The sequence below is a fragment of the Clarias gariepinus genome, chromosome 3 (genome assembly GCF_024256425.1).
Source record: "Clarias gariepinus isolate MV-2021 ecotype Netherlands chromosome 3, CGAR_prim_01v2, whole genome shotgun sequence".
NCBI lineage: Eukaryota > Metazoa > Chordata > Actinopteri > Siluriformes > Clariidae > Clarias > Clarias gariepinus.
Genome location: NC_071102.1, coordinates 36,972,296 through 37,116,474, shown reverse-complemented (window position 1 = coordinate 37,116,474; position 144,179 = coordinate 36,972,296). Strand labels below are relative to the sequence as shown.

Below are 144,179 nucleotides of genomic sequence, written 5' to 3'. Positions count from 1 at the left end.
AACTAAATGTGTAAATATTTGTATGAACACTAAAAGAGTCAACACCATAAGACATAAACTAAAAATGTTTCACAATGTGTCCCTGAATTAAGAGAGGCTCAAAATCAAAAGTACCAGTCAGTATCTGGTGTGGCCACCAGCTGCTTGAAGTACTGCAGTGCGTCTCCTCCTCATGGACTGCCTATTGCGGACAGTCTGAGCACTGATGGAGGGATTGTGTGTTCCTAATGTGACTCGGGCAGTTGTTGTGGCCATCCTTTACCTGTCACGCAGGTGTGATATTCGGATGTACCCACCCTGTGCAGGTGTTGTTACACGTGGTCTTCCACTGCGAGGATGATGAGCTGTCCTTCCTGTCTCCCTGTAGCGCTGTCTTAGGCGTCTCACTATATATATATATATCAATCAGGTTATTAATTATACCCCCCTATACTCATACTATGGTGAGAGGTTTATGGGCACCTGAGGCTCATGCATGCCCACAAGGACCAAAGACCAGCCCATTCTGTCCGCTCCCGTAGAAACATGAATGCAGTATATATCACTGTTACAAGACCAATATAATGGCACCAGAACACCCAGTGCACTACAGCCCATTGTGCAAGAGCACAAGGCCCCGACCCGGCCCGGCGTCCAAGCTCCCCAGATCTCAATCCGATCTATCCCTATAAGACAAACAAGACTGAAACACAGAGACACTGCCCAACAACCCACAGAACCCAAAGGATTCGTCGCCACCGTCCTGGTGGCAGAAACCACAGCACGCTCTAGATTCCCTGCCGACCTACTGGTGCAGCTCTGGAATCTCAGGTGTGGTTTCCTTAACTCCAGCATGTCCTTCTTTATTATTAGAAGAATAGTATGATCCGTGGTATGACCGTAGACATTGTGAAGTGTTAATTTAGAAAATATTGATAGTTTAATGTTTGCTGCCCCAGTGCCCTGAAAAGGCCTAAACCTTGACTGAAAGATGAACGTTATTCTAATTGCCCCGCTAATTAAAGAGTTGGACCAGTCTTAAACATCATGTGGCAGGCAGTGAAGGTTCAGTCACCTGATGGAGTTATGTGAGTGACGCGGTCAGTAGCTGGTGTGAGTGTATCCTTGGTGTGGTTGTGTGACAAACTGCATATGCTTATTTAGTGATGTGACCTGAGAACAAGGGCATGTCCTCTATAAGTTATCTTCTTCAGTAATCTGACTGACCCTATCTGGAGGTAGAACAGACAGCACTTTGACAGATCTAAGGATTAATATTGTCTCCAACAGCGCTGACGGTCTGTACGCACTAATTACTGAGAATAAACTTTTAATATTCTCCATTTTTTTTAAATAACCACTAAGGCTGGTAGAGTAAGGAGCCGCCTCTAAAAGTTCTTTAGAAGTCAGGATGTTACACTGAACCTGACTAAGAACTAGTCTCCAACAGGAACATCTATTCGTCTATTTGTGTGTGTGTATGTTTAAATCTCGTCCCACTGAGAGTGTATGGGGTAAGCGGAGCACACGGACAGGTTGATGTTTACGACTCCAAAATCTCTGTGGTGTGTGTCTGTAATAATGCTTCAGATTGTGTGCACAATCTTGTGCTGAATATTTCTCTAAAATAGTCAAACGTGAGGTTTCACTGGTGACCTGAATGCTCCCAGTACTCCCAGGTGTGATAAAAATAATAATAATAAATCACTTTCTGTTATATATGTAGTAAGGGAACAGGGAGATAGAAGATATAGTACAGACATGAACGAAAATGAGTCATAAAGTCATCATTATTGTTGTGATTTTTACATTTTAGAAAATGAAGTCAAATTCTAATTCTATTTGTCACATACACAGTCATACACAGTACGATATGCAGTGAAATGCTTAGACAACTGCTCGTGACCTAAGAATATGAATAGGAAATAAATATGCAAATTAAAATAAAGGGTAAGTTTAACCAGAGAAGAATAAAATTAAAATATACAAATAAAAGTTAAAAATAAAATATCTGTACACAAAATACACAATATAGAAAATATATGGAAAATATATGAAAAAATGTAAAACAATAAGAGCAGCCGAATAAATGGTTATAAAAGAATGGTTATGTCCATGGTTGTGCAATCCACATATTGAAAGTGACTTGTGCAGTGCAAATATGCTTAAAGTGATTTGTGGTGAAGTGATGTGATGTGATTTGATTTGATGACCACGAAGTGTAGTTGTGCAATGGCCAATAGTGTAAACAAATGTCCAGAATGTCCAGTGTGTGTGTAAAAACCATATGTGTGGGTCAGTACTGTGTGGTGGTGTGATTGTGATTGAGAGACTGTATTGCCTGCGGGAAGAAGCTCCTCCTCAGTCTCTCTGTGTTGGCCTTCAGGGAGCGGAATCGCTTTCCTGACCTCAACAGAGAGAACAGTCCATTGTTGGGATGGCTGAGGTCCTTCACAATCTTCCTGGCCTTGGTCCAGCACCGCCTGCTGTAGATTGAGTGCAGGTCAGGGAGCTCGGTGCGGATGATGCGCTCAGCTGATCGCACCACCCTCTGTAGAGCTCGTCTGTCCTGCATGGTGCTGTTTCCCGTCAGGATGCTCTCTATGGTACAGGAGTAGAAATTCCTGAGCACCTTAGAGGGCAGTCGGAAGTCTCTCAAGCGTCTGAGGTGGTAGAGACGCTGTCTGGCCTTTTTCACCACGGTGTTGATGTGACAGGACTGTGACAGGACCATGACAGGTCCTGCGTGATGTGAACACCGAGGTATTTGAAGCTGTCCACTCTCTCCACTGGGCTCTCGTTGATGACGGGGATCTGGTAGTTCCTCTCCTGCTTGGTTCTGAAGTCCACTACCAACTCCTTTGTCTTACTGACGTTTAGAAGGAGGTTGTTCCTCTGGCACCAGTTCTCCAGATTCCTAATCTCCTTCAGGTAGGCCGTCTCGTTGTTATCAGAGATCAGGCCCACCACAACGGTGTCGTCAGCAAACTTAATGATGGTGGTGGAGCTGGTAGGGCCACACAGTCATATGTGTACAAAGAGTACAGCAGGGGGCTCAGAACACAACCCTGCGGGGCTCCAGTGCTGAGAGTGATGGAGGCTGAGACGTGTCCGCCCATCCTTACTGCCTGTGGTCTGCCAGTAAGGAAGTTGGAGATCCACTGACACATAGATGAGCTGAGTCCCAGGTGCTCCAGCTTGGTGGTGAGTGTGGAGGGAATTATGGTATTAAATGCAGAGCTGTAGTCGATGAAGAGCATTTTAACATAATTCCCCCTTCTGGTGTCCAAGTGAGTAAGTGATGTGTGGAGGAGATGTGAGATTGCATCGTCTGTGGAACGGTTCTGGCGGTATGCAAACTGTAGTGGGTCCAGTGTGTCAGGTAGTGATGAAATGATAAAGTCTCTGACCAGGCGTTCAAAGCACTTCATCACTACTGAGGTGAGGGCTACAGGGCGATAGTCATTGAGGGAAGCAGGATGAGGTTTCTTTGGGACAGGAACAATGATGGACTCTTTGAAGCATGTGGGGATCACCGACTGAGATAAAGAGATGTTGAATATCTCAGTGAACACAGGTGATAGCTGGTCTGCGCAGGCTTTGAGGATACGACCCGAGATGCCGTCTGGTCCTGCTGCTTTCCTGGTGTTCACTCTCTTGAAGGCTCTCCTCACGTCATGCTCGGTGATGATGAACGCGTTTCCGGTGCTGGCAGTGTCTTCCTGTCTGCAGCCGTTAGCGCCGCTAGCATTAGCATCGCTAGCGTCTTTAGCTGCAGCCTCGAAGCGAGCATAGAAAGTTTTCAGCTTGTCTGCCAGAGTCACGTCCGCGTTCGTCATACTGGTTGTTGGTGTTTTATAATCCGTTATTGTCCTTAATCCCTGTCACAGGCTCCTAGAGTCGCTCTGTTTTGAGTTTCCTCCCATAGCGCTGGTTCGCCTCTTTTACCGCCTTCCGGACGCTGTATGACGCACCCTTGTACGGTTCCATGTCCCCCGACGCGAGTCCCGTGTTGTAGGCAGCAGTGCGAGATCTCAGAGCGTCGCGGATGGTTTTATCCACCCACGGCTTCTGGTTGGGAAACGTTTTATTAGTCTTTTTCTCCACGGTATCGTCCGCTAGTTTCCCGATAAATCCCACAATCGCTTCCGTAAACACGCTGACGTCATCGGAGCTGTTTCTGAACATGTCCCAGTCTGCGTCATCAAGTGCGTCCTGTAACGCGGCCACCGATTGGTCCGTCCAGCGCGTGACCTCCCTCTGAACCGGAACTTCCTGTTTCAGCCTTTGTTTGTATTTTGGCATGAGGAAGATGGCGGCGTGGTCGGATTTACCAAACGGAGGGCGAGATTGTGCCTTGTAGCCGTCCTTGACTGTAGTGTAACAGTGGTCCAGTGTCCTTTCGCCCCTGGTGGGGCAGGTGATGTGCTGATAAAAGTTCGACGCTGCGCGTTTGAGGTTGGCACTATTAAAGTCCCCCGCCACAATAAGCGCAGCGTCCCGGTGTTGTGTTTGGTGCTGTGTGAGTGCCTCATACAGCTCGCATAAGGCAGTGTCCGTGTCCGCTTGTGGTGAAATATAAACGGCGCTGATTATGACCGATGTGAACTCCCGAGGTAGATAAAAAGGACGACACATGATGGACAGTAGTTCCAGATTTGGTGTGCAGGAGCGTGCGAGAGGAACAACGCTCGCGCTGTTGCACCAGCTGCTGTTTACCATTAAACACACGCCGCCTCCCCTTGACTTCCCCGAGTCCCGTGTCCTGTCCATGTGGTGAACCGAGAAGAACTCGGCCGGCTGGATGGCGTGGTCCGGCACTGCTGGGTTCAGCCATGTCTCGGTGAAGCAGAGGAGATTGCAGTCCCGAATGTCTCTCTGGAACTTTATCCTGGCCCTGAGGTCATCGAGCTTGTTTTCCAGTGACTGGACGTTGGCGAGCAGGATGCTAGGCAGAGGTGTGCGGTGTGCACGGGCTCTCAGCCTGTTCATGATGCCGGCTCGTTTTACTCGGGGCCGCCGTTTCGCATCGCGTCCTTTGTTTTCCCTCAGGATCTCACTCGGCCAGCTTGGATCCGGAGTTAAAAACGTCTAATTGTGAGTACATTGTATACCAATAGAAACAAGAGTGTCTTTGTCATAACTAATGTACTCCATGGTGGTAATTTTGCCAGTTTTAAAACGCTGTAAACTAACTTAAAAGACAAAAACAAAGAAAAGGTGGTCGGAGCAGTCGTGACGGCAGCCGACCTCACCGGCGCCATCTTGGATCTCGAATCCATCTTGGATCTCACAAAAGTCTGCCCATTTGTGAGGTTTACATTCACCCCCCCATTGTTGTGGGCAATGCTTTGTGGGTAATGCAGTCCAAAGCATTGCCCGCACTGGACTACACTCCCGTGGCTATACCCCACGTGTGTTGTGAAGACACGCCCCACAGAACTGGGGGGGCGGGCTCAGCAGAGATCATAAGCATTTAAAGGAACATGCACTGAAATAGGTTGCTGAGAACAGAGCTAGTTTTAACCAGTTAAAAGTAGTGTTTTTTTTACACAACCATTGAGAATTTTTTATTAAATATATTACAAACTTTTCATTAGGACCCTAAAGATCATATTAACACTTAAGGAAAAATGTGTCTGGATGACCCCTTTAAAATTTGTTACATTTTGTCATGTAACAACCACAAATGTAAAAGTAGTTTATTGAGATCTTATATGATGAAACAACACAAAGTGCCACATAATTGTGAATTTTAAGAAAATTATAAATGTTTTTCAAACTTTTTTACTAATCAAAACATAAAAAGTGGCGTGGATTTGTATTCACCCCCCTTTTCTCTGAAAAAATCCAGTGGAACCAATTGCCTTTAGAATTTACCTAATTACTAAATAAAGTCCACCTGTTAAAGTACAGCTGTTCTGTGAAGCCCTCAGAGGTTTGTTAGAAAACATTAGTAAACAAACAGCATCATGAAGCCCAAGGAATACACCAGACAGGTCAGGGATGAAGCTGTGGAGGATTTTAAAGCAGGGTTAGGTTATAAAAAAATATCCCAACCTTTGAACACTGATAAATCCATTATCCAAAAATGGAAAGAGTAAACCTATCAACACATGGCTGTCCACCTAAACTGACAGGCGGGGCAAGAGGAGCAATAATCAGAGAAGCAGTCAAGAGGCCCATGGTAACTCTGGAGGAGATGTAGAGATTCACAGCTCAGGTGGGAGAATCTGTACACAGGACAACTATTAGTCGTGCACTCCACAAATCTGGCCTTTATGGATGAGTGGCATGAAGAAAACCGTTGTTCAAAGAAAGACTTAAGCTGTCTCGTTTGCAGTTTGTGACAAGCCATGTATGAACACAGCAAATATGTGGAAGAAGGTGCTCTTGTCAGATGAGACCACAATTGATCTTTTTGGCCTAAATGCAAAACACTGTGCATGGTGGTGTTGGCATCATGTTGTAAATGAATGCTTTTCTTCAGCAGGGACAGGAAAGCTAGTCAGAGTTTATGGGAAGACGGATGGAGCCAAATACAGGGCAATCTTAGAAGAAAACCTGTTAGAGTCTGCAAAAGACATGAGATTGGGGTAGAGGTTCACCTTCCAGAAGGACAATGACCCTAAACATACAGCCAGAGCTACAATGGAATAGCTTAGATCAAACTATATTCGTGTGTTAGAATGGCTCAGTCAAAGTCTTAATCTGTGGCAAGACTACTGTTAACTGGCACTCTGTGTCTAATCTGACTGAGCTTAAGCTATTTTGCAAAAAACGAATAGGCAAAGAATTTGACAAAAATGCTGGTAGAGACATACCCCAAAAGACTTGTAATAAAGGTGGTTCTACCAAGTATTGACTCAATGGGGCAGAACACAACCATTTGAAAACCATTTATTATTTTCCTTCCACTTCACAATTACGTGCCTCTTTGTGTTGGTCTATCACATAAAATCCCCCCAAAAATGCATTTACGTTTGTGGTTGTAATGTGACAAAATGTGAAAAAGTTCAAGGGGATATGAAGACTTTTGCAAGGTGCTGTACAAGTGACATTTGCACAATAAAACTTTATTATTTATTAATAACAGGCTTTAACACAGCAGCGCTGAGCTCACTCTTACTGGCACAGAGGAACACGTGACACAAAACCGGCCAATCAGAGAGACTGGAAGTTCATTCTGATCAGCTGTTCCAGAGAGTGGGTTATGTAGGTTGTGCACACACACAGAGTATTATCACTGATTGGGAAGTTCATATTGAGATGGTGAGAAAACAGGATTCAAAAACACATCTAAAGCAACAGAGAGACTCGCTCAGCCAGAACATTAGAAACTAGTAATATCTTTATTATCATCAGATGATGTCATGTTTTTGATATTATTCGTTGGAGGTATAGTTCTCAGTGTTTTCTAGCTTCCAGATGTTTTGTATCAGTAAATAAACACACACACACAGCGGTCACTACACTGAACAATGCTTTTCTTTATTCATTTTCTGTTTCATTTCATAATGTCTGTTGGACGGGGTTTCTCTTTTTTCATGTTTTTTTCTTTTCAAACTTAAATTTTTTTTGACACACTTATAAAAGACAGCATCTGCATAGAGTCGTCGTCTTAAAGATCCATGGAGAGAGGGGGTAAAGAGTGCGGGCACAGGGGTCAAAGGTCAAGAGGGTATACTGGCACGTCACACTAACTAAACAGAACAGCAAACAGTAGTACGAGAGAAAGAGAGAATGCGAGATAGACAGAGAGAGAGAGAGAGAGCGAGGGAAAGATAGCGTGTTTCTGTGTTTTCTTTTTATACAATACAGTACACACACATACACACACACACAGGGAAAAAAAAGGACACAACGTGGTGATTCCCGCCAAAGTTGCAGCTTGTTAATTGTCCTCCTTAATCTCAATCCGTTTTCCCAGCCCGGTTATTGTCGTCCGTCTCATCCTTTACTGGTGGAAAAAAAAAATGCAGGCGGGTCTATGGTGGTTCACTCATTCAGCCCTTTGCTGAGTATTGCACAGGTTTACGTCTAATGTTAGATCACTGCGTAGTGACTTGTTACACAAATGAACAGGCGAGTGGGAGCTCAACCCTCACTCCGAGCAAAAGCGGGATGATGGGGACGCAGTCTCATGCGGAAAAGCGTCCACATGAGACGGACTTCACCTCTGCCCAAAATATTGTAAAATCAAATTTTGCAGAATCGATTATCAGCCAAGCAAAAAAAGATTTAATAATCGCTAATCTACAGCTGCGTCTACACTCGCAGACCTTGCGCTTTTAATTAGGGAGACGAGCGACTGCGTTTATTCATCCAGAGCGCCAGAGATAAACCGTGACCTTTGACCCCGGCTGCTGTTTTTCGTTTCCACCTGCGAGAGAGAGAGAGAGAAATGGAGGAAGCACGTTTCTCAGAGTCTCCTCCGGAGAACTCTGAGCGTATTTGTTTCAAACTAACCGCCTGGAGGTCGGATCTGTCTCAAATTCATCCAGATAAATTTCAAAAATAAAAGCTGCAGGCGGACGGAGAGACGGATACCCGGGGCGGGAAAAAAATAAACAACAAGAAAAAAAACAAGAAGTGTCAACTTTGACAGGAACCGCTGAGATTGTTTTATACATAGACATGCAGGTCTTTTTTAATCTCTCTTTAAATTATTTACAATAATTACAGACACAAAGATCCAGATCGGTTCGACTAAATCGCAAGCAAATATCGTCAACGTGACTCTTAGTGCGACTTCCTCAGATCGGATTGGTCGCTCAGCATTTTCCATTATTCATATCCTCCTCCTCTTCCTCATCCCCTCCCCCTTTGCAAAACGTCACTGGATTTTATTTTATATTTTTTCTGATTATGAGATATATGTGATTTATAAATATCCTCTGCGCTCCTTCATAAACACCGGAGCGCAGAAACACTGTCCCCAAAGTGGAGTGGGGAAATCCACTGACACATTGACAAACAAGGACAGAAATCAAAGGAAAAAAAAACAAACAATTATAATATTTTAAAAAGCAAACAAAACAAACAAAAGCTAAACATTTGAGGTCGCTGAAAGTCACAAAACAAAAATGTATGCTTTTTTCCTTTTGTACAATTTTGTGAAATTTCTTAACAAACTCAAAAAAAAAACTTACACTTAACTCATCTCTTACTTACAAAAAATTATTATTAAATACATACATACATAAATAAATAAATATATAAATAAATATATTTATAAAGAGTGAGAAATCTTTCATCCAGGTCAGCGCCCACATTATTGTCAGTGTTATTATCTGTATGATGATTCTGGGTTTAATATCTGATGATGTCTCTGAGCAGAGAGGACATGTGATAAAATGTGAGATTAGACGTCACCGCCGACCGAAAATATAAACCGCTGCCTTCTGAGCAACTGCAAAAGCTTAAAACGGCTAACAAGCGAAAAAACGTCTGAGTTCATTCATAAATAAGCAGCTTAGCAAATTATCAAGTTAGCATAAATCTCTGAGTTTTATTACTCACACACACGCTTACACAAAACAGGTATGATAAAAAAGACGCACAGTGGAAAAAGGAACCTCCAGAACCCACAGCACCGTCTCGGAGCCCTTACATTTATCCCCAGCTCTCTATCTGTTATTTTTGCACTTAAAAACCAATATAAGTCAAGATAAGTTATGAAAACAGAACCTGACTCAGTGTGTGTGAGTAATAAAGACCCCTCCCCCACCACAACCTGGTAGATAAAAGCTGGACTGTGTGATGGTGTGTGTTCTCGGACTGTAAAGTGCACACTTGATCAATAAGTCATCATGCAAAAACCGACCAATCAGACGTTGCATGCCTTTTTGACGAAGAGTAAAAAATAAACAGCAACGACAACGACGCGCATATCGAACCCCATACGTGTACGCGTCTGACACTCAACACACACACACACACACACACACATGACTAAACCATGCTGCAGTGAGATACAACACACACCATATTACAGTGACTCACAAATACTAATATCATATGCGCCTTAGAGCAGAGCGAGGGTCGCGGTTCGAACGGAGGGACTCTAACATGCCCCCATGTGGACTGGAGCATCTGATAAACATCAGGTTTATATATTCTCATCTAGCGGGATTCGGCACTGTCGCCACGTTTATCTCCCCGTCACTGGGTCCCAAAGTCCGCACATAACACCACTGACTGCTAGTATGGGTTCCACTGAAATGGGGAAATAGGGGCGGAGCCATTTCAGTTGAAGGAGCTGATGAAAGGCAGAGCTTCACATACATTTAGGGATTTTTGTTTTTCTTGAAGTGAAGCGTCGCTATCATTAATATTAAAAAGAACAATGTATGGATTGACATCATGTTAAAAAAAAAAGTGCTGATGCGTCCATGCGTCAGCCAATCAGAGACGGTCTTTGGCAAAGCTTTAGGAATTCATGTTGGGTTTGAAGAAGGTGAAGCAGAAACTAAACACATCTCCGCCTCAAGTCAAAAATAAAAGTTATAAATATAAAAAGTATATATTCACCTATAGAGATCATGTGATATCTTGGTCTCCGCCCATAAACACACCCCCTACAGATGAGTAACGCTTTTACTTGTAGGGTGGTGCTGAAAAATTTGGGACGCAGCCTGAAATCAGTCACAAAGAAATGAACGAAAAAGACTTTAAGATATTAAACAACACAAAACAAAAAAAATCTTAATTAAAAAAGCGATTTGATGCTTTAAAACATCGGAAATAAAAATAAAGCAGCAGTGGTGTTGCATATGCACATAGAAATTAAAATGAAATATTACTAAACCTTAATCTAGTCGTGTGCTAATCTGTTAATGTTCTCTAGAATTCATTTACATTTTATTTATAGTGCTTTCCACTCTCCGTGTTAACGTTATTAAAAGCAGGAGCGTCTCTGTATGAAAGCTGCATAGTTTAACACGTCTCTCTTGGTGGCACGTTATATACCTGTGCTAGCATGACCACGTGTTCACGCGACCTGTTTGTAACTTTTTTTGGTTTATTAAAACTAAACGCGGTGCTGTTGTATTAAAGGACGAGTCCCTCCTGACGAACCCGTGACCGTTAGCGTTTCTCACGCCCCCTTGAGAGGAGGTGCGCGAGCTAAAGGTTCGAACACAAGCCAGCCAATGGCGCTGTCCTGGAATAAACACCCTGGAGAAAAAAAAAAACATAAATAAAAAAAAAAAGTAAAAAGAAAAACAACAACAAAGAATTTGAATAAAAGAAGAAGAAGCAAATGAAGAGCGTTATATTTGTACAGGTGTTTAAACCCATGTGCTGTTTCTCCTGTTCAATACATTTACATGTACAGTGTGTGTGTGTAAATAGAACATTTATAATCTATTCAATCCCTTCTCTTCTCATATATGGTTTAATCCGCTAGTTATATTTTAGTTTTTTTTGGTGTGTTTTTGTTTTTATGTGATTTATAACGCAACAGGAGTTTTTGTATCTCCTAGCGGTGTGAGAGTATATATATATATATATATATATATATATATACGTGTGTGTGTATGTGTGTGTGTTTGCTCCTCTTCGTCAGCACTCTGCGAGTCTAGAAGCCCAGAGTTCCTCCGATAGTGGATGCCAGGACCACGCCCAAGATTACACAGCAGATGATGATCATAATCTTCTTCTGCAAAAACCACATACAAACACACTCATGAGTGTTTCACACTTTTTACATTGTCTCTGGGTTTCCTTTTGACTCTGTGGCTCAAAGTAGTTTCTGTAATTGAAACGCTTGAGTCATTTGTAACACGGCCAGTAACAGAGATTCTACACTCTAACAATAGATTATTTACAGCGTGACAGAGATTACAGGCAAGTGCTGTTACAATGTTACGGTCATTAGAGCAAAACAGTTGGTATAATGTAACAGTCATTTCAGCATGAAAAATCAGTACAGTGTAACAGTTAGTATATAGTAGTATTTGTTACAATGTAGCAGTCAATACAATGTAACAGTCATTACAATGTTACCTTGCGCGCCTGACTCTGGTATTTAACAGCCTTCTTGGTGTCAGAAACGGCTCGCTCTACATAATCCACCGAATGTTCAACATTATACTCGATTCTGTCAATCATCTCCCCCTGAAAACACACACACACATAGAGTTTGCATTAGTAGGTTGTCTTACACACACTCCTTTTCCCAGTACCTCCAATTAATGTGACCGGTACCTGGCTCTCCACCAGCATGGCCATGTCCACAAACATGTCGTGCAGCTCGCGGATGCTGTTCTCCAGCTTGATGATCTCTGTGTGACGAGTCTCAATCTCGTTCAGGGCCTGTTTGGTCATCTGGGAGTCCATTTTAATCTACAGAAAAAACGGCCAGCGTTACTGATAAAAATAATTAATAACGAGCGCCTGAGTATAGGTGAGGCTGTTTACACTGGTGGGCCAAGAACACAAAACCTGTACTTTAGTGAGAGACCCCATTTAAATTATTACCGCAGTACAAGCAGAAGCCCTCTGTTTACATTTCTGATTATTAAAAAAGTACAAAGGTATCCGCCTTCGGTTGTACTTGACTATTAAAAGCAGTGAGTCAATAAAGACTTAACGTCATGCTGAATATAGGTAAATCTCTCTCTCTGCTTTCGGAATCATTTGGGAGAGGTCATGTTTTTGTTTTATTTCTTTAGCACCTAAAAACCATTCATGGATCAGGTGAACTATTAGGTTAATACCCCACATCAAACATTACATGTTTGAAAAATCTGTTCAGTAAATGAGCCATGGGTTCTGGTCAGTGCTGACAGTGAAAAAGCTCAAACACCTGCTACTTGATTGGGTGTGTCTGAGTGGGAAGGCAAACAACCTTAAAGCGTTAATTAAATATAACAGCCAGCAGGTGGCGATATTATCGCTTCTGGTACAGTTTCCCCCCCCCCAAAAAAAACCTTAAAATGCCAGATTTGGGATAGTCGGGCAAAATGTAGGGAGTACCTAATGCCTGCTTTTAATAGAAATACACCAGAATAAAAAGTGCTGAATTTCTTCATAATTGTATCTGAGTAGAAAGTAAAAGTTACAAAATAAAACTTAAAATTACTCTTAGAAAGAACACGATTCATAATACGCTTTTAAAAGCCCAATTCTTGAAACATTTGTTCTTTAATACATTAACTAGCAAAGTGAAGCACATGGTTCAGGTTATGGCATAGCGGCTTTCTTGCTTACATCATCAGTGAAGACGGCGAGCTTCCCGCTCTCAAGCATGTCCTCCAGCTCCTCGTTGGTGGTCGTTCTTCCAGCTGATGGAAGAATCAATTCAATTCAATTCAATTTTATTTGTATAGCGCTTTTAACAATTGACATTGTCGCAAAGCAGCTTGACACAATCAAAAGAATTATTTAAGTTTGTATGAAATGTGAATGTGTATGAATCAAAATGATAATATTGTCTCTGATGAGCAAGCTGAGGACGACGGCGACAGTGGCTAGGAAAAACTCCCTAAGATGGGATAATAAAATGGTTTGAATAACACAAGCTTGGTGTGCTAACTTAAGCTAAAACGTTTGCGTGTGTGCTGTGTGTGTGACTCACTGATCTCCAGCTGTCTCTGAATGCGGTCTTTGCAGCGATCTCTGTATTTGGACTGCGTCGTGTTGTACTCGGTCATCACCTCCACAAACTTGCGCGACAGGGTGGAATGCTGAGAGACGAGAAACAAAGCAATTTAGCAAACCGGCCTACATACAAACTAGCATTTTAAAGAGAAGAAAGAATATGGACAGAACAGACTGGGTCCAATAGGATAAAAAAAAAGGAATAGTGTACAGAGAGCATTGTGAAAGAATTTTTTTATTTTTTTATTTTTTAACAATAATACAATTTAGTAATGATCTAAGCAAGAAATTGAATTAACTTGCTGCAGTGACTGAATTCTTTGTTAATTCCATTTCCGACCAGCAGAGGGAGCCTGAATACAGAGAGCCTGACTACATAAAGGCTGTGTCCCAAATCACACACTGCTGCACTATCTGCATATTTTGCACTTGGTCAGGGTTTGGGCCATTACTCATTGTATTATTGTTACTGTATATATACAGTAACAATAACACAACACACACACACACACACTCCAGATGTGATTTATGACTATTTTTCTGTTCTTATTTGTGTGTAAATCATCATGTGTAGTCACCCACCAGCTGTTATAAAGTCAAGCAGTACAGAGAATCTCTAAAGTCAGGAGCCACAATTGTTTTAAAGGATGAAATAAAAATGGCGCCCATCATCAGCTTATGAGCACCAGTGATGAGTGAATTTGAGCTGTGTGTGTGTACACGAGTGGGTGTGTGAATGAAACACTGAAGCAGAATAAAACCGTTTCTAATCCTCGCTTGCCTCTACAAAAAACTTCCATGGCACGGTGTTATGTAATCCTGTGGGATCTGAGAGACGCAGCCTCCTCGCTGTGGAGAATACGCGTCTAAAAATGGCCTTCAGCATTGAGACGCTCTGACTGCAGCACGCCGAGCCTGTACCTCTGAGTGTGTGTTCAATTATTTACAATCGTTTACTACAGTAATGTTAAAGGAATGAGAAAGGGAGAGAAAGTTTCTCTCATTGTGGTTAAGTGCCGCAAGTAAGCAAAAGGCTAATCTCTTTGCTACAAAGTACGCTAAAACACAGCTAGCGTCCATAACCTGCGTTTTTCAAACATCAGCACCGCGTTTAATGTCATAAACCTAATGAGATCAACAATCTATGCAGAGCTAAATTTTTTTTTATATGATTTACATTTTCTCACCTGCATGTCTTCACATTCTAAACACTTACTCACCTGTGTCTTACGGATTCGCAGGTCTGCTGATGATCTGTTCATCACCTCCTCCTGTTCAATGCTTTGCTCGATTGCTGAGGGAAGAAAATGTAACACTTTTGTACTATTAAACAAATTATAAGCGCCAATAATAAAATTAATAAATACAAATACAACACTGTACTAATTCAGTGCTTTTTTTTTTTAAACTGTAGTTATTAAAGCAATGCCACATTAATGATGAATAATAAACATTACCTTTTAATTTTAAGCGTACTTTATTTGCTGTCTTCTTAATGTCAGCTGTGAGATCCTCCAACTCCTGCTTGGTTTCTTATTAAAGACAGACAGACAGGAGGGTTAGACACGTTTTTTTTCTCGGCCTGATGTAAAATAGCATTACATTTACACACACACACACGTACATATGCGAACACACTTGTATTCAAAAGTATTGGAACAGCGAGATTAATTCTGTTGTTTTGCTCGACACTGAAGACATTTCAGTTTGAGATCAGAAGATGATCATGAGATGATGGATCAGAATTCCAGCTTCAGGTCCTGATGTTTAACTCTAAACGTGTTTAACAGCGTAGAACGAAGCAAGGCTTGGTGTCAGACCTTGCAATTCTCGGTTGAGCAAAAGTATTGGAACAGCTTTAAAGTAAACGAAAGTAAATATAACACCTGGTTGCGTGCCACCCCCCCCCCCCCCCTATACTAAATGCATCGCGCTGGTGACCTAATGACTTTACCGCACGGCTGCTCTTTTCTTTTTTGATGCTTTTTCCGGGTTTTTAGCACAGCTTCATTCAGGTGGTGTGTGTTTTGTGAGGTTTCCCTCTTCCGTTTCCTCTTCAGGAGGAGAAATAGCTTGCTTTTCTTCCACAGGTCTTCAGGATCTGGTCTTCATTTTTTTTTTTTTTTTTTTTTAAGAACAATCGCAGTCTATCAGGACACATCTGGGCAACATGTAACACCTGTCAGACACGTGTTCCAATATTTTTGATCATGTACGAAGCTTGGCTTCACAGATACGATGTCGTGTTCTAAGCTGCTTAACATGTCTTAACTGAATATTTTAGGAAATTATCTGATGTTCTTTTCTTCTCAGCATGTTCATAAAGAGTAATTATTATAGCGCTTAGACCAGCGCAGCCTTTGACCCTCTCTCATCAGCTAGGTGTTCCCACCTGGATATAGATATATTTGTTTGGTTTTTCACACCACTTTGTGTGAACTCTAAAGACTGGTTGGTGTGAAAATCCCAGCAGGAGATCAACGGTTTCTGGAATTCTCACACCAGCAAACCTGAAACAACCCGTACCACGGAGAGTTTTTCCCCATTCTGATGTCTGATGTGAAGACTAGCCGAAGCACCTGACCTGTATCTGCATGATTGTAAGGGTTGTGCTGATGCCACCTGATTAGCAGAAAAGATAACTGCGAGAATGTGCAGGGGGTGTTCCTAATAAAGTGGACGGTGAGCATATAAATATAGATAGATAGATTACAGTAAAAGTCAAAGACAGGAGGGCAGATAATGAAGAACCTCACACCTGCAGTGTGTGTGTGTGTGTGTGTGTGTGTGTGTGTGTGTGTGTGTGTGTTCGCGCATTGCAGTGGTAGAACTCACTCTGTGTCCTTCATGCAGCATGCAGTAAAAAGAAATTGAGGAAAAGCAGAAGGAAGAATGGGGAAAACAAAAACAATAAAAATAAAATAAAAGCAAGCATGCAGTGAGTCAGTACTGTAACCACACACATGCGATATGAAAATGAATCACACATCAGTAAGAGTAAGTGTGTGGTTACGGCCCACTCTCGGCCCACACAACACCCCGCAACAGAAAAATAACATTGGAGAATTCTTTTTAAAAAAGATATATTAAAAGAGAGAGCAATAAAGAGACAGAAAGAGAGAGAGAGAGAGAAAGAGAGAGAGCGAGAGAAAGAGAGAGAGCGAGAGAGAAAGACCAGTAGAAGAAGTGAAATGAATTAACGAACCTGTTCAAGAAATTAAACCTAGTTTAGGAAGTTCTGCCCTCTGACATACCCAAATCCTCCTCCCAAAATCCTCAACATCTCATACACAGTGAAGACCAAAAATGTTCATACAATGACAAAGTTGTTCATCGTCCTTGATGCTTGGCAGCTCCACGGCCAGATGTGAGTTCCCCTCTCACGTACAAGTGAGCTGATATTTGCTGAAATGTGGAAAATGTCCAAAGAGCTGCTAGCGAAGTAAACCTTTGAAACGAACCCCCCAGGTGAAGAACATCTTTGAGGATCAGAGAACAGTCTCAACAACCAGGAGAAGACGTCACCAGAGAACGTACAGAGAACACAAGGAGAACATACAGCACGAAAAGCACTACATTGGAGAGAGGGAAGTGCTAAAGATCTGAAGTACACCAGTTTATCTCTGACAGCTGATTGGGGTCACCTTTATGGGTTCCCCTGCATTTACTGATGACAGGACTGCTGAGGAACACAAAATGTACAGGGTGATCCACCCAGATGCTGCACACTTCACTGGATGGAGCTTCACACTGTAGAAGGCTTTGATGTCTACTTTAAAAGCAACCCGAGATGTATTAAAGGTAAAGAAAAGGAATGTTCTTCAGCGGTCGAGTTCATCATCTGAGCTGAATGTCACTGAGCTGCATTTCACTTGGTCGAACCCCCCAAGAACAAGCAGTAACTAAACAGGGCTGCAGTAAACACCTGGCATCGCTTCAGAGAATGTCCAGCATTTGATGGTCATTAACTCCAAAAGATCTCCAACCAAGTGTTAATGTCTGACTTTCATGCAATTGATTATTTTTTACATTAACGCTAAAATAAATAAATAAATAAATAAATAAGATGTCCAAATGCTCATGGGGGGGCCAGTATTTACAGTCACGTGCCCGTCAGATTGTCAGAGGAAGTGTGTGTGCGAGTCTTTAAGGGGAAGTGTGTGAGTCTTTAAGCAGAAGTGTGTGAGTCTTTAAGGGGAAGTGTGTGAGTCTTTAAGGGAAAGTGTGTTAGTCTTTAAGGGAAAGTGTGTGAGTCTTTAAGGGAAAGAGTGTGAGTCTTTAAGGGAAAGAGTGTGAGTCTTTAAGGGGAAGTGTGTGAGTCTTTAAGGGAAAGTGTGTGAGTCTTTAAGGGAAAGTGTGTGAGTCTTTATGGGGAAGTGTGTGAGTCTTTAAGGCAAAGTGTGTGAGTCTTTAAGGCAAAGTGTGTGAGTCTTTAAGGGAAAGGGTGTTAGTCTTTAAGGCAAAGTGTGTGAGTCTTTAAGGGAAAGGGTGTTAGTCTTTAAGGGGAAGTGTGTGAGTCTTTATGGGGAAGTGTGTAAGTCTTTAAGGGAAAGTGTGTGAGTCTTTAAGGGGAAGTGTGTGAGTCTTTAAGGCAAAGTGTGTGAGTCTTTAAGGCAAAGTGTGTGAGTCTTTAAGGGAAAGGGTGTTAGTCTTTAAGGGGAAGTGTGTGAGTCTTTAAGGCAAAGTGTGTGAGTCTTTAAGGCAAAGTGTGTGAGTCTTTAAGGGAAAGGGTGTTAGTCTTTAAGGGGAAGTGTGTGAGTCTTTATGGGGAAGTGTGTAAGTCTTTAAGGGAAAGTGTGTGAGTCTTTAAGGGGAAATATCTTTGAGTGTATAGCATGCTGCTGGAGGTAGACGGAGTCAGTACTCACTCTCGTCAGGATTGGGAGCGGCCAGGATGGCGCTGTGCTGTTTCTTCACCTGCTCCACGTCCTCCGACAGCTTCTCAATGTAGCCCCGGATCTCCTCCACCTGCACACACACACACAGTACACCACTTTACACCTGTAATATGATTAGTGCTGGGTTTGTCTCAGACCCACAGGTCATATTTTATTATTATTTTCACTAATCTTGTTATTATTAATCGATAGTTTTTATTATTAATCACATTAACCTTATTATTAATTACATTTTACAACACCTCTACACTATAACTATATACTGTAACGAAAGCGTAAAATGTTTTCTCTAAAGGTACACAGTGTGTACAATATAAATGATCTTGAAATACACAAACAGACCCAGAAGGGGGCGCAGTGCTGTGACATAATGGAATTAAACAATATCTGACACTAACACTGAACTTTTTTTTTTTAATATTATCTGCTTCATGACCTCACACCACATTAAACACGTCACACACGCACACATGCGCGCACACACACACACACACACAGAGATCTGCATGGTGTTCCATTTCTATCTGCTCATTCTTTGTGCTGCTTATTGTAGCCATAGTGGCAAATTTCCAAAACACTCAAGAGTTAATTTCCCACAATGCACCAGGACAGTTTCAGTGAAAAAATGGTGTACACAGAATACCCATAATGCACTGTGGTGTGTGTGTGTCTGTTTGTGTGTGAGGAAGAGAAGTAGGGCACTACAATGTACTCCCAACAGACGGCAGCCTGGACGTCTAACACTGCACTTTCTGAAGCTGAGGTGTGGGTCTTTTTTTGGGAGTTTTTTTGGGTTGTTTATTATTTGCAGTAAGTGTAACTATTGATTATTTACCTGCTCGAAGAACTCATCCATAAAGTTTCCTCGGTCAATGTGAACGACTTCCTCATCATCATCACTGTCCTTAGCCTGAAACACAAAACAATCAACTGTTACACACTCATCGCTCTCTCACATGCACACACACACACACTTATTAAATTCACTTTAACTAAAAATATCAAATCATTTACATTTAGGCATTTGGCAGATGCTCTTATCCAGAGCGACTTACATTTTTATCTCATTACACATCTGAGCAGTTGAGGGTTAAGGGCCTTGCTCAAGGGCCCAACAGTGGCAACTTGGTGGTTGTGGGGTTTGAACCTGGGATCTTCCGAACCGTAGTCCCAAACCACACCCCCATTTATTATATAACAATGTGAGCGTGTCCCAAACAACAAACCCTATTCACTATATACATTTTAGGCGTGTGCCAAACTGCACCCCTATTTACTATATACATTGTAGGAGTGTCCCAAACCACCCCCCGCATTCGCCATATGCGCTGTAGGAGTGTCCCAAACCGCACCCCCTATTCACTATATACATTGTGAGCATGTCCCAAACCACACACCCTATTCATTATATACACAGTGAGAGTGTCCCAAACTGCACCCCCATTCAGTATATCCACTATAGGAGTGTCCCAAACCACACCCCTATTCACTACAGTTTATACACCCTGTGGCCGTGTCCCAAACGTTACACCTGTTCACTATATATACTGTGGGCATGTTCCAAACCACACGTGTGTTATTCAGGCTAACATTGCTAATTGGCTGAAATACAGACAAAATAAATAGATGAATAAATGAAAGCGTTTACACATGATCAGCTCGCACACACACACACACACACACACTCTAGTATACAGTGCTCAGTAGTGAGCACTACAGGAAGGGAAACTCGTTTATGACATGGCAGCTGCGTGAAGGACATGGAATCACACGCTGCTGCTCTTCACATGTTGACCGGAAAAATGGGCCACTGATACACAGATCACATGTAGAGAGACTGCGTGAGTGTGATATAAATAACTCTGTCTGTGTGTGTGTGTGTGTGTGAGAGAGAGAGAGCGCTCTCACATATGGCTTTGTGGGTAGAGAAGCGACGCTAGACAATATTAGCTGAAAGCCCTTTGCATAATCCAGTTTTTATACAAGATACAAATAAAAGAGTTCTTTTATCTTCAGCCAATCAAATTCCATTTCAGCTGTCACATGACCTCCTCGAATGATGGACGCATCATACTAAAAGGACGGCCAGCTTTCAGGTCACACATATAACACAAAACATTGAAGATTTGACGGCTGAACACTCAGAAGAATTAAATTATTTTAATTAATGGCATATTGTCTTTTCAGAAAATGTAGACGAAAAATAAATAGAAGCATCTTGTAATTTGCATCTAAATATGCAAATGAGCCGGCAGTTAAAGAGAGAGCTTACAGACCTTCACGATATGTATGCTGATTAAAGAGAGAGTGATCAATTAAAAAAATGGGATTATAAAACTCTTTCAGGAAGGTAATCCAGCACAGAGTGTGGCAGAAGATGCTGCCTTTCCCAGGCTGCCGTGTCTAATGTGCTGCAAGGGAGAAGGGTATAAAAGGAAAAGATTTGGGAAGAGCAAGGAGGATGTCAAAGGGTCAGGGGGACAGGGTGTTAGAGGGTCAGGACAAAACAAGAGGGCAGAAACAGGAGTCAATGCTTGTGACTGTAAGAGATCATCTGAACGCAGAAAGACACGCACCAGCACTAACACCTCAACAGGAAAAAACAAGGTTCCTGTGGCCTCAAGAGATGCCATCATGGAGTGTGGAGGATTGCATGTAGGTAATGAATCAGGAATCTGCACTCAACAAGGAGATGATCCTGGAGCTTCTGTCTGGTGATGGTCCAAAACAGAAGATGACACACAATCTAATTTTCCCTCAAGTATAATATGGGGTTTCATGGCAGGAAAGAAAGGAGCGGAGATGGAGATTGTTACCTTAACACAAAGCTGAGATTTTAAACACTTTTCTTATTAAGTCAAGTAAAAAATGTTCAGTGATTATGAAGTCATTATTCCGGATGATCAAGCATCTCAGCACAGAGCAAAGAGTGTTTAAGCTTTTCTTCAGGAAAGGCAGATTAGCTTAATGACATAACCAGCAATCAGTTCCATCTCTCTACAACACAATCTGAAATAACTTTTACAGTGCAAATGAAAATAAACCTAAGATTATTGTTTTGCATTAGTGGTGAGAAGGAGCAACAAAATACTTTAATATAATTGTTGTTGTTGATGGTGGTGATAAGCAAATGTCAAAGGAAACCTATTTTCCTTTATGTGTAACTGAACTTTTTTTTTTTTTTTTTTTTTTACTCATTTGAAAAGAAACACTCAGTTTATCCATTTCGTTTCTGTGATAAACTCTTCGGCTCTGTTCCTGACAGCCATCTTGCCATCTGTTCAATGAGTATTTTGAATTTGAGTGAAACAGCGACCCCTAAATACTATGTAGTACAGGAGTGGTGAAACGCGGTATTGCACTTCTAATTTCAGTCCAAAATGGGTGAAAAAAAAAAGTTTAAGGATTGACCAGTCAGATGAGGCTACCATCATGTCACATTCAAACATCTCTCAGGACTATGGCAAGGGAAGCCAGGTGCAGTTTGGCTTCAAAACAACAAATAAGCATTTTTTAAATTAAACTACTACTAAAGCAACAGACAGCAGGCTGGCAGCAAAACTATAGCTGTATACGGAGAGAAAAAAAAGAAGGAATTCTGATTGTTGGTGATGTTCACACATGTGTCTAGCTCATAACACTAAACTCTAAAGCTGTTGTTTTGATGCTTGTGACTGTATATTACGACTATATATTCAATTTTAATAAAATTTTATTTGTATACAAATTTGTTTTAACAATTGACATTGTCGCAAAGCAGCTTTACACAATCAAAAGAATTATTTAAGTTTGTATAAAATGTAAATGTGTATGAATCAAAATGATAAGATTATCCTCTATGAGCAAGCCGAGGACAACGGCGATGGTGGCAAGGAAAAACTCCCTAAGATGGCAATAGGAAGAAACCTTTAAAGAAACCAGACTCAACAGGGAACCCATCCTCATTTGGGTGATAACGGATAGCAGGGATTGTTCTGCATTATACTGGCGGGGCGGCGGCTGACGACCATCATGCTTTGAGCCGAGCGATCTCCCGCAGCTCGGGCCCGCTCGGTAGGTGAGCCTAGCCAGGGCCAGGGACCGCAGGACTACCGCTGCAATGGTATCAGGCCTGAGGACAGCGTACCCCAGCAGCAGTTAAACTAGTTCCGGGGGGCGCCGAGGGGAAGCCTGGTGGATGTAACTTCCAGTCGGGACTTTTGGGAAGTCGCGCTGAGATCTATGTCAACTGTGTGCTAGACGGCGTCTTACTACGGGTGCTCGTGGACACCGGCTCCACTGTTTCACTGCTGCGCTGTAGATTGCTGGGGCAAAGCGAGCGCGGTTGCAGACTGCCTGACCCCGCCTTCAACATTCGCACTGTGTCTGGGAGCTACATGAAGATACGGGCTTGTCACACAGTGCTTCGTGGTAACTTTGGGGTAGCTAGGTTGCTAATACCCAAACCACAGCCGAACATGTTAGTAACACACACCCGGGGGGCGGAACTTCCGGTAGTCGTGCCAGGTAAACATCCGCTAACGCTGACGCTTTATCCAGACTGCCGTGCAGCAAAGTGCGCCGTCGGTACTGCGAGTTAGTGAAAAAGCGCGTGTGCGGTGGCGACAAAGACCAATCCCCGAGACCATCGATCCAGAACATCCCCCTCGCGCAGTCCTCCGGACTCTCTGGCGGTGATCAGCCGAGTCACTGAGTCACCTAGAGCGCCAAGCGTAGTTTCGCCTGTGCCACAGCTGGACCGTGAGGAGGAGGGGGGGCAGGAGAGGGGCCCCGCCCAGCGCTCGCGGGCGCCGCTGCAGGACTTTCGGGTGGGGGCACCTATGGAGCGTATGGGCGTGGACACTCACAGCCGGGGGGCGAGAAATATCCTGTAACCAGTGCTTCTGTTATTTATTATCCAATCTGCACTGTCAGGGCATGCTCGGGGCATAGGGGTCGCCTAGAGGGCTAACTGCCCGGGCGTGGGGTGGGACGATATGGATATAAATTTAAACCAGTTTATTCTGTGACTTGTGATGTCAGAGAATGGACTTGTGACATTTACACCCTGAAAAAAATAGCTGTATTTATCAGCTGCGCTGGTGTTTTAGTGCTGACGCCACCCATAGCGGCGCATGCGCAGTATCAATGAAATGACTTGGCTTAGTTTGTTTACGATGCTAAGCTTTTCTTAGCAACGTTCAGTCTTTTTTTGCTAAATGTGTAAAAGCTCCTGTCTCTGTTTCCTGATGCATAAATGTGTTAAGCTGCGCATCAGAAACGCAGCTCGGCCCCAGGTGCTTAGAAATAATCTAATCCTGCAGGTATGGCTCAAGTCCTGAACCGCAGCACACATCTCATAATCTGTTGTTTAGGTTTGCTATGTTTCATAAAGGACACTGATACTTTTATTCTTTAGTGAATGAATATTTCTGTTTAATAAAATTACTTTCCTCAAAAAAAAAATTTCCATCAGGTCAGCATTATTACTATTGTTAATTTTATTATTATTAATAACAATAATAATAAATAAACATGAGGGAGTTTCTATAATTCCACTATGTCATATTTCATAACTTAATAATAACCTCCTGCTTTAAAATAAACTAGTGTGGTGTGTAAATACTTACAGTATTAAATACATGTTAACGATTACAGTAATGTGTGTGTGTGTGTGTGTGTGTGTGTGTGAGAGAGAGAGAGAGAGAGACAGAGAGAGAGATCACTGATGTATCATATGACTGATCATCAGTGTCCTGACTTTCACTTCCTTGTGTATGTGTTTATCTGCTGGTGAATAATGAATGAGCTTTACTGCTCTCTCACTGTCAAATCTCATGCACAGACACACAAACACACACACTGCAATTTTAACTCCACCCTCAATGTGCACCCTCAGGTCCCTCCCTGCCTGCAGACCGTAAGTGTCCTTGAGGGAGTATGCTCTGGCCGTGGAGGAGGGAATGTTAAATCCAGTACAGTGGAAAACAGCTTTGAGACAAAATGGTGTCCAGGATTCCCTTTCAAGATTTAAAGGCAACAACATTGTTAGATTTAACTGTGAGATTCCACATGATGGCAGTGTGGGGAAAGGTCAAGTGGATTGATATGCTTTACATTGAATATTTGTGTTAAAGGCGTATAAGGCTTACTTTGGACTTAAGAACAAATTGGACTTACGAACATGCTCTGAGAACTTAAACATGCTCCCAAAACAAAACTTGTTCATAAGTCGGGGAATACCTGTACAGTGTAAACAGTACACTGGGGGCAGTGCATTGGGAACCTTACAGTGTGGCATCAGTGTAATGTTCCCAATGCCCCAGTCAAAACCAGCTTTACATCAACATGGGCTGCTCCAAAATCCACACCTTCAAGCCCCACTAAAGTTTGCAGCTAAGCACATGGAGCAATCAAAGCCTTTTGGATTAACGTTCTGACCAGATGTGTGAGGAGGACAAAGGTGAGATGTTTGACCCTAAGAACACTGTAGAAAATCTGGGGCTTTTTTTGTTGCCGGTGGAACTGGTGCACTGACAGAGTAGATGGAAGCATGAAGAAAGAGAAGAACCTCAAATTATCAGCTACACAGGTGAAACTTGGACATATCTAAGTGTTCCAACAGAAAATTACCTCAAACACACACCAGGGCTGAACATGGAATGGATTCAACATGTGACAGTATTATTACTATTGCCATTAGTGTGCGATATCCAAGCACACTCTTTCTACTGATGTCACACACACACACACACACACACACACACACCTTCTACTTCATGAAAATTTCACTACATCAGTGATTATTGTAAACTGTTTATTATCTGTGTCACATGCAAAGTACACGTCCCTGTGAATGAGCTGTTACTATGGAAATGAGCACATAAACGTAAATTCAAGCATGTGTTGTAATAACCCAGTACTTATTATTTTAATATGTAATAATAACACATTGTTGATTTTTCTATAAATCAAGGTCTATGGTTTTACATTATAGTGTGTGGTTGATATGTGTGAGATGAATGGTGCAGCGTTACGCAAACTGAGGCTCAGATTACACACCTCAGACCATCTGTCAGCTTCTCACACACATACACACGAACACACACACACAGATAGAGAGAAAGAAAGAGAGAGAGAGAAAGGGAGAGAGATGTGTGACCTTAATATAAGTGTGTGGGTAAACATGAGAAAGGTTTCACCCAATGAGCGAGAGTTCAGGATGTCAGGTGAGCAGGGTGTGTCAGTACACAGGTGACCTGCTGAATGGACCTGAGAGTAAACAGGCTAACACCATAACTAGCATTATGGTGAGCTAGGCTAATAATGGGAGTGTAAGACAGGTAGTGTAGTGTTCACAGTAATGATACTGAGTATGTATTATAGCACTAATTTACTTGGCTTATTCCAGTCTAAACATCTACATGGAAAACAAAGCTCATATTTAACTAAAATGACAAAAATTAGTGTCTGGAAAAGTGGCTAACGCGCCGTGATAACGAGTTACCTTTAAACATGAATGGTTACATTATGGGCTCCGTAGGTTATGTACAGGAAAGAAAAATGCGTAGTCATCTTTGAGTCTTTTCGGTCCGAATCGTTCGTTCTTTTGTCACGTGACTCCCTTAGACTCTATGCCGCGCAATAAATTCAAAAGAACAAACGACTCAGACTAAAAGATATGAGAGATGAGCTACTCATTCTATGTCCTAAGCTGCATTGTAATATTTTCATTAATGGAACTATAGGCAAAATTTGTGTATGTAGACGTATTAGGGGTCTGTTTATTGAAAATGTAACATTTTATTTAATTTCTATTTTATTTAATTTCTATTTTGATTTTAGTACTAAATGACTCAAAAAACAATTTGCTCATTTTGATGAACAAGATTCAAAGAACCGAGTCACCAAAATAATTCAAACTTTCCATCATTAGTGTGTGCGTGTGTGTGGTTATTAAGGACAGGAATCACCAGAGATCACCTGATATGATGGTATCATGATATCTCAATGGCGATTTAATATGTATTGCAATTCTGTAAGTATAAATATAAATATCCTGATTCGATATTACAATTCTCAACATATTTATAGCACCACCTGTAGGATTATAGAGGAACTGTGATATCTTACCATCTCAAATGCAAATGTATAAAAGTAAAAAAAAAAAAATTATTATTATTTTTTCCCAGTGTTCAGTGTTTATTATACTGCATTATACCATTTTCCCTTTTCTACTAATAAAGTAATCTATCTATCTATCTATCTATCTATCATTAAACTGTAATGATTAAGTTTTTTTTGTTCCTGAGTGAGGTATTTCCTAATTACCACCCCCCCTCCGCCCCACACTGTACACAGGGTAGTGATTTAACACAGCGTGACTCTGAGCACTTACTCAAGATGAATAAAAATGCACAATCACCTTGCTGTCCCAATGCATGCTCCTGCTCATCCAACTTTTGTGTAAATCTAATCAGAAACAATCTAATATAATTCTCTACACTCAGAATGCTGATGTGTGAACAGCAGCATGTGACACTCCAGTGTATGAAACCAAATTTAATAAGCAGCGCAGTCATTAAGCCAAGGTTGGTGTGTGAGAGTGATGCGTCGACTCAAGCCTGCATTGTGAGGATTTAATCCTGAAACTCTACACACCAGTGTTCAGACCTCAGACAGACGTGTGCACGCCTTTGCAGAGTGTGCGGCAGTTACACATACAAACACAACATTCATACTGGAATACCACTAAATGCCCAAATTAAATCGATATTACTTTTAATTAATAATATTAAAGTTCTTCAAAGTTCACCAATATTTCCAGGATGAAGTTGAACCATAATAAAGTAAAATGAAATAAAAATAAATGTAGAATAAGGCTGAGTATATGATGAAGTAATGGCATGGTGGAGTAATGGAGTCAGGCTCTCTGAGTCGCTAAATAATGAGTGTTGTGTTTTTAGTAAATGATGGAGACAGTGTGTTTGCTCTAAAAGCAGAGATATGGATTAAAACCACTTCTGCAGTGCAGAAACACGGGTGCTGGATTTATCTGGAGCTCAATGACATTTCTAAAGACAGCTGTAGGTGTGAGTGCAATGTGACTCATCACCGTGTGTGTGTGGGTGTGTGTGTCTGTGTGTGTTTAGAAATTGGCACTGAAGCTCCTCAGAAGGATCATTAGTGTATCATGAATATGAGAGCGAGTGTTTCCATCACTCTGTCAGTGTGTTTATTTTCTCCCCTTTTTAAAAGGCACAGCAGTTTCTGTTTGTGTATGTGTTGTTCTCTCCGAGCTGTAGCCATGGGTATTTTAGCGCTCAGGTCCACGTTGTGGAATCTTTGTGGGTTTTGGTTTCTGCATGCTGAGGAGCGAGCAATCGATGAAGGACCTTCAGAGTGACTCAGCACAGTTACAGTGCATTGGAGGAGAGTTACCCCTCTGCCCCGGCCCTCTTTTAGCGAGCTGTCCCCGGCCCTGGCCCTCTCTCTAGCGAGCTGTCCCTCTGCCCCAGCCCTCTCTACATGCTACAGCAGAACCAATGGAATATTTATTACTAATCAATGCTGATTGATCCTCCTCCTACCACCCCATCCCCCTAATATCCCATCTACACATCCAACCCCCTCCTACCCCTCCAATACCACAAACCTCTCAAACACCACATCCCCCTCCTACCCCTTGCAACACCTCCAACACCCCTATCCCCCCTAACATCTTCAACCCCCTCATAACCTTGCTATACCTTCAACCTGCTCCTATCTCCTGCAACAATTCCAACACCCCCTTCTACACCTCTAACCCCCTTCTGCAACACCCCATCCACCTCCACTCCCCCAACACCTTCCTACCTGCTGCAACACCTTCAACCCCCTCTTTCTTCCTGCAACACTTCTAACCCCTTCCCACCCCTACAATACCACAAAGCCCTCATTTGCCTCCAACTCCCTTTTACCCCTCTAACCTCCCTCATACATCTGAAATACCTAAAAGCTCCTTCAACCCTCATCACTGTATCAACCTCAGCCCCTCCTACAACTAAAACCTGACCACCTCCTTGTACAACAACCGCTCCAATCCTTTATACTCCTCCCCAACCACTCCTCCCCCTCACCAACCCCTCTAAATCCTTCCAACCCCAGCAACACCCTGAATCCCATTTTCTCTCTGATGGTGGTTATAGAATTTCAGAGTGCTCACCCAGAGTGTGTGTGTGTGTGTGTGTGTGTGTGTGTGTGTGTGTGTGTGTGTGTGTGTGTGATAAACTAAAGTGCAGAGTTAAGGCTCAGGTATCTGGAACACAAAGCTGGAGGTCAGATGAGTGTTTAGTGTCTCAGTGAGAGCTTCAACCCTCACATATCCATCAGGAAATACATTATACAGTAGGAGCACTACATCTACTCAGCTCTACACACACACACACACAATGACATACAGCACAACTAATGAATCACCTTCAGCTATTTTGAAATATATTTGCATATGATATGGTCTCATATACATCTAATTAAAATAGCCACGCCCACATTCATGGAGCTGTTGTTGCAGTGAGCCAATAAAAACTTGTAGCTTAGCTTTAAAAACAGTTACGAATATGTGCTGTTTATTATAAAACTTTAAGCCTTATACCCCTATCTCACCTACGTGGTTTCGCGCGGATTTTTGGCACTGTGAGTACGGTTCCATCTTTCTAAACGTTTAATCTTTTTGCCGGTCCTCACAGAAGCTTGCGGACCTTGCAGAACTTTGCGGAACATCAGCCGAGCGTCAGCGGGCAATCGCGGCAGCTCACGGTGCCTAACACCGCATATCACTGTGAGTAAAACCGCATAGGTGAGATAGGGGTATTATGGATCAAACACATTCATACTTCCGTTGTGCTAAATTCCCATTTCCTCATTTAAAAGTGATATTTGGGGGCTGGGTTAAATATTGGATCACGTTGTGACTCCACAGCTTTGGACCAAGGACATGCCAACTTATGTTAAGGTTAACTTAGCCTTAGTGATGAAGAAGAAATGATGAGAAAATAGGAGTAACACTCAAAACTATGAGCTAGCATGCTAGCATGAAGCTAACCCACTAGCTAGGTTAGCAGCGATATTAGCACTGTGTGGAGTCATGTCCACATTTTTACATTCATGTGATCAATGCTACACACAGTTATAAAATCCTTTACTTGTTAGCGCTACATTAGCGCTGTAGCTTCAGGAAGCAAATATCAATTTCCTGATCAGTTATGTTTGTGATGAACAGTGTGGAGATTAATTATTAACTAAAACACTCTGCATGGAAATAATTTGCAGCACTGCAAAGAGGTAAGATGACTACATACAAAAAAAAAACCCTCAATATTAAACAGTTTCGATGTGACATAGTGGTGAGGTTTCATCCCAGCGTTCAGCAGCAGCGGACATTTTCGTCGTAACCGCAGTTTCAATCCACCGCAGCAGTTTTAAATTTAGTATCAAAGGCCGCCGGTGGCTGTGTGTGACCTTACACACCCGTCTCTCTCTCCTTCAGACACACACACACACACTGCAGAGTAAACACAGCTCCATGACGGGGCACATTATTTCAGTAATCAGGTAAAACCAAACCTGGCAGTAATGAGGGTCGCTATAGGACGCAGTTTCATCCACTTAAGGTTCATTCATAAAGCACAGAGAATCATTTATTCACTAAAGTGGTGCTAAATATGATATTATTACAGAAGTGATTTGATTATCCTTCTATCTGTTCATTTATCTATCCTTACATTTAGGAATTATTTCAGATTATTTATCATTTTTATAAGTAGCTGTGATTTGATATTTAGACAGCACACTGCAGCTTAGTTCCTAAATCAGGAAGTGTTGATTCATTATCTATAATAGCTGCCCGGTACTTCACAGAGTTATATTAGCATTGTGTTATAGCAATATTATCATGGATTTTTTAATTCTATTTAATTTTGTTTTAGCTGGCTGCAAGACTGTTATAGCACTGTTGGGTTTTTATGTGTAGAGTATTGTGACTCTGTCTTTAGCTCTCTGTCCTGTAGTTGTCCCCCCCTTCTTCTGGACAAAAAACACACCTTTTACATCACTCCACCTTAATACTGGTAGTGAAATAAAACAGACATCTTAGCTAGAACTCATTTAATGGTAAAACACTGTGCTGTAGTATCTGGCACCAAGCTGTCAGCAGCAGTTCCTTAAGTTGAGATGGAGCCTCCATGGATCAGACTTGTTTCTCCAGAGCACCCCTTGAGATCTGAAGAATATTGAGGTGGAGTCAAAACCTCAAAAGCATCGTAACGTTAATTAAACTATTCCCAAACAATGTGTGCAGTGTGTCAGAGCACATTATCCTGCTCAAAGAGGACATTGCCATTGGGGGGACCCTGTCTCCACAAAGGGGTGTAGCTCAGTCTGTAACAGTGTTTAGGTAGGTTGTACGTGTCAGAGTAATACACACATTAATGGCAGGTCCAAGTTTTTCCAGTACAGGATTGCCCAGAAAATCACACTGCCTCTGCCAGCTCGGCTTTGTCCCATTGGTAATGCTCACATGAACATTGTAGGAGCTTTGGGTGGAGGACATGGGTCAGCATAGGGACCCTGATCGGTCTGTAGCTATGCAGGTTCATACGTAGAGAACTGCGCTTCACTGTGTGTACTGATTCCTTTCTATCAGTATCAATATTCCCTTTTTTGCAATTTGAGTTACAGTAGGTCTTCTGTTGCATCGGACCGTATGGACCAGCCAATAAGCCTGGCCCCACATGACTCTGTCACCAGGTCAACGGTTCTTCTTCTCTGGAATCCAGAAAACCATAGACCTGGATCATCCCATAAGATATGCTGTTTTAGTGAGGCTCTGACTCAGTGGTCTAGACATCACAGTCTCGTTCTTCTTAAAGTCACACAGATTCTTACATAAACACATTTTTTTTGCTCTTAACACATTAAATTTGAGACCTGAAAGTTTATGTGCTGCTTAATATATCCCAGCTCCTGATAGTCTGCACAGTACCCACACAATTAAATTGAAGTTACCCACACAATTAAAGCTAAGTTCCATGTTAAGTCTTAGATGTCATCCTTGAGTTTTCAGGTCTTTCACTCCTTTCGAGTTTAGTAATCAACCACAGTGTATTATAGCTCTTATAAATATAATTTTCGCTCTTATAAACCACAGGAGAATTTTTAAAGGGTAAGTCTTACTTGATTTGTCCATGTAGTATGGAAGCATGACTTTTCTTTTGTGGCCTCTTCCTCCAATACCAACTTGGAGTTTTCCACATCTACACCCCTGCCTCCAGAGAGATCAGAAAAGATGTAGCCATTAGAAGAGCCAGTGCTCCTCCACACGCAACACCATCTAAAGAGGAGTGGTGGCACTGAAATAAGGATGATGTGTCTATCCATACTCCTGGGATATGGCCTGATAACTACCACCAGGTAGTTATCAGGCATGTGCTTCTCTTGAGCTTCCCCCATTAGTCTTTAAAATGGCTACAATCAAGAGTCTCTGCAACACCACAAACCACCTGAAAGGCACCTCTGACTATGAATGGTGCTTTCAGGTAAAGCACCTCAGGAAGCAGCTCCCAGGCACATTCAGGGCATACTACCAGTCTCATCAGAACCTCATCAGAGCATTCAAGAGAACCTCGCCAGAGCCTTACCAGAGCATCGTCAGAACCTCAGAACCTGGTCTGTTCAATATTGTCTGGTTGGTAGCCGGTAACTAAAAGTTTGTCTGAGAGTCACTGAGAGGAGATGGAGGCCACAGGAATTCAAGCTATCTAAAGAAGAGAGTTTGCGATTCCAAACAGGAGGGAGGACATTCTATCCAGAAAGAAGGTTATGCTCTTCAAGGAGGAGTTCATGCTATTCAGAGAGGAGTAGAGGAGCTCATGGCAGCTAAATAGAGGCTCATGCTACCCAGGTTCACAGTATCTGAGCCAATGGAGGCTAGTGAAGTGTTGAAGGTGGCAGAGAGGAGGTCATGCTATCCAGGGAGAGTTATCGACTCCTAAAGCTGTGCTCGGAGAGGCAGAGCCCCAGCTGGGAGCAGACACAGTGTACTCTGCCCTGAGTTAAAGCGGTACACTATGTACAGGCGCAGGTCGTGTGATGTGTCTGTGTGTATTATACTCGTCTCCCTGAGTGCTGATGAGGTCAAGGACAGACAGGCTCACAGATGTTTTTGTTCATGGTTTGCATTCCCTAGTAGATATTCTGCACTTTTATATTTGTTAAAATCTAAAAATCCAACCCCCTCTGACCATGTTAAAGGTGGTGCATAAAGCCCCCTGTTACATGAGGCCGCACAGACCCTGCTGATTTCAGCACCAGCTGAATGAGACATTTTACGCTGTTGCTATTTGTTCTTTTACTTTTTGGCATCAGGATATACTTTTGTTGATGCAAGTATTACAAAATATCCTAAGATTTATAATAATGCAATTCTGTCTGAATACTTTTGAGCTCTAAAAATGTATATATAAATGTCTGTAACTCCTAAACAGTTTAAAACAATGTTTAAGTTAAAGTCTTGAAGTCACTTAAGTCACAACCTGACCTCTTCTTTACACGCATGATGGAGAAGAAAGGCACACACACCCAGACACTATCTCACGGTCCGAACACTTATGGACCTGACTGTATATAAAAATGTCTAAAGGCGGGTACATAGCTGTCTGTAAAAGGAAACAAGCATGTCAGTCAGTGTGTGTTATTCCTTGCATATTACACATAAAGAACAAGCTCAGCTGCCCTTCTCATAAAAAGCATAGATCCATCCATCCACTCATCCATCCATCCATTCATGCATCTATTTACTCAGTAATTTGTCTGTTCATCCATCCTTCATACAATGCTGTGTGCTTTTCTTCCAGTTGTCTGATTGGTGGAGGTTGTTTCTGCTGGACTCAAGAAGAACCACAAGCATAATGTTCTGACTGACAAACATGCCATCCTTACTTTTCTTATTAGATTCTACAGAGCAGAGTCCTGAGACTGAGGTGACGTTCAGATGCTTAGAGAAACGAAACGAATGAGGGGAAAGAATGACATTTAGATGTTCAGAGGCACGAGATTAATAAGAGGAACGAGTCATGTTTAGATGTTTAAGGGAGTAAGTGATGTCTCAGAAGTTCAGACGAGTGAGAGGAATGAGAAATGGTAAGATGTTCAGGAGTGAGAGGAAAGAAATGATGTTCAGATGTTTAAAGGAACGAAAGGAACAAGTGATGTTCAGATCTTCATAAATAATGTGCGCATTAAAACTGCTGATGTTAGGAAGGGTGAGGCTGAAGGTGGTGTCACCACTCCATTTACGTATAAAAATCTGTCAGAATCTTTATGGGGAATTTAGTGGAGCTACATTATAAACCATACAACTAGACCACCATAAAGAAGATCAAATAATTCAGTGGTGCAAAACCAGCATAATCCCTCTGACCATTATACATTTGTTCATCCATCTATCCATCTGTTCATCCATCTGTCCATCTGTCCATCCATCTATCCATCTGTTCATCCATCCATCTGTTTATTTTCAATCTTCTCAGCCAGCCATGTATTTTTCCATAAACCAATATGTCCATCATCTAAAATATTATTATTATTATCCTTCAATCTTCGACCATAAATCTCACCCATCTATAACATCGCCAACATCCGCAAGAACTCCAACATCTGCAAGTACTTCATACGAAATACTGATTGTTGTTCAACTGCATAAAATATAAAAAATATTCTTATTATCTTGATTGTCATTATTCAAAAAAAGAGAGAGAACACTGAATTTTACATTTGTCCCGATATATTTAGTCACCGCTGTACATCATCTACATTTAAGACATCTATGACATCTGTAACAACATCTATAACATCTCCAACATCTATAACATATTCAACACCTACAACATCTGTAATGTCACCAATATTTATATTATCTTTCACTCATACTAAATCTTCAACATCTACAACATTTGATTTGCTACAGCGACAACATCTACATAATCTGCAACATTCACATCTAGAATAACTTTTCAATAAAATTTTATTTGTACAGCGCTTTTAATAATGGTCATTATCGCAAAGCAGCTTTACAGAATCCAAAATAAAAAAATTCCATAATAAAAATTATGGAAATGTGTCTAAAATGTGAAAAATGTGTATGAATCAAAATGATTGGAATAGCTGCAACATTTGTATACGATGCCAACATCAGCACCACCTGGTCTGTATTTTAGACTCTTTTCCTCGACCTGTGGAGCACCGGGTTCTAAAATCTCCACCCAGCGCTGTGTGTTAATGGATAAACGGGAGAAGGATTCATGCTGCAGTGCACACCCACGTCTCTCGTCTCTCTCTCCCTCTTTCTCTCTCTTTCTCACACACACACACACACACACACACACACACACACACACACACACACACACACACACACACACACACACACACACACACACTCCTCTGGTCCCTTCAGGTCAGCGAGTGCATACTCCTGCTCAATGCTGCAGCATAAAGAAGAAGAACGGCAACGGCATCTCTCTCTGTCTCTCTCTCTCGCTCTCTCAGACTGTCTCACTTTCTCTCTGTCTGACGGAGGAGGATGATGGAGATGAAGATCTGTGTCAAGTCACGATGCTGCTGATGGTGATGATGATAGTGATTATATAAAATATCATTATTTCCAAAATCACAGCCCATCAAGTGCTTTTTTGTGTGATTACATAATACATAAAATACCACGATGGTGTGTGTGATAAAAGGACGCTGAGCTCGCTTCTCGATTTCAGGCGTAAAATATATTTCTGTTACAGTTAAAGCTTGTGCGGCGTGATGATGTAATCATGTTTAGAAAATGGACGAGATGACTTGAGGTGAAGGAAAAGATGCACGGTGTGTGCCAATGAGCTACGGCAGTGCGGTAGCCATGTCTGTGGACCAACACACTGGGAGATCGCTCTCTCTCTCTCTCTCTCTCTCTCTCTCACACACACACACACACACACACGCACAGTGCACTGAGGTTGAAGCATTTTCTCAGTGATGGTGCAGAAAGTCTGCAGGCCGCATTTTACTACCAAGACACACACACAATATATATCAGATTATATAAGGCTGTCAAAAAAATGTAACATGAAACAAAAAGAGAGGGTGGAATGCAAAGTGCAGCACCAGCAACGTGCCCAGCCTCCTAATAAATAAAACACACGGTGATGGAACAGAAAAACCAGGAGTCCTGATCGATCATAAAAATGCAAATGGGTTGGATTTGGGCCCACTAACCCCCACCCTGACCAACACAACCTTACTCCACCCCCCACCTCTACCTCCACCACCTCCTCCTTCAGCCTTCAAACACCACCACCATGGGCTGAAATAAATAAAGAGCAATCAATAGGAGTGGAGAAACCAGTCAGACTGGATAGAGAGATAGAGAGAGAGATGGAGAGAGAGAGGAGAGACGGAATGGAAGAGAGAGAGAGAGAGCTTTTGATGCAGTGATGTTCATCCCACACAGGTTATAACAACACACTCGAGCATTATAACAGTGCGTTTAGTCAGCACAGGTGCGTGAGTGAGTGTGTGTGTGTGTGTGTGTGTGTCTGGCATTAACCATCCTGACATGAATACACCTAAAGAACCTGAAGCTCAAGCCTCACACACATACATACCACACACACGCGCGCGCGTGCGCGCGCTCCCTCTCATTGAGAACCCGAAATGGCTCCCTGCTCCCTCCCCAGCGCGCGCACACTGCGTGTGGTTTAACATGGAGCAGCCTGCATCCTGCGCGGTGTGAATCTGTCCCTGCTGCTCCACACACACAGACACACACACGGAGCCATCTCAGCGGCACCGGCCAAAATGGCCGTGACAATGTATACCTGGGCTTATAATAAATAAATAAATAAATAAATAAATAAATAGGTGCGCGTGTCTGTGAGATGGAGTCTGAGTGAGCAGTGTGCTGGGATGATGATGAGGATGATGAGGGTGATGATGATGATCTTACACTCCGCAGTTCCTGTGTGCGGTCCTTCATCTCTCCCCCGCCGTGGCGCGCGCGCTGCCTCCCGCAGAAATCAGCTGAATTAACGCAAGCAGCTTCTCCCGCAGCTCTTCTTCTTCTGCTTCTTCTTCTTCACGCGTGCGTTCCCTTCTTTCTCTAACAAATTTCCTGCTTTCTTTCCTTAACTAAAGAAATGCTTAAATACTGTTTTCTCTCTTTTTTTTATTTAGAAAAAAAAAATGAGTGATCTTTTTCTTCCTTCCGTTCTTTTTGTCCTTTTTTCCCACACTGTGCTTGTGCGTCCTCGGTACTGATGCTGCAGAAAAGAGGAAAAAAAAGGGGGGGAGCGATGCGGAGGGATAGAGCAACACTGCGCATGCGCGAAACTCCCTCCCTATATATATTTTTTTTCTCCCCTCCCTTCTTCTATTTCCGCATACTACGGTACTGGTTAGGAAGCCTGAGGAGTAGGCTAGTGTTAGCGCGCAAGTGTTTAGTCAGAGACTCTCAACACCACGCATACTAAACAGTCCAGCATGTATAGTGCGTATACGCACTGCGCATGCGCAGTAGCTATGGAGACAGGCGAGCCGCAGCCGCTGGTGACGCACCCTACTACTCTGTTTAGTACGGATGGTACGCGTTATTGTCTTTAGGATGACACTCTAGTACTTCTCCTTATTTCTGAGTGCGTACTATTTAATATGTCTCTGGTTGTCATGGTAACAGGGCTGGATATGTTTGGATAGCTAAGTTTTCCGCACTAATCTTGTTTAGTACGGGAGTGTAGATGATGTCTCTCTCTTTTTCCTTCTCTGTGCCTGCTGCGTAAACACGCCCTTACGCGCTCAGTGATGCCTCATTAATGCCAAAGGCCTGAGCCCTGCTGTCCGTACTGCGCATGCGCACTGCAGCTTAGGGAGCACAGGCGAGTTCCGGGATGGAAACGGAAAGAGTGACGTCACACCTCCTTTGTTATGAGATGGCTACGTTTCTCCATTCACACATTTTTTTTTTCGTGGATGTGATGCAGCATCTGTAATGTCAGGAGTTTTATGAGCTTTCTGTCCTGAACTTCGGCTTTACTCATCAACATATCCTCTGTTAAAGACACACTCTGCACAATAAAGCTAACTAAATAAACCAATTTTTGCCTTGTTATTCTACAACATAAATGAAAATGACAGGGGGTGAATACTTATGCAATATAATAAGTATGCAATATAATAAAAATAAGTATGCAATATAATAAGTATTCATCAATAATAATATTGATATTTTATATATGTGTCGTTGATACAACAGATCTAAAATTATTTATTAATTATTTAAACAATAATTATAAACGTTTTTTAAGTGTCAAAGGCTTTTATGGACAATTACATTAAGTTTAGGCAAAGAGTCAATATTTGCAGCGTTCAACCTTATTTTTCAAGACTTCAACAAATTGCCCTGGCATGCTGACAATCGACTTCTAGGCCACATCCAGACAGATGGCAGCCCATTCTTGCATAATCAATGCTTGAAGTTTGTCAGAATTTGTAGGGTTTTTTTGCTTCTTGAAGATTAACCACAGGTTCTTAATTGGATTACTTGCCATGGATCCAATGTTTTGTTTCCCAAGCCACTTGGGTATCATTTTTGCCTTATGGCAAGGTGCGTCATCATGCTGGAAAAGGCATTGTGTTTGTCATTAACAACTGTTCTTTTATGACTGAGAGAAGTTGCTCACAAAGGATGTTTTTCAGTACCATTCTTTATTAATGGCTGTGTTCTTAGGCAAAATTGTGAGTGAGCTATCTCCCTTGGCTGAGAATCAGCTCCACTCATGATGCTCAACTGTTGATCCAATGTTGTAAACATTAAAGCACTTTTTGTAAGTCGCTCTGGATAAGAGCGTCTGCCAAATGCCTAAATGTAAATGTAAATGTAATGATATAATTTAGGACCGATGGGAAAAATTGGACTTTGGAGCAAAGGTCATGTAATCTGATATGCCCAGAGCGACACTGTACAAGTCTCTGGAGGAAGTGTTATAATCTGGGGTTGCTTAAGGTGCTCAGGTCTAGGCTCAGCAACATTATGTGGAAATAAAATAATTTTTTTTTTTGAAAAAGTGGTTCTGGGACCATGAGAAATCATTTCACACATGAACTCTTTAACCCTAGTGAAAGTGTTCAGGAGAAGATCAGCATGAGCACGAGATCTCAAGCTTGAAATAAATCAACTCTGGATGGAAGTAAATGCTGTAATGACGAGTACAGTTGTTAAAACAATTCCAAGTTGAATGTGCACTGTAATTAAATATAAGGGTGACTATTATAACATGTGACTATTTATCCAGGCAGCATTTTTGACACATAGTCCACACAGTATGTATGAATTTTAGTGCATTAGAAAACAATATCTTAAAAGAAGAAAGACAGCACAGGCACACTTTTTAAACACAAAAAAATCTTTAAACAACAAATATTTGTTAGGTAAGCAATATTTTTAAAAAGGTCATTCTGTCCAAAATTAGATAAAATAAAAACGTATTTGGACACTTAAGCTTGTTGTGGGTGTCACTGTTAATGTTTAAAGCATCCTGTATATACTGTACTATATATTACAATAGAAGACGTGTACTCAGGCACACTAGGTGGCAGTATGCACCTTAAATTGGTATTGAAATCCATGAAAAAACTGACCCTCAAAAGATATATTGCATAACCATGAGGGTCATGTGATCACAATGTTTCATGGTGAGACTTTATCCTTATAAGAACAGGGATCAGCAGCATATTCAGGGCATGGGACGGAATGCCAGTCCATCGCAGGGAACACGCATAAGCACACACACGATCACACAAGATGGGCAATTTGGAAATGCATATCTTTGGACTGTGTAAGGGAATCGGACAAAACAAAAAAGTTTTCCAGAGGAAACCCACCAAGCATGGAGAAAACATCAAACTTCACACAAACGCTCAAAACCCAAACCCTCGACCCTAAAGGTGCGAGGCTCCTGTGAAATAACATGACTGAAAATAAAATAAATATTTAGGCTTTATTAATCAGAGACAAACAAATTCTAGTAAAATTACAAAAGCAAAGGCGACAGCAGTGCATTCTGAGATTTCAGTAGTGCACTGATGATTTATTTTGACTGCAAATGAATTAAAAAGAACTCACAACAATGACTGGAGTATTATATATTATTAAACATGTAATCCCTATTTAATATGTTATAAAACAATAAAAACAAACAGTCGTAATAATAACCAAGATATATATTTGCAAGTAATGCATATGATCATAAAACTCAAAAATAAACCAAATACCAACTGTTTTGCAAATTTCTGAAAATCTCTGCTATGAAATGACTCTGTGTGTGTGTGTGTGTGTGTATGTGTGTGTGTGTGTATTTCCATCTCTTCTGTTTAATGTTCTGTACTGAAACAACCATAAAGTGATGAAGCGGGCGAAGTTTATCTGATTTGCCAACTTAATTATTTGTGTATATTCGTTTATCTACTCATTGTTATGGAAGCTAACTAACTAGCTGGTTAACATTAGCGCTGAGCTGCGGCGATGTCACATGATCTAATTTGCGTATTAGTTGTTTTTATTTGAATGATTGACGTCTGTCAGGATGTAAACATCATTCCATAGAGGAAAAAAATAGTCTGTCCTTCTGAGTGCCATAAACTATATGAGGATGTTTTAGAAGGAGCACAGGAACTTTTATACAGAAAATCCAGTTAATAATAAAAGAAAATCTTGGTATACTAAAAATATTTTATGTGTAAACGTATGTGTATTTGTCTCATGCTGTGTGATCGAGCTCCTGTAAACTTTAAACACTGTCACGATTTTATCTTATTTCAGTTAAATATCAAATTCCTGAATGTTTTGTACAATCCTAATGACCTAAAAAAAAAATCCTGAAACAGATCCAAAAATAAAGACAAATTAGTCTAGCTGTTGAATTTGAATAAAAATGGCAGCATTGTCTGCGCAGTCCTTCAGCGTTAAGTCATCTTTGCCCTGTTATGGACTTTTGAGGGTGTGGCTAAATATAAATGTGCAGTGAACATGATTAGTAATTGATTGCCGATTCATCAGTATATGCGTGTGAGTATGAAGAAGAACTATAAAGGTTATTTCATACAGATTTATGCTCTCCAACGTTCCTTTATGTTATGTCTCTACAAATCGTCACTGTGATCTTCTTACATGTATAATTGATAGTTTTATTTATTTTATGTAAAACATTGAGATGGACTCTGTAACTGAAGATGATTAAGTGAAGCCCATCTCCTTACTACAGCATTGTGGCATTTCGCCCTGTGCCGTAGTTTTCCCCGGCCCAGGTGTGGCGCTGGTTCTGGAGCAGCTGGGAGTAGGTGAGCAATGGCGGGGCCTCAGGTGAAGGGGCGTAGCGCTCGCACACTTCCCCCTGAAGATGCGGACCGCATATGGCTGTGATGGAGACGAAGAGTGTGCCGTGCTTCAGAGGAAATTGCTTCCTCACGTTGACACCTTGTGTAGGAACGATGCTGGCCGTGCCCAGACGGTCATCATCCCAGCGGTTATCCCGATCCCACACCTCAAAGCGTACATGCCTGCAACCACAATATATCATTTATTCTTAGTGAAGTGTGAAATGACCTGATGGTCTAAACATCAATGTATTTACTCACTGTTTCGATGCCAGGTTCACCGTTCCGAATTGAGCCACGTAATTCCAGTTGGGGAAGTCATTATTCCATATGACTGGCGTTTCTTGTCCTTTCTTTTCGTAGAAGACTTTGACGTAGCCGTCAGTTTTGGTGATGTAATCTCCGTAGAGTCCGGCAGCGCGCTCCACCTTGACGGTCAGGGTCGCGACTCCGGGATGACTCGGACAGCAGTTTGAGTTGATGTTCTGATGGCCTCCGCATTTGCACGCACAGTCAGGAGTACGATGTCCAGTTCTACAATTGGAGTTGCAGGATAAGGGAATTGCGTTGCTCATTATGTACTTGGTGATGGCTTCCCCCAGAGCTTTTTTCCTGGCCGGGTTGTTCTCCACAAGCATGTGCAGTGCAGTCAGGGTGTAGGACACCACTCCCGGGACGGTTTGCAGCGTCTTCATCCACTCTGTGAACCCGTGCTGTTTCCCCGGGGAGAACAGGAGATCTGCATTGGCTCCTTTGCCGCCCCAAATCTCAGTAACACGATCCCTGAAGGTGGCGCTGAAGCTGCTTTTGTTCTCAAGTTTATTTTGCTTGCTTTTACAAAACCCTGCCTTGCCTTTAACCTCGATGCCTTCGATTACGACCGACGCCTCGGCAGAGAGACAGTTACTGACGTCATGCACTGAGAGACCCGACATGGAAATCTGGCATGTGCGCACGGCGGTGGTGGTCTGCACACGGCCGCCTAATTTCACATGACGCAGATAGTGAGTGCCGTAGACGGAGATAAAGTGACGGTAAGCGGCATCGGCCTGAGGGTTATAGGGCACAGGGAGAGAATTCACTGACTGGAGGAACTCTTTAGTCAGAGGAGGATTGGCCTTTACTCTGAGACTGAGAGAGAGAGAGAGAGAGAGAGAAATGATTGAGTCAGACTCTGACTGGCTACATTGTTTGCAACAGCATTATTCCTGGTTTCTACACTGAACCTCTTCGTCTGGTTGTCTGTTGTCACATCTCTTGTCATGTCTGTTGACTGATGTTTCTCCTGTTGTGTCTGTTGTTGCATCTGCTGTTGTGCCCGCTGTCATGTATGCTGTTGTGCCCAGAGGTGGAAAGTTATTAATTACCTTTACTCGCGTTACTGTAATTGAGTAGATTTTTTTGTGTAAAATCTGTAATTTTACTTTTAGTTAAGTATGTTTTGTTTAAAGGATTGTACTTCATTACATTTTAAATCATATTCGCATGATGTATGAAAATGAAAAATACTACAAATAATACAACGGAGAAGGAAAAAAAAAATTGCACCCCGGAATCCACTGCACTGATTGATTGTTAGGCGTGGAGAACAAAAATTCACAAAAATGATGGAGACGGATTAAACAGATGCCAGTGATGCAGACACAACCCCTGGTCATATTTAAGCGACCACTTTGATTTCAAGCACAACAAAGGGAACAGATTTATTGTAGAAGGGTGTTCCATCCCCCATCCCACCCCTGCTGTTAAAAAAAAAGTAACTCCGTAACTTTTACTCTGAGTAAATTTCTAATGAGCTACTTTTTACTTTTACTTAAGTAGATGTTTAAAAGGGTAACTTTACTTGTACTTCAGTAAAAGTTCACTAAAGTAATAGTAGCTTTACTTAAGTACAAAATTTTATTACTCGTTCCACCTCTGGTTGTGTCTGTTGTTTCGTCTGCTGTTCTGTCTGCTGTTGTATCTGTTGTCATGTCTGATGTCACGTCTGCTATTGTGTTTGTTGTCATGTCTGTTTTCATGTCTGTTATTGCATCTGATGTTATGTCTGTTGTTGCGTCTGCTGTCGTGTCTGTTGTCGTGTCTGTTTGCATGTTTGTTGTCGTGTCTGTTTGCATGTTTGTTGTCGTGTCTGTTTGCATGTTTGTTGTCGTGTCTGTTTTCATGTCTGCTGTCGTGTCTGCCGTCGCTGTATTAAACACACAGTGAGACCGTCAGTGCTTGCTGCACACTGTTGCTGCTCTCAGCATGTCCCCAGAGTCAGCGCTTCACACTCAGGTTAAAAAGTGACCAACTCCAGCCCTGAGCTGCTGAACACACACTTTAAAATGAGAGTGTGTGAAACCACCACAGAGCTCCGACAGCAGTTTGTCTCTGGAGCTTCTGCAGAAAGACTGCACACTGAGTGAGAACAAGTCCTGAAAGGTCAACACAGGTACGAGTCATATCGCTCTGCAAACACTTCTAATGAGCACTGTATGTCTACACAGGAGACCCTGGACTGGTTTGGGGCGGGGCTTATCTGTACAGTTCAGAATCCCTTCTGATTCACTGCACAGATCCATACGCAACTTTTGTGACTTGTGACTTGCGTATTTAAAAGCTGGAGATGTGTGTGTGGGTGTAATGTGTGTGTGTGTTTGTTCATTCTTTCCCACCAGATGAAGTGCGTGTTTGTCGTGATGTTCTCACTTGCACCTCCAAGGAAAGCGTATTACAGAGCCCCAGTCCTGTGTGTCTGGTTTGACACATCGATAACTGTAACAGCTCTTTTCTCACCATCTCACACACACGCACACACACACACACACACTAACACACACAAAAACAAAAAGTAATGTGAGAAACCGAGGAGGAAGAGTACAATTGAATGGGAAAAGTTGCTTAATTCTTTCAGCATAAAAGTTCTCCTTCTCAACACACACTTCACACATTAACACTCCTGTAAGAGACACAATCTATTGCAGCATCTTAATAAAAACACACGTGCAGGTTATTATACATAATATAAGTGATAGAGCAAGTGTTTTGCTTACTCCATCATGCCTGGGGTTCGAGATTTTGGAGGACACATGGTGGCAAGCACTACACTTTTAAAAGCATGAATGGAAAGGTGCTTTTCACACACACACGCACACACACACACACACTTACCTGTAGTAGCGGCAGGAGACCTGGTGGTTGGTGTAGGAGAACTTGTCCTGGGAGGCGCGTGTGCGTGCAAAGGTGGAGGATTTGGAGTGTGTGCCCCCGACTGCCACCCCGGCCACCAGGGGCACCCCGAGACCCACCTTCCACCCCACACTGGTTGAGCTGGTGCTTTGCTTCATCACCGAGCTGGACGACTCGTATACCCGGGAGCTGATGCTGCGCTTGCAGCCCACCTTGATGCGCCAGTCAGTGACGGCGGACGGGAGCTTCTCCTCACGGTTCAGCAGGGTGTTCTTACAGATGGTGCAGTTTCCGTGCTCGCCGCCGGTGATGTAGTCCTGCACGTTGACCACGAACGCACCCGTGGTCTTCATGTTCACGATGTTGAAGCCCTCACCCACCAGGTTGTGACCGGGCACAAACGGAGGGGTGCCACATTCGGTGACCGGGGCCACGCGGCAGCATGAGGACAAGGAGACGGAGATGAGGAGCAGGATATGGGGGAGCATCTCAGTCTGTATAGTAAAAGGAAAAGAGTTTCATTAAAGACGGCAAAAACAATGCTAGATCTCTAAGGTAGCTGTAATTTAAACATAACCACTAAACAGGCCCAAAGTGCTAGAAAGAAAAGTTTCGATTGAGAAAAAGAATGTCCTTGCTTTACTGGCACAGGGACAAGGTCAAGCAGCAGACACTGGGGACAACAACCAGTCCCTAATGAAAGGGAGACGATAACTTTAGATGGACATGTAGTGACCCAAAGACCTGAACCCAAATGAGAACCTCGGAAGAATCTACGGTCGCAAGCCACCACATAAAGCGGAGCTGCTTGAATCGTTGCATTAAGAGCGGTATGACGTTCCTCTGCAGCAGTGTGAGAGACGGGAGGAGAGAACGGCGAGACGCAGGTACGATCTGCCACTGCAAATCGGGATTATTCCACCGTATAATGATCTCTGAACACTTCAGATAAAACAGTAGCATCTTGCTGTTTAAAATCTACATCGTGTTTTAAAAAATCAAACATTTTCTATTATTTTGACGTATTGTTATTGTCTTAAAATAAATGCTCTAATTGAGTTTTGGAAAAAAGCTGTCAGCAGTTTATGAAATAAAACAAAACTCTTCGGTTTTCCCAAAACACACAGCCGTAAAATACACATCTGTAAAAAAACAGACCAAAAAAACAGTGAAACACACAGCTGTGTAACGCACAGCTATAACACATCTGATCATTTCGCAGCGCTCTCTGTACACATTCTGCTTGCAGTAAAGCTGTGTATAATGAGGAATCAGAAGGTGTTCGTGTAAACCTGTCTATCACACACTTCTCCTCCTGGTGACGTAGGTAATGCTCTGAACCTGCTGAACTGCTTATTTAGATCAGAGCAGATCAGATCATGTGACACTGATACAGGAGTTACTACGAGTTACTGAAACATGTAGCTCAGGGTGAGAGAGCAGGGTGAGAGCTCAGGGTGAGAGAGCAGACTGAGAGCTCAGGGTGAGAGAGCAGGGTGAGAGCTCAGGGTGAGAGCTCAGGGTGAGAGCTCAGGGTGAGAGAGCTCAGGGTGAGTCTTTGGAGCATTAGCTGCAAAAATTCATGTCGTTTATGGGATATATTTATTTTTGCTGCAATAAAACAGAAACAAAATGTTTTAGAGATGACGCACATTTCATATAATTCGGTAATTATCGTATATAATTTATGTTATTATAGTTTGCTCGATATTTCTGTGTAACTAAACCCTCACTGCAGCAGCAGGATGAAATTAAAAGGAATTTTTAATGATTTAATGCAGAATAATAATAAAAAAACATCTTAAGATAGTATTATTTTTATATTGAACTTTTTACTGAACTCTATGCATAAATCTAAACCTTTTTCATTTTAGAAATATCACATATACTTATAAAATTTAAATGGGTTATATGTGCATAGGAATGGAATAATAAATAAAAATACAAATAAACATCTTTATAATCTTTGTAATTGCAAATAATAATAATAATAATAATAATAATAATAATGTATTATTATTATTATTATGGTGAACATTAATCTTATAACTGCTATTTTTTATTTATGAAAAATGTAAAAACATTATAAATCTTGTTAGGGTCAAAACTATTGGTACATGTGTGTTGCTGAAAATTATTATTATTATTATTAAAGTTTAATAATTTTTTGTTATTATTATTATATTTTTAAATATTAAAAAAAAATGTTTAATTTGGAGATTTTGTAGAAATTTTATGAAAATATAACCGAGTCCGTAGAGCAAAAGAGATCATAATAATAATGTAATGTTCAGTTAAACGGTGCAGTGAGACCAGTGTTAACCACATTGACACTGCGTTAATAATAATTAACAATACAGACAAATATTCACATCTACACACACAAATCACACATACATTATACATATGAGTAAAGTGTGTATAGTTACCGCTCTGTGAGTTTGAGGCTGCATGGTCAGGTTTTGAGCAGCGAAGTGACTGATGGAGGAATTTCACTTACAAACTGGAAAAAAAACACTGACACAGCAACACTTAAACACCCATAAACACACACACACACACACACACGAACACGAACACACACACACGACACACACACACACACACACACACACACAAACACACACACACGAACATGAACTTGGTCACACACACACACACACACACACACACACACACACGAACACACACACACGAACACGAACTTGGTCACACACACACACACACACACACAGACACACACTTGCACAGTGACCTTAGGCCTGTCTTCACACAGCAGAGAGAATCGTCTTCATTGGAATAATCGTCCTTCATGAAGATTAGTGAGAAACCTGGAGGAGGAGCAGCAGGAGAAACCTGTCTATGATGGAGCTTCTGAGGTGATAGAGCAGGTGGAGAAGGTTCTCCTCTGAGTGAGACTCTTTAAAAAAAAGACTTCGAATTTATTTCGGAATAAAATAAAGTGAGTGGACATCAGTGTGAGAAAAGACCTTTAACCACACCGAGAGCCATGAGCACAGATACTTCTATTCTATAGAGAACTTTAATTTTAGGTACACTATCAGGATCGCCTCTAGCTCTCAGTCCTGGGAGATACAACTCCTGGATATTCTCTAAAGTCTTTATAATTCTTATGTTCTTCTGAGCTACAAAACAGGAACTAAACTTCTGAGTCTGCTTTTTCTCACTGCATCATCAGTTATATTTCACACTCACAGTTTGCACGTTTGTGGCACGGTAGTGTAGTGGTTACTGTAACACTGTCGCCTTGCACCTCCAGGGTCTGGGTTTGATTCCAGGCCAAGCTTGATTCCCTTGTCTGCATGGAGTTTGCTTATTCTCACCCTACTTGGTGGGTTTCCTCCGGGTCCTCCCACAGTATAAAGACCTGCAGAGTAGGCTAATTGCCATTCCGAAATTGCCCATAGTGTGTGTGTGTGTGTATGTGTAGCACGCAATGAATCGGTATATACAATAAGTGAGAGTAAGCGTGTTTGCATGTTAACAACCTGTTTGTTTTCTAATGCATCTCCTCCTTCATTATAGAATTCAATTTTTCTATCACTAAACATACAAACTGTAATTAATAACAGATATTTATAGATATTATTAAACACTCCATAGAAACAGACCTTCATTACTTTCCAAGTATTTTATTTTTATTTGTCTTTCGTATTTTTGTTTTTCCATTATCGAACCTGGAAAAGAAACTCAATCGCTTTTGCAGGGATCAAGAACAATCTGCCTTTTAATGGACCATAAGACGCAAAAAAAGCTGTAGAACTCATAGCTAACTTCAGTACCTGTGACACTCTATTCTACAGAACTGTCGATTGAAGTCTAACAGATGGAAGATGATCATACCTAAAGTCTCCACCAGAGGGAGACAAAACGCATTCTATTGCCTTAATTTTTTCCCCCGTTTTCTTTCTCCCATGCCCGTTTATCCTCCTTTCTCATATTCCCTTTGTTTATGCTTTAGTGTAAAGAAAAACTGCAAAGCTGAATGACAACAGTGCTAAAAAAAAACTGGTTCTGCTTAAGCTACTACAACTTTTAATTAGAACAGAAAACACATGGGATCTCAAATGTATTTTCCTCTGACAACATCCCCAGTGACCCTGATGGTGAGATAAATAATTAGAGATGGTGAGTGTGTGGTGAGATCACGATTATTTCATGTGGCACTTTACTGCACACTCCTCACTCCAAACGAAATTATAATCAAATGACAAGTGTTCGAATATGAGATTACAGCAATATAGTATGTTAAACTACTCAGTGCTGCATGTGGCAGGAGCAAATTTTGTATAGAATTTGTACTATAGGAGATTTATAAAACTAACACCAAACTGGCAGCTGTAAGACATTATTCTACCCCTAGTGTGGTTAACTTAAGAGTTAATATGGTGATATCCTAAAAATAACATTCGACATATGATTGTGTGATTAAATCTTTTAAATGCAATCACTGTACACACCTCATTATTTCATCCCCCCTCTTCCACCCTAAATCTAACCCACTCCCCTAACCCAGGTCATGAGACCAATTAATGATAGAATATGGCCACACCCCTGTAACAAGTACTTAAAGCAGTGTTAATGCGCACATGAAAACACACCCAGTTCTACTTCACCACACAAACACCTGGGAAAAGCAAACAGTGTAGGAGCTCAGATGGACACAAATTAAAGGTTTCCATGAGGACTTTATTAAGTGCTCTAGCCGTTATAAACTTAGACAGTACACTGTGAAAGGAGGACAGTTCGGACTGAACCAGATGAAGATGTTGTGGGGAGGGGATATGGTCCACTTCACTCATAGATCCATTCGTAAGCGCAGCTCTTGAAGGAGACCAGCTCCTCGGGTTTAAACCACAGAGCGATCTCTTTGTTAGCGCTCTCCACAGAGTCACTGCCGTGGATGATGTTCCTGTACACACCAAATGCACATACTTTAACAACGCAACATTTACAAACACTACAACATTTTCAACTTAAACATTGTAACAATCATGTGTAATGCTTCTGGAGAAAGTATTAACCATGTATTTGGCTTGCACTAGGACCCTGAAGACACAGCTACATTCAGAAAGAGAAGATTCCCCAAGAGAAATCACTAGGAGTTTTAGTTTATACAGTAACCACCACACATTGAAGTGTGCCAAGTAGATGAACTCCCCCACCCACAGGGTCCCTGGTTCACCCGCCTTGCCCCACCCTACATGCTTCCAGACTCACCTGCCCACTTCAATGCAGAAGTCTCCTCTGATGGTACCAGGCTTGGAATCGGCTGGGTTCGTCTCTCCCAGCATCACACGGCCTGTCTTCACCACGTTCAGACCTTCCCACACCTTACACACAAAGACACCGTTAGCATTACTAGTTATATGTACCACATTGTGTTATATGTACCACATTGTGTGCGCAACAGGTGATCCCTTACCATGGCGACGACAGGGCCGGAGTTCATGTACTTGACCAGGCCGGGGTAGAAGGGGCGGTCCTTCAGGTCGATGTAGTGCTGCTTCAGCAGCTCCTCAGACGCCTGGATTTAACACAAAAATGTTTACATTAACACTAACTTCAGCATCTTCAGGACAGGACTGTATTCCCTCCATCTTGGCTAGTGAGGAAACAAGTATTTATAGCTGGTTAGCCAGTTAAGTGTATAAATGATTAGCAATAAAACTCATATCATTGGCATGTTAGCTAGCTACTGAGTAAACAAGATGGGTATATAATCCATGAACTGCCATCAGTTCATTAGGCCAATTATTAGAATGTTCGCTCCACCGCTGGTCCCGCACTGACAGTAACCACAGTGAACGTGAGTGATGGAGCGGGTCATGTTTCCCCCATCAATGCCAGACCACATCACCAAGTCAGAGGGGCTGGAGTAAGGAGGGGGCAGATTCACATTACACACCTGTACAGGATGAACAGATCAGACACTGCATGAAAAGTCCTACACACCTGCAAGAACTTGAGGGCGACGAGGCGGAAGCCTTTCTGCTCGAAGCGTTTGATGATGTCACCGATGAGCCCTCGCTGAACTCCATCAGGTTTGATGGCAATGAAGGTGCGCTCAACCTTGGCAGCCATGATACTGCATACATACAGAATTTAAAAACCATTAAAAACCTCAACAGGCTTCGGTTTCTTATGCATCATTCATTACAGCCTTTATTAAATAGCAGCCCTCTGATTCACAGGGTCAAAAATCCTGACCAAGCGCTTAAGCACTGCATTTAATCACGACTGTATATATCAGTACTAACCCTGAGAGAGGAGGAGGGTTTAAGCTGTACTGTGGTTCATCAATGACACAGGTCAGATAAACAGCTACCCTGCTGTGCACACTGGAGCACTACATGTTCACTTAGACGCATGTCCAAATGCATACACTCAGACATGTGTGCACTATATATAGTGCGATTAAATATAGTACATGAGCTGCGGCCAGTCCTTTAGCACACTGCGGCACTTCCCCGCGATTGCCCTCCTGGGCCCTGAGATTTAATTAGAGGAGGTTAAAGCACCATTCAGACAGTTATGCGTCAGATCCAAACAATGCAGTGAAAATCTATAGTGAAGTACAGAAAGATCAGAGCTCGAGACAAAGACTGGAGAGGGGAAAATAAACTCGAGGTCTTATTACCTCCTACTAAAGGCTAAAATTTATATTTAATTCGTACATAGCTATACATACACAAGTAAATGTTCTACGCGCACAAAAAAAAAAACTAAATTACACAGGCTCTACACTGCACGTTTAATAAGCGCCATTTTAAAAGTCTCGCAGTTTCTCGCGAGATTTCCCGAACTCCAGACGATGGCCAGCACTCATACTGTAGCGCGTGCGGCAGTGTGTAGCCCCCAAAAGTCTTGTCAGAAAAACTAGTTATCTTAGCTTTAGCTTCTTTTAATGGATTATAGTCCATGTCTCCAAAGACCAGCAATGAACTTATTTTTTACATTAAATAATAATAAAAGTACTCCAGATGGTTTAGCGTTCGATACGTAACTGTTAGCCGTTAGCTTTCGCTCGGGTTAACGCTTAAGCAGAAAAAAAGCTTACTTAATTTAGGTTATAGCCGTTAGCTTTAGCAGAATAGCCTGAATACGTTTATAGAACTAAAACAATGGAACACAATGAAATGGTTCCATAATTAAGGATTAAACCTACACACCTGGGGGGTGAGAGGACACAGAAACACTCCGAGCTGAAGAGGCAACGCGCGAGAAATTGTAGCCCCGGTCCGGGCGTTTATATAGCGAGGGCCGAGAAAGAGGGCGGTGCTTAGTGGAAGAGCGGGACGTTTGCGTTTTTGATTCGTCAATAAACACTTTGATTGGCAGAAAAACTCTGACATCTGGTTAGATGATCCTAGCAATACAACATCATTGGTTTTCCGGGTGTGTTCCCAAAACTCTTATTGTAGGGAACGCTTTTTTCTTGCTTTTTATTTATTTTTAATTATTATTTATTTGTCTTTTATTCTTGAATCTTACTATAATTGTAATTTCTTTTGTGATTCAATAAAAACAAAATTTTAGTTATTACTTTTAAATCAAACTTTATTACTAAAACCACAGTCATTGTTTTACAATGATCTAACGTTGAATTTAATAAAACTGTTTATTTTGTTTATTTAACTAGAAAAGTATGTATTTTCTGAGCATAAGTAATTAAATATTAATATATTTATTTTAAAGGCAGGAAACAGGGGGAAAATCACTTACTAACTATTCAGCATTTTCCAAGATAATAAATTTTTTTTAGTTTCAAACCATTAATGCATCATGACACATTATACAGTATAAACTGTTTATTACTATTAGAAAACATATATCCAGGGCCACAATATCCAGGGTAATGTCAGCATACCACCAAAAAAGCTGTGGACAATGTAAAACATGTCTTGTTCTCTGATAAGTCCACTATCACTGTCTTTCCCATATCCGAGATAGTTACGGTGTGGAAAAGCCCCAAAGAAGCGTACCACCCAGACTGTTGCATGCCCAGAGTGAAGCATGGGGGTGGATTGGTGAAGGTTTGGGCTGCAATATCATGAAATTCCCTAGGCCTGGTACTAGTGCTAGATTGGGGCGTCACTGCCAAGGACTACCAAACCATTCTGAAGGACCATGTAAACTATCAGGATGATAATGCACAAATTTACACAGCAAGACTGGGGACAGAGTGTATTGATGAACATGAAAGTGAAGTTGAACATCTCCCATGGCCTGCACAGTCACCAGATCTAAATACTATTGAGCCACTTTGGGGTGGAAATTTTTTCCTACACCAGCTTTACACAGTGACCTGGCCACTATTCTGCAAGAAGAACGTCTCAAAATCCCTCTGGTGACTGCAGGACTTGTATCTGTCATTGCCAAGACGAATTAATGATGTACTGACCGCAAATGGAGGCCCTACACCATACTAATGAATTATTGTGGTCTTAAATCAGGTTTGTATCTTTAACAACGTAAATACAATAAATTATTTATTTTTAATCGAGGTACAACTTTGCAATATAAGCCATTAGCTGTGTCACAGACAGAAGTAAAATAACTAATCACCTGTACAATATGACACAATAGGGGTTAAATATATGATTAAAGGCAGTACATCCTTTATACTAATTAAATAGATGAAGTAGGGGTAATACAGATCAGGTTTAGACCTGGGTAATAACATACTGCATTCTGTAACTGGTAAAAGAACTTAGTTTTGACTGATAATAATAATAATAAAAAAATAACACTACCGCACATTTACATTACAGCATTGAGCAGGTGCCCTTGAGATCTAAAGTGACTTACTTTTTTTTTTATCTCATTATACATCTGAGCAGTTAAGGGTTAAGTGAAGGGCCTTGCACGAAGTAGAGAACTTTCTGATCAGTAGTCCATGCCTTAACCACTGAGCTACCCTTGCCCCATTTTTTTAAATGCCCCATAATTTTAAAATCATGTATTACATATTTAAATATAAATATTTAGAAGTAATCCATCGTTTTCTTTTTGTCTAAACTTTTCCAATAATGAAAAAAAGCCCTCACACGACATTTAAAAAGTCAGAGACTTTTTTACTACAAACGGAAGAACGAAAAGAAATGGGGGCGCGGGGTAAAAACTTCCGGGGTTGTGGGTCACCAAACCGGAAGCCAGTGCACGCTGTTGGAAAACATGGCACAGGCTGGGTACTGAGTGTAGTACTGTGATTAAAGTTAAAGCGGAGTAGAGAGAGTCTGTGCGGCTGTGACAGTGTTTAAGGATTAATCGGCGTTTAATCGGTGAATGATGGAGGGGAAATCGGCGCGCGCTAAAGTGAAGAGGCCGCGGTTAGAGGCAGATGGTGTGCGCGTGGACGCAGCGCGTGAGGAGCAGGAGAGGAACAGGCACACGCAGGAGCTAAAGGCGTTAGGGGAGGAGGAGAGCTCTGTGAGGCTCCTGGAGGAGCTCGTGTTCGGGGGGGAGGAGGGGCTGCTGCAGCGCCTACAGGTCAGTCACACACACACACACACACACACACACCTGTCTGATGTATGCTCTGCTGATGACCATACACTGAGTATTAATACAGATCCTGTGTGTTCTAACTCCGTGTGTGTGTGTGTGTGTGTGTCTGTCTCTGTCTCTGTCCCTGTCTTTGTGTGTGATCAGCACGATGATGATGATGATGATGAAAAGGAGGATGAGGACTCGAGTGACTCAGAGGTGGAGAATGAGGCGAGGCTGCAGGTCCCCACAGAGAGGAGAGCCGTGTGGGAGGATGAGGATGATGATGTGGAGGAAAAGTAAGTGCTTAGAGTAAAGGGCAAAGGTTACACCGCCCGGTACAGTTGTCTTGATGCAGAACTGTGAAGCTGGAGTGTATGTTGTGTTGTGTAGGGCTGGGCGATGTATCACGATATCAGTGTTTCATATCGGTCAATATCGATAATTATTGATATTTTTATGACCCATTCAAAATAAGGACCAGGAGAAAAATATATTACATTTAAACATTTTTATTTTAAACTTAACGTTCCTCTGATCATAGTCCCCTCAGTTATGTCAATAACCATGGAAAACTCAAATAATTAAAATGTAAACATAAGTTTAAAGTCACAATGAACACTTAACAATTATCTAAATTGTAAAATGTAAAATGTAAGAAATGCTTAATAAAGTGTAATAAAATAAGTGCATTTTCTGCTTTTAAAGAGGAATCCAGCAGACCAGCATGAGACAACAACATGGCGCAACCAAACGTGATACTGTTACATGATTGACGTTAGTGTATCACTCCCTACGTTGCTAGGTTACCAGAGAACGAGTGCCTTTGTTAATGCAACTGTCACGGGCAACCGGAAGCGGACCAGAAGACTAGCAGTTAGCCCTTGTAGCGTGGACGGTAAATCCAAATGCGGAAATAGCGCGAACAGGCAGGATAACCACGCGAGTCATTGTAAGAACTCCCTCACGCCGAGAGCAAGAGTTTACACAATTATACCCGCTGTTGCGGGAGAGAGGTTGATTTTACAGCAGCTGTTTACGGGAGTGTAGTCCAGTGCGGGCAATGCTTTGTGGGTAATGCAGTCCAATGTGCGTGAACGCAGAAATGTGAGATGAGCTGGAATATAAAGCCTGAACCTGTTTTCTTTTAGTAGTTTTTGGTTTGATTTAAGTACGGAATCCACCTGGAAGTTTGTAATATCGCCTGACAACGCAGAAAATAAAAGAATGGATATGCATCGACTCGTTTGTTTTTTCCATCACTGCATGGGCATGAATTAACGGGCTGTTGCGCTGCCGCGAAAAATGACAAAATAAAGCGGAGAAGCTAACACCGCGTTCTAGCAACACACACTCAATCAGGAATTGGACCCCAAATCACCTAAGATCCGGCGAAGCGTCGGAAACGGCATGGGCAGACTCAATGACTGAGCAATGTGAAGCGCCATCTTGTCTCCTTTTATACTTCCTGAATCGCGACCGTACTACTTCAGGGTCCTAATGCCGGTAGCGGAGCGAGTGCACATGACAGCAACCAAACTACCTTCGCGACCTCTGTTTTCTTTCGACAAAGAATAAAAATTATCGAACGTTTTATCGAACCCCTTTTTCTATTGATATCGATCACGTGTCTATCGCGATACATATCGTTATCGTTTTATTGCCCAGCCCTAATGTTGTGTGAAGTGTAAGAACATGTTAAACACTGTGTACAGAACCAAGAGTTGAGAACACACACGCACACCTGTTTTTAGTTTTAACGATCATAGACACACACCTTTACCAAGTGACATTCAGGTAAAATGATAAAGGTCACCTCCAGCATCTCTCTTCTCTCGGAGCTCCTGGTGTCTCTGCAGCTCTGTGCTTCAGCTTACACAACACACAGCGTGTCTGATAACACAGATGGTGTTATTTTCTGTACCCCAGCTGTTACTAAGGTGTAAGTCAGGTTTTACTAAGCTGTTACTCAGGTGTTCATCAGGTGTATCTCAGCTGTTAATCGGGTGATCCTCGGGTTTCACTCGAGTGTTCCTCAGGTGTAACTCGTAGGTGTTCCCTTAGGTCTAACAATGTCCCTGTGGTGTCTCTCTGCAGTGTGGACATGACGCATCGTTTCCGTAAAGACTTCATTCGCAGTGACGCCGAAGCGGCTATGTCCAAACAGAGAGTGCATCAGCGCCTCAAAGAGCAGTGAGTCCCACCCTCACACACACAAAGAGTTAACCAGTGTATGGATCTATGTAAGTAAATGAGTGACAGGTTACCCCACACTCACCTGTCTCACCTTTGACAGGTTCCAGAAGGCGATGGGTGGCGTCCCATCCTGGGCGGAGTCCACTGTAAAGAAAAGCAAGAGGAAAGGTACTGACTCGTGTGATTCAGAATCATTTGAAGAATCACTTAAAAACATGTGCATGCACACACACACACACACACACACACACATACTGTACATTCCCGCCGAAACTACTTTCTGTTTGTCTTTTTTCTCTAAATTGATTCTAAATAATTTGAAGTGAGCACACACTTTTAATGCCTTCAATTTTATGCCTCCTGAATCATTTAAAGGAATCATTAAATCATTATGAAGAATCGTTAACTCACACACTTACATTTAGGCATTTGGCAGCACTCTTATCCAGAGCGACTTACAAAAGAACGCACAAACACACATTCCTTCTGTATTTGTTTGTTTGTCTCTTAGGTGATGATGACGAGGACGAGGATGATGATGATGAAGATAATGAGTTGATGCAGAGGACAGGAAACTACATTGCTGCATCAGAAACTCTCCCTAAAGGCATTATTAAGGTGTGTGTGTGTAATGGCTAGGTAAAGAATGTTGTGTGTGTGTCTGTTTTGACAGCAGGTTGTTATGTTTCTCTTTGCAGATAAAGAAATGTCTGAATGCTAACAACGCTAACCCAGGTGAAGGTCGCCTGACCTCGGTGCAGTTCCACACCTCCGCTCAGGTGATCCTCACCGCCGGTCTCGACCACACCGTCTCCCTGTTCCAGGTAAGCAGCGTCCTCTAGTGGACCTATGGTAAACTACAGCCTCAGTGTTCCACTCTCCTGCTGATTGGTACCCCTCTATCAGCAGGTAAGGTTCCTATGTGTGTTTTCTTTTTCTTCTCTCAGGTGGATGGTAAGACCAACCCAAAGATCCAGAGCATCCACCTGGAGAACTTCCCAGTGAATAAGGCAAGGTTTAGCGCGGACGGAGAGCAGGTGGTGGCCACGGGCCTGAGGAACAAGCTCTTCTACATCTACGACATGATGGAGGGGAAGATTATCCCCGTGCCCAGGGTCAAAGGTCAGAAGAAATACGAGCCATGAGCTCTGATTCCTTTTTAACATTTCATTCCTTTAGGTTTTATAACAGTTCAGATTACAGCATGCACCGTATTTGCTTCTTAATCCAGTCTCTGTATGTTTCATTACCATGCTGGTGGTTCCTCCAAATGTTCCTCTTCATGTTCTGGTTGATGTTCCTCCCGCAGGTCTGAATGAACAGAGAGTCAAGGAGTTTGAAGTGTCTCCTGATGGACAGTTCCTGCTCCTCACCGGTTCCTCTGGGTTCCTTCACCTTATGACAATGAAGGTACAGGAGTGTTGTTATCTCTTACTGTTTCCATACACTCCAACACACACACACCTTATCATAAACACTGTTAAACATACAGATTACACACACTATTTGTCTCATATGGGAGGGTCAGGGGTGGCTCAGTGGTTAAGGCATTGGACTACAGCTCAGAAGGTCCCAAGTTCAAATCCCACGACCACCAAGTTTTCCTTGTTAGGCCCATGAGTAAGGCCCTTAACTCTCAACTGCTCAGATGTATAATGATATAAACATGTAAGTCGCTCTGGGTAAGGCTATTTAAAAATGTCTTACTGTTTGTCTCACTCTGTCTCATCCTGTATGTCTCTGATTCTGTGTGTTAGACGAAGGAGGTGGTTCGCAGTGTGAAGGTTAATGGCAGTGTGTGTGCTGCAGCATTTAACTCAGATGGCAGTAAAATCTTCACCAACTCAGGTACTTTATTGTGTGTGTGTGTTACTGATCTTTCAGATATTAACTGTGCATAGAGATAAAGAAGTCCAAGATCAATATTGGTCTGATCCATAACCTCTTTCTTCTTTGCTGGTGTCTGTCTGTGTTTGTGTATCTGTGTGTGTGTGCGTGTTTCAGAGGACGGTGAGGTGTTCATTTGGGACGTGAGGAGCAGTAAGTGTGTGAACCGGTTTGGAGATGATGGCTGTGTGACTGCTACATCTCTCGCTGTGTCTAAAGACGATCGATACCTGGCCTGTGGGTGAGTCTCATCTAACACACACACGCACACTGAGATTGGACATGGATCTGACCTTTATAGTGTGAAATAGCTGGTGAAGGGGTGGCGGGGAATAACATGATGATGTTGTTGATCTGTGTGTGTGTGTGTTTTAGTTCCCAGTCGGGTGTGGTGAATATCTACTCCCAGAAGGAGTGTGTGAACAGTTCGTCTCCTAAACCCCTGAAGTGTGTGATGAACCTGCTGACGGCCGCCACCTCGCTCAGATTCAACCCCACGTCTGAGATCTTAGCCATCAGCTCTCGCTCAGAGGACGAAGCTACGCGCTTGGTGAGTGATACACACAGTGCTGTAAAAAAATATTTGCGATTGTTATTCTTTGTGATTATTATTATTTTATTTAAAACTTAATTGACTTTGATCATCAAACTAAATTTAATATGACACAAAAAAAAATGATGTATATGAATATAATAATAATTTTATCATATTATCCTAATATTATCATATTTATCAATATATAACATATGGCAATACATTTAGTATTAAATATAAAAAATAATAACTTAAAAAAAAAATAATAATAATATATATATAGAAAAAGTTTTTTTTTTATATTTGAAGTTTTTCTTTACCTGAAGTGTGTATAAATTTTTTTTTACTTCGTGTGTGTGTGTGTGTTTGTGTGTATGTATATATGTATATATTGTCACGGCGTGCGTCTATGATAGGCGTGCCCCCAAATTGATATCGTTCCTCGCTCACTCCGAAGCTCACTAGGTAGGCGCCCTCTCCTTCTACTGGTGTGCGAAGGAGTAGGGCTGCGGAATTAAGCATGGCTGGTGAGCTATCGCCGTTAATGATCGCGGGCTTCTCCCTGTGCTATAAAACACAGTGGGCGGTGTAGCTCGGGGTCTGACTGTTGGGAAGCTGGATTTTTGCTATGCAGTGAATTTTTATAAAAGACAGTGGCACGCGAGCAGGGGCAATGTGATGCGCCCTAGAGACTTTAAAAGCGGAATGCCGCCCTTTGATCTCCGCGAGAGGACAGCTGTAACATGGCTGTAAAGAAAAATATAGTACAAGACAGACCAGTTTTCAGATGGAAACAAAAAACCTTATGTACGCTCCTGGGATTTGCATAAAAATAGAAAGGAGCGATTGTGGCAAAGTTACCAGAAGATCTCATATTCTCCAGCATGCTCAGTAAAACCTAACAGCTGTTTTACTTATAGTACTGTGCAAAAGTCTTGGGCACATACAAAAATATGGCATGGGCAAAAGATGCTTTCAAAAACATTTCTGTATAAAAAAAACTTCTATAAAGAGCAATAAGGAGTAATAAAACAAACAGTCAATATTTGGAGTGAAAGTTTTAGACACAGATTTGTGCAGTTTAATAAAACAAAACAGTTGTCAGGTTTTACTGAACTTGCTGGAGAATGAGTTCTTCTGGTAACTTCACACAGGAGTCACACGCACTTCTTTCTAATTTTTTTGTTTTTAGTTTATCTGAAAACTGGTCTGTCTTGTACTATTTTTTTTCTTTACAGCCATGCATATATACCCCTGTAATGTTATTTATTTATTAATGTTTAAGTTATATAATATTAAGACCTAAGGTAATACTAAGACCTAAGGTGCCTATATATATATATATATATATATATATGACACTTTCTGTCGTTTTCTCTTGCTGGTTTCTTCTTCTCTTAACTCGCTGATATTTTTATCGCTCCCTTCCATTTTGCAGCCCGCAACAGAACGCTCCATCAAATCAATACACAGCTAACTATTTGTATCTCTTTCCGCTTTGTGGGTGACGTAAGCGCTTCTTCTTCGTTGGTGTTTACTGGCCACTTTCATCCAGGAGCACACTTTGTCAAACAAATAATTGCGCAAAAACATAACTTAATTAAATTTAATTAATTAAAATTAATTAAACAAAGCTTCGAGGCAGAAGATTTTGCCTCAATAATTTTTTCTTATTGAGTTACTCGAAGAATCATTTCAGCCCTAATTTTTATTTATATATATATATATATATATGAGATATTAGCCGAACTTGTCAGATGTGTGAACTTTATGTGAGTTTCCAGTCAGGGGTCCGTTCTTCGTACGTCGCTAACTCAGTTAGCTGGATTTAATTTTTGTAGATTTGTCCTGATCTTGGATTGTTTCGTTCTTCGATGCGCTTCTAGCATTTGTTGTCATAGCAACATATCCGTAAGCTTGAACCTGCTCGGGAGCAGGTTTATTTCATGTAAACAGGATTTAGCCTGCGCTCCTGGCGCGCAATAATCCTAGACAACTCAATCCAGCTATACTAATCATCAACAACAGGTGAGCTCGAAGAACCGACTTAGCTGGATGGTAATTAGCACGATGATCTCATCTTAGATGTGTCAATTCATCTCGGATGTGTCAAGCGATGTTCGAAAAACGGACCCCAGGTGTGTGTGTGTGTGTGTTTGTATGTGTGTAAAAAGGTGAGCTTAGGAGTAACAGTAACTTTCCTAGTAGACATGTAGTGCACTAGGTGAGCATAAACATAAACAGCAAACAGTGTCAGTTTTAGTGTGTAACTCTGTGTGCCTCACTCTGTGTGTGCGTGTGTCCCCGTGTCTAGGTCCACATTCCCAGCTTCAGTGTTTTTTCCAACTTCCCCCTATTCCGCAAGAAGACTATCTACAGACCGCACTGCCTCGACTTCTCACCTCACAGCGGCTTCTACTCCATCGCTAATGATAAAGGACAGGCTCTACTCTTCAGGTATATGTACACACACACACACATACACACAAATATGTGTGCTGTGGGTCTTTATTAGTGAAAGCAGTGACACGCTTTTTCCTCTCTCTACACTTATCATTCACCCCTGATGTGCGTTTGTGTGTATGTTTAAAAAGATGAGGTAAAATGCAGGGATGATGAACCTCTCAGCAGCCAGACAGTCTGTGTGTACCTGTAGTTCACCGTGTGTCCAGCAGGTGTCAGTCATCAGATGAACATTTTCTGTTGTGAATAAATGGAGACAGTGTGTGTTCCTGTTTCCTCACAGGCTCCAGCAGTACGATGCTAGGAAGGAAGCGCGTGCATGTGTATATGCGTGTGTGTGTGCACGTGTGTGTGTGTTTGGTAGTGATGGTAACAGCTCTTTATTTCCCTGTGTTCAGGCTGCTGCACTATACAGACTTCTGAGGACGTGAACATCACACCTGGCCAGACAAACACAGACACACATACACACACACTTATCAAACTTTTAATAAAATCAGTTTTTTTAATCCAGACAGGGTTTGTGTTTTTATTTCCTATAATAAATGTGTGTATGTGTAGTGCACAAATGTCTAATCACGCCTAATGCTCAGTAAGAGCAAACTGTAGATTTAACAGTTGCATTGTTTTTGTTTCTTCTGGGTGAAGTGAGTGGGGTTAACATTTGAATGATATTTTTTAAAACGACTTCACCATCGCCAATGTCCACTTAACTCCAGTCTAATGTGTTATTTTGTTCATTATTACTAGTTGTAAAGTTTAAAGTTCAGCCTTTATTCGTCACACATACATCACTGCACAGTGAAATTCTTTATTCGTCACACAATCCCAGCTTCTTGTTAGTAGGCAGGGGTCAGAGCAGTAACGTGTTACACCCAACACTGGTAGTGTTAATGTTGGCTATCTTGTAGATTAACATTTCATAACAGCTAACCATAATATTCTACATTCATGTGCAGCTTTACCTAATCCACATCTATTCACAAAAATGCCTAGCTAAATAAATAGGTTTTCACCCTTGACTTAATCACTGAGACTGTTTCCGAGTCCCGAAAATTAATTGGAAGGCTATTCCATAACTTTGTGGTTTTGTAAGAAAAACCTCTGCGCCTTGCTGTAGTTGTCATAATACGTACTGACGAGCAGTCTGCATCTTTTTATCGAAGTAGGCGTGGTGGATTATAAAACACTAGCAGTTCACTCAGGAACTGTGGTGCGAGACCATTTAGTGCGTTAAAGGTCAATAGTAGGATTTTAAAATCAATGAGGGTAAGATAGGTGTGTTGTGCTCGTATCTTCTGGTTGTAGTGAGGACTCTGTAGTGAGGACTCGCTGCTGTATTCTGGTCTAAATGAAGCATGTTTATGCACCCAGTTAAACAACCAGACAGTAAAGTGTAACAGTAGTCCAACCTAGAGATGATAAAAGCATGAACTAGTTTTTCTGCATCACTTATTGACAATCCTGGTAATATTATCTACATGAGCTTCAAATGAATGTTTGGAATCTATAATCAGGCCGAGGTCTTTGGCCATCCGGAGTTACAGTGAGATCAGAAAGCTTACTGCATGTGGTATTCAGCTTCAGTTAACCGAGCAGTTGATTATTTTACTAGAGGTTCTGGTGTCTGTTTAAAGAATTGCGTAGGTGTGTGTACTGACATGGGTAAGCATTTCTGAATTGTAACTCTAATGTTTTCATTTTTGTTATAAAAAGACCAACTTTCCGTTACATTGTGTGCTCGGGTGGAGAATAACAGTCATTTCCTTCCTCAGATTCAGCCAACTGACTGGAACTGGTGTGTAGCACTCATGTATTGCATGCACACACTTACACACACACACACAGCAAAATTTTTGAGTGTTAAAAAAGGACAGCAAAAATATTCTCCATATCTGGTCATTTTTCTTTTCAGCAGTGTGTGTGTGTGTGTGTGTGTGTGTTTCTGTTATCTCCCTGTTATTTTGTTACTGATGTTATCTGTGTGATCCATGTCCTTGCCAAATCAGCTTTCACCGTGGCAGAGAGCGGGAACTGGGCTTTACTGCGTGGCATGGCACGGGCAGTACCAGTAATTTCATCAAAACTGTTACAGGAAGTAGCAGACCCTCCCAATCGAGAAACTATGCAGGAAGTGTGGAACAATACAAGATTCCGGGCTCTACACTCCTCCGCCTCCTCCTCCTTATCTGAGCTCTGGCTCACAAACAAACCGTTAATTAAAAGGTGCTTCAGGATGAAGTCATTTAGAACTGGAGATAAATCAGGTCAGGGATGTACAACTGTCTCAGACTTGGCTGCTAAACTTTTGCTTTCTGAAGTGTAGCCTATTAGCCAGCTTTATTTTCTTGAAATTAAACTATTTAAAATGTAATATGTTGACTTTTCGGTTGCTTTCAGACTATACGAACGGTTGTGTCATATCCTGATTAGGTATTATTGTCTTCTTGCCACGCTTACCCCAAATTCCTCCTGTGGTCAGATTTCACATTAGTAATATTATTCTGTATCTGAGTCCACTTGAGTATTTTCACACTTTAATACAGCGGGTGGCAGTCCAGCAATAAAAAAAAGTTTTAACAAACCCGATTGCCGCACTCTGCTTAAAATGACTGATATTTTTGATGCAATCTCACAATAACCCCTCTCTCCCGCCTCCTACTGTACCAGCTCTGACTGCGTAGGACAGAGGATGAGATCAGCAATGCTGCACACTCTCACTCACACACACACAGAGAATTCAGAGGACCCAGGCGGTGTTGATGGCGGCGCTTTCACCTGATTTAATCCATACCCGAGATGACATTTTGCACGTTTGGTACAGAGAAGGCAAAATACACAAACCTACCAGACTTTGGGATTGAATGTGTGCAGTACTCAGATTCATACAGTACTGTACTTAGATCCTGATATGAAAACAGCCTTTATTAATCTTCATTAAATGTTTTATTATTTTATTTATTTATATATGACTTCATTCAGTAACACTGATAAAAAAGAAAAGGATAGAATAAAAAAAATTCAAATAAAAGTACTATGGTGTAATTATAAACAACTATACTGTAACAAAATAACACACTTCTGTACTTTCCACTTTGGGTGTGTGTTTATGTGTGTGTGTGTGGGGGGGGGGGGGTAGGTTAGGAGTGGTCTTTGAGAATTCCTCTTACTTTCACTTCACTCTGTCAGTTCACACTTCGGTGATTTTCCAATGCTCTGAGATGGCAGTGTGTTTTTTCTCGTCGTTGCTCACCGCACTGTGTGTGGGATTGTATGGAACATATACTACAGCAGGTGAGCAAGAAAAGGTGTGTATGTGTGTGTGTGAGAGCGGTGATGTAGTGGTGCCTGGAGAACTGGGTGTACCCTAAATGTATCCCCTTTTTGAACTAGGAAACAACACCCTGTGATATAATTAGTGTGATGTACGACTACTCTTGTATATTAACTTCACAGTAGAAATGGACAATACCTGGGCTGAGGTTAGCTGAGCTGTTGCTAGCTATCAGCACTGATGTAACGTCGTTGGGTTGTTTGCTCTGAAAGCTGATTTTGGTTTGGATCCTTCACGTCACCGTCTCTGTTAATCTAATTATTACAATTTTGCACAAGAGACCATATTTTGGTGTGTGCGTATATTAAACTAACTCAATACCTTTAACCAGGGGTTGAAGTGGGATTTGAAATAGATTTTAAAATAGATATATAGACTCCCATATAGATTTGCAGCAGTGTTGCTAGACACAAAGTTCTTTTAGTTCTTAAGTTTTAAATATAAATAATCATCCATAATTCTTGAATGTCAAATGCATGTAAAAAAGATACGAAATTGCTTAATAGAAAGTTCCCTTGGCCAACTTCTATTTTCATGAAAGAGAATTTCATGGATCATTTCATGAATTGAGTGAGCCATTTCAAATAAAGTATAGGTCACGGTTACACACCGAACCTCTAGAGACTGCTGCCACTTAATCAGCTGATAATGCTGGATATGCTGTAATGGTGGATAACTGCATAAATATTCTGGTGTTCGTATTTAAGTTGTCAGTGAGTTTAAATATATACAGTTTAACTTTGGATTGCAAGCATAATTCATTGCCAAAGTGAATTTCCCCCTATAAGAAATAATGGAAACTCAGATAATTTGTTCCATAGCCCCAAAATATTCATATTAATTATCCTTCTATACCTCCCAAGCAGCCCTGGGAAAGTCTGATCACATTTAATTCATATCAGCGAGGTGTGATTTCAAGAATATATAATTTTATCGTATCATTTGGTAATTGTAAAATCACTAAAACCAGATCTGCTTGGGAAAATGAATTGGGATTACAGTTGAGTGAAGAATGTCGGAGAAAGGTTTTTGGTTATGTTCAGGGTGGGTGGGGAGTTTGTTTCATTTTTTCCCCTTATTTGCTTTATAATAATAATAATAATAATAATAATAATAATAATAATAATACACTTAATTCAGTAATTTTTATATATATTTGTACATGACAATTGTTAATACAAAATATAAAGTAAAAATAAATTACAGTAATAACAAATTAACCAGCACTTTACTTTTGTGACGAGAGCAGAAGCATGAGCAGCGGGGCTACTATGTAGGAGAGAAAAGAACCACTGATCACATGACACTGGAAGACAAAGCACATACAGAACTCGTATATTTCTATTTGTACAGTATATTTCTATTTTCGTACAGCATATTTCTATTTTTATTTCTATTTTTATTTTTATTTTTCCTAGTTCAAATTTACTTTGATTTTTTTATTAAATTTTTCTATCGTATTACTTTTATTTATATTTATTACTTATTATAAGCTTTAATTCTCTTTTTAGGGTCACTGGCGGTCGTGTAAGCATTTTACTACATTTCGTACTGTGTATGACTGTGTATGTGACAAATAAAATTTGAATTTGAATTTGTCAAGACCTCGCTTGTTTAACAAGTTAAATTATTATTTTTTTTTATTTTCTCGTCTTGCAAAACGCTCATAGACCAAGATACAGTGGAAACTCGTACTGTGTATGACTGTGTATGTGACAAATAAAATTTGAATTTGAATTTGTCAAGACCTTGCTTGTTTAACAAGTTAAATTATTATTTTTTTATTTTCTCGTCTTGCAAAACGCTCATAGACCAAGATACAGTGGAAACTTGGATTGTGAGCATAATTCGTTCTGGAAGCGTGCTTGTATATCAAAACACTCGTATAGCAAAGCGAATTTTCCCCATAAGAAATAATGGAAACTTAGATGATTCATTTCACAACCCCCAAAATATTCATATAATAATAATTAATACAAAATATAAAGCTGAAAAGTGTAGTAACGGGCCTCCGAGTGGCGCAGTGGTAAAGTGCTCGCCCTATCATCCGGAGATAGGGCCCCGGGTGATGCTGTAACCTCTCACAGCCGGAGGCCTAGAGAGAGCTGATTGGCCGAGCTCTCTAAGAGGGGAGGGATGAGAGGTACTCTGTGCTCCCACATTAATAACGGCTCTACAAGCCAATCAGGGGCGTCTGTGAGCTCACGTAAGCAGAGGGAGCGGATAGCACCCTCCGAGTGTGTTACTCCGCCTCCAACGGTACGTTAGCGAGCAGTTTGAAAAGATGGTCGGCGACATCACGTGGGTCAGAGGAAACACGTGATAGTCTGCGTCCCTCCCGACTGAATGGTAGTAAAAGCTTAATCTGGGAGCCCTCTATTGACTGGGAGGATTTGGACACCACTAAATTAGGGAGAAAAATCGGGTAAAAAAATATAAAAAAATGTTAAAATAAAAAAAATTATTAAAAAAGGGTAGTAACGCAGAGCCAACAGTTCTGTAACTTATGCCTTTACTGACAACAGAAAGGCTTGAAACAGTTATAACAAAAACTAATGATAAGCATGCTTTCTGCTTCCCGCATTCAGTTGCTTTGTGCTGCGTTCTTTTTTAACATGCAAATCCTCCCCATTACTCACTACTGCCATCTAGACAATAGGTAGGTTTATTTTTCACCTATCCACTAGATGGCAGTAGTGATTGTAATGGTAAAGATTGGCATGTTCAAAATGAGTGAAAAACAAGCAGCTGAATGCAAGAAGCGAGAGAGGAGAGGAGGAAGGGGGGAAGGGGGCTGCTGTGTAGGATACACACACACCTCTGCACGAGCGCACACACATACCCACCCCGTACACACACACATACAAACACAAAATAAAAAAACAAAAACTATTGGCTCAGTTGTGATCACGTTACTCTTGGTGTCAAAACAAGAAGCGCATGCGTGCTACATGATACTCGATGATATTTGTTACCCGTAAATTTAGACTCCCTCGTTTATTAAGACAAAAATTATTTAAAAATTTTGCTCGTCTTGTGGAACGCTCGCAAACCAGGTTACTCGCAATCCGACGTTCCACTTTAATGTTAAAGTACACAGAGCATTTCTCAGCAGTGTGAGAGGGCATCGCATATTCTACATAAAGTTCAAACTGAGTTGGTTCATATTTGTCATCATTAAACACTATAACCTAGTCTTTTTCCTCATTGTTTCCTCTACTTCCTTAAATGAATAGAATCGGATCAGTTGCAAGTTCATAGAATGGGCACTGGAAGGCCCGGGTTCAATTTCCAGCCAGTGCCCAAACCCCAACCACTGGATGCAGTGCCGGTCCCAAGCCCAGATAAAATGGGAGGGTTGCGTCAGGAAGGGCATCCGGTGTAAAACCTGTGTCAAGTTGTAGTGCGGACTGGATATTCCGCTGTGGCGACCCCTTGCAGATGAAAGCAGATGAAAAGACCAACAACTGCAAGTTCATAGAATCATTTAAACGTTTACATCTGCCCCCCCCCCATTGCAAGTAAGATAGATTAACTAGCTAGCATGCTTGTCACCAACTCCAGTCTCCTTCTCGCCTTCTCTCACTTCCTCTTCCTCCTTACTGTTTCTGTGTCTCTGCCTCGTCTGAAGAATTTTCTGATGTCCCATAACAAAATATTATTGCTCAGAAAGATGATTCATGAGACTGAATTGAGCTTTCTTATTATGAGCTTGACTTTGTCTTTTCTATTTCTCCTAAAGGGGTCTTGGAGAAACAAAGAAACACAAATGAGCTACAACTCAAGACTTACTTACTTAAGAAACATTTGAGAAATCTGAAATGTACATGAGAAACAGAACTGCATTTAAAGGAGAAGCAAATGAATCATATATAAGACCATGATGAGATTAAAGCCAGAAATGAGAAGCATGAAACATAAATGAGAAATATTCTAGTTTTATTGAACATATAAAAAATTCTCAGTAAACAGCAAAGTTCTTTTTCACCGGCTAGATCAGTCTTCTCTTGTGGTGGCAGTCCAACAAGTTTGTTCAAAATCAGCAGCTTCTGGAGTTGCTTATTATCTAAGCAACAACAAAAAATTATCAAAACATTTGAGATTTACCTAAAACCATTCAGCTACTCCATTCCCAACTTTTTGAAGGTTGAAACAACAGGTAGCATTTGAATTCATTTGTCAGTTTAAAAGCAAACGAAATATGTGTATTTTTCAGCTAAAATATACTACAAACATTGCTTTGAAAAAACAAAAACTATGTGAGTCGCACACAAGACAAATATGAACTATCTGAGATTTAGAGGTAATGAGCCACATTTGAGCCACCTTTGAGAAGATGCAGAAAAAGCCTAAATCTCATTCAAGTCTTTAAGATGGCTCAGTCCTGTCTGTGAGAAAAAGAAGAGATTAACATGAGATCTCATATTGGAGTTTCCTGTGGGGTCCATCTACAGGAGTCATTTATGTTTGAGTTAAAATAAGATCATTGTACAGTGGAACCTTGAATTATGAGCATAATTCGTTTCAGAAGCAGGCTTATATTCCAAAACGCTCATAAACCAAATGTAAGAAATAATGGAAATTAAAATTATTTATTTCACAGCCCCAAATAAATAATACATAAAAAGAATTAACACAAAATATAAAGTAAAAAAAAAATAATAATAACCTGCACTTTGGAAAAGCATTGCAACAGAACAGTGTATCTGTGTAGAGAAAGAGTGTGTGTCTGTGAAGGCGAAAGTAGGAGGAGTCTGTGTGTGTGTGTGTGGCACGTCCAATGACGCGCACGCACACAGACACAAAGAGCAGGCTAAGCCTTGAACAGAGAGAGAAAATGGATCTTTACCCTCTCTAATGAGACTTGCTTTTGCTTTACATGCACGCTGTACACACACATATACAAAATAAAAGATGTTTTACGCACACGCACATGGTCACAGTGTTATAGTAAACAATACACGCGTGCACGGATGTTGATTATACCAGTAAGAGACGCGCACTAAGACCCAGCAGGGGAGACGATTACTCACAATTCCGCAGCGAGAAAAAGAGAGAAAAACTGTTGGCTCAGTTGTGATTACGTGACACCCGGCGTCAAAACAAGAAGCGCATGCGTGATACATGATACTTGGTACTCGATACTCGTAAACCAAGACTTGTTCATTTTTCATGTCTAAATTTATTAAAAATCTTTGCTTGTCCTGCGAAACACTCGCAAACCATGTTACTCGTAATCCGAGGTTTTACTGAAATTGAATCTGATGATTAACTTATTTATCAAAAGTGCTGGAACACCACTCTGAACTGTTCCAATCATTTTTTCCTACACTGCTAGAATTTCCTACTTGTAGCAGAAATGTATTGCTAACGTATAACGTTTTTAATATATGGTACCTATACTGTAGTTGTAATTGGCTGTAGCCTGCATAAATATTGGAATTGGGTTTAATGGAAGTTACATTTCCTGATATACGGTAGCACATTGTGACACAGTTTTAACGTTATCAGAATATAAGCTCTATCACTAACTCTAAAAGCAATTTTTGACAGGTTTATTTACATTATCTGTCAAACCAATAGTTGACTTTTAAATTAACCAGGTAATTTAAATAATATTTTCAATTAAAACACACACACACACACACACACACACACACACACACACACACACACACACACACAAACTTTTATTACAAAACAAATCCTGAAAGTGGCAAAACATAATGTATTTTTGGGTTAATCATGTGATTTACAGTAAGCGTGGGTTGGAGAGACTGATGGGTAGGACGAGCTCATAACTATTGTGGAGTTTTGAGACAAATGTGTTTGATCATGTACTCAACATCTGACAGTAACAGAACCCCATTGTATCAGTGTATCACCATATACCTCCATATACCCTGAACTACATCACTGTTTATGCATGTGTGTGTGATGTCAATTCTAAAAAAAAAACAAAAAAACACTTTGCTGAGGTTTAAACAGTAAAAAAAGCTAATTTTGTGCAGGACTGATTTTCCAATTTTCAACTTTAAATTTTATTGATCACACACACACACAATCAAGTGGCATGCATGCGCTTCTTGTTTTGATGTCAAGCGTCACATGATCACAACTGAGCCAATGGTTCCCTCTCTCTCCCGTGCTGTGGAATTGTGATTAATCGTCTTCCATGCTCGGTTTAGTGCGTGTGCGTCACTCGTATAGTTAACATCTGTGCATGCGTGTACTGTTGACTATAACACTGTGACCACGTGTGCACGTGTAAAGCATCTTTTATTTTGTGTGTGTTTGTGTGTGTGTGTGTGTAAAAGTCATCCTTTCACACAAGTCCTTTAACGCATGTGTGTACTGTTTATTAAAAAACACATGCACGCTTGTAAAGAGAAAGCAAGTGTCATTAGATTTCTTGTTAGTGTGTGTGCACGTGAGGGTTATTAGAGAATGTGTGTTTCCTCCCTTCCCCTTTTGCCTTTACACACACACACACACACACACACAATCTAACAGAAACACTGCTCTGTCGCGATTCTTTTTAAAGGTAAAGTGCAGGTTAATTTGTTTTATTTTTACTTTACAGCAGTTACTTCATTAGTGTGCGCGCTTGAGTGTCATTAAAGATGTTACTTGTTAAAGACGTTTTTTGATAAAACAGTGTTTCCATTGTGTGTGTGAGTGAAAGTCACCCCACACAGTAGCCCTCCCTCCTCTTAAATAAGAGAAGGGGGAGGGGGGGCTACTCTGTAAGACAAGAGGAGGGAGGGAGGAGGGAGTCATTCCTCCTCTCGTCTTACTTTAGCTTCACACACATGCACACACATACACAGCGCTGGCACGCACAACATACTAATGGAAACACTTATCTACACTCCCGTACAACAATACTGGGGATTTCAAAACTATGAAATAACACATATGGGATTAGGTAATTACGTAACAACAAAAACAACAGTTAGTTGTTATTTTAAGACACAGAGGTCAGCCTTTCTGTAATAGTTCTTGCAAGAACAGTATTGTCAAGTGCATTTGCAAAATCCGTCAAGCACCATAATGAAACTGTCTCTCATGAAGGCCATCCCAGGAGGGCGAGACCAAAACCTACCAGGTAGTGTCTGCCTGGATTTATTTTTACTTTTTTTCAAAGGTAAAGTGCAGGTTGTGCATTTGTTTTATTATTACTTAATATGTTGTATTAATTATTTTTATATATTAATTTATATATTACATATTATATTTTATAAATTTTTTTAGGTTGTGGAACAAATAATCAGAGATTTCATTATGTATTAGGGGGAAATTTAATATTTTGATATACAAGAACGTTTCCGGGAATGAATTAAGGTTCCACTGTACAAATTTGTCATTTTATTAAGTTTGTTTAATTATATATGTATATTATATTAGTATAATGTTTTATTTGTTATTGTTCTGAACAGAAGTATGTAGAGATCCTGTCGTCACTCCGGCGTCTCTGCTGGTGGAGTATGGACACCCTGCTGAAGTGAACTGCTCCATACTGAGTAAACCTGTGACGGGATACAAGCTGGGCTGGGAGTCTAAATCATCACAACCGGATACAGAAAGTGAAAAAAGTTTGACGTGGAGGGTGGACAGTCTGACAAATTGGGAGGAACCTGTCGGTCTCAGGTGTTACTTCACCACAGGAACTGGTCAGTGTGAGAGGAATGTAAATCTCACCATTTACAGTGAGTACCACCATCTCATAAAATCTCATAGCTTCTTATTACTTATTGTTTACACATTTATCATATTCAACATGGTTTAATCTGTGTGTGTGTGTGTGTGTGTGTGTGTGTGTGTTTACAGAGAGACCAGACAATGTGACGCTGAGCTCTGTGTCTGATGAGTGGATAGCGGGACATCAGACAGAGCTGATGTGCGAGATTGAAAACGTCGGTCCTGGACATAAACTCAGTGTACACTGGTACAGAGCCGATTTAAAGCAAAACAACACTTTCACACTATTCAAAGAAACATCACTTTCAGACTTGGTAAATGAGATGAAGAACGTAAATGCGACAGTGAAACTGAACATTACTGCCAGACGTGAGGATGAAGGAGTGCAGTACAAGTGTGCAGCTGTGCTGAATCTGGACATAGATAACCCCATGTCCAAGTCACAGCCAATCACCATCACTGTACACTGTGAGTCCTTAACATTATCATAGTATCTGTAAACATCTAACAAACATTAGTAGTAGCACTAACACTAGCTGCACTGAGGTCAAAGTTATCCCTAACTATACAGCAGATAGTATTGGAAATAGTTCTACTGAAATCTTGTATAGTCTGACTGTCTGAGGAGAAGTTAGCTAAATTTAATAATTAACATTTTTATTCTCTCTCTTTCAGATAAACCGATTATTACAGGCCCTTTATTTACTAATGTATCACGAGCTGAAGGTGAAAGCCTGATGATGGAGTGCTCAGCAGATGGAAAACCCAGCCCTCATTACAACTGGACTTTACCTAATAACACTTTTATCTCAGGTTCCTCCATCCGTATCAGTAACATCCGTATAAATGACCAGGGTCAGTACACCTGCACCGCTTACAACTCTGTGGGCCACGTAACCAAGACGGTGACTGTAAGAGTTACAGGTGAGTGGGAATGTTGTGAAAATAATCAAGAACACTTCTCACAACACTGACAATATCCCAATGGATTTTTCTCGTACTCGTTGAGACAGGACTCTCAGAGGAATGTAAGCAGAAGCAAACACTTATTTTAACTTTGTTTAAAATTGTTAGATTAACACTACATAAAGCTACCAGGTGTTACACGCATAACTCTCTCATCTGTTAGCTTCAGGGTCTGATCAGTTACTCTAACTACTGCAGATTTTGTCATTACACACAGACTCAATTTTATTGTCACGTTTATGATGCTCTTACTTAGGCATCTGTACAATCAATACTATTTGCACTGTTGTCACTTTGCCACATATAAAATTACACATCATAGCTGCACTGTCATTAACTTCATTTCTCTTATTCTATATTTTTTTCTTTTAAATTTGTGATTTTTATGCTTTATTTATTTCCTTCTCATATGTCTTGTAGTTTTATGTTCTTTGCCTTGCACTAGTTACTTTTGGTCAGTTCTCACACTTCTGTGTATACTGACTATACGTAAATACAGTGTGCAATCTACAACCTGTCTTTGTGTTACTCTCACCACTGCTGCTGCATATCTGGAATCTGCATATATATTCTTTTTGGGATCAATAAACTATACATCTATTTATGTACTCATTTGTAGAATCAAGAAAATAATCACAAACACTTTCCATCCATCCATCTATCTATGTATACAGTATGCCATATAAAGTCTGATGAGACAGCGACAAAACTCCCACGATACCTTACCTTATCACTTCATCCACAATACGTTTAAGAAAATGGTAATGGTTTTATCATCTTTTCATCAACAACTCCAGGATTCAGAACTTTACTACCTGTTTAACTCTGTAGAACTGTATATGTGACAAATAAAAGCTCAGAAGTTACAAATTTGCAAAACTGACTACTAATTTGCCATTTTACATGTTTTTTATTATATGTGTTATATTATTAGACACTTTTATTCTACTTTGCTGAAAACACAAAATCAGCTCTGGCTTTGTTATTGTTCTGAACAGAAGTATGTAGAGATCCTGTCGTCACTCCGGCGTCTCTGCTGGTGGAGTATGGACACCCTGCTGAAGTGAACTGCTCCATACCGAGTAAACCTGTGACGGGATACTGGCTGGGCTGGGAGTCTAAATCATCACACCTGAGGACAGACACTGAAACAAGTCTGATGTGGAAGGTGGACAGTCTGAGGAATTGGGATGAAGCTGACAATCTCACGTGTTACATCACAATGGAAAATGATCAGTGTAGGAGTCGTGTAAATCTCACCATTTACAGTGAGTACCACCATCTCATAAAATATTATTACTTTCTTATTGTGTGAATTTATCATATTTAACATGGTTTATGGTGTTTGTGTGTGTATGTATGTGTGTCCACAGAGAGACCGGACAGTATTACTCTGACCTCAGCTGTGTGGAGAGAGGGACATCAAACAGAGCTGATGTGTGAGATTGAAAACGTCGGTCCTGGACATAAACTCAGTGTACGCTGGAGCAGAGCCGATTCAAAGCAAAACGCTTTTGCAATTTTTAGTGAAACATTAATTTCAGACTTGGTAAATGAGATGAAGAACGTGAGCGTGACAGTGAAACTGAACGTTACGGCCAGACGTGAGGATGAAGGAGTGCAGTACAAGTGTGCAGCTGTGCTGAATCTGGACACAGGTCCGGTTGTGTCTGAATCACAGCCAATCACCATCACTGTACACTGTGAGTCTGTAACATTATTATAGTATCTGTAAACATCTAACAAACATTAGCATTAGCACTAGCTACACCAAGGTCAAATTTATCCCTAATTAGAAAGCAGTATTAGTTGCATTAGGAATAGTTTTACTGAGATCCTGTCTAGTCTAACTGTCTGTGTAGAAGTTAGCTAAACTTAATAATTATTATAATAATCTTTATTCTTTCTCTCTCTTTCCCCCTTTTTTAGATAAACCGATTATTATAGGGTCTTTATTTACTAATGTATCACAAACTGAAGGTGAAAGCCTGATGATGAAGTGCTTAGCAGAAGGAAACCCCCGCCCTCATTACAACTGGACTTTACCTAATAACACATTCATCTCAGGTTCCTCCATCCGTATCAGTAGCATCCGTAAAAAAGACCAGGGTCAGTACACCTGCACCGCTCACAACTCCATGGGCCACGTAACCAAGACGGAGATTGTCAGAGTTACAGGTAAGTGTGACTCTGTAGTATCATAAAAAATAACCAAGAACACTCCCTACCACACTGGTAATATGCCATTAATCTTTTCTCGCGCTAGTACGTACCTCAAACAAACATTAGCATTAGCATTAGCTACCCCGAGGTCAAGGTTATCCCTGACTGTACAGTACACCTGCACTGCACATAACTTCCTGGTCCAGGTAACCATGACTGTGAGAGTTACAGGTGAGTGTAAATGGTGAACTGATTTGTAGAATAAAAAAAATAATCAAGAACACTTTCCATTACGTTGTATCATTACATATAAAATTTTATATATCATAATAACCATCCTCAAGCTGCTTATAGACTATCGGTAATTTATATTAATTACTTATGTTTTCTGTTTTTTTTTCTTTCTCTCTCTTTTAGCTGGGCAACCTCCACTCAGTTCTGTCTGGGTAATGGTTGGTTTGCTAGCGGTTGTTACTACAGTGTTGTGATCATCTTTGAGTGCTGGATGTCTTTCCAACCCAAGATAACACAACGTTCTACATCCTGAAGCACCTGCAATCCCATAAAAACAACAGCTATATGGACCACAATGCTGCGGCCCAAAGACAGACTGTGTAGCTTACCATGACTCCAATGTGTCTAATAGCAACCATGAATCCAGTGTATCTAATGCTAAATGTGACTCCTGTGTATCTAATCCTTTAGTTTTAACTTCATAAAATAATTGAAATGACTGTAGATCATGATATATACTGTGAAGAACAAATGAAATTCATTGATTTATTATACTACTTTAAGGTCATTAATCTTTAAAACTAAAGTAAAAAATCTCATCTTTCTGCTCAGCGCTCTGCATGTGGAGGAGTTGTAACAATAAAATATTGAACAGGTGACCATTATGCCTGAACAGACTGAACAGGCAACCATCATGGACTTTACATTTTGCCTAGTTGATTCTTACAAACAGTTACAGTTATATACTTAATTTCTAGTTAACAAAGCTATACAACTAATATATACATTACTGTCTTTTATCAATAGTGTGTCTTTGCAGTCATGGTTCTTGCATTAGTTCATGAAGTCCTCGGTGGGAACAAGGTAAAATGTTCAAACTCGGTGGACAAGTCAGGGCCACATTTTGGGTGAGTTTCAGATTCCTGGTTTAATAAGTAAGCAATGTCACATTACTGGTGGTACTAGGTTATGATAGATTGCACAAGCCAGTGTAGTCTTAGTATACAAATATATTGAAATCTTCGATAGTATTTTGCAAATATACTAAAAACAAAATTGTACCATCAGTTAATATATAAAAGTATACTAATATCATGCTTTTACCAAATTTTGGAATTAAGCTTTAAACATACTTCTAAATCGTTGTAATATAGTAACCTTGCCAAAAATATATTACATGAAAATATACTTTAAGTGAAAAGTTGGTCTAATTTCCAAAGTACAGTTATTTCTCAACTCTCAACTCAACTTATCTTTATTTGTATAGCACTTTAACAACATGAATGCCTCAAAGTGCTTCACATAAATAATAAAATAACATTGTAATATAATAAAATAATTAATAATAATAATAATAATAATAATAATAAAATGAATAAAAATAAAATAAAATAATACAAAAATAAAAGATTTTTTGTAATAAATTGTAAAAAAATATGTAAAATTAATATGTCATGTTGATTTAAACGCCAGGGAAAACATGTGAGTTTTAAGATGGGACTTAAACACCCTCAATGATGTGGCCTTACGACTGGTCAATGGTAAATCATTCCATAATTTGTCATTATTTGAACTTTGTTTTCCAATTTTAAAAAAATATTCTCTTAATAATCATAAAAATGTATAGAAAGTATAAATTAGAATACAAATTTTAATATACGGTAGTCTTTGTATATTTTCAGTTAAATTTAAATGTAGACCTACTTATTCATATGTCCTTATTTATGCTTATATTTAGTGCACTACGCTCTCTAAAAATAACTTTTGCACGTTCAAGATCATTTCTGTGTGTTTAAACTTTCTTCGGTGCGCTCACTATCACATAGCTAAACTTGCACGAACTGTTGCAGTGTTATAGCTCTTTAACTATTCCAGCCAACCAGAGACTAGAATCAGCACAAAACCTACAGTAGTCCTCCACTTCTAATTTTTAACGGCTGGAAGCTGCATTATTGCGTGCGTTCATTGGTATCGTTATAGTTTCATTTTCATTGACATAAGGTGATTTTTATGTTTTTTGTTAGGTAGTTTAAAATTGAGTACATAGTTTAAACTATAGAATGTATTGTCTAATGTGTTATCTTATGTACTTTGCTTGTGGTATAACGGCTCTGTAGCTCTCGGCCTGTTTTCAGTCTCTGTGTAACAGCTAGAATCAACACACCAGGTTTAAACTAATACTGTACCTGTATACTTTAATACTAATGTCTGTCTGTGCTCACACACCAGGTTTAAACAAATACTGTACCTGTACACTTTAATACTAATGTCTGTATGTGTTCACACAACAGTTTAAATTTTAGTTTGTTTGTTTGTAAGACAACCTAATGTTTTGTTGAACATAACTAAACTATAGTACTATGTTTTGTAACCTTGTGCAAATTAAATCTGAATAAAGTCTGCTGTACTGATATAATGTGTTTTAAAAACATGTCATAGTGTAGAAAATGCATTTAGCATTTGTAAATTATCCTAAACACCTTTAGTGTACTGGTAACACATTTGCAATACAGTATTATAAAAGACTGTGTGTACTATATTATGTAATAAAGTATATTTCTAATAATCTCACAGTGTCAAAGTGTATTTTTTTAGTATTTGGAATCAGACAGAAGTATAACATGCTACTGCTGCAAAAAGAATCTACTCATGGTATATTAATAATGTATTTGTAACACAGTAGTAAATGCTGTAATGTCCTTATAATACATACTATATACATAATATAATACATGCTTAAATTTCATTAATTACTGTTAGGTATGTACGTTAGTACACACACAGCCATATACTGTATTTTAACTGTACTAAGTATACTGAAAGTTGTTCCACTTTAGCATACAAAAATATACACTTAAAATTGTGCTTTTGCACAATTTGATTACAACTTAAATACACTTAGTACACAATTAGTTGTTTAAAACTTAAAATAGCAAACTTCAAGTATACTAGTCATTAGTCTGGAGCAAGTACACTTAAGTATGCTTTAACATGATAGGATTTTGTATACTTAGCATACTTTTTTTTTTTTTTTTTTTTTTTACTTGGGACCAGATATCAATATTTACAACTATATTGTCACGAACGGGGTGTATTGGCAGATGTTGATCGATGTGGGCGGAGAGAGCAGGCATAAAGGCAAAGGGGTAGTTAAACAAAAAGAGTCTTTTAATAAGAGTTGTCACAGAAATAATAAATACACAAAACAAGCAAAAGAACAAAGAAACCCAAACAATACTTAATAGAATTGGGTTAAGCATGGGCTCTCTGGCAGGACACGGACAAAGGGACACTACCAGGCACTAATACCTGTTACACTACGTTTGGGATTGGTAGTGAAACACAGGCTAAGGGTGCCTAACACATGTCCTGTGGCGAAACACAGGCAGAAGGACGACTAACACATAACAGGACACACAAACTACACGTGGAGCTGAAACCGGACACAACAAGACAAGACACCCGACGAGACGGGAGAGACGGGAGACTAGGAGGGACACGTAGAGACTAGGAGGGACGGGACTAGGGCTATGAGAAGCATGCTAGTTAGCTCAACATAGATTTTAGCTAAACACACTCCTAACTACTTACCTGACTCTAGCTAAACACACAAGAAAACAGAGGGACAAAAACCACAATACTCACACCGCACAGGACATGACTGCATCAGCTCCACAAACACAGACGCACAGAACATACACAGAAACATTGCCAATATGAGAGCCCAAGTCAACAGAACTTAAATCAAAATATAAACTAAAAGAACTAAACACAAAATGCCCACACTAGTCTAGGAATGTTTCCTAGACTAAACAGGTATTTATAGTTGGATTAATGGCTACCTCGGCTCAGGTGTGCACTCGCATCACCTGACCGAGGTGCCTGTTGGGAAACTGAGTCAGCCAACAAAAACTACAACTGAAAAACAGCGATCTCTGGTGGTGGTCCCTTACATATATACAATATTTTAATTGTGTAAGTGAATATATAAAATGTGTAAAGACATTACCATTCTTTCATTACCAATTATTCTAACTCCATTCCACACAAACATTACATAAATATATACCTACCCGTTCAGCTGCTCTTATTGTTCTATATTTCTTCATACATTCTTCAAATATTTTCTATATTGTGTATTTTTGTTGTACAGTTATTTATTTTCTTTTTAACTTTAGTTTTTATATTTTATTTTATTCTTTCCTAGTTTTATTTACCCTATATTTAAATTTTCATATTTATTTCCTATTTCTATTCATAGTCTTCTATTTTAGGTCACGAGCAGTTGTTTAAGCATTTCACTGCATATCGTACTGTGTATGACTGTGTATGTGACAAATAAAATTTGAATTTGAATTTGAAAGTCGGGTATATTGTTTGCTTGTGTGTGTGGGGGTGCGGGAGAAATGAGTCGGTCTCACCGATTTCAATGAATGAGTCCAGGAGCACAATGATAGAAAATAGCCGTCCTGTAAAGGTGTCCCGATAGTGAATAATCCAAATTTTGGGAAAATCCTCAACAAATCCAAGAATGTGGAAACCTTTGATAGAAAGGTGTTGGGGATTCCCCTCGCAAACCTAGTTTGCAGTCTAAGTAAAGTCAACATCCATGCATATGTGTGCGTGCGCGTGTGTGTGTGTGCGTGCGCGTATGTGTCATCCTACACAGTAAACCCCTCTCCCCCTACTGTGGGCCGTGATTTTTTTTCAAAGGTAAGGTGCAGGTTAATTAGTTTTATTTTTACTTTATATTTTCTATTTAGAAGTTTTATGCATATTTTTCGGTTGTGGAACGAATTGGAGTTTGCATTATTTCTTTTGGGACAAAATGGTGTCCGTGATTTTCTCGTGATTTAAAGGCACAAAAACAACATTTTACTGTGAAATTCATGTCCTTAGGAGCGGTAATTCTCTTTTTAAGGTCACTGGCGGTCGTGTAAGCATTTCACTACATTTCGTACTGTGTATGACTGTGTATGTGACAAATAAAATTTTAATTTGAATTTGAATTTGGCTACATGATGGCATTGTTGGGAAAGGGGTCAAAGTTTAGTCAAGTTGAGTGATATGCTTTACATTGTATATTTGTGTCAAAGGTGTATAAGACTCATTGTTCAACTAATGAACAAATCCGACTTATGAACGTGCTCCTAGAACAGAACCTGTTCATAAGTAGGGGACAACCTGTACTGTGTACAAGAGACCAAGTGGAAAGAAAGAAAGGCTAAGAACATGAACTGGGTTCAAACTGCTTTAATATGGTTTTGATAATAAGTTAAATAGTGAGAGTATGCGAAGAGTGTAGTGGAAGTGAGGAGAGTGTCTAATAGAGTCATGAGTGTAAAAGTAGAAGTTGAAGTGGTAATGATAAATGTCATCAGTGCTACGCTATACAGGTAGGATGTGTTGTGAAGGAGAAAGAAGATTTATGGACAAAGTGGTAGTGAGTGTCCCCCAAAAAAAAGAAAGAATGGTGATTGGAGCTGACCTCAATGGGCAAGTTGTTAGAAGGAAACAAAAGAATGAGGATGGGTAGTTGAAAAAATGTGGAAGTACAGATAATTGGAGATTTTGCAAAAAGAATGAAAGTGGTAAATACATATTTTAAAAAGTAAGAGGAACACAGGATGACATATAAGAAAGTGGAAGATGTAGAAGAGGAGGGATGTGTGGTATGTTGAGAGGAGAATATTAGAGATGGAACTTGCAAAAAGGAAGGAAAAGAAGGCCCAAGAAGAGGTTTATGGATGTGGTGAGGGGGTTAGAGTGATGAAGGAACATGAGGTAGACAGAGGTAGATGAAGACAAATAGTCCATTGTACTAACGGAGAATAATAAGCAGAATACACTAGCGGGGGTGCTGTTGTGCTTAATATCACGCAGCTGTGATGTGGTGTTATGCACACGGCACAGCGGGAGTGCTGAAGATATCGCTGGCATGTTTGCTTTTATACAAGAATTCCACAAACACCATTTATTATGAACAGACTATGATTTGTTTCTTTATTTAACCAGTTATTTTGCTTAGCCAACACATATCCTTTCATGTCTGCTGAAACTAACAACAACTGGCAAGAGTTAGTGTAATTAACAGGAGTGAGGGTAGTTTTAAACTCTTGCTGGTACTATGTAGCCAAAAGTAAAAAATAAACCATTGTGGTGGTGGACAGTTCTGAGTAACTTACAAGCTTTATTTGATATTTCCGCTAGAATATCAGAATATCACAGTGTGTACTATTCCTTGTTTCACACACCAAGTAGTGCCCTTGATTAGTGAGTTAGAGAGGGATTTAGGAGTTAGCCTTGTGTTAGAAGCTAGTTAGGTTTGTAAAATGAAACCTATTAACAGCTTATCAAAACTGCTGTTGAAAGTTTATGACTTTGTGTATGACCTTTATGATTTTTATTATGGCCTAAAGGTATGATAAAAGGGGCATAATGGTGCTTGTGTGATAGACATAATTTTTTTCTTGTTAGAAGTTGTTCAGTGTGTGTTATTTCTCTGAAAATAAATGCTTGCGAGGGGATAATTTCTTAGGTGCCTCTGACAGTCGTCTACAACTCGTCTTTGACTAGAGCTCAGAAGAAGCGTGTTATGTATCTGTGCCGAACTTAACAACAAAATATGAGTTGCTTCGGAAGGAGATGAAGATTCATAAAGAAACAAGAATTTATTGAACTACGATACATGGAACTATGCTACTTAGAACACACACACACACACACATACTCACATATGCAGACACGCAAATAGTTCAGAGGGTGAAAGTTAATGGAGTTTTGAGGAAGTCCCCGAATTTCTAGCACTGGTTACTAGAGCATAGAAAGTCAAGAAAGAGCAGAGTCTTGGGTTTATTTTTACTGTTCAGTTTAGATTACACACCAATTTTCAGCAAGGTATGAAGCTTTGTTTGTTTACTTGCGTTACATGAGAATTCTTCTCGGTGGTTCACCTCCAGTGAAAGGGAATCACAGCGTTGATGATTGTTTGGTGATCTAACATTTGGAATGGGCAAAAGAGCCTCAAACCTGTTCAAACCATGGGGTTTTGACCCTCCACAGTTGGTCAATCATATGGGTGATTGTCTCAATCAGATGTGGTTGCAGAGATTAGCCACGCCCCACATGGTTCCTCTTTTTCATGTATACATTAGCCTAACATTTGGTCTGTCATGTGGGGAACATCCTGCTGATGTTATAGTACTTTGATAAAGTATATTCACACAAGCGCAACCAACTTTCCATTCACACATTCAATGTTCTTCGGATAAAACAAGCTTTCATTCAAAAACAAATATCCCATATCTTGCATACTCATTAATACCAATATTTACAGAAAGGGGGTTGTAAGCGTTGATTACACTTTGTAGGTTATAATAAACACGTCTAGCATAACAAAAAGACATAAAGCCTACTATATATTAGCCCTACTTTCACATTTTAAATGATTGTCTTTGGAATTGCCCATGAAAGTATTGTCTCTATGTTCATGAGGAAAGGTATGTGCTCTGTAGGTTAGCAAGAGGGTTAGTGGTGTTAGTTGGTGGTTCCCCTAACTCGGAGTGAAGCTGTAAAACTGTCTCTCTTTTGTTTATCAGCCTGTCGATTTAAGAGATGGATAGTAACCATTTACATTTACTTAAGTAACATAAAAAAAAATTATTACTTTGAGTAGTTTTACTGCACCATAGTTTTTACTTTTACTTGAGTAAATCTGCGAAGAAGAAATGCTACTCTTACTCCACTACTTCCGGCGATACATGACTCTTACTTTTCTAACCAGTCATTCTACACATTAGATATTTGTTATTTTTGCGAGAGAAAAGCAAAAAATGATGGTGGATCTACCATATGACTGTAACAACAATAATCACATGACTCCATTTGACAATAACCACATGTAGTCACATGACCACACAGAAACTGGCGGCAACAGGAAAAAGAATTCGCCGTGGTGAACGGCGAAAGAAAGCATAAAAATGGCAGAGACATATATCTCCAATACAACAACAGAAAAGGACGAACACCCCTGGCCTCATAAAAAGCATATTTCGTTTACACAAAGTGCAAAAGAACAGCTTCGTAATGCGGTGTCTTCTCTGTCTGCCAAAACACACAGACATTTCAGCCTATAAAAACTCTATGACTAACCCGAGGAAACCTGTCGTGGTAAGTTTAGCAGTTCTATTAAATGTTGCACTGTTAGCATATATAATTAGCAAATTAGATAAAGGATAAAAATATAAGTTCCCTAAATGTGTTCTGCTGGATAAGTAGTTACAGAAATGTGGCAATCACAATAGTTTCTCAGTGTATGCTCAGATTTAATCCTTTAATCACCACAAATCCACTTATCTTTAAAATTAAGTTAACTTAGCAAATGGAACTGAATTTGTTATGAGTGTATTTTCATGGTTTAATGCCCTGTAGTCTAATAGCCTGATACTGTTTCTGTCAACAAAGAGTTCACCTTAACAAAATAAAAACATACACAGGATTAATAGACTCCAACAGAAAACTCGCAGATTCCTTCACTGGCTCTCAGCAGGTAACACGGGCAACATTTAACAAGCTTGTGCTAACATTTCCAACAGACCCGTTGAAGGTCCTTGTTCTTTGCTGTGGAAAGGGTTGTGTTTAGAAAGATCAAGGAGAAAAAGCAATTGCACAACTTTAAAGATAAAGATGTAAGTTGAAACAACTTATATTGTTTTTAAACATTGATGCATCATTAATGTGTGAATCCACCTGTCTTAAGTAACTTTGCAAGACTATGAAAATCATAGATTATATTAATCAAATAGTTTTATTGTCTCATCTTGTAATTATTTGTGTACAGTATTTAACGTGGACAATTCACAATAAATACATTGTACTAAATAAATACATCTGTTTCTCCAGTACTTGGACTAACCCCCCCCCGGAAAAAAAAAGAAGAAAAAAAAAACTCTTCTTAGTTGTGTTGGACTAATGGCACTTAGTTATTAACCTAGTTAACCCAGTGTAAGTATGTATCCAATTATGTAAACATTAAAGCACTTTTTGTAAGTCGCTCTGGATAAGAGCGTCTGCCAAATGCCTAAATGTAAATGTAATGTAAATGTACTAAAAAATGAGATTTTACACTGTTATGATGAAACCTGTTGCCATGGCCCTTAACATCCCCCAAGGAGAATCATCTGTCCACATGGGCTTCTTGCTGCCAACACTTTACCAGTTGCAGTTGAAGCTGAAGAGACTTGAGTCATCTTGCAAAATATGTAGACTTTTGTTGATGGCCTGCGGGAAGGGATCCAGAATTTGGAGACATGAAAGAACCTGAGCCGATCGCAGCAGCAATAGTCCCATCAAGATTCAGAACATCATGGACAACAGAGGAGAGCATCTTAAAATCTGGTAAATATGATTGATTATGTTTATGAATTGTTGTGCTCGTGGACATACATGAATCTTTATAATGTTACTGTCATTTAGGAGTACTGTACAGTTAGAGTTACTGTACAGACAAAACCAAAGAGTGGCAAGAATAAGCTCAGGGAACTTTTCATGTCAAACATCAACAACTTGGCAAGCATATACAGTAAATGAGTAAAAATAATGTACAGACCTAAATTCTTTTGAAAACCATTTATCTTTTCACGGGCTTTTAATTCACAAGACACTATATAGACACAGAGGTGGATGATGTCAGCATGACCAGCAGCCTCTCTGATAAAGATGACTCTTTTGGATCCATGGAGTCAAGAAAACCTGAGGCAGGAGAGCTGGAGAGGTACCTTTCATGTCCATCCACTGGAGTTATGGATCTATTGCATAACTTTCCCCACCTTAAGAAGTTGTCAACACAGGTCTTCCTGCACCTGCAGCCTGCAAGAGACTTTTTAGTCATGCAGGGCTCCTGTTCACTGCTAAACGGACACTTTACTGAGTGAAGAACAGCACGTTTTAGCCAAACATGTAAACACAGAAACACATCCACACAGTTACACACATCAATTAACATCACATGTTAAAGTGAGACCTTTTGTTTTAATGTTATTTTCTATTTTTATTTATTTTATTATTTGGAAATGGCAAAATTTGTACATTATTTTATCATTTTGTCTGGCTACTTATATAATAAAAATACATAAATCCAGCATTATGATGAAACAGTTACTCAGTACTTGAGTGGTCTTTTCACCGAATACTTTTTTACTCTTACTTGAGTAATATTTAGGATAACTAGTTTTTACTTCTACTTGAGTAATATTATTTTGAAATACAGCTACTCTTACTTGAGTAAGATTTTTGGCTACACTACACACCTCTGGCCGATTTACACAACTGACGGTCGAGGTTAACACTAGACATCTGATGCTGGCTCCCAGCGTGGCGGACTTCCTTTATGTGATTGGGTTAAGCTTCCCACTGCTTTGTGTCACAGACGAGATAAGGCTGTCAGGATGACGCCACTCGTGCTAGGAGAGGAGTTCTGGAAGATGAAAGATTGATAGCTCACTTTGGGGTAGCTTGTTCATTCCTACAATATTTAGATGGGGAGATGTTTTTTTACCAACTGGAGAATGGTGAAACATTTATCCTGTGTACTGAAAAAGCACAGATCACATCAAATGACTGGGGAGTGTTAAACTTTTTTTATTTACTTAAAGAAAAGAAGACGAATGTAGCTTTACCAGAGGGTTGAGAAAACAAATCTATGGGACAAGATTTTAGAAATTTATCTCGATGAAACAGCCAAGACTGTGTTGCGAACCTGTGAGTGTGAGCAAATCTAAGAAAATACTTTTATAGACTCCTATACTTTATGGGAGAGAAAAGCAGCGTCTTTGGGGAAATTAACCTTTGGGTTTTACGCGTGAGCTGGGGTTTGTCTGGGAGGATGTTGACCGTGGAATGCTGAGCATCACCGTCAAAGCTTAGAATGCATGAAGTTTATGGAGAGCGAATTAATGGACTTTTTAATAATAGTCATAATGGGAGAGATCTGTTCGTGATGAGATGAGCTCCCTTCTAACTTCACCTCCTCTTCTTCAGGCAGTCTGTTTAAATCCTGCCAATAATATGCTTGTTGTCACAACAAGCATATTATTTTTCTTGTGTTTATGTCGTTGGAGTCATGGCGAACACATCATTTCAACCCTCTTCGCTTTCAACAGTGTCTGAAAATCAGCCATCAGATTTTTGGGAGTGCTTGATGCGTACAGTGCTCTGTAATGAGACAGACAGATGGGTTTCAAGTTTTTTTCTGGACACAGTTAAATCTGAGGTGACAAGGCTGTTGTCTATAGTTACGGCTATATCATAGACCATCTGCGTCAGAAACATCAGAAACATCACGAGTGTGTGTAAAGTATTTCGGGCACGGAAAGCAAGGTCACTTTAAAGAACTGCACCAAAGACTGTGGACTGATCTGTTTATTCCGTCCATTTTGCTTTTTTGGAAGTAAACAGCCTAACAGCAACGGACGAATCTAAACTGCGTGGTGTGATCAAGACATTTCCCTCACGAATTGAGATCCCACCCTAACATTGAAGACACACTTTTCAGAAATACAGACCCTATTAGCAGGTGATGACGAGGGTACATATAAGAGAAAAAGCTGTGGACCTTTGGTACGGGAATGACGGAGCTCGTTTGTGCACGAGTATCTGGTAACCAACGGATTGAAACTGGTCGTTAAAATCATCGTAAAACAGAGCCGACGATGATTTAAAGTTTTAGATTAAAGATTCTGGATATTATTAGATCTGTATCTTGTTGTACAAGATGAGCTTGTGCAAACAACATTTTGTAAGACTGTCGTCATTTTAAGTAAAAAACCCTTTAAAAATATACATGCATCATCTGTTTACACTTTATGCTTTGTTTGTTAATAATATGGTTATTTTTGTAAAAAGCAATTATTCTGTAGATATTGTTAACGACCTGTGGAAAATACAAAATGTATTTTATGGAAATATCAATGACACATTGATGAGCTGAGTCCCAGGTGCTCCAGCTTGGTGGTGAGTGTGGAGGGAATTATGGTATTAAATGCAGAGCTGTCGTCAAAGAAGAGCATTTTAACATAATTCTCTTTCCTAGTGTCTAGGTGAGTAAGTGATGTGTGGAGGAGATGTGAGATTGCATCGTCTGTGGAACGGTTTTGGCGGTATGCAAACTGTAGTGGGTCGAATGAGTCCGGTAGTGTAGAAATGATGAAGTCTCTGACCAGGCGTTCAAAGCACTTCATCACTACTTAGATGAGGGCTACAGGCCGATAGTCATTGAGAGAAGCAGGATGAGTTTTTTTCCGGACAGGAACAATGATGGACTCTTTGAAGCATGTGGGGATCACCGACTGAGATAAAGAGATGTTCAATATCTCTGTGAACACAGGTGCTAGCTGGTCTGCGCAGGCTCTAAGGATACGACCTGAGATGCCATCTGGTCCTGCTGCTTTCCTGGTGTTCACTCTCTTGAAGGATCTCCTCATGTCATGCTCGCGGATGATGAACGTGTTTTCGGTGCTGGCAGTGTCTTCCTGTCTGTAGCCGTTAGCGCCGCTAGCATTAGCATCGCTAGCGTCTTTAGCTGCAGCCTCGAAGCAAGCATAGAAAGTGTTCAGGTCGTCTGCCAGAGTCGCGTCCGCGTTCGTCGTACCGGTTGTTGGTGTTTTATAGTCCGTAATTGTCCTTAGTCCCTGCCACCGGCTCCTAGAGTCTCTCTGTTGGAGCTGTGACTCTAGTTTTCTCCCGTAGCGCTGCTTCGCCTCCTTCACCGCCTTCCGGACGTTGTATGACGCAGCCTTGATTGGTTCCATGTCCCCCGACGCAATTCCCGTGTTATAGGCAGCGGTGCGAGATCTCAGAGCATCACGGATGGTTTTATCGACCCACGGCTTCTGGTTGGGAAACGTTCTAATAGTCTTTTTTTCCATGATATCATTGGCTAGTTTTCCAATGAATCCCACAACCGCTTCCGTAAACACGCTGACGTCATCAGAGCAGTTTCGGAACATGTCCCAGTCTGCGTCATCAAGTGCGTCCTGTAACGCGGCCACCGATTGGTCCGTCCAGCGCAACCTCCCTCTGAACCGGAACTTCCTGTTTCAGCCTTTGTTTGTATTTTGGCATGAGGAAGATGGCGGCATGGTCGGATTTCCGAAACGGTGGACGAGATTGTGCTTTGTAACCGTCCTTGACTGTAGTGTAACAATGGTCCAGTGTCCTTTCACCCCTGGTGGGGCAGGTGGGGCAGGTGATGTGCTGAAAAAAGTTTGGCGCTGCGCGTTTGAGCTTGGCACTATTAAAGTCCCCCGCCACAATAAGCGCAGCATCTAGGTGTTGTGTCTGGTGCTGTGTGAGTGCCTCAACTCAGCTCGCATAAGGCATTGTCCGTGTCCGCTTGTGGTGGAATATAAACGGCGCTGATTATGACCGATGTAAACTCCCGAGGTAGATAAAAAGGACGACACATGATGGACAGTAGTTCCAGATTTGGTGTGCAGGAGTGTGTAAGAGGAACAATGCCCGCGCTGTTGCACCAGCTGCTGTTTACCATTAAACACAAGCTGCCTCCCCTTGACTGTCCATGCGGTGAACCGAGAAGAACTCGGCCGACTGGATGGCGTGGTCCGGCACCGCTGGGTTCAGCCATGTCTTGGTGAAGCAGAGGAGATTGCAGTCCTGAATGTCTCTCTGGAAGTTTACCCTGGCCCTGAGGTCATCGAGTTTGTTCTCCAGTGACTGGACATTGGCGAGCAGGATGCTAGGCAGAGGTGTACGGTGTGCACAGGCTCTCAGCCTGTTCCTGACGCCGACTCGTTTCCCTCATAGCCACCGCTTCGCGTCGCGTCCATTGTTCTCTCAGATGCCATTTTTTCTTATGTTTAATTATGCAGTAAGGTGAGCAACAACATTTATTACAGTCATGGCATGTTGCGGGACGAGTCTCAGAGTGTGTTACAATGCCCTTCGCATTAACGCACCTTGTTGACACCCAGAAAAACCTTGAGTTTTCTTAAACCATAGTAGATTTCATCTGAATCTCCTAACCGAGCCCTTCGGCAGATAAAGCAGATAAGTTAGGTTGATGGAGAAGCATAACTGGTTGCTCAGATTCTCTGCTTCTTTTTAAGGATTTCACAGTCCAACGTTTTTTCCAACAACCACTTCCTACCACCTTACTGATTTCTAACAATATCAACAACAAGCTCGAGGGTTTTATTGCTGAGTATAGACGTGTTAAATTAAACAAGATGGCCTAATAAATCTTGGAAAGCCGAGAGATCGACTCCTTTGGAGACCTGTAGCATATTAGACATATTAGCATATTAGTTTCTCAGGCTTTCGCCTCTTAATTGAAGTTGTATTATGTCTCCCTCTCGAGTCTATAAAATCATTTTATGTCATACACACTACCCATCACGTTCCCATGAAAAAAGCCATAATCCGCTACATCACTCTGCTGTATATTTAATAAATGTCTTATTTCTATATTATTAAATCGGGACTGCAACACGGGTTTGTTAGTGATGTTTTGCAGTGGGGAATGATTGGGCTGAGAATTTTTACATTTTGATGAGAAGAGCAAAGGCGCTCTGTGGGGGTTGCTGCGTTTGAGTTGTCAACATTTTCGCCTCCTTCTATCTGCTCCGTTTTAGCCCCTTTGTTATCATCTATAGTCACCCCTTCGGGTTGGCAAAGGGCTTTTATTTGATTTATAAATGCTTGATACCCGTCTAATCATCTAAGACCCTAGGGCCCCTCTAAGAAATTGTTCATGGTTGCAAGTTGAACTCGTGTGCTTTCTATTTAGGCAAGTTGAGAAACTTCCGTGCTGCGGAATTGTGGGTAATCGTCTCCCCTGTTGGGTCTTAGTGTGTGAGACATATTTTATTTTGTGTCTGTATGCGTGTGTTTACAGCGTGCGTGTAAAGCAAAAGCAAGTCTCATTAAAGAGGTTAAAAATAAATTTTCTCTCTTTGCTCAAAGCACCGTGCCACACACACACACACACACACACACACACAAAAACATACACACACGCATGCATTCAGAAGGCTGCTGCATTCTGGCCTGACTGGAGCCTTTTTATGCACCTACTGTAGTTGAACATCTAGACAGTATGGTGTTAAAATAATACAACATATAGGTGACAAAAGCATGGACTAGTTTTTCTGCATTGTGTAGTGACAATATATTTTTATAATATTTCTAAAATGAAAGAATGCTATCCTAATAATATTATTAACCTGAGCTTCGTATGAATGACTGGAATCTATAATCACATTGTGGTCTTTTACTGCGGCACATGATGAAACATCCAAAGTGAAACTGCACATGAGTGGTGTGTATCACTCATGTATAGCGTACACACACACACACACACACACACACACACACAGTACTGAAAAAACAATCACACAATCACACAATCTCACTGTGAAAGCTGATGCTGAACACCTTATTCCCTTATATACACAGCTAAACTCTTATGTCTTAAAAAGAGACAATAAAAATATTCTTCATATCTGGTGAACTTTCTTTTTTTCTTATGTGGTAACTTAAAATAAAACAGGAAGTGCTTTCTGGGTGTGGTTGTGTGCATGTGTCTGTGGGTGAGTGCATTATTGACCTCAATACAAATATTTAAATGTTACTGTAAATGTTCTCATGTACTGTATTTCCCTCTGTGGATAATATTATGTCACATCACACCCTTTAATTCTGCAGCTGGTGTGTAACTTTGCTGCGGTCTGTAAACACATTTGAATATCAGTTTATTTTATTAGATAGTTAGATAGATCTGTTTAGCACTGTTATAACTGTTATTATCACTTTGTGAGTTAATTTCAACTGAATTACCTAATATTATTTCTCTGGACAGATGATTTGACTTTAGAACTGCTTTGCGTTGCATTCAGTAAACATTCCCTAAACACCGAGCTAAATGAAATATCTATCTGCAAAGGATGAAACATTACCGGTGTCAAATTTTACGCAACAACAAATATCTACAACTAGAGTAAGCTTGTCCTGGTGTCATGACTTTACAAATGACTTCCACATACATCTACAGTTCACACAGCTGATCTGAGAATGGTCACAATCACCTGTGTGTATCAGTATGTACAGCACAGAAGAAGTGTCGGGGCTTTACTGGATCTCATCTCACTCTAGCTACAGCAGGACTCTCCTCTCTCACTGGAGAACACGAGAACCTACAGTACAGCCCCATACTGTACTCAGGTACCGCTGTCAATCAAACTCCCCTCCTGGTCACATTTCCCCTTAGTTATATTGTTCCAAACCTGATACGCCTGAGTATATACACACTCTACACACAGCAGCTGGCAGTATGCAGCTAATTGGTTTACATTCCACCAATAAACAAAAATAAGAGAGCAGAAGAGACTCATCTGTTGCACTATGCCTAAAGTTATTGATATTTTTGAGACAATCTCCCCATTTGGTCACAGAAACACCAGGCTCCACCCTCAATCTCCATTCCCAATCACCAGAGTTCTAAGCTCACACCTGATTCACATTAGCACTGACCCTTAAATACACCCCACTTCCCCTCACTCAACGTCTGACCTCAAATATGGAAAAAGACAACGCACCTGACTCAAAGAATCAAAAACTTTGCTCTGTCTTTTCGTCTTGTCTCCTTGCTCTATGTCTCATCTCTTTGCTTCACGTCTCGTCTCCTGGTTCGTGTATGTTCCATGTTTTACGTTTCACCTGATTGATGGGCCTCCGAGTGGCGCAGTGGTAAAGCGCTCGCCCTATCATCCGGAGATCGCTGGTCCGAACCCCGGGTGATGCTGTTTTCCTCTCACAGCCGGAGGCACAGAGAGAGCTGATTGGCCGAGCTCTCTCAGCGGGGAGGGATGAGAGGTACTTGTGCTCCCACATTAATCACGGCTCTACAGCCAATCAGGGGCGTCTGTGAGCTCGCGCACACGGAAGGAGCGGCTAGCGCTTTCCTCCGAGTGTGTTACTCCGCCCCTAACGGTGCGTGAGCGAGCAGTTTGAAAAGATGCGGTCGGCTCGCGTCACGTGGTTCGGAGGAAACACGGGATAGCTTTCGTCCTCCCGACTGAGTGGTTGTAGTAGCCTTGATGGGTGTGGGAGCCTCCTAGTGACGGGGAGGAATTGGCCACGACTAGATTGGGGAGAAAATCGGGGAAAAAAGAATTGGACAGGACTAAATTTAAAAAAAAATAAAAATAAAAAAAAAAGAAAGGGCATCCGACGTAAAAAATTTGCCAAATCTATGATGCGAATCACAAATAAAAAAAGGAGTTATTCTGAAAGAGGAGATTGTAAGGAATGTTCTAGAGGTGAGGAGAGTATCAGATAGGGTGATGAGTCTGAAGCTGGAAATTGAAGGGGTGATGTTTAATGTTGTCAGTGGTTATGCAGACCATCCCCAGAGGTTAGAGAGTGGTGATTGGTGCAGACTTCAATGGACATGTTGGGGAAGGGAACAGAGATGATGAGAGTGTGATGGGCAGGTTTGGTTTTCAGGACAGGAATGTTGAAGGACAGATGGTGGTGGACTTTGCAAAGAGGATGGAAATGGCAGTAGTAAATACTTTCTTCCAGAAGAGGCAGGAACATAGGGTGACATATAAGAGGCAGAAGCACTCAGGTGGACTACATCTTGTGTCGACGTTGTAATCTAAGAGAGATCAGTGACTGCAAAATGTTGGTAGGGAAGAGTGTAGCCAGACAACAAAGGATGGTGGTGTGTTAAATTACCCTGGTGGTGAGGAAGGTAAAGAGGACAAAGGCAGAGCAGAGGACAAAGTGGTGGAAGTTGAAAAAGGAAGAATGTTGTGCAGTTTTCAGGAAGGAGTTGAGACAGGCTATGGGTGGTCAGGAGGTGCTTCCAGTTGACTGGACAACTACAGCTAATGTGATCAGGGAGACATGTGGGAGGGTTCTTGGTTTATCATCAGGAAAGGAAAGAGTGGCCAAGGAGACTTGGTGGAATGGGAAAATCCAGGAGTGTATACAGGGAAAGAAGCTAGCTAAGAAGAAGTGGAACACTGAGAAGACTAAAGAGAGTAGACAGGAGTACAGGAAGATGCAGCATAAGGTGAAGGTAGAGGTGGCAAAGGCCAAACAAAGAGCATATGAGGACTTGTATGCTAGGCTATGCTAGGACAGTAAGGAGGGAGAGGTGAATCTGTACAGGTTGGCGAGGCAGAGAGATAGAGATGGGAAGGATGTGCAGCAGGTTAAAGTGATTAAAGATAGAGATGGAAATGTACTGACAGATGCTAGGAGGGTGATGGGAAGATGATAGGAGTACTTTAAAGAGTTGATGAATGAGGAAAATGAAAGAGAACGAAGAGTAGAAGAGGTGACTGTTGTGGAACAGGAAGTAGCAAATATTAGCGAAAGTGAGGTGAAAAGGGCGTAGAAGAGGATAAAGAGTGGGAAGGCAGTTGGTCCCAATGACATACCTGTGGAGGTATGGAAGTGCTTAGGAGAGGTGTCAGTAGAGTTTCTGACTAGTTTGTTTAACAAAATTTTGGAGAGTGAGAGGATTCCAGAGGAATGGAGGAGAAGTGTATTGGTGCAGATTTTTAAGAACAAGTGAGATGTGCAGAGCTGTGGCAATTACAGAGGCATAAAGCTAATGAGCCAGACAATGAAGCTTTGGGAAAGAGTAGTGGAAGCTAGGTTAAGGTAATATGGTTTCATGGCTAGAAAGAGTACATCAGATGCAGTATTTGCTTTAAGGATGCTGGTGGAGAAGTACAGAGAAGGTAATAAAGAGTTGCATTCTGTCTTTGTAGATTTAGAGAAAGCATACAAAAGGGTGCCAAGAGAGGAGCTGTATGAGGTATTGTATGAGGAAGTCTGAAGTGGCAAGGAAGTATGTTAGAGTGGTGCAGGACATGTATAAGAGCTGTAAGACAGTGGTGAGATGTGCTGTAGGTGTGACAGAAGAGTTCAAGGTGGAGGTGGGTCTGCATCAAGGATCGGCTCTGAGCCCCTTCTTGTTTGCTCTGGTAATAGACAGGATGTGAGATGAGGTTAGACTGTAGTCCCCATGGACAATGATGTTTGCAGATGACATTGTGCTTTGTAGCGAGAGCAGGAAACAGGTAAAGGAAAATTTGAAGAAGTGGAGGTATGCTCTGGAAAACAGAGGAAAGAAGATTAGCCATGGCAAGACGGAATACATGTGTGTAAATGAGAGTAACCCAAGTGGAACGGTAAGACTACAGGGAGCAGAGGTAAAGAAGGTGCAGGACTTTAAGTACTTAGGGTCAACATTCCAGAGCAACTGAGAGTGTGGAAAGAAGGTGAAGAGGCGTGTACAGGCAGGTTGGAATGGGTGGAGAAAAGTGTCAGGTGTGTTGTGTGATAAAAGAGTATCAGCAAGAATCAAAGGAAAGGTGTACAGGACAGTTGTGAGACCAGCGATGCTCTACGGCTTAGAGACAGTGACACTGAAGAAAAGACAGGGGGCAGAGTTAGAGGTAGCAGAGCTGAAGATGTTGAGGTTCTCTTTAAGAGTGACAAGGATGGATAGGATCAATAATGAGTTCATCAGAGGATCAACCCATGTTAGATGTTTTGGAGATAAAGTCAGAGAGGCCAGACTGAGGTGGTTTGGACATGTTCAGAGGAGAGATTAAGAATATATCGGTAGAAGGATGCTGAGGTTGGAACTGCCAGGCAGGAGGCCTAGAGGAAGACCAAAGAGGAGATTTATGGATGCAGTGAGAGAGGACATATAATTAGTTGGTGTGAGAGAAGAGGATGCAGAGGATAGAGTTAGATGGAATCAGATAATTCGCTGTGGTGACCCCTAAAAAGACACAGAAGAAGAAGATTTATTCATTTACTGTTTCCTATTTGCCACAAACTGTTAATAAAACGCCCATTCTGGGTTTTTATATAATTATTGTCTGTTGAGTCTGTAATTCTGTAACACACATAGAAAGGTCACAGTACACAAACATCCCAAACTGTGGTGCAGTACTCAGATCTGTGCCTGGTGTGAAAGCTGGCAGTCTGGGTCAAATGATGTTTTATTTTTATTTTGATTATAAGTTATTTATAACTTATTATAATTAATTATACTTAGTATAATTAATTATTTATTTATAAACAAGGGAAAGTATAGAATTAAAAAAGCCCAAATAAAAGTACTATGGTGAAATTATACACAAAACCACATATACCTTTGTACCCACTGGGGTAAGTCTGTGAACAGCGGTATATGAGTTTTTTTTTATGTTTATTGGTGCGGTGCAGGGGGGGGGGGGGGGTAAACTGTAGGAGTGGTCTTGTTTTATATTTTGTAAATTTCACTTCATTCTGTCTGGGGGGGGTGGGTGTTGAATAGGAGTGGTCTTGTTTTTTTTTGTGGTAACTTTTACTTTATTCTGTCAGTTCACACTCAGGGGATTTTCCAGTGCTCTTTGAGATGGCAGTGTGTTTTTTCTCGTCGATGATCACCGTAGTGTGTGTGGGATTGTATGGAACATATACAACTGCAGGTAAGCAGGAAAAGGTGTGTGTGTGTGTGTGTGTGTGGCCCGTCCATTAAATGTCCTATAAATAATGTAATGTAAAACTACTTTTGTATGTTTAGCTCACAGTAGCTGGGCTAAGTTGTTAGCTATGTGGTACGTGTGCCCTGCAATAGACTGGCACCCTCTTCAGGGTGTACCTAGCCCTGTGCCCCTAGTCTCCTGGAATAGGCTTCAGGCTTCCTTCGACCCAGTATGGAATAACTGGAAACCCCTACGCCACTGATAATACAAGATCATTGTAATTATCATATTATGCCTTATATATTAATATCATTATTATATATAGGTATAATTGCTTTAGTCCCATTGTGGGATCATGCTTAATGCTTCCTGTTTTGGGTGCTGATATATGGTTTGGTGCACTCGCTTCACTTCACCGGCTACAACATGTACTTGCACAGAGTATGCCTCGGTTTGTATTTTTGGTAAGACCATGTTGCTTTGACATTGTACATTAGAAAATTATAAAAAAAATATTTTCTTGCATGTTGTTATCAATTTAAATGGAACTGCTGGCAATTAGAAGCTGACTAAAACTCAAAAATTAAAAACATAAATACTCTAGATAAAGGGCTGCAATTTTTAACATAATGATTTTATATTATCCATCAATCCACTAGTTACAGTAAATTATGGATGGATGAGTTTTCAATAAAACATTTTTGCGTTGGGCTCTAAAGTGGCGAACCATGATGTATTTTTGGTCTGAGCATGAGTGGTTAAGTGTGGGTAGGAGAGACTTATGGGTAGGACGAGCTCATAACTGTTGTGGAGTTTTGAAGTAAATGTGCTTTATCACACACACAACATCTGACAGTAACGTAACTCCACCGTATAAGTGTATCACACACACATACACGTTTATGTTACTAAGAGGGGACCTTCACTCTACACTCACCAAGAGGGGACCAGGGTTTCTGCTTATTTTGAAGAAACAAAATTAAAAAAAATTTCTTTTAAGGTCTTTTTTATAATATAACTGTCATGCACACTCAAGCTGCGACCGGCACTAGGACCCGGAAGTAATGCGGTCGCGAACCAGGAAGTATAAAAGGAGTAAACAAACCACGATTCAACGCTCAGTCATTGAGTTCAGCCCATGTCGATTCTGGCTTTCCATCCATCGATTCGTAAGTACTCACTTTATTGGGTTTCGCTTTCTGATATTGAGTGTGTGTTTATAGGACGCGGGTTAAATTTGTGTTTTTCCCTTGCTCCCCTTTTGTGAGAGTCCTTAAACTAAATCGCGTGGTTATCCTGCCTACTCGCTTTCTTCCGCGTTTGGGTTCACCATCCACGCTACATTGGGCTAATCGCTAAAGCTAAGTCATCTGGTCGCCCAGGTTAGTTCACCCTGACAGATTGACTGAGCCTAAAGTGGTGAACCCAGCGGATTACGCGGATCTCTGCGACGTGGTTGACCAGCATGCCGGGCTAATCAATAAGCTAACCGGGGAGATTGCTACTCTGCACCAGGGCATCCAAGACGTGGCGGAGCTCAGGCAGGAGAACGCGGATCTCCGGACGGCTGTTGCTAGCGCGGCGAGCCGGCCTCCCGCCGTGGCGGTCATGGCGCCGCATCACCCCGCCCCCCCCCTTCTTCTGATGTTTTTCTCTCACTACCAGAAAAATAGAATGGCACGGACGGGAAGTGTAGTGTATTCCTAACAGCGCTCGATCTGGTGTTTGAGTTTAATTCCACCAAATACTCCGATCGGCTACGCATTGTTCTCGTCTCGTTGCTATCTGGGCAGGCAGCAGAGTGGGCCACGGCAGTACTTAAATCAGACTCGGACACCGCCCATTCATATAATTAGTTTACACGTCAACTCAGACTTACCTTTGAACACCCTGCGGGCGAGGTGGAGACCGACACCAAGCTGTATCACCTGCGGCAGGGTGGATTGTCCGTGAGTCGCTACACCGCGGAGTTTAGGACCCTCGCCGTACAGACCTCTTGGGGAGACGCCGCGCTCCGGACATCCTATTACGAGGGGCTGGCGTCACGTATAAAAGACGAGCTTGCCGGACGAGAGCTTCCAGCCACGCTGGAGGGACTAATACAACTAGCCCTTCGCATCGATCAACGTCTCCTCTCTCGTCCGAAGCCAGCCCCGAGGACCCTGACGCCTGCTCCCACCTATCACCGTTCTGCACCCTCGCCACCGACCACTTTCACCACCGCCACTACTGGACCTGTCGGATCTCCACCTCCTGCCGTGGTTGACACCAGAGCCGGGGAACACATGCAATTAGGACGCGCCTCCCTGACCGCAACAGACCGCGAGCGCCGGTATCGAGAGGGGTTATGTGCCTACTGTGGGTCCGCGGCACCCCACTGGGCGATATGTCCTGTCCGTCCGGGAAACGCCCAGCCCTGGTGAGGCCAAGGAGAGACTCACCGGGCCCCCTCCATATCTCCACCACAACCGACACCACCACCTCTCGACTTACGGTTCAGGTAATCCTCCAATTTGGCCACAAACGAGTCAGAAGTACTGCATTTATCGACTCCGGGACAGCAGGTAACTTCATTGACTCTTCTTATGCCGAAAAATGGGGGGTAAAATTTGAGGCGTTATCCCAGCCCGTTCGGATCACATCTGTCGACGGTCGCCCCCTATCCACCAGTCCAATTACTACCCAGACGAAACCTATCATCCTCACCATTAACCAAGAACAACTTCGTTTTCACGTCACCTCCATTTCCTCACCTCCCATCATCCTCGGACATCCCTGGCTGCAACAACATGACCCTCTCATCTCCTGGAAACAACATCGGGTTCTACAGTGGGGCGCGACCTGCACCGAACTATGCCTAAAGGCGACGGCTGGGACGTGCTCTCGGGAGTCCGAGGCCCCCGACGTCGACACCAACGCCATCCCCGAGGCATATCGGGACTTAGCCGAGGTCTTCTGCAAGAGGAGAGCCACCCACCTTCCTCCACGTTGCCCGTACGACCTCGCCATTGACCTCCAACCTGGCACGATTCCACCCCGCGGCCATCTCTACTCGCTGACACCCACAGAGACGCAGGCGATGGAGGAGTATGTAACCAACGCTCTTCGCCAAGGTACCATCAGGCCCTCCTCCTCACCTGCCGCCGCGGGGTTCTTCTTCGTGAAGAAGAAGGGAGGCGAACTTCGCCCATGTGTCGACTATCGGGAGCTAAACAACATAACCATCAAAAACCGACATCCACTGCCACTTACCAACTCAGCCCTGGACGCCCTCTCTGGTGCCACCATCTTTACTAAGTTGGACCTCCGGAGCGCCTACAACTTGGTGCGCATCAGAGAGGGCGATGAGTGGAAGACGGCCTTCATCACCCCAACTGGACACTACGAGAGTCTCGTTATCCCTTTTGGACTATGTAATGCCCCCGCCGCATTTCAACACCTGATTAACGACGTTCTCCGTGACATGCTTGGCCGGTGGGCATTCGCCTATCTCGACGACATCCTCATTTACTCACGCACCGCTGAAGAACATATCCAGCACGTCAGGGCGGTTCTAAAGAGACTACTCGCCCATCAACTGTACTGTAAGTTGGAAAAGTGCGCTTTTCACGAGCGCTCCACCACGTTCCTGGGTTTTGTCATCTCGCCCCAGGGTGTGGCCATGGACCCGCAGAAGCTGGAAGTTGTGCGTCATTGGCCCCTACCCAAGACCCTCAAGCAACTCCAACGGTTTCTCTGGTTTGCGAATTTCTATCATCGCTTTATCCGGGACTACAGTACAGTTGCTGCCCCCCTAACCGCTCTGACTCGTTCCTCATCTCTCCCTTTCCACTTCAACCCTACTGCTATCTCCGCCTTCAAGAATCTCTGCCACCGTTTGACCACCGCTCCTATTCTCCTTCACCCTAATGTCAGTAAACCAATTGTTGTGAAGGTGGACGCTTCAGATGTGGGCGCTGGAGCGGTTCTCTCCCAAGGGGGTCCAGATCAGAAACTACACCCATGTAGTTTCTTCTCCAAAAAATTTGACTCCACCTAGCAGCGATACAGGGTAGGGGACTGCGAGCTGCTGGCCATAAAGTGGGCTTTGGAGGAATGGCGTCACTGGATCCAGGGAGCCATTCATTATCTGGACAGACCATCAAAACCTTATCTCCATCAGAAATCTAAAACAGTTGAACCCACTACCGGCGCGGTGGGCATTGTTTTTCGAGAATTAGGATTTCCACCTCTCATACCGCCCGCGGTCTAAGAACACAAAGGCAGACACTCTTTCCCGACAACTGGAGCTGGATTTTCCCCGGGCGGATCCCGCGCCTGTCCTCCCACCTTCCAAGATAATTGCTCCACTTTAATTGGACTTGGAAACGAGAGTTTGCCAGGCGCAGACCACAGAGACCGAACCGGCAGGTGTGCCACCTGGGCATCTATTATGTAAAAAAAAAAAAAATTATATATATATATATATATATATATATATATATATATATATATATATATATAAATATATATTATTGCTGGTCTTTAATAATAATATCAGGTTACTTTGATAAAAAATAGATTTGCTCTAATCTGACATCATTCAAAACCACATTTGCAAAGCGTGTTTCCAGTCTTTTGGAGGGCAGTGTGTATGGTGACTAGAATAGAATATGAATGTGTGGTTAATAAAAAGAACTGCACACATGCAGTACAAGAACACACTGACCGGAGCTACTTCTCCAAGGTTAAGTCTATGGCAATTCACACAGGTGTGTGTTACTCTGCAGCAATGACGATCCCACCAGGCTATAAAAGTAAAAAAATTATAGCAAGTCTAAATAAACATTATATTGCATGATTGCATTCATGCATTGAGATGTGTTTTGGACTATGGGCGTCCCCTCTTTGATTGGTAGACGTCACTCAGAGTTTTACACATGTCCCCACTTGGCAAGTGTTTTAAAAAGTTCTTTAAAAAAAGTTATTTTCAAGGCATGTGTTAGAAAGAGGCTTCATTTTCTCTGGCTATTAACTATTTTCATCTGACTGAGTGCAATTTAATTATTATTTGTTATTATTTAAAAGCACAGAAAATATCTGTTTTTGTTTATAATTTAATGGCTATTTACCTATACGGTCATTAGTTTTTTTTAAAGCACATGCCAAGAGGGGACCTGACACTGAGTGACTTCTACCAATCCAAGAGGGGACGTCCATAGATTGTAATGCAAATGTGTTTGGAGATGCAGAGACTGTTGTCACACACTCTTTCCTCACAATCTGAGAGGGGACGTCCATAGATTGTAATGCAAATGTGTTTGGAGATGCAGAGACTGTTGTCACACACTCTTTCCTCACAATCTGACTTTATTTTCATGCAACTGTAAGCTAAACAAATATTCAGACCATATGAATATAGTGAGGTCAATAAAGTGATTTTGCGTAAGTTCTCTTACTTAGAAATCATGGAGGGGTCTACAATTTTCATCATAGGTGCATTTCCACTGTGAGAGACAGAATCTAAAAAGAAAAGTCCAGAAATCACATTGTATGATTTTTTAACAATTTATTTGTCAATTTCTGTGTCAATTTTTTTTAAAAATATTTGGTACAGAAGCCTTTGTTAACAATTACAAATGGTTCCTGTAGTTCTTCACCAGGTTTGCACACACTGCAGGAGGGATTTTGGTCCACTCCTCCATACAGATCTTCTCTGGATCTGTCAGGTTTCGGGGCTGTCGCTGAGCAACACAGAGTTTCAGCCCCCTTCAAAGATTTTCTATTGGATTTAGGTCTGGAGACTGGCTAGGCCACTCCAGAACCTTGATATGCTTCTTACGGAGCCACTCCTTGGTTTTCCTGGCTGTGTGCTTTGGGTCATTGTCATGTTGAAAGACCCAGGCACAACCCATCTTTAATGCTCTGCCTGAGGGAAGGAGGTTTTTGCCCAATATGTCACAATACATGGCCCTGTTCATCCTCTCCTTAATACAGTGCAGTCGTCCTGTCTCCTGTGCAGAAAAAAAACCCCAGAGCATGATGCTTCCAGCCCCATGCTTCACTGTAGGTATGGTATTATTATTTAAGGTATTATATATTATTCTTCCTGTTGCTGACGTAGCTTCCTGTTTTCGTATCGTTGCCGCGAAAGTTTGCGTTTGTGTTAGCGTTTAAATTACATACTTTTTTTCATTTATACAATAATAATATTAATAGCAACTAGTTTTTATATCTCACACTATTTGGCTTCGCCTTTTTCTGCGCTTTTTGGAGAACGCGCGAGTTTCTTTTTCTAAAAACAACAAACGGAATTCAGCTCCAAACAACTACAACTCCGACTCAGGTACGTTATCATGTCCAATATTCAGCTTGTTCAGTGTGTAGAGTGCAGGATGTTTAGACATTCTTCCTCCGTCGTTAGCGGTAATTTTATTTGTGATAGGTGTGTGTTAGTGAGCACTCTGACGGAGAAGATATCAGCGTTAGAGGAGCGCATCCAGACTTTAGAGAGGGTTAGAGAGTGTAAGAGCAGTGTTATTCCTGTAGCGGACAGTCTGGGTGCCGCAGGCGGAGATAACCAGCCCCCGACTCCGGCATTAGAGCCCTCACAGCGGGGCGAGTGGGTGACGACTCGGCGGCATACTCGTTCAGCCAAAGCTAACGCTAAGGCTAGCCCACCGGAGCACACCTCTTCTGCGCTTCACGTGTCCAACAGGTTTGCTCTCCTCAGTGATGCACCCACTGAGAAACCTGAAAGAGCTCTGGTTATAGGAGACTCTATACTGAGGCACGTGAAATTAGCCAGGCCTTTAGGGGCGCCAGCGGCAGTGGTTAGGTGTATCCCGGGAGCCAGAGCACCGGACATAGCAGGTAATCTTAGGGCTCTAGGACAGCACAGGTTCTCCAAGATAGTAGTACATGCTGGAGCTAATGATATACGCCTTCGTCAGTCAGAGGTTAGTAAGAATAACTTTATAGAGGTGTTTAAATTAGCGAAGGCGATGTCCGATGGAGTAGTATGCTCTGGTCCCATCCCAATGAGACGTTGTGACATAACTTACAGCAGGTTATGGTCGCTGAACCGCTGGATGTCCAGGTGGTGCTCCGAAAACAACGTGGGCTTCATTGATAATTGGAAGACCTTTGAGGGCAAACCTGGCCTGTTAGGGCGGGACGGTGTCCATCCCACTCGGGAAGGTGCTGCTCTCATTTCTTGTAGTATAGCTCATAGTCTTAGAAAAGGCCTAGTTAATCGGTGACAATCCAGAGCCCAGGCCAGGGAGCAGACAGACACGCTAACCCAACCGTCTGCTAGCTGCATAGAGTCGTCACTCAGGGTTCACTCTATTGAGACTGTGTCTGTTCCCCGAGCTAAAATCAAATTTAGAAAGACTCAGAAAGTCTGTTTTAGTAATTTAATTAGCATAAAGACCACAAACTTGGATCAGACTGAATGCGCAGCCGGCACCTCTGATCTGAAGCTAGGACTGTTAAATATTAGATCTCTCGCATCTAAAGCAGTTATAGTTAATGAAATTATCACAGATCAGGAGTTTGATATACTCTGTTTAACAGAAACCTGGATTAAACAGGACGAGTATGTAGCTCTAAATGAAGCTAGTCCTCCTGGATACAGCTACATACACCAGCCTCGGTTAACTGGTAGAGGAGGAGGCGTCGCAGTTATTCACAATGATAATTTGACTATTATACAAAAACACGGACACAAATTTAATTCATTTGAAATTCTTTATAGTAACATAAGTGTATTTAACTATATTAAGTCAGCTCAGTCGATCCCGCTAATTGTCATTTACAGACCTCCAGGGCCGTACTCTGAATTTCTTAGTGAATTTGCAGATTTCCTCTCAAACCTAGTCGTTTCTGTAGACAAAGTGTTAATTGCTGGAGATTTTAATATTCATTTTGAAAACCCAGAAGACCCTCTGAGAACTGCATTTATGTCTATACTGGACTTGGTAGGAGTAAATCAGTGTGTAGTAGGACCCACTCATAAAGCAGGTCACACTTTAGATTTAATAATATTATTTGGATTAAGTATAAGAAATTTATTCACAATACCACTATCTGAAGTTATCTCAGACCACTATCTTGTCTCAATTCAAGTGTGTCACGATAATAATGTACACACAGCGCCGTGCTACCGTATGAAACGTACATTCACATCAACTACCAAACAGAGTTTTATCAGCAATCTCCCAGAGTTCCCAACTTCGATTAGATCACCGTCTGACCCCACAGAACTCGATCAGGCGACTGAATATTTAGAGTCGACATTTCGCTATACCCTAGATAATGTAGCTCCAGTCAAAAGAAAAATTATTAGAGATAAAAAACTTGCTCCCTGGTATAACGATCACACGCGCACTTTAAAACAGACCGCTCGGAAATTAGAACGTAAATGGCGTCAAACTAAATTACTAGTATTTCAAATAGCATGGAAGGAGAGCATCCTGAACTATAGAAAAGCTCTTAGTGTAGCTAGATCAACATATCTCTCCACTCTTATAGAAAATAACAAAAATAATCCTAGATTCTTATTTAATGCTGTAGCCAAATTAACCAGAAATAAGACCACTGCAGAAATCTCCACAACAACATCATGCAATAGTGAGGACTTCATGAACTTTTTTAATAATAAAATTGTAAATATTAGGCATAAAATTGAGGTTTTGAAACCGAACAATGTAATTGATGCAGATGTTAATCTAGCCATGTCAGACCAGAACCTAGAATACTTTACTCCCCTTGAAGAGAATGAACTAATTTCACTCATCTCTTCTGCAAATTCATCAACCTGTATATTAGATCCTGTACCGACACATTTTCTTAAACAGATAGTACAAGCAATAATAGAACCCCTGTTGAGAATAATTAATTCTTCACTCAGCATTGGTTATGTTCCAAAATCTTTTAAATTAGCAGTTATCAAACCAATAATTAAGAAACCTGACCTCGACCCGTGTCAGCTGTCCAGTTACAGACCAATATCAAACCTCCCCTTTATCTCTAAGATCCTGGAAAAGATAGTAGCGGAGCAGCTATGCTTATATATACATAGAAATGGCATACATGAACTGTATGCCCAATATGTCACAATACATGGCCCTGTTCATCCTCTCCTTAATACAGTGCAGTCGTCCTGTCTCCTGTGCAGAAAAAAATCGTCGGCATAACAATGAAAACTAATACCATGCTTACGGATTATGTTGCCCAGAGGAGGCATGTAAAGGGAAAAAAGCAGTGGACCTAAAACTAAACCCTGCGGAACGCCAAACTCCACTAGAGAACATGCAGAATAATCACCATTTAAGTCTACATACTGATAACGATGGGTCAGATAGGATCTGAGCCAGGAGATGAGGCCTAAATCCTGAGCAGTCAGGATTTAGGCCTCATCACAGTACAGAGACAGCGCTCGTTAAAGTAGTAAATGACATTCTATTGGCCTCTGATTAGGGTTGTGTAACTATGCTTGTATTACTTGACCTCAGTGCAGCTTTTGACACTGTTGATCACGCTATTCTTCTTCACAGATTAGAAAATGTAGTGGGAATTAAGGGTACAGCCCTCTCCTGGCTCAGATCCTATCTGACCCATCGTTATCAGTATGTAGACTTAAATGGTGATTATTCTGCATGTTCTCTAGTGGAGTTTGGCGTTCCGCAGGGTTTAGTTTTAGGTCCACTGCTTTTTTCCCTTTACATGCTTCCTCTGGGCAACATAATCCGTAAGCATGGTATTAGTTTTCATTGTTATGCCGACGATACACAGTTATATGTCTCAGCAAAACCTGATGAGAAAAAACAGCTTACTAAAATTGAGCAATGTGTGCAGGACATAAGAAATTGGATGCTAATTAACTTCCTTCTGCTAAATCCGGATAAGACAGAAGTTCTAGTCATAGGACCGCATACAGCTAGGAGTAAAATTTTAGATCACACCGTAACTTTAGATGGCCTTTCTGTTCCATCAAATGCAACAGTAAAAGACCTTGGTGTGATTATTGATTCCAGCCTTTCATTTGAAGCACATGTAGATAATATTACCAGGATAGCATTCTTTCACCTCAGAAATATTGCCAGAATAAGAAATTTATTGTCGCTAAACGACGCAGAAAAACTAGTTCATGCTTTTATCACCTCTAGGTTGGACTATTGTAATGCCTTACTGTCTGGTTGTTCAGCTAGATGCATAAATAAGCTTCAGCTAGTCCAGAATGCAGCAGCGAGAGTCCTCACCAGAACCAGAAGATATGAGCACATCACCCCTATCTTATCTTCACTCCATTGGCTCCCTGTGAAATTTCGCATTGATTTCAAAATACTACTCTTGACATATAAAGCATTAAATGGTCTCGCGCCGCAGTACCTGAGCGAACTGCTAGTGTCTTACGATCCGCCACGCCTACTTCGATCAAAGGATGCAGGCTGCTTGTCAGTACCGCGTATTATGAAAAATACAGCTGGGGGCAGAGCTTTTTCTTACAAAGCCCCAAAGTTATGGAATAGTCTTCCAAATAGTGTTCGGGACTCAGACACAGTCTCAGTGTTTAAGTCCAGGCTAAAAACCTATTTATTTAGCCAAGCATTTTTATAAACAGATTTTCCATAGGTAAAGGAGCAGATCTGGGGGACTCATGGACGTAGAGTATTATGGTGAACTGGTATGTTTGGATGCTGTCTTCCTCACTCTCATTGATCACTCAGGTTTGCTGACGGTGAGGTGATTGTTTGCTTTACATGTCAGGAAGCCCTCATGTTTGTGTTTCCTTCTGGCTCTCCCTTTTAGTTATGCTGTCATAGTTAGTCCTGCCGGAGTCTCTGCTTGCACTCTACAGTTAATATACATTCACATTATACATTGTGTGACTGTGACCATACCTAACTGCCATCTCTCCTCTTCTTCTCTTTCCCCCCTCTTTCTTTTTCCTCTCTCCTCCTGTCCCCCCTTTCACTCTTTCTCTCTCTCTCTGTCGAGCTACACATGTCGTTCCTGAGCTGCCAGTGATCCAGACTCCCTCTGCCCTCCGGACCTGTCTGACCCATCCTGGTGCCCCGCTTCTGGCTGAAGATCTCGTCACATGGATGCCCCGTGTGTCTCTCTGGGATGCGTCTGGTGTCTGGGAATGAGTCTCTCTACCTAGAAAATGGTTCTGGCCTCGACTGGTGTTGGCAACTGTTTCTCTGGGGACTTGACAGTTCGTTAGTTTAGGACTGGAACTTCCTACAAGTCTACCTAGAGTCTTCAAAAACTACCTGGACTCCATATTAACATCAACTGTTATGCTAAACTGCCTGCCACCCTACACACTGTATAAATGAAGATCATTTACTGCTCTCTGTTTTACCCAAATGAGGATGGGTTCCCTGTTGAGTCTGGTTCCTCTCAAGGTTTCTTCCTTTTACCATCTCAGGGAGTTTTTCCTTGCCACTGTCGCCCTCGGCTTGCTCACCAGGGACAAACTGACCATTTTGATCCATACAAATTCACATTTCATACAAACCTAAATAATTCTTTTGACTATGTAAAGCTGCTTTGCAGCAATGAAAATTGCTAAAAGCGCTATACAAATAAAATTGAATTGAATTGAAAATTGAATTAAGACATTTTCACTTGATTTTAGCTTGAATTCAATTCAATTCAATTCAATTTTATTTGTATAGCGCTTTTAGCAATTTTCATTGCCGCAAAGCAGCTTTACATAGTCAAAAGAATTATTTAAGTTTGTATGAAATGTGAATTTGTATGAATCAAAATGGTCAGTTTGTCCCTGGTGAGCAAGCCGAGGGCGACAGTGGCAAGGAAAAACTCCCTGAGATGGTAATAGGAAGAAACCTTGAAGAAACCTCAACAGGGAACCCATCCTCATTTGGGTGAAACAGAAAGCAGTAAATGATCTGCATTTATACAGTGTGTAGGGTGGGAGGCAGTTCAGCTATAATAGCTGATGTTAATTGATGTTAATATGGAGTCCAGGTAGTTATTGAAGACCCAGGTAGACTTGTAAGAAGTTCCAGTCATGAACTATCGAACTGTCAAGTCCCCAGAGAAACAGTTGCCAACACCAGTCAAGGCCAGAACCATTTTCTAGGTAGAGAGAATCATTCCCAGACACCAGACGCATCCCAGAGAGACACACGGGGCATCCATGTGACGAGATCTTCAGCCAGAAGCGGGGCACCAGGATGGGTCAGACTGGTCCGGAGGGCAGAGGGAGTCTGGATCACTGGCAGCTCAGGAACGACATGTGTAGCTCGACAGAGAGAGAGAGAGAAAGAGTAAAAGGGGGGGACAGGAGGAGAGAGGAAAAGGAAAGAGGGGGGAAAAGAGAAGAAGAGGAGAGATGGCAGTTAGGTATGGTCACAGTCACACAATGTATAATGTGAATGTATATTAACTGTAGAGTGCAAGCAGAGACTCCGGCAGGACTAACTATGACAGCATAACTAAAAGGGAGAGCCAGAAGGAAACACAAACATGAGGGCTTCCTGACATGTAAAGCAAACAATCACCTCACCGTCAGCAAACCTGAGTGATCAATGAGAGTGAGGAAGACAGCATCCAAACATACCAGTTCACCATAATACTCTACGTCCATGAGTCCCCCAGATCTGCTCCTTTACCTATGGCAAATCTATTTATAAAAATGCTTGGCTAAATAAATAGGTTTTTGGCCTGGACTTAAACACTGAGACTGTGTCTGAGTCCCGAACACTATTTGGAAGACTATTCCATAACTTTGGGGCTTTGTAAGAAAAAGCTCTGCCCCCAGCTGTATTTTTCATAATACGCGGTACTGACAAGCAGCCTGCATCCTTTGATCGAAGTAGGCGTGGCGGATCGTAAGACACTAGCAGTTCGCTCAGGTACTGCGGCGCGAGACCATTTAATGCTTTATATGTAAAGAGTAGTATTTTAAAATCAATGCGAAATTTCACAGGGAGCCAATGGAGTGAGGATAAGATAGGGGTGATGTGCTCATATCTTCTGGTTCTGGTGAGGACTCTTGCTGCTGCATTCTGGACTAGCTGAAGCTTATTTATGCATCTAGCTGAACAACCAGACAGTAAGGCATTACAATAGTCCAACCTAGAGGTGATAAAAGCATGAACTAGTTTTTCTGCGTCGTTTAGCGACAATAAATTTCTTATTCTGGCAATATTTCTGAGGTGAAAGAATGCTATCCTGGTAATATTATCTACATGTGCTTCAAATGAAAGGCTGGAATCAATAATCACACCAAGGTCTTTCACTGTTGCATTTGATGGAACAGAAAGGCCATCTAAAGTTACGGTGTGATCTAAAATTTTACTCCTAGCTGTATGCGGTCCTATGACTAGAACTTCTGTCTTATCCGGATTTAGCAGAAGGAAGTTAATTAGCATCCAATTTCTTATGTCCTGCACACATTGCTCAATTTTAGTAAGCTGTTTTTTCTCATCAGGTTTTGCTGAGACATATAACTGTGTATCGTCAGCATAACAATGAAAACCAATACCATGCTTACGGATTATGTTGCCCAGAGGAAGCATGTAAAGGGAAAAAAGCAGTGGACCTAAAACTGAACCCTGCGGAACGCCAAACTCCATTAGAGAACATGCAGAATAATCACCATTTAAGTCTACATACTGATAACGATGGGTCAGATAGGATCTGAGCCAGGAGAGGGCTGTACCCTTAATTCCCACTACATTTTCTAATCTGTGAAGAAGAATAGCGTGATCAACAGTGTCAAAAGCTGCACTTAGGTCAAGTAATACAAGCATAGTTACACAACCCTGATCAGAGGCCAATAGAATGTCATTTACTACTTTAACGAGCGCTGTCTCTGTACTGTGATGAGGCCTAAATCCTGACTGATACAGTTCATGTATGCCATTTCTATGTATATATGAGCATAGCTGCTTCGCTACTATCTTTTCCAGGATCTTAGAGATAAAGGGGAGGTTTGATATTGGTCTGTAACTGGACAGCTGACAGGGGTCGAGGTCAGGTTTCTTAATTATTGGTTTGATAACTGCTAATTTAAAAGATTTTGGAACATATCCAATGCTGAGTGAAGAATTAATTATTCTCAACAGGGGTTCTATTATTGCTGGTACTATCTGTTTAAGAAAATGTGTCGGTACAGGATCTAATATACAGATTGATGAATTTAAAGAAGAAATGAGTGAAATTAGTTCATTCTCTTCAAGGGGAGTAAAGTATTCTAGGTTCTGGTCTGACATGGCTAGATTAACATCTGCATCAATTACATTGTTCGGTTTCAAAACCTCAATTTTATGCCTAATATTTACAATTTTATTATTAAAAAAGTTCATGAAGTCCTCACTATTGCATGATGTTGTTGTGGAGATTTCTGCAGTGGTCTTATTTCTGGTTAATTTGGCTACAGCATTAAATAAGAATCTAGGATTATTTTTGTTATTTTCTATAAGAGTGGAGAGATATGTTGATCTAGCTACACTAAGAGCTTTTCTATAGTTCAGGATGCTCTCCTTCCATGCTATTTGAAATACTAGTAATTTAGTTTGACGCCATTTACGTTCTAATTTCCGAGCGGTCTGTTTTAAAGTGCGCGTGTGATCGTTATACCAGGGAGCAAGTTTTTTATCTCTAATAATTTTTCTTTTGACTGGAGCTACATTATCTAGGGTATAGCGAAATGTCGACTCTAAATATTCAGTCGCCTGATCGAGTTCTGTGGGGTCAGACGGTGATCTAATCGAAGTTGGGAACTCTGGGAGATTACTGATAAAACTCTGTTTGGTAGTTGATGTGAATGTACGTTTCATACGGTAGCGCGGCGCTGTGTGTACATTATTATTGTGACACACTTGAATTGAGACAAGATAGTGATCTGAGATAACTTCAGATAGTGGTATTGTGAATAAATTTCTTATACTTAATCCAAATAATATTATTAAATCTAAAGTGTGACCTGCTTTATGAGTGGGTCCTACTACACACTGATTTACTCCTACCGAGTCCAGTATAGACATAAATGCAGTTCTCAGAGGGTCTTCTGGGTTTTCAAAATGAATATTAAAATCTCCAGCAATTAACACTTTGTCTACAGAAACGACTAGGTTTGAAAGGAAATCTGCAAATTCACTAAGAAATTCAGAGTACGGCCCTGGAGGTCTGTAAATGACAATTAGCGGGATCGACTGAGCTGACTTAATATAGGTAAATACACTTATGTTACTATAAAGAATTTCAAATGAATTAAATTTGTGTCCGTGTTTTTGTACAATAGTCAAATTATCATTGTGAATAACTGCGACGCCTCCTCCTCTACCAGTTAACCGAGGCTGGTGTATGTAGCTGTATCCAGGAGGACTAGCTTCATTTAGAGCTACATACTCGTCCTGTTTAATCCAGGTTTCTGTTAAACAGAGTAAATCAAACTCCTGATCTGTGATAATTTCATTAACTATAACTGCTTTAGATGCGAGAGATCTAATATTTAACAGTCCCAGCTTCAGATCAGAGGTGCCGGCTGCGCATTCAGTCTGATCCAAGTTTGTGGTCTTTATGCTAATTAAATTACTAAAACAGACTTAAGGCATAACAAACTGGGGACCTGAAATATGTCCCCACTTGGTTCTCTGGTCCCCTGTTCGTGAGTGTGTAACGACACCAAGGTCCACTCTTAGATAGATAGGCAAGCACACACACACACTCACACACACTCACACACACACACACACACACACACACACACACACACACACACACACACACACAGTATCAGTGTATCACACACACACACACACACTCTTACACACACAGTATCAGTGTATCACACAAACAATATGTAATGCTTCAGCGCTGTTATTTCAGCAGTAAAAATATAAACTAATCACAGTAAAATTTTGGTACATTTTGGCTTTTCTAATTAATATCTATTGGTGCAGGTGTTTGTTTAAGTAAGCAAGGAGCTTATTAGTAGCTTATTTATAATATAAGTATACTATTAAATCTGACACATAATTGTTCATAACGTCGCTTTCACTCAACACTTATGATGCAGGTTAAACTTTATGCAGATAAAAGTACTGCAAAAGATTTAATAAATTCTGTCAAGCCAGTCTTGTGTGATGCTGTGACATAATCTGGCTGGACAGACAAACAGACAGACATAAAATTTTTATGAAACTAGTTTTAGGTTCCCCAATGTATGAAATATAAAGATATCATTGAAAGACCAATCAAGTTCTGACCAATTTACAGACAAAACCTTCTTTTAATTATATAGAAACGGTTTATTGGGGAAAATAATAAAAAAGTATTAAATGTACAGAAATGCTTCCCTGACTGTAACAGAGTGAAGAGTCGATTGTTCAGGTGCCTGACTTCCCTCACTATCGCTCTGGCCTTGGTCCGTCACCGTGTGCTGTAGGTAGAGTTTAGGTCCCTCTGTAGAGCTCATCTGTGCTGCTTAGTGCTGTTCTGAAACCAGGCTGTGATGCCTCTTCACAGAAAAAGCTTGATGGTGCTTATACCACTTATTCACTTATACCACTCCAGCACTGTTATTTCATTGGTAAAAATATTAAGTCATCAAAGTAAAAAAAAAATTCAGTTTAGCTTTTTTAATTTATATCTATTGGTGCAGGTGTTTGTTTATATTGAGACCGGGCTGTGATGCCTCCTCTCAGGAAGAACTCAATAGTTTGGGTGTAAAGGTTCTTTATCACTTTGAAGGGCAGTTTAACGACCTGCTGACATCTAAGGTGGTTAAGATGTGTAGGCCTTCTTCAAGGTCACAAGGTCACAGAAACAGTTTTTAAGCCATTCAGTCACCAGACATTACATTATGTTCATGTTTCCTATGTTTCCCATACTGTAAAACTTTTTATTATTTTATTCTTATTTCACATTTTATATTCCTTATTAGGATATTTTCTTTTCATAGTGTAATTTTCTTTTTTATTACACTTTTATTTCATATTCTTTATTTAGAATACTCTATTTTTCTTTTAATTTATATGTCATGGGCGGTTGTTAAAACATTTCACTGCATATCATACAACAGCAAATCAGAAAGTGGGACACTATGACAAACATTCATCCACTCCTGTTGAATCACAAAAGCTCAGAGAGAGAACACTTAAGAAGCTACTTTTATCTCAAGATCTGCAGGACTGCTTTTGTTTGATTTTTCATCTAATTATTTGTAATGCTTGTTTTTCTTAAATTAGTTTCAGTGCCAACCAATTAGAATTTCACTAGCTGTGTAATCTTTATACCTGTGTATATGACAAATAAAACCTCTGAAGATCAATTAAGTTACAGATTTGCAAAACATACTAATAATTTGCCATTTTATTAAATTTGTATTAAAAGTATTATATTATTATACTGTTTTATTTGTTATTGTGCTGAACAGAAGTATGTAGAGATCTTGTCGTCACTCCGGCGTCTCTGCTGGTGGAGTATGGACACCCTGCTGAAGTGAACTGCTCCATACCGAGTAAACCTGTGACACAATACATACTGGGCTGGGAGTCTAAATCATTACAACCGGATACAGACACTGAAACAAGTTTGATGTGGAGGGTGGACAGTCTGACAAATTGGGAGGAACCTGTCGGTCTCAAGTGTTACCTCACCACAGGAACTGGTCAGTGTGAGAGGAATGTAAATCTCACCATTTACAGTGAGTACCACCATCTCATAAAATCTCATAGCTTTTTTATTGTGTTTACATTTATCATATTTGACATGTCTGTGTGTGTGTGTGTGTGTGTGTGTGTGTGTATGTGTGTGTTTACAGAGAGACCAGACAGCATTATCCTGAGCTCTGTGTCTAATGTGTGGATAGAGGGACATCAGACAGAGCTAAAGTGTCAGATTAAAAACGTCGGTCCTGGACATAAACTCAGTGTACACTGGAGCAGATCTAATCCGAAGCCAAACAACACTTTTACACTATTCAGTCAAACATCACTTTCAGACTTGGTAAATGAGATGAAGAACGTGAATGCGACAGTAAAACTGAACGTTACGGCCAGACGTGAGGATGAAGGAGTGCAGTACAAGTGTGCAGCTGTGCTGAATCTGGACACAGGTCCGGTTGTGTCTGAATCACAGCCAATCACCATCACTGTACACTGTGAGTCTGTAACATAATTATAATATCTGTAAACACCTAACAAACAATAGTAGTAGCACTAACACTAGCTGCACTGAGGTTGAAGTTATCCCTAACTATACAGCAGATAGTATTAGAAATAGTTCTACTGAAATCTTGTATAGTCTGACTGTCTGAGGAGAAGTTAGCTAAATTTAATAATTAACATTTTTATTCTCTCTCTTTCAGATGAACCGATTATTACAGGCCCTTTATTTACTAATGTATCACGAGCTGAAGGTGAAAGCCTGATGATGGAGTGCTCAGCAGATGGAAAACCCAGCCCTCATTACAACTGGACTTTACCTAATAACACTTTTATCTCAGGTTCCTCCATCTGTATCAGTAACATCCGTATAAAAGACCAGGGTCAGTACACCTGCACCGCTTACAACTCTGTGGGCCACGTAACCAAGACGGTGACTGTCAGAGTTACAGGTGAGTGGGAATGTTGTGAAAATAATCAAGAACATTTTCTAACCACACTGACAATATGCCATTGGGTTTTTCTTGCACTCGTTGAGACAGGACTCTCAGAGGAATGTGAGCAGAAGCAAACACTTATTTTAACTTTGTAATTGTTAGATTGGCACTACATAAAGCTAACAGATATTGTTTTGTGTAACATCTCGGTGTTACAGGCATAACTCCCTCATCTGTTAGCTTCAGGGTCTGATCAGTTACTCTAACTACTGCAGATTTTGCCATTACACACAGACTTAATTTTATTGTCACTTTCGTAATATTCTGTGAGATCATTAAAGTATGTATGTATCTATCTTTATGCATATGAGGCGCTTGGCATGTTTCTTTTGGAGGGTGGTGAGACGGGCAGCAAGTATGCTGAAGTCTGATGAAGAATCGACAAAACTTAACAAACCCCAGGAAACAATGACATTCTTTGACACTAGTAGGAATCAACCAGTTTCTTAAGGCTGAGACTTTCTACCGGTCCATTATGGTTTCCTGGTTACCAGCAATATACCCCAGGCATGCAACGCTTTATGTTTGAATCCCACATTTCTCTCCTTTAAAATAGAGCAGTCAACATTTGCCTTACATGTGGGTTTACAGATCAGGAAAATAGATTAATAACTTGTCATGGCTTCACCTGTGACTGGGACATGGCAAAACTTTTCAATCTCCAGCACCAGTTTGCAACCACCTCTGCTGTAATGTGAGCTTCTGTCTTGAACGGATGTGGTCTTGAGAGCTTTATTAATAACACTCAGAATGCACCACAATTTGCCTCTGTAGTGGAGCTTAAGATCAAAATGACTGCCCCAGGAATTGCTCGAGAAAAGAAGGCCCAGAAGAGCAAATGTGCGTTCCAAATGGCCTGAGTACACTTCACAGGGTGTTCAGCCATGTTAAGTGCGATTCCAAACCACACGGAGCGAAAATGTTCAGTTCACGGGGAACTGCAAATAGTGTAGGGAACAGGTCTTCACTTCACTGGAAAAGGGAATGAACGATTTCCCATAAGTCATTGCGTCTCGCTGGAACTAGAAAAAAAGGAGTTCAAAAAAGGATTAATTTATTATCATTATTATCAGGGACAACATCATATTAAAAGGACACAAAAATGTACGAATTCCTTAGTATTATATAGGCTAGTACAGTGGAACCTCGGATTACGAGCTTAATTCATTCCGGAAGCGGGCTTGTATTCCCAAACACTCGTAAACCAAATTTAATTTTCTCATAGGAAATAATGGAAACTTAAATTATTCGTTCTACAGCTCAAAAAAATAAATACATAAATATAATTAATACAAAATATAAAGTAAGAATAAAACAAATTAACCTGTACTTTACCTTAAAAATTTGTTAAAATAAATCCCGACAGATAAGTGTTTTCGTTTGTGCACGCAGGGTGTGTGTGTGTAAAATGTGCGTTAACACATTAACAGATAGACCGTTTTTAAAACCGTTTAAAAATTAGCAAGGAACATCCCTAGTCACACTTGCGTGAGCGCATACTAACAGGATCACTGCTGTAAGTAAAACAGCAACAACAAAAAACAAATTAAACAGCCCCTCACCTTTAAAAACAATCGCGACAGAGAGGAGTTTGTGTGTTTGTTTGGCAACCTGAGAGGTGGGGGGGGGGGCTGAAGGGGGGCTCGCTCGTGTTTACGGCCCCCTTCTCTCAGGTTGCCAAACAAACACACAAACTCTCTGCCTTACACAGACACAAACACACACACGCACACTCAAAAACGCTGCAGGCACTAAGACCCAGCAGGGGAGACGATAGGTCTCAGCTTTACAGCTCCCCTCCTCTCAGGTTGCCAAACAAACACACAAACTCTTCTCTGTCGCGACTGTTTTTAAAGGTGAGGGGCTGTTTAATTTGTTTTTTGTTGTTATTGTTTTACTTTACAGTAGTGATCCTGTTAGTATGCGCTCACGCAAGTGTGACTAGGAAATCCTTGCTAATTTTTAAACGGTTTTAAAAATGGTCTATCTGTTAATGTGTTAACGCACATTTTACACACACACACACACACACACACACCCTGCGTACACAAACGAAAACACTTATCTGTCGGGATTTATTTTTACAATTATTTAAGGTAAAGTACAGGTTAATTTGTTTTATTTTTACTTTATATTTTGTATTAATTATATTTATGTATTTATTTTTTTGGGCTGTAGAACGAATAATTTAAGTTTCCATTATTTCCTATGGGAAAATTGAATTTGGTTTACAAGTGTTTTGGAAAACGAGCCTGCTTGCGGAACGAATTAAGCTCGTAATCCGAGGTTCCACTGTATTAATATTATGTCTTTATTTATAATAATGATAATAAATATAAGAATCCCCTTTCAACCTCAAATTTTTTTCACGATCCTGGATTTATTCATTCCCACCATTTCAGTGCGCTTTAAACTGATCAGTATTGCTCCCTTCGATTTGGACTTACATTTAACATAGCTGAATACCCTGTGTGGTATACTTCAGGGCGATCGAAATGCACCTTGAGAGAAAAGAGCCAGTGTAAGAGGTCTGGCATGTTATCATGAAGGATGGTAAATGCAAACGATCAGGAAATCTCATATTTTAAGCCGTTCAGGTCAGCATGAGCTTTAACTTTATGTTCACAAACAGACGCATGAGACTATGACAATAAAGATAAACTTAGGAGAACACGTTTGCCCAGTATGGTGCTTTCGAACATCCACCTGGGACTCGTGTTGGTTCACACTAGTGGCCGCTCAGGCCGATTTAAAAAATCCCAGAGAGACAACGGTTCTCAAGTCTCCCAAGATCTACACAACGTCCCTGTAAAAGGATGACATAAATACCTTACCCTATCACTTCATTCACAACACATCTTAGAAAAAAAGGCAATGGCATCATCATCTTAAACAACTCCAGGATTCAGAACTTTACTACTGTACCTGTTTAACCCTGTAGAACTGTATATGTGACAAATAAAAGCTCTGAAGTTACAGATTTGCAAAACTGACTACTAATTATTAGATGCTTTTATTCTTCTTTGCTGAAAACACAAAATCAGCTCTGGGTTTGTTATTGTTCTGAACAGAAGTATGTAGAGATCCTGTCGTCACTCCGGCGTCTCTGCTGGTGGAGTATGGACACCCTGCTGAAGTGAACTGCTCCATACCGAGTAAACCTGTGACGGGATACTGGCTGGGCTGGGAGTCTAAATCATCACACCCGAGGACAGACACTGAAACAAGTTTGATGTGGAAGGTGGACAGTCTGACGAATTGGGATGAAGCTGACAATCTCACATGTTACATCACAATGGAAAATGATCAGTGTAGGAGTCGTGTAAATCTCACCATTTACAGTGAGTACCACCATCTCATTACTTTTTTATTGTGTGCACATTTATCATATTCAACATGGTTTAATCTGTTGTGTGTGTGTCTTAACAGAGAGACCAGACAGTGTTACACTGAGCCCCGCCGTGTGGATAGCGGGACATCAGACAGAGCTGAAGTGTCAGATTAAAAACTTTGGTCCTGGACATAAACTCAGTGTACACTGGAGCAGATCTGATTCGAAGCAAAACAAGGCTTTCACACTATTTAGTAAAACATCACTTTCAGACTTGCTAAATGAGATAAAGAACGTTAGCGTGACAGTGAAACTGAATGTTACAGCCAGACGTGAGGATGAAGGAGTGCAGTACAAGTGTGCAGCTGTGCTGAATCTGGACACAGGTCCGGTTGTGTCTGAATCACAGCCAATCACCATCACTGTACACTGTGAGTCTTGTAACATTATTATAGTATCTGTAAACATCTAACAAAGATTAGCATGAGCACTAGCTACACTACCACTCAAAAGTTTGGGATCACTTTCTAACCCCATGGTTGCTCATGATTTATATTTCTTTTTACATTGTAAAGCAATGCTAAAGGTGTCCAAAATATGCTATAATCTGCTTTAAACAGTTGATATTGGAATATCACGATAGTAAATATCAGTAAAGCTTTCATAACGGCTCTAATCCAAGGTGCTGTTAATTAGCAGCAGAGGTGCTTCTGCAGCAGAGGTCATTTTTGGTCTTGCTTTCCTGGGAAGGTCTTCATGAGAGCCAGTTTCATCATGATGCTTAATGGGTTTTGCAAATGCATTTGACAATACTATTCTAGCACAAACTATTTCAAAAAGGCTGATCTCTGTGTCTTAAAATAACAACTAACTGTTATTATTGTTGTTACTGTACATAATAACTTTAATCCATATGTGTTATTTCATAGTTTTGAAACCCCTGGTATTGTTGTTGAAATTTGCAAGTGATTCCAAACTTTTGCGTGTACACCTGCAGTAGGTCAAGTTTATCCCTGATTGTACAGCAGCTACAGTTGCATTAGGAATCATTATACTGAGATCTTGCTTAGTCTGACTGTCTGTGGAGAAGTTAGCAAAACTCTTTACTCTTTCTCTTTCAGATAAACCAATTATTACAGGCCCTTTATTTACTAATGTATCACGAGCTGAAGGTGAAAGCCTGATGATGGAGTGCTCAGCAGATGGAAAACCCAGCCCTCATTACAACTGGACTTTACCTAATAACACATTCATCTCAGGTTCCTCCATCCGTATCAGTAACATCCGTATAAAAGACCAGGGTCAGTACACCTGCACCGCTTACAACTCTGTGGGCCACGTAACCAAGACGGTGACTGTCAGAGTTACAGGTGAGTGTGAATGTTGTGAAAATAATCAAGAACACTTCCTACAACACTGACAATATGCCATTGGGTTTTTCTTGCACTCGTTGAGACAGGACTCTCAGAAGAATGTGAGCAGAAGCAAACACTTATTTTAACTTTGTAATTGTTAGATTGGCACTACATAAAGCTAACAGATATTATTTTGTGTAACATCTCACACGCATAACTCTCTCATCTGTTAGCTTCAGGGTCTGATCAGTTACTCTAACTACTGCAGATTTTGCCATTACACACAGACTCAATTTTATTGTCACGTTTATGATGCTCTTACTTAGGCATCTGTACAATCAATACTATTTGCACTGTTGTCACTTTGCCACATATAAAATTACACATCATAGCTGCACTGTCATTAACTTCATTTCTCTTATTCTATATTTTTTTCTTTTAAACTTGTGATTTTTATGCTTTATTTATATGCTTCTCATATGTCTTGTAGGTTTATGTTCTTTGCCTTGCACTAGTTACTTTTGGTCAGTTCTCACACTTCTGTGTATACTGACTATACGTAAATACAGTGTGCAATCTACAACCTGTCTTTGTGTTACTCTCACCACTGCTGCTGCATATCTGAAATTCTTTTTGGGATCAATAAACTATACATCTATTTATGTACTCATTTGTAGAATCAAGAAAATAATCACAAACACTTTCCATGCATCCATCTATCTATGTATATGCCATATAAAGTCTGATGAAGCAGCGATACCTTACCTTATCACTTCATCCACAACATGTTTAAGAAAATAAGGCAATGGTTTTATCATCTTTTTTATCACCAGCTCCAGGATTTAGAACTTTACTACCTGTTTAACTCTGTAGAACTGTATATGTGACAAATAAAAGCTCTAAAGTTACAAATTTGCAAAACTGACTACTAATTTGCCATTTTACATGTTTTTAATTATATGTGTTATATTATTAGACACTTTTATTCTACTTTGCCGAAAACACAAAATCAGCTCTGGCTTTGTTATTGTGCTGAACAGAAGTATGTAAAGATCCTGTCGTCACTCCGGCGTCTCTGCTGGTGGAGTATGGACACCCTGCTGAAGTGAACTGCTCCATACTGAGTAAACCTGTGACGGGATACTGGCTGGGCTGGGAGTCTAAATCATCACACCCGAGGACAGACACTGAGACAAGTTTGATGTGGAAGGTGGACAGTCTGACGAATTGGGATGGAGCTGACAATCTCACATGTTACATCACAATGGAAAATGATCAGTGTAGGAGTCGTGTAAATCTCACCATTTACAGTGAGTACCACCATCTCATAAAATACTATTACTTTCTTATTGTGTGCACATTTATCATATTCAACATGGTTTTGCTGTGTGTGTGTGTGTGTGTGTGTGTGTGTGTTTACAGAGAGACCAGACAGTATTACGCTGACCTCAGCTGTGTGGAGAGAGGGACATCAAACAGAGCTGATGTGTGAGATTGAAAACGTCGGTCCTGGACATAAACTCAGTGTACGCTGGAGCAGAGCCGATTCAAAGCAAAACGCTTTTGCAATTTTTAGTGAAACATTAATTTCAGACTTGGTAAATGAGATGAAGAACGTGAGCGTGACAGTGAAACTGAACGTTACGGCCAGACGTGAGGATGAAGGAGTGCAGTACAAGTGTGCAGCTGTGCTGAATCTGGACACAGGTCCAGTTGTGTCTGAATCACAGCCAATCACCATCACTGTACACTGTGAGTCTGTAACATTATTATACTATCTGTAAACATCTAACAAACATTAGCATTAGCAGTAGCTACACCAAGGTCAAATTTATCACTAATTAGAAAGCTGTAACAGTTGCATTAGAAATAGTTTTACTGAGATCCTGTCTAGTCTGATTGTCTGTGTAGATGTTAGCTAAACTTAATAATTATTATAATAATCTTTATTCTTTCTCTCTCTCTCTCTTTCTCTCTCTCTCTCAGATAAACCGATTATTATAGGGTCTTTATTTACTAACATATCACGAGCTGAAGGTGAAAGCCTGATGATGAAGTGCTTAGCAGAAGGAAACCCCAGCCCTCATTACAACTGGACTTTACCTAATAACACCTTCATCTCAGGTTCCTCCATCCGTATCAGTAGCATTCGTAAAAAAGACCAGGGTCAGTACACCTGCACCGCTCACAACTCCATGGGCCACGTAACCAAGACAGAGATTGTCAGAGTTACAGGTAAGTGTGACTCTGTAGAATCATAAAAAATAACCAAGAACAATCCCTACCACACTGGTAATATGCCAGGATCTTTTTTCGCGCTAGTATGTACATCAAACAAACATTAGCATTAGCACTAGCTACCCCGAGGTCAAGGTTATCCCTGACTGTACAGTACACCTGCACTGCACATAACTTCCTGGTCTAGGTAACCATGACTGTGAGAGTTACAGGCGAGTGTAAATGGTGAACTGATTTGTAGAATAATTTTTTTTTATCAAGAACACTTTCCATTACGTTGTATCATAACATATATAATTTTATATATCATAATAACCATCCTCAAACTGCTTATAGACTATCGGTAATTTATATTAATTACTTATGTTTTCTGTTTTTTTTTTCTTTCTCTCTCTTTTAGCTGGGCAACCTCCACTCAGTTCTGTCTGGGTAATGGTTGGTTTGCTAGCGGTTGTTACTACAGTGTTGTGATCATCTTTGAGTGCTGGATGTCTTTCCAACCCAAGATAACACAACATTCTACATCCTGAAGCACCTGCAATCCCATAAAAACAACAGCTATGTGGACCACAATACTGCAGTCCAAAGACAAAAGTGTATAGTGATACTAAAATCTGTGTAGCTAACCATGACTCCAATTGGTCTAATGCCAACCATGAATCCATCTTATGCTGTGACTCCTGTGTATCCAATGTGAACCGTGACGCCTGTGTATCTAATCCTTTAGTTTTAACTTCATAAAATAATTGAAATGACTGTAGATCATGATATATACTGTGAAGAACAAATGAAGTTCATGGATTTATTATACTACTTTAAGGTCATTAATCTTTGAAACTAAAGTAAAAAATCTCATCTTTCTGCTCAGCGCTCTGCATGTGGAGGAGTTAAAATATTGAACGGGTGACCATTATGTATGAACAGACTGAACAGGCAACCGTCATGGACTTTACATTTTGCCTAATTAATTCTTACAGTTACAGTTATATACTTAATTTCTAGTTAACAAAGATATACAACTAATATATACATTACTGTCTTTTATCAATAGTGTGTCTTTGCAGTCATGGTTCTTGCATTAGTTCATGAAGTCCTCGGTGGGAACAAGGTAAAATGTTCAAACTCGGTGGACAAGAGATATGTGACCTGTCACATCAAGTCAGGGCCACATTTTGGGTGAGTTTCAGATTCCTGGTTTAATAAGTAAGCAATGTCACATTACTGGTGGTACTAGGTTATGATAGATTGCACAAGCCAGTGTAGTCTTAGTATACAAATATATTGAAATCTTCGATAGTATATTGCAAATATACTAACAAAAAATTGTACCATCAGTTAATATATAAAAGTATACTAATATCATGCTTTTACCAAATTTTGAAATTAAGCTTTAAACATACTTCTAAATCGTTGTAATATAGTAACCTTGCCAAAAATATATTACATGAAAATATACTTTAAGTGAAAAGTTGGTCTAATTTCCAAAGTACAGTTATTTCTCAACTCTCAACTCAACTTTATTTGTATAGCACTTTAACAACATGAATGCCCCAAAGTGCTTCACATAAATAATAAAATAACATTGTAATCTAATAAAATAATTATTATTAATAATAATAAAAATAATAAAAATAATAATAAAATGAATAAAAATAAAATAAAATAATACAAAAATAATAGATTTTTTGTAAAAAATTTTAAAACAATATGTAAAATCAACATGTCATGTTGGTTTAAATGCCAGGGAAAACATGAGTTTTAAGATGGGACTTAAACACCCTCAATGATGTGGCCTCACAAATGGTCAATGGTAAATCATTCCATAATTTGTCATTATTTAAACTTTGTTTTCCAATTTATTTTTGGTATATTTAAAAAAATATATATTCTCTTAATAATCATTATAAAAATGTATAGAAAGTATACATTAGAATACAAATTTTAATATACGGTAGTCTTTGTATATTTTCAGTTAAATTTAAATGTAGGCCTACTTATTCATATGTCCTTATTTATGCTTATATTTAGTGCACTACGCACTCTGAAAATCACTTTTGCACGTTCAAGATCATTTCTGTGTGTTTAAACTTGCTTCTGTGCGCTCACTATCACGAACTGCTGCAGTGTTATAGCTCTTTAACTATTCTAGCCAACCAGAGACTAGAATCAGCGCAAAACGTACAGTAGTCCTCAGCTTCCAATTTTTAATGGCTAGAAGCTGCATTATTGCGTGCTTTCATTGGTATCGTTATTATTTTATTTTCATTGACATAAGGTAATTTGTATGTTTTTTGTTAGGTAGTTTTAAATTGAGTACATAGTTTAAACTATAGATTGTATTGTCTAATGTGTTATTGCTAAATCTTATGTACTTTGCTTGTGGTATAACGGCTCTGTAGCTCTCGGCCTGTTTTCAGTCTCTGTGTAACAGCTAGAATCAACACATCAGGTTTAAACTAATACTGTACTTGTATATGCTAATACTAATGTCTGTCTGTGTTCACACAACAGTTTAAATTTTAGTTTGTGTGTTTGTAAGACAACCTAATGTTTTGTTGAACATAACTAAACTATAGTACTGTGTTTTGTAACCTTGTGCAAATTAAATCTGAATAAAATCTGCTGTACTGATATGCGTTTTAAAAACATGTCATAGTGTAGAAAATGCATTCAGCATTTGTAAATTATCCTAAATACCTTTAGTGTACTGGTAACACATTTGCAATACAGTATTATAAAAGACTGTGTGTACTATATTATGTAATAAAGTATATTTCTATTAATCTCAGTGTATTTTTTTAGTATTTGCAATCAGACAGAAGTATAACAACATGCTACTGTTGCAACAAGAATCTACTCATAGTATATTAATAATGTATTTGTAACACAGTAGTAATGGCTGTAATGTACTTATAATACATAATATATTGTGGCGTGGGTGGGGTTTGAGTAATAACCATCATGCTTTGCGGGAGGGACTGTTATGTGTTCACCGTGTTGGGGAAAGGTGTCTGGGGTAGTGGCTTCGGCCAGGGTGTGTGTGTGTGTGGATCAGAAGTGTGTCTTGTGTTGTGTGACTGTTATTTGAATGTGCCGTTGTGTCAGAGCGAATAAATTTCTCCCAGCCATTTTGCATTGGGCAGCCAAGAAGCTCACTCGTCTCTTCAAGTTCTTGCGTGGCGGTGAAAAACGCTACATTGGTGTCAGAAGTGGGATGGAGAGTAGCGGGTTAGAGCGGCGACCGGAGCGGAGCTGCACGTTCCAGGTTCCGGCACTGGACCTTGGGGGGGATTCCTCCAGTGACGCAGCACCGGAGCAAGCTACAGCTCCGTGCCCCGTCCGCCAGCGAAGCGGCCTGCAGCTGCGCCTGCCGGCCTACAACGGCGCCGTCAATCCCCACGCGTTCCTTGCCCAGGTAGAGCTAGCCGCCGACTTCGCGGGCTGGTCCTCGGCGGAAACAGCCGTCCGGGTGGCCCTCTCGTTGGAGGGTGACGCGCTGCGGGCGTTGGAAGACCTCCGGGCTGATGAGCGGAAGGACTGGGCGAAGCTGCGGGAGTCGCTCCGCTTCCGGTTCAGCGCAGGTGACCGTAAGGAGGCCGCGTGCGAGGAGCTGGCAACCCGCGTGCGGAGCGCCTCCGAGCCACTGGGGGCGTTTGCCATGGACCTGAGGTCTCTCGCGCGCAGAGGCTACCCGGAGTTCGGGTCCGTCCAGCAGGAGGAGCTAGCGCGCCGTGCGTTCCTGCGGGGAATCCGGCCGTGGCGGCTGCGCGAGCACATCCGGTTAGCGGCACCGGCTTCCTTGGCTGAGGCGCTGCGCGAGGCTGAGCGCGCCGAACCCATCATGGCAGAACGCCGCCGCGAAAGAGCCGAGCGACCTACCGTGACTCAGGGCCGCTCGGTAGGTGAACCTAGCCGGGGACAGGGCAACCCGGCTAGGCCCCGACCCAGCTTCCGAGATTCCGCGACGTCGCCGAGGCCAGGGACCGCCGGATTACCGCTGCAGTGTTCTCAGGCCTGAGGACAACGTACCCCAGCAGCCGTTAAAACTAGCTTCGGGGTAAACATCCGGTAGCAGACCGAACGAGAATAATGGCCGAGCTTATGCAGCATAGCAGCGTAGGGCTCAGTCAGACACAGGCCGACACCGTGAAATCCCTGCTACACGAGTTCGCAGACATTTTCGCGGTTGATGAGAGCGAGTGCACACATACCAATTTGGTGCAGCACACGATTAATACGGGTAACGCGGCTCCTGTTCGGTTACATCCGAGACGTCTTCCCTTAGCTAAACGAGCTATCGCCGAACAAAAGCTACGTGAGATGGCCGACTCGGGCGTCATAGAGCCAGCGTCCGGACCGTGGTCTTCACCGGTTGTGTTAGTGCGCAAAAAGGACGAATCGTGGCGGTTTTGTGTCGATTACCGGCGGTTAAACGAGGTGACGCGCAAAGATTTCTATCCGTTGCCGCGTATAGATGATGCGCTGGAACACGTTGCGGGCTCGGCGTGGTTTAGCTCGTTAGATCTGCGAAGCGGGGACTGGCAAGTAGAGCTCGCCCTGGAAGCGCAACCTAAAACTGCGTTCTCGATCGGGCAAGGGCTATGGCAATTCCGGCGCATGCCGTTCGGCCTATGTTACGCTCCAGCTACGTTCGAACGGTTGATGGAGAAGGTATTAGCCGATATTCCTTGCAACCGTTGTGTCGTTTACCTGGACGATTTACTGGTGCACGGCAGGGAGTTTGAGGTCGCTCTAGCTAACCTACGGGAAGTATTTCTGGCTATCCGGCGGGCGAATTTGCGACTCAACCCTAAAAAGTGTCAGCTGCTGCGGCGAGAGACCGGCTTCCTAGGACATGTAATTAGTGCTAGAGGGATTGCCACCGATCCAACAAAAATAGCGGCGGTACAGAATTGGCCTGAACCGCTAAATGTGTCCCAGCTACGCACCTTCCTCGGGTTAGCTTCTTACTATCGCCGGTTCGTGAAGGATTTTGCCACGATCGCCAGTCCGCTGCACGGCCTTACGAAAAAGAATCAGCCGTTCCGCTGGGACCGGGCGCACGCGCGTGCTTTCACTCGGTTACGGGAAGCTCTGGTCACGTCGCCCGTTCTCGGATACTCTGACGCGTCTCGTATGTTTATCCTTGACACGGACGCGAGCGATGTAGGGCTGGGGGCTGTCCTGTCTCAGGTGTCCGAGGGTAAAGAGCGTGTTATCGCCTACTTCAGCCTCGCATTGTCTGGACCTGAGAAAAATTACTGCGTCACGCGGCGCGAGCTGTTAGCGGTCGTCGCGGCCCTAAAACATTTTAGGCCGTATTTATACGGGCAATCCTTCTCACTGCGGACCGATCACGCTTCGCTGGTGTGGCTACTTAGTTTTAAAGAGCCCGAGGGGCAGTTGGCGCGCTGGTTAGAGCGGTTGCAGGACTACGACTTTACCGTCCAGCACCGAGCTGGAAAACTGCATGGTAACGCGGACGCTTTATCCCGCCGGCCGTGTAGCAAAAAGCGTTGTCGGCACTGCGAGCGGGTTGAAGAGCGCGTGCGTGGTCGCGACATCGAACACTCCCCGACCCCCGTGAATCGGAACATTCTCCCTGCGCAATCCTCCGGAGTCTCCGTCGGTAATCCGCCGTCCGAGCCAGCGTGCAGCCGAGTTACCGCGTCGCCTAAAGCATCGCCTGTAGTCGTTCCGCCTGTGCCACAGATGGACCGTGATCAACTCATTGCCGAGCAGGAAAAGGATCCGGCGCTGCAACGGGTACTGGGTTGGGTTAACGCGGGCCAGAGACCGGATTATGCCGCGGTTGCTCACTTGGGACAAGAGGAAAAAGCTCTCCACTCGCAGTTTAATCGACTAGCGTTGCGGGGGGGTTTACTCTACCACCACTGGGAACGGCCGTGTGGCGCTGGCGAATCTTTTCAGCTGCTGGTGCCGCGGACTCTGCGGGCACGAGTGTTGGGAATGATTCACGGGCATGCGGGTGCGGGACACTTCGGAGTCACCAAAACGCTGCAGCGGTTGCGCGCCACTTCTACTGGCCGGGCTGTCACACTGATAGTGAACTCTTTGTTCACAGATGCGACGTCTGCACGGCAAAGAAGGGCCCTACCCAGCGCTCGCGAGCACCTTTGCAAGTCTTTCGGGTGGGGGCACCCATGGAGCGTATGGGCGTGGACATTCTTGGGCCTTTTCCCATCTCCGATCGCGGGAACCGGTATGTGCTGGTAGCCATGGATTATTTCACCAAGTGGCCGGAGGCGTTTGCTGTTCCTGACCAGAGCGCTTCCACCACGGCCCGAGTGTTGGTGGATGAGGTGTTCAGCCGATTCGGCGCCCCGGAGCAGTTGCACAGCGATCGAGGCGGAGGTATTCGCAGCGGTGTGCGAGCGCCTTGGGGTGAAAAAGACCCGCACCACGCCCCTTCATCTGCAAAGTGACGGCCTTGTGGAACGTTTTAATCGAACGCTCACCACCCAACTCGCCGTGCTTACCAGCGACCGGCAAAAGGACTGGGACGAACATTTGCCTCTCATGCTTTGGGCTTATCGCACAGCGGTGCAGGAGTCCTCACAGCTCACGCCAGCTGCGTTAATGTTCGGTTGCGAGTTGCGCACGCCCGTGGACCTTGTGTTCGGGCCTCCTCCACAAGTGGATTTACCCGCGAAGCCGGGGATGGATTACTTTTGTTCTTTAAAAGACAAACTGTTTCGTGTCCATGAGCTGGCGCATAGACACTTGGCGAACGCCGGGGTGAAGCAGCGCCGCTTGTATGATACTCACAGCCGGGGGCGAGACTTTGCTGCTGGGGAGCAGGTTTGGGTGTATTCCCCTGGAAGAAAAAGGGGGCTCTCGCCTAAGCTTATGTCGCACTGGGTGGGCCCCTGCACGGTCGTTGCTCAGCTCTCCGACGTGGTCTACCGGGTGCGGTTGACGGGGCGGTCGCGATTGGTCGTGTTTGAGTAATAACCATCATGCTTTGCGGGAGGGACTGTTATGTGTTCACCGTGTTGGGGAAAGGTGTCTGGGGTAGTGGCTTCGGCCAGGGTGTGTGTGTGTGTGGATCAGAAGTGTGTCTTGTGTTGTGTGACTGTTATTTGAATGTGCCGTTGTGTCAGAGCGAATAAATTTCTCCCAGCCATTTTGCATTGGGCAGCCAAGAAGCTCACTCGTCTCTCCAAGTTCTTGCGTGGCGGTGAAAAACGCTACAATATACATATTATAATACCTGCTTAAATTTCATTAATTACTGTTAGGTATGTACGTTAGTAGACACACGGACATATATTTTAACTGTACTAAGTATACTGAAAAGTGTTCCACTTAAGCATACAAAAATACACACTTAATACACTTAAAATTGTGCTTTTGTACAATTTAATTACAACTTAAATAGACTTAGTACACAATTAGTTGTTTCAAAATAGCAAACTTCAAGTATACTAGTCATTAGTCTGGAGCAAGTACGCTTAAGTATGCTTTGACATGATAGGATTTAGTATACTTTTTTTTTATTTTTATTTTTTACTTGAGACCAGATATCAATATTTACAACTATACTGTCACAAACAGGGTGTATTGGCGGATGTTGATCGCCGTGGACGGAGAGAGCAGGCATAAAGGCATAGGGGTAGTTAAACAAAAAGAGTCTTTTAATAAAAGTTGTCACAGAAATAATAAATACACAAAACAAACAAAGGAACAAACAAACTCAAACAATACTTAATAGAATGGGGTTAAGCATGGGCTCTCTGGCAGGACACGGACAAAGGGACACTACCAGGCACTAATACCCGTTACACTACGTTTGGGATTGGTAGTGAAACACAGGCTAAGGGTCCCTAACACACGTCCTGTGGCGAGACACAGGCAGAAGGACGACTAACACATAACAGGACACACAAACTACACATGGAGCTGAAACCGGACACGACAAGACACTCGACGAGATGGGAGAGACGGGAGACTAGGAGGGACGGGACTAGGACTATGAGAAGCATGCTAGTTAGGTCAACATAGATTTTAGCTAAACACACTCCTAGCTACTTACCTGACTCTAGCTAAACACACAAGAAAACAGGGGGACAAAAACCACAATACTCACACCGCACAGGACATGACTGCATCAGCTCCACAAACACAGACACACGGAACACCTACAGAAACATTGCCAATATGAGAGCCCAAGTCAACAGAACTTAAATCAAAATATAAACTAAAAGAACTAAACACAAAATGCCCACACAAATGACAGTAGTTTAACTAATAATGCTCGACCCAGTTTCTCAGACTAAACAGCTATTTATAGTTGGATTAATGGCTACATTGGATCAGGTGTGTACTCGCATCACCTGACCGAGGTGCCTGCTGGGAAACTGAGTCAGCCAACAAAAACTACAACTGAAAAACAGCGATCTCTGGTGGTGGTCCCTTACATATATACAATATTTTAATTGTGTAAGTGAATATATAAAATGTGTAAAGACATTACCATTCTTTCATTACCAATTATTCTAACTCCATTCCACACAAAAATTACATAAATATATACCTACCCGTTCAGCTGCTCTTATTGTTCTATATTTCTTCATACATTCTTCAAATATTTTCTATATTGTGTATTTTTGTTGTACAGTTATTTATTTTCTTTAAATTTAACTTTAGTTTTTATATTTTATTTTATTCTTTCCTAGTTTTATTTACCCTATATTTAAATTTTCATATTTATTTCCTATTTCTATTCATAGTCTTCTATTTTAGGTCACGAGCAGTTGTCTAAGCATTTCACTGCATATCGTACTGTGTATGACTGTGTATGTGACAAATAAAATTTGAATTTGAATTTGAATTTTAAAGCCGGGTATATTGTTTGCTTGTGTGTGGGGGGGTGTGGGAGAAATGAATCGGTCTCACCGATTTCAATGAATGAGTCAAGGAGCACAATGATAGAAAATAGCCGTCCTTTAAAGGTATCCCGATAGTGAATAATCCAAATTTTGGGAAAATCCTCAACAAATCCAAGAATGTGGAAACATTTGATAGAAAGGTGTTGGGGATTCCCCTCGCAAACCTAGTTTGCAGTCTAAGTAAAGTCAACATCCATGCATATGTGTGCGTGCGCGTGTGTGTGTGTGCGTGCTTGGAGCTTGCAAAAAGAGAGGAAAAGAAGGCCCAAGAAGAGGTTTATGATATGGTGAGGGGGTTAGAGTGATGAAGGAACATGAGGTAGACAGAGTTAGATGAAGACAAATAGTCCATTGTACTAACGGAGAATAATAAGCAGAATACACTAGCGGGGGTGCTGTTGTGCTTAATATCACGCAGCTGTGATGTGGTGGTATGCACAGGGCACAGCGGGAGTGCTGAAGATATCACTGGCATGTTTGCTTTTATACAAGAATTCCACAAACACCATTTATTATGAACAGACTATGATTTGTTTCTTTATTTAACCAGTTATTTTGCTTAGCCAACACATATCCTTCCATGTCTGCTGGAACTAACAACAACTGGCAAGAGTTAGTGTAATTAACAGGAGTGAGGGTAGTTTTAAACTCTTGCTGGTACTATGTAGCCAAAAGTAAAAAATAAACCATTGTGGTGGTGGACAGTTCTGAGTAACTTACAAGCTTTATTTGATATTTCCGCTAGAATATCAGAAAATCAGAGTGTGTACTTGTTTCACACACCAAGTAGTGCCCTTGATTAGTGAGTTAGAGAGGGATTTGGAGTTAGCCTTGTGTTAGAAGCTAGTTAGGTTTGTAAAATTAAACCTATTAACAGCTTATCAAAACTGCTTTTGAAAGTTTATGACTTTGTGTATGACCTTTATGATTTTTATTATGGTCTAAAGGTATGATAAAAGGGGCATAATGGTGCTTGTGGAATAGACATAATTTTTTTCTTGTAAGAAGTTGTTTAGTGTGTGTTATTTCTCTGAAAATAAATGCTTGCGAGGGGATAATTTCTTAGGTGCCTCTGACAGTCGTCTTCAACTCGTCTTTGAATAGAGCTCAGAAGAAGCGTGTTATGTATCTGTGCCGAACCTAAAAACAAAATATGAGTTGCTTCGGAAGGAGATGAAGATTCATAAAGAAACAAGAATTTATTGAACTACGATACATGAAACTATGCTACTTAGAACACACACACACACACACACACACACACATACTCACATACGCAGACACGCAAATAGTTCAGAGGGTGAAAGTTAATGGAGTTTTGAGGAAGTCCACGAATTTCTAGCACTGGTTACTAGAGCTGAGAAAGTCAAGAAAGAGCAGAGCCTTGGGTTTATTTTTACTGTTCAGTTTAGATTACACACCAATTTTCAGCAAGGTATGAAGTTTTGTTTGTTTACTTGCGTTACATGAGAATTCTTCTCGGTGGTTCACACCTGGAATGTTGAGTTAATTCTACCTCACAAATAGGTTATTATTATTTTCATGTTTTACAGTGAAAAAACCTTAAAAGTTTTGCAAACCATACATATATGCAATAAACAACATCCTATTAAATGTTCATAGAAAAAACGTTTATTTTTCAAAAGCACAAGAGCAGATAATCAACAGCGACATCATTACTATACTATTACTCATAAGGGCAGAATGGAGTAATAACACAAATAGGCTGAGGCAGCTTCTACAGAGCAGGATCTCTCTGTGACATTAGATATCTTTTCTGCAGAAAAAAAAACTATCCAGCCCTGGTTCCGTTTTAACATACAAACACTGTCTATGACTTTTCAAGTAGGCCTCGCTATTTCATAGCAACATTACAAAAAGTCCTATACAGGTGCACACTACTTTAAATAGTTAATGTCAAAAATATAAAATGCCTTGAAGCACACATCAACCGCCCCAAGTAGTGTGCATTGCTCCAGAGCCTGTCCCACCAGAATGACGAATGCCTGAGAGCAGCGCTGGTCATTATCTCCCAACGTCAGGATGTACAGTAGGGGTACGGCCTTGACACTTCAGCCTGCTGGAGTTATTCCACCAAGTTGATGCCAACCTTAGAAAGAAATGAAAGAAAGTTAAAAATTTGTTGAATAACAAAGATTAAACTGAATAAGACTATCAATTTAATATGTAATAGGATTTATACTAAATAAAAAAATGACAAAGCAAGGGTATAGGTAACCTGAAACAAAAACATGGAGACAGCTACTACCAAAAATAAAGTAAGCAAAATAAGCATGGCTTTTGGGATAAAGCTCATATATATATATATATATATATATATATATATATATATATGAGCTTTATCAGACTAGTTGGTCTTGTAGTCTGCGTTGATTTCAAGCTAATTACCGAGGAAATGCATTGTCATAGCTGGGGTCATACTGGCACATTACAATCACCCAAATATTAATACTTCCATCTAGTAGTTATCTGTACAGCTGACTGATAGTTAATTTAGCCTGAGTCACAAGCAACTTTGGTTAAAGAGGGCTACCTGGTTAGCTTACATGCAGCAGTCATATTTGCATACTACTTGCCAAAGGGGTAAAGGTGTAAAGTATTGTTATAACTCGGGAGAAACGCGGGCGACTTTTGACCGTGGAGTAAATTAATAGCTAGTGAAAAACGGGAGGATTAGCAGGTGTGTATATTTGTGAGAGGGTCAGTGTTTTGTAACACCCCAGCATTTTATTTTCTCAAACAGTCAGATTAATAAGTTCTAATGTTAATGTGGTTGCTAACGCTAGCAACCTAACTAAATGCTAGCGTCATGCTAATACTACAGTTACAGTTTCGTCACCCTGCAAACATTCTACAGAGAAAGATAAAAAGCTCAGACATCTTATCCGTTTCCTTCACACACAGGTGGGGTTCTTTGGATAACTATAGCAGCTATTGTCAGCTAAATTATCTTACCTCAGACCAGCCTGAAAGTTTAAGTTTAACCTTAACACGGTAACAGTAATAAATCTCACATATAGTAATAAGTTTTCAGTCATATGTGACTTAGGTGAGTGAACATATGAATACAGACCTTGTATTTAACGTCATTTTCCCTTAAATGAACCATCATCAGCGGTGTGGGAGCTCAAGAAAGACACGAAGCTCTGACTGACAGCCGCTGAATCCACCGGTAAACTTTGGGGGAGGGGCCACCAAACTTCAACCCAGCAGCTGGGTTACACAAAAACTACCCAACTCTCTGTAAATAACCCAGAAAAATGACCCAACAGAGGCAACCCAGCGCTTGGGTAGAAAAAACAACCCAGCGTTTTTTAGAGTGTAGTACTTTGATAAACCAACCAACTTTCCATTCACACATTCAATGTTCTTTGGATAAAACAAGCTTTCATTCAAAATCAAATATCCCATATCTTGCATATTCATTAATACCAACATTTACAGAAAGGGGTTGTAAGCGTTGATTACACTTTGTAGGTTATAATAAACACGTCTAGCATAACAAAAAGACATAAAGCCTACTATATAAGCATATATATATTAGCCCTACTATCACACTTTAAATGATTGTCTTTGGATTTGCCCATGAAAGTATTGTCTCTTTGTTCACGAGGAAAGGTATGTGCTCTGTAGGTCACCAAGAGGGTTAGTGGTGTTAGTTGGTGGTTCCCCTAACTCGGAGTGAAGCTGTAAAACTGTCTCTCTTTTGTTTATCAGCCTGCCGATTTAAGAGGTGGATAGCAACCAGTTACAGTTTTTATTATAAAAAAAATTTATTACTTTGAGTAGTTTTACTGCACCATAGTTTTTACTTTTACTTGAGCAAATCTGCGAAGAAGAAATGCTACTCTTACTCCACTACTTTCGGCGATACATGACTCTTACTTTTCTAACCAGTCATTCTACACATTAGATATTTGTTATTTTTGCGAGAGAAATGCAAAAAATGATGGTGGATCTACCATATGACTGTAACAACAATAATCACATGACTCCGTTTGACAATAACCACATGTAGTCACATGACCACGCAGAAACTGGCGGCAACAGGAAAAAAAATTCGCCGTGGTGAACGGCGAAAGAAAGCATAAAAATAGCAGAGGCATATATCTCCAATACAACAACAGAAGAGGACGAACACCCCTGGCCTCATATACAAAGCATGTTTCGTTTACACAAAGTGAAAAAGAACAGCTTCGTAATGCGGTGTCTTCTCTGTCTGCCAAAACAGACAGACATTTCAGCCTATAAAAGCTCTATGACTAACCCGAGGAAACTTGTTGTGGTAGATTTAGCTGTTTTATTTAATGTTGCAATGTTAGCATATATAATTAGCAAATTAGCTAAAGGCTAAAAATACAAGTTCCCTAAATGTGTTCTGCTGGATAAGTAGTTACAGAAATGTGGAACCACAATAGTTTCTCAGTGTATGCTCAGATTTAATCCATTAATCACCACAAATCCACTTATCTTTAAAATTAAGTTAACTTTAGCAAATGGAACTGAATGTGTTATGAGTGTATTTTCATGGTTTAATGCCCTGTAGTCTCATAGCCTGATACTGTTTCTGTCAACAAAGAGTTCACCTCAACAAAATAAAAACATATACAGGATTAATAGACTCCAACAGAAACGATAGCAAAACTCGCACATTCCTTCACTGGCTCTCAGCGGGTAACACGGGCAACATTTAACAGGCTTGTGCTAACATTTCAATCAGACCCGTTGGAGGTCCTTGTTCTTTGCTGTGAAAAGGGTTGTGCGCATTCAGGAAGATCAAGGAGAAAAAGCACTTGCACAACATTAAAGATAAAGATGTAAGAGAGAGAACTTATATTGTTTTTAAACATTGATGCATCATTAATGTGTGAATCCACCTGTCTTAAGTAACTTTGCAAGACTATGAAAATCATAGATGATATTAATCAAATAGTTTTATTGTCTCATCTTGTCATTATTTGTGTATTCAACATGGACAATTCACAATAAATACATTGTACTAGAAAATTAGATTTTACACTGTTATGATGAAACCTGTTGCCATGGCCCTTAACATCTCCCAAGGAGAATCATCCGTCCACATGGGCTTCTTGCTGCCAACACTTTACCAGTTGCAGTTGAAGCTGAAGAGACTTGAGTCATCTTGCAAAATATGTAGACCTTTTGTTGATGCCCTGCGGGAAGGGATCCAGAAACAATTTGGAGACATGAAAGAACCTGAGCTGATTGGAGCAGCAATAGTCCTACCGAGATTCAGAACATCATGGACAACAGAGGAGAGCATCTTAAAAGCTGGTAAATATGATTGATTATGTTTATGAATTGTGTGCTAGTGGACATACATGAATCTTTATAATGTTACTGTCATTTAGGAGTACTGTACAGTTAGAGTTACTGTACAGACAAAACCAAGGAGTGGCAAGAATAAGCTCAGGGAACGTTTCATGTCAAACATCAACAACTTGGCAGCATATACAGTAAATGAGTAAAAATAATGTACAGACCTAAATTCTTTTGAAAACCATTTATCTTTTCACAGGCTTTTAATTCACAAGACACTATATAGACACGGAGGTGGATGATGTCAGCACGACCAGCAGCCTCTCTGATAAAGATGACTCATTTGGATCCATGGAGTCAAGAAAACCTGAGGCAGGAGAGCTGGAGAGGTACCTTTCATGTCCATCCACTGGAGTTATGGATCTATTGCATAACTTTCCTCACCTCAAGAAGTTGTCAACACAGGTCTTCCTGCACCTGCAAGATACTTTTCAGTCATGCAGCGCTCCTGTTAACTGCTAAACGGACACTTTACTGAGTGAAGAACAGCACGTTTTAGCCAAACATGTAAACAGAAACACCCACACAGTTACACACATCAATTAACATCACATGTTAAAGTGAGACCTTTTGTTTTAATGTTATTTTCTATTTTTATTTATTTTATTATTTGGAAATGGCAAAATTTGTACATTGTATCATTTTGTCTGGCTGCTTGTATAATAAAAAAAACATAAATCTAGCATTATGATGAAACAGTTACTCAGTATTTAAGTAGTCTTTTCACCGAATACTTTTTTACTCTTAATATTTTGGATAACTAGTTTTTACTTTTACTTAAACAAAACAAACAAAGGAACAAACAAACTCAAACAATACTTAATAAAATGGGGTTAAGCATGGGCTCTCTGGCAGGACACAGACAAAGGAACCCTACCAGGCACTAATACCTGTTACACTAGGTTTGAGATTGGTGGCAAGACACAGGCAGAAGGACGACTAACATGTAACAGGACACACAAACTACACGTGGAGCTAAAACTGGACACAACAAGACATCCGACAAGACTAGGAGAGGCACGTAGAGACTAGGAGAGGCACGTAGAGACTAGGAGAGAGACGGGACTAGGGCTAAAGACATGGCAATCAGCTTGGCATGGCTTTTAGCTAAACATGCACTAAGCTACACTTACCTAATAGCTCAACACACACTAGGAAATTGGGGCACAGAAACAAAGACACGGGATACCCAGTGGCTAGGCTAGGGGACACTCAAAGGCTAGGCTCACTGGGACACTAGGGAGGCAGGAAACACAGAATAGCTAGAGACACAAAGGGGCTATGGCTAGAAGCATGCTAGTTAGCTCAACCTAGATTTTAGCTAAACACACTTCTAGCCAAACACACACCTAGCTACTTACCTGGCTCTAGCTAAACACATGAAACAGGGGGACAAAACCACAATACTCACACCGTACAGGACATGACCCAATAGGACTTATTTAGGACAAAGGTTTGCCAGGACAAAGACAAACCATTGTTTACAGCAAAACTCAGACAGCTTTGTCGGGCCTATCGGTTGATGCCTAGAGGAGTGGGGACAGAATCTTGTATAACCAGGCCAGGAACACACTAACTTAGGAGATCTTCAAATTCAAATCAAATTTTATTTGTCACATACACAGTCATACACAGTACGATGTGCAGTGAAATGCTTGTACGACCGCCAGTGACCTTAAAAAGAAAATAAAAACTATATATAAGGAATAAATATTAATAAAAGAAATACGAAAGAAAATAAATCTAACTAGTAAAATAAACTGTACAAATAAGGGCATAATAAAAATATTACAAAATATAGAAATATAGGAATATGGGGGGGGGGGAATATTTATAAAAATATATTTTTTAAAAATTTAAGTGGCAATGGCTGTGCAAATATGCATGAAAAGTGACTTATGAAAGTGGCATGTGCAATGGTTTCAGATATATAAATATGTATTGTATGAATGTGTCCATGATTGTCCAGTCAATATCAATGTTTAAAAGATATTACTCCTGTGTGGTGGTGTGATTGAGAGACCTTATCGCCTGCGGGAAGAAGCTCCTCCTCAGTCTCTCTGTGTTGGCCTTCAGGGAGCGGAATTGCTTTCCAGACCGCAACAGAGAGAACAGTCCATTGTTGGGATGGCTGAGGTCCTTCACGATCTTCCTGGCCTTGGTCCAGCACCGCTTGCTGTAGATCGAGTGCAGGTCAGGGAGCTCGGTGCGGATGATGCGCTCAGCTGATCGCACCACCCTCTGTAGAGCTCGTCTGTCCTGCATGGTGCTGTTTCCCAACCAGCGTGATGTGAACACCGAGGTATCGGAAACTGTCCACTCTCTCCACTGGGCTCCTTTTGATGATGGGGGTCTGGTAGTTCCTCTCCTGCTTTGTACTAAAGTCGACTATCAGCTCCTTTGTCTTGCTGACGTTCAGGAGGAGATTGTTCCTCTGGTACCAGTTCTCCAGATTTACAATCTCCTTTAGGTAGGCCAACTCATCATTGTTGGTGATCAGGCCCACCACGACAGTGTCGTCAGCAAACTTGATGATGGCGGTGGAGTTGGTAGTGGCCACGCAGTCGTGGGTGTACAAAGAGTACAGCAGGGGGCTCAGAACACAACCCTGGGGGGCTCCAGTGCTGAGAGTGAGTGAGGCTGAGACATGTCCGCCTATCCTTGTTGCCTGTGGTCTGCCAGCCAGAAAATTGGAGATCCACTGACACATTGATGAGCTGAGTCCCAGGTGCTCCAGCTTGGTGGTGAGTGTGGAGGGAATTATGGTATTAAATGAAGAGCTGTAGGCGATGAAGAGCATTTTCACATAATTCCCTTTCCTAGCGTCCAGGTGAGTAAGTGATGTGTGGAGGAGATGTGAGATTGCATCGTCTGTGGAACAGTTCTGGCAGTATGCAAACTGTAGTGGGTCGAATGTGTCCGGTAGTGAAGAAATGATGAAGTCTCTGACCAGGCGTTCAAAGCACTTCATCACTACTGAGGTGAGGGCCACAGGGCGATAGTCATTGAGAGACGCAGGATGAGGTTTCTTCGGGACAGGAACAATGATGGACTCTTTAAAGCATGTGGGGATCACCGACTGAGATAAAGAGATGTTGAATATCTATGTGAACAGAGGTGCTAGCTGGTCTGCGAAGGCTCTGAGGATACGACCTGAGATGCCGTTTGGTCCTGCTGCTTTCCTGGTGTTCACTCTCTTAAAGGATCTTCTCATGTCATGCTCGGTGATGATAAACGTGTTTCCGGTGCTGGCAGTGTCTTCCTGTCTGTAGCCGTTAGCGCTGCTAGCATTAGCATTGCTAGCGTCTTCAGCTGCAGCCTCGAAGCGAGCATAGAAAGTGTTCAGCTCGTCTGCCAGAGTCGCGTTCGTCATACCGGTTGTTGGTGTTTTATAGTCTGTAATTGTCCTTTGTCCCTGCCACAGGCTCCTAGAGTCACTCTGTTGGAGCTGTGACTCTAGTTTTCTCCCGTAGCGCTGCTTCGCCTACTTCACCGCCTTCCGGACGTTGTATGACGCAGCCTTGTATGGTTCCATGTCCCCCGACGCAATTCCCGTGTTATAGGCAGCGGTGCGAGATCTCAGAGCATCACGGATGGTTTTATCCACCCACGGCTTCTGGTTGGGAAACGTTCTAATAGTCTTTTTCTCCACGGTATCATCCGCTAGTTTCCCAATGAATCCCACAACCGCTTCTGTAAACACGCTGACATCATCATCGGAGCTGTTTCGGAACATGTCCCAGTCTGCGTCATCAAGTGCATCCTGTAACGCGGCCACCGATTGGTCCGTCCAGCACGACCTCCCTCTGAACCGGAACTTCCTGTTTCAGCCTTTGTTTGTATTTTGGCATGAGGAAGATGGCGGCATGGTCGGATTTCCCAAACGGTGGACGAGATTGTGCCTTGTAACTGTCCTTGACTGTAGTGTAACAATGGTCCAGTGTCCTTTCACCCCTGGTGGGGCAGGTGATGTGCTAAAAAAAGTTCGGCGCTGCACGTTTGAGGTTGGCACTATTAAAGTCCCCCGCCACAATAAGCGCAGCGTCCCGGTGTTGTGTCTGGTGCTGTGTGAGTGCCTCATGCAGCTCGCATAAGGCAGTGTCCGTGTCTGCTTGTGGTGGAATATAAACGGCGCTGATTATGACCGATGTAAACTCCCGAGGTAGATAAAAAGGACAACACAAGATGGACAGTAGTTCCAGATTTGGTGTGCAGGAGCGTGTAAGAGGAACAACGCTTGCGCTGTTGCACCAGCTGCTGTTCACCATTAAACACATGCCGCCTCCCCTTGACTTCCCCAAGTCCCATGTCCTGTCCATGCGGTTAACCGAGAAGAACTCGGCCGGCTGGATGGCGTGGTCCGGCACCGCTGGGTTCAGCCATGTCTCGGTGAAGCAGAGGAGATTGCAGTCCCGAATTTTGCCGATTTTAAAACTAACTTAAAAAACAAAAACAAAGAAAAGGTGGTCGGAGCAGTCGTGACTGCAGCCGACCTCACCGGCGCCATCTTGGAAAAGTGAGTGGCTAAGAGAAGCTTCTCTGCAAACGACACTGATTCAGTGTGGATACCATGTCAGAAACTCCCATCTGTGTTTCTCACTTATCTGATCAACATTGAAATATTCAGGGTCTGGTTAAGGTCCCACATGGTCCCACATCAAATTTGCCTCTGAGCTAAGGGCAATGAGGGAAACAATGAGGGAAATGACCTTTCACCTTTCCTGTAAAACCCAGGGCTTTTAGAATCTGAGACAAAGGCAAAGGAAGAAAAGATGTTCGACAAATTTAAGTTTTATAAAAAAAATTCATAAAACCTTTTTGGCCCTGTAAATCTGGAAACTGGGACACTAGTGAGTTTTTAAAGGCTTACTCAAAGACAATTAATTCAGCTTAGAGCATTGCATTTGTGTAAACACATTATGCAGTAAGAAGCGGCAACATTTATTACAGTCACGGCATGCTGCGGGACGAGTCTCAGAGTGTGTTACAATGCCCTTTGCATTAACGCACCTTGTTGACACCCAGAAAAACCTTGACTTTTCTTAAACCATAGTAGATTTCATCTGAATCTCCTAACCGAGCTCTTTGGCAGATAAAGCAGATGAGTTAGGTTGATGGAGAAGTATAACTGGTTGCTCAGATTCTTTTTAAGGATTTCACAGACCAACGTTTTTTCCAACAACCACTTCCCACCACCTTAGTGATTTCTAACAATATCAACAACAAGCTCGAGTGTTTTATTGCTGAGTATAGACGTGTTAAATTAAACAAGATGGCTTAATAAATCTTGCAAAACCGAGAGATCGACTCCTTTGGAGACCTGTAGCATATTAGACATATTAGCATACTAGTTTCTCAGGCTTTCGCCTCTTAATTGGAGTTGTATTATGTCTTCCTCTCTAGTCTATAAAATCATTTTATGTCATACACACTACCAATCACGTTCCCATGAAAAGAGCCATAATCCGCTACGTCACTCTGCTGTATAATTAATAAATGTCTTATTTCTATATTATTAAATCGGTACTGCAACACGGGTTTGTTAGTGATGTTTTGCACTGGGGAATGATTGGGCTGAGAATTTTCGCATTTTGATGAGAAAAGCAAAGGCGCTCTGTGGAGGTTGCTGCGTTTGAGTTGTCAACATTTCCTCCTCCTCCTATCTGCATCTATGGTCACCCCTTCAGTTTGGCAAGGGGCTTTTATTTGATTTATAAATGCTTGATACTCGTCTAATCATCTAGGACCCTAGGGCTCCTCTAAGAAATTGTTCATGGTTGCAATTTGAACTCGTGTGCATTCTATTTAGGCAAGTTGAGAAATTGAAGACTCGGATTGCGAGTCTCGGATTGCAAGTGTTCCGCAAGACAAGCAAAGATTTTTAATAAATTTTGACTTGGAAAACGAACAAGTCTTTGTTTACGAGTACCAAGTATCATGTTCACGCATGCGCTTCTTGTTTTGACGCCGAGCGTCACATGATCACAACTGAGCCAATGGTTTTTCTTTTTCTTGTGCTGCGGAATTGTGGGTAATCGTCTCCCCTGTTGGGTCTTAGTGCTCTTACTGGTATAATCAACTTCCGTGCATGCATGTACTGTTTACTATAACACTGTGACCATGTGTGAGTGTGTTTGAAACATATTTTATTTTGTGTCTGTATGCGTGTGTGTACAGCGTGCGTGTAAAGCAAAAGCAAGTCTCATTAAAGAGGTTAAAAATAAATTTTCTCTCTCTGCTCAAGGCTTAGTCTGCTCTTTGTGTCTGTGTGTGTGTGTGTGAGTCGTTGGACATCGTGCCACACACACACACACACACACACACAAACACACAAACACACACACACACACACACACACACACACACACACGCATGCATGCATTCAGAAGGCTGCTGCATTCTGGCCTCACTGGAGCCTTTTTATGCACCTACTGTAGTTGAACATCTAGACAGTAAGGTGTTAAAATAATACAACCTATAGGTGACAAAAGCATGGACTAGTTTTTCTGCATTGTGTAGTGACAATATATTTTTATAATATTTCTAAAATGAAAGAATGCTATCCTAATAATATTATCAACTTGAGCTTCGTATGAATGACTGGAATCTATAATCACACCGTGGTCTTTTACTGCGGCACATGATGAAACATCCAGAGTGAAACTGCAAACGAGTGGTGTGTATCACTCATGTATTGCGCACGCACACACACACACACACACACACACACACACACACACTGTACTGAAAAAATAATCACACAGAGCTTCACTGTGAAAGCTGATGCTGAACACCTTATTCCCTTATATACACAGCTAAACTCTTATGTCTTAAAAGAGACAACAAAAATATTCTTCATATCTGGTGAACTTCCTTTTTTTCTAATTCGGTAACTTAAAATAAAACAGGAAGTGCTTTCTGGGTGTGGTTGTGTGCATGTGTCTGTGGGTGAGTGCATTATTAACCTGAATACAAATATTTAAATGTTACTGTAAATTTTCTCATGTACTGTATTTCCCTCTGTGGATAATATTATGTCACATCACACTCTTTATTGCTGCAGCTGGTGTGTAACTTTGCTGTGGTCTGTAAAGACATTTGAATATTAGTTTATTTTATTAGATAGTTAGATAGATCTGTTTAGCACTGTTATAACTGTTATTATCACTTTGTGAGTTAATTTCAACCGAATTACCTAATATTATTTCTCTGGACAAAAGATTTGACTTTAGAACTGTTTTGCGTTGCATTCAATAAACATTCCCTAAACACCGAGCTTAATAGGAAATATCTATCTGCAAAGGATGAAACATTACCGGTGTCAAATTTTACAAAACAACAGCAACAACAAATATCTACAACTAGAGTAAGCTTGTCCTGGAGCCATGACTTCCACATACATCTACAGTTCACACAGCTGATCTGAGAATGGTCACAATCACCTGTGTGTATCAGTATGTACAGTACAGAAGAAGTGTTGGGGCTTTACTGGATCTCATCTCACTCTAGCTACTGCAGGACTCTCCTCTCTCACTGGAGAACACGAGAACCTACAGCCCCATACTGTACTCAGGTACTGCTGTCATTCAAACTCCCCTCCTGGTCAGATTTCCCCTCAGTTATATTGTTCTAAACCTGACTACTCTTGAGTATCTACACACTCTACACACAGCAGCTGGCAGTATGCAGCTAATTGGTTTACATTCCACCAATAAACAAAAGGAAGAAAGCTTAAGAGACTCATCTGTTGCACTATGCCTAAAGTTATTGATATTTTTGAGACAATCTCACCATTTTGTCACAGAAACACCAAGCTCCACCCTCAATCTCCATTCCCAATCACCAGAGTTCTAAGCTCACACCTGATTCACATTAGCACTGACCCTTAAATACACCCCATTTTCCCTCGCTCAACGTCTGACCTCAAATATGGAAAAAGACAACGCACCTGACTCAAAGGATCAAAACCTTTGCTCTGTCTTTTCGTCTTGTCTCCTTGCTCTATGTCTCATCTCCTTGCTTCACGTCTCGTCTCCTGGTTCGTGTATGTTCCATGTTTTACGTTTCACCTGATTGTCTGCACTCGTCCACTAGCTTCATCATCAACACAGTTTAGACTATCCGGTTTATTCATTTAAATGCAACCACGGGGGGCGCAATCCAGTGTCTTCTTGTGCCAGTCCCGAGGCTGGATAAATGAGGGTTGTGTCAGGAAGGGCATCAGACGTAAAAAATTTTCCAAATTTATGATGCGAATCACAAATAAAAAAGGAGTTATTCTGAAAGAGGAGTTTTGTAAGGAATGTTCTAAAGGTGAGGAGAGTATCAGATAGGGTGATGAGTCTGAAGCTGGAAATTGAAGGGGTGATGTTCAATGTTGTCAGTGGTTATGCAGAGCATCCCCAGAGGTTAGAGAGTGGTGATTGGTGCAGACTTCAATGGACATGTTGGGGAAGGGAACAGAGATGATTTAGAGGGTTTGGTTTTCAGGACAGGAATGTTGAAGGACAGATGGTGGTGGACTTTGCAAAGAGGATGGAAATGGCAGTAGTAAATACTTTCTTCCAGGAGAGGCAGAAACATAGGGTGACATATAAGAGCGGAGGCAGAAGCACTCATCTTGTGTCGACGTTGTAATCTAAGAGAGATCAGTGACTGCAAAGTGTTGGTAGGGAAGAGTGTAGCCAGACAACAAAGGATGGTGGTGTGTTAAATGACCCTGGTGGTGAGGAAGGTGAAGAGGACAAAGGCAGAGCAGAGGACAAAGTGGT

General features: G+C 41.2%; 5 protein-coding genes and 1 non-coding gene across 7 annotated transcripts; 2 read left to right on the top strand and 4 right to left on the bottom strand.

Moving 5' to 3' along the window:
• Nucleotides 1-7,445: 7,445 nt before the first annotated feature.
• stx1b (syntaxin 1B) lies at nucleotides 7,446-36,793 on the bottom strand. Its single transcript, XM_053493410.1, has 10 exons — nucleotides 36,490-36,793; nucleotides 19,318-19,392; nucleotides 18,453-18,552; nucleotides 15,042-15,116; nucleotides 14,805-14,878; nucleotides 13,562-13,670; nucleotides 13,195-13,268; nucleotides 12,190-12,327; nucleotides 11,989-12,099; nucleotides 7,446-11,641 (listed from the first exon to the last, which is right to left on the bottom strand). Exons 1-10 carry the CDS (start codon nucleotides 36,517-36,519, stop codon nucleotides 11,561-11,563), a joined length of 867 nt encoding a protein of 288 aa, XP_053349385.1. The 5' UTR covers nucleotides 36,520-36,793; the 3' UTR covers nucleotides 7,446-11,560.
• Nucleotides 36,794-39,050: 2,257 nt separating this feature from the next.
• Nucleotides 39,051-46,571, bottom strand: prf1.3 (perforin 1.3). Its single transcript, XM_053493407.1, has 4 exons — nucleotides 46,511-46,571; nucleotides 44,064-44,575; nucleotides 41,172-42,041; nucleotides 39,051-41,093 (listed from the first exon to the last, which is right to left on the bottom strand). The coding sequence occupies exons 1-4, from the start codon at nucleotides 46,532-46,534 to the stop codon at nucleotides 40,793-40,795; spliced, it is 1,707 nt and encodes a 568-aa protein (XP_053349382.1). The 5' UTR covers nucleotides 46,535-46,571; the 3' UTR covers nucleotides 39,051-40,792.
• Nucleotides 46,572-48,770: 2,199 nt separating this feature from the next.
• On the bottom strand, nucleotides 48,771-51,384 carry LOC128519623 (nucleoside diphosphate kinase A2). Of its 2 annotated transcripts, none has more exons than XM_053493415.1 (5): nucleotides 51,275-51,384; nucleotides 50,058-50,190; nucleotides 49,528-49,629; nucleotides 49,323-49,435; nucleotides 48,771-49,014 (listed from the first exon to the last, which is right to left on the bottom strand). In XM_053493415.1, the coding sequence occupies exons 2-5, from the start codon at nucleotides 50,184-50,186 to the stop codon at nucleotides 48,897-48,899; spliced, it is 462 nt and encodes a 153-aa protein (XP_053349390.1). In that variant the 5' UTR covers nucleotides 50,187-50,190; nucleotides 51,275-51,384; the 3' UTR covers nucleotides 48,771-48,896. The 2 variants fall into 2 exon arrangements, with proteins under 2 accessions (XP_053349390.1, XP_053349391.1); XM_053493416.1 differs by having other exon boundaries at nucleotides 50,058-50,193; nucleotides 51,277-51,384.
• On the bottom strand, nucleotides 49,864-49,995 carry LOC128519696 (small nucleolar RNA SNORA49). The gene has a single exon (XR_008357873.1). It is a non-coding gene; the product is annotated as a small nucleolar RNA SNORA49 (small nucleolar RNA).
• A 1,858-nt stretch (nucleotides 51,385-53,242) lies between the features above and the next one.
• Nucleotides 53,243-61,187, top strand: utp18 (UTP18 small subunit processome component). The gene is made up of 13 exons (XM_053493408.1): nucleotides 53,243-53,594; nucleotides 53,757-53,890; nucleotides 55,689-55,784; nucleotides 55,888-55,955; nucleotides 56,299-56,405; nucleotides 56,486-56,611; nucleotides 56,735-56,909; nucleotides 57,097-57,197; nucleotides 57,545-57,635; nucleotides 57,792-57,915; nucleotides 58,050-58,224; nucleotides 60,524-60,666; nucleotides 61,071-61,187. The coding sequence occupies exons 1-13, from the start codon at nucleotides 53,391-53,393 to the stop codon at nucleotides 61,093-61,095; spliced, it is 1,569 nt and encodes a 522-aa protein (XP_053349383.1). The 5' UTR covers nucleotides 53,243-53,390; the 3' UTR covers nucleotides 61,096-61,187.
• Nucleotides 61,188-63,837: 2,650 nt separating this feature from the next.
• LOC128519617 (vascular cell adhesion protein 1-like) lies at nucleotides 63,838-121,791 on the top strand. Its single transcript, XM_053493406.1, has 11 exons — nucleotides 63,838-63,966; nucleotides 71,446-71,715; nucleotides 71,837-72,175; nucleotides 72,383-72,631; nucleotides 73,672-73,941; nucleotides 117,641-117,973; nucleotides 118,664-118,912; nucleotides 119,938-120,207; nucleotides 120,320-120,649; nucleotides 120,884-121,132; nucleotides 121,536-121,791. Exons 1-11 carry the CDS (start codon nucleotides 63,894-63,896, stop codon nucleotides 121,604-121,606), a joined length of 2,703 nt encoding a protein of 900 aa, XP_053349381.1. The 5' UTR covers nucleotides 63,838-63,893; the 3' UTR covers nucleotides 121,607-121,791.
• Nucleotides 121,792-144,179: the final 22,388 nt, after the last annotated feature.

Bases quoted from the DNA above. Each gene is read 5' to 3' on its own strand.
- stx1b (XM_053493410.1), bottom strand. From the start codon at position 36,519: ATGAAGGACCGCACACAGGAACTGCGGAGT. The intron at 14,879-15,041 runs GTAATGTTTATT...TTCTTCCCTCAG, and splicing joins AGTACGCTTAAAATTAAAAG to CAATCGAGCAAAGCATTGAA. The intron at 13,671-14,804 runs GTGAGTAAGTGT...CTCGTCTCTCAG, and splicing joins TGCGAATCCGTAAGACACAG to CATTCCACCCTGTCGCGCAA.
- prf1.3 (XM_053493407.1), bottom strand. From the start codon at position 46,534: ATGCAGCCTCAAACTCACAGAGCG. The intron at 42,042-44,063 runs GTAAGTGTGTGT...TCTCTCTCTCAG, and splicing joins GTCTCCTGCCGCTACTACAG to TCTCAGAGTAAAGGCCAATC. The intron at 41,094-41,171 runs GTGAGTAAATAC...TTGTGGTTGCAG, and splicing joins GTGAACCTGGCATCGAAACA to GCATGTACGCTTTGAGGTGT.
- LOC128519623 (XM_053493415.1), bottom strand. From the start codon at position 50,186: ATGGCTGCCAAGGTTGAGCGCACCTTCATTGCCATCAAACCTGATGGA. The intron at 49,630-50,057 runs GTGTGTAGGACT...TGTTAAATCCAG, and splicing joins TCGCCCTCAAGTTCTTGCAG to GCGTCTGAGGAGCTGCTGAA. The intron at 49,436-49,527 runs GTAAGGGATCAC...TTTGTGTGTAAG, and splicing joins CCGGCCCTGTCGTCGCCATG to GTGTGGGAAGGTCTGAACGT.
- utp18 (XM_053493408.1), top strand. From the start codon at position 53,391: ATGATGGAGGGGAAATCGGCGCGCGCTAAAGTGAAGAGGCCGCGGTTA. The intron at 57,916-58,049 runs GTGAGTCTCATC...TGTGTGTTTTAG, and splicing joins GATCGATACCTGGCCTGTGG to TTCCCAGTCGGGTGTGGTGA. The intron at 60,667-61,070 runs GTATATGTACAC...CCCTGTGTTCAG, and splicing joins GGACAGGCTCTACTCTTCAG to GCTGCTGCACTATACAGACT.
- LOC128519617 (XM_053493406.1), top strand. From the start codon at position 63,894: ATGGCAGTGTGTTTTTTCTCGTCGTTGCTCACCGCACTGTGTGTGGGA. The intron at 118,913-119,937 runs GTGAGTGTGAAT...TGTGCTGAACAG, and splicing joins GGTGACTGTCAGAGTTACAG to AAGTATGTAAAGATCCTGTC. The intron at 120,208-120,319 runs GTGAGTACCACC...GTGTGTTTACAG, and splicing joins TGTAAATCTCACCATTTACA to AGAGACCAGACAGTATTACG.